Here is a 144179-nt window from a genome sequence, read left to right on the forward strand (position 1 = left end):
GAAGGTTCCTGGTTCAAACCCGCCCCTGCCCATCTCTGTGTAACATGGAGTTGCATCAGGAAGGGCATCCGGCATAACTGGCAACCTGTGCCAAATCACCATGCAGACCCACCTGGGATCTGCTGCAGCAACCCAACTGAAAAAAACAAGGGAGCAGCTGAAGAGAAGATAGGGTGTGTGTGTGTGTGGTGTTTGGCACACTCCGTACTCTTAAGGGTGTGTTTGTCTGTGTGATTTAGCGTCACACTGGGATGGCTCGTGCAAACACCATCAAGAGTGTGAGGGACAACAGAGGAGGAGTTGGAGGTGGCCCTCTTCCAAGTCACCGTACTTGTCATGTGAAGTCACCTTGGTCCTTCTGCACCCGGCCCGGCTTGCTGACTCACACCATTAGTACTGATAATGGCACCAGCACTGGTACATACCTCCACCATTGTCCCCACCACCTTCACCGTCACCCGGCACCTTACCTGACCTTCATGCTGCCTTATCGTCACCCAGCAGGGCTGCAGGAACCACCGAATCTTCAGCACTTACCTCTATTATCAGCACCTCCGTGGTTCAAGCAGAGGGAGGACTGTGGTGAAGCTGAATCTGTCACCACTGTAGGGGAGTCAGGTAGGAGCTCCTAAATTAAAATTTTAAGCGGGGAATCAACGGGTTTTTTTCATTGTCTGTCACTTAAAATTTGCAAGACACTTTCACCAACATTTAGGTACCTTGACACTTGCAGATATTTGAGCTTAGCACTGGCACACAATCTGGCGTGCCAGAGAGTAAACTGTTCTGAACTGTGCGTGAGCTGTGCATGGCTACGTGCAAATGCGCAAAAATTTTTTTGAAATGTTCAAAATCTCTGGCAAGCATTAATTTTGTGAAGCAGTTGTGAACATTGCGCAGCCTATTAAAAAACACTGCATCACTGCGAGTCGATGCGTCTCACTGCTGAAGCTCATCTGAACAATTATCACGAGATGCTACATCCACAATAAATATAAATTATCAAACGCATAAGAAGGAATGACAGTACAACTGTTTTACGAAACCATATATATATAAAATGTATGTGTGTGTGTATTATCAAAGGTTCCAAATGCGTTCTCCACTGCACGATGCACACGAGAGAAGCTGGAGCTGCAGATAATTTCTCTGTGATTCCAGGAGTGATAAGAGATGGTTTTATCAGTGAAATTCCAAGAGCAAATGCATCATCTGCTATGAAATAATTATTTTATATAACGTGGCGTCCAGCGGCACAAAGTGCGGCATCCAGCTAGACAAAGTGCGACAAATTGCATAGCAGTGCACGCATTAAATTCATGCAGGTGTCAAGGTGGCTTAAGTGTTGTGAGAAGCAGTGGATTTATTTGTGTATTTTGCAAATATTGTGCACCGTAGTCTCGTTTGACGGTGGGCGATAAAGGGATTAAATGAAAGAGCATATGATGCAAAAACTGTACTTCCGGGGGCAGCTCCATTATCATTATTCACATTTAAACTCACTCAAACTTACTGACACAACATCTCCCAAACCTGCACTTTTTGCCACTACTTCCGTGATTGAAGCTGAAAAACAAACACAATCTATCCATGTGAAATGATGTTGTGTTTGTGTTGCACACTGGCAGGATGTCCCCAGAAGTGGTCAAATCCCACAATGTCACACGGGTTCAAATGAGACTGCACTGCCCCATTGCGCAAGTGTTGTAATGTGTGTGCAAAGGTGTGACCCCAGCTCAGAGAACAGACCAAATGGTTAAGTTTAAAGTGCTTTATTCAAAAATAGTATTCACATAAAGGACAAAAACACAGATATAGAAGAGAGTTAGTAAAGAAGTGTCAGCCTGCTATTCTCTGACAGAAAAATGACAAAAAGGAACAACTGTGACAATTTTTCCATGTTGTATTTTGGCAAAAAATCATCCCAGAATGCATTGCGTTGTCAACATCTGGGGTGACCAGTTTTGCATTGCAGCACCTGGAAAAAATGTTTATTGTGTGTGTCTGCAAGGAAGCTGTGGAAGTCCATCCAATTTTGGGAGCTTGTGTCCATGACAGTTTGGAGACAAAGTGTTGGCAGGTGACGACCGCAGACGGCTCTGTTCAGTGCAGACACAGGACTTTAAAACCATTATCGCCCCTTCGTGTTAGCAATGGTGTATTGAATGTGTCCTGACCGTCCTGTCGAACTCGTGAAACTGGGAAGTGTTGAAGCTTACGAAGCAGCTTGTCCTGAAGCGGTCGGCTCTGTTCACCAGCAGACTGGAACAAATGAAAGACCTGCAGGGTATGTGTTATTTGTTACTTAGTAGTTAGTCGAGGCTTGTTTAATCTTATTTGATGTGTTTTTAACACTCGCTTTCTGGACACTGCGCGAGTTTCAGTGCAATCGTTCCTGACTGCAAATCTTGGCAAAATCATAATAATGATAATAATAATAGTTTGCCCCCTGCGCTGGTTCGTAGCTGACTAGATATTGTGTGAATGACTGTTTGTTAGGTTGATGTTATGTCGATGTAACCTGTTCCACATTAAAGAAGACAAATTTAAGGGACCGTTGGAAGTCGTGTAAAGGGTATTTCAGGTGGCAGCAGTAGCACACCGTGTGTGTGTGTGTGTGTGTGTGTGTGTGTGTGTGTGTGTGTGTGTGTGTGTGTGTGTGTGTGTGTGTGTGTGTGTGTGTGTGTGTGTGTGTGTGTGTGTGTGTGTGCTAAAGGAGAAGCAGCTTTTTATTCAGTGTGTGTTGTGACTGGTTTTGTCCATGTTTGCCCCCCCAGCCCCCTCCTCCTCGTCCCAGCTGTGAGTCCTGGGCATGCCCAGACTTGTTCTGTGCTGTCTGGCTTTTCTAAAGAACAGTCTACAGCATTTCCTTCTGCTGGAAGCCATATGTCAACCAGTCAGCTGTCAGCATCTTCCAAACATAAAATCAGACTGCTGATTTCTGAAGCAGTTAAACCTATAAGGGTGGGCCCTGGAACGGCACCCCACACCCACCCCACTCCATCAGTACATACCAGACTGAATCACAAAGCAGATTTCGGTGCCTCATGAGCACTGAGAATGCAAACGGAGCCAACTGACAAAATAATCCAAATTAAAATGTAAATAATGTGCTTCATAAGGGTTTTATTAAACCGGATTATGGTTCCTGAACCTTCTTTTAACAAAATGTCAATTTAATAGTGAAAGTTAAGTGACTGGTGATGACTGTGAACAGCCTGTCTGTGTTATAATCACAGACTGCATATACAGTGAGGAAAATAAGTATTTGAACACCCTGTGATTTTGCAAGTTCTCCCACTTAGAAATCATGGAGGGGTCTGAAATTTTCATCTTAGGTGCATGTCCACTGTGAGAGACATAATCTAAAAAAAAAAAAAATCCAGAAATCACAATGTATGATTTTTTTTTAATAATTTATTTGTCTGTTACTGCTGCAAATAAGTATTTGAACACCTGTGAAAATCAATGTTAATATTTGGTACAGTAGCCTTTGTTTGCAATTACAGAGGTCAAACATGTCCTGTAGTTCTTGACCAAGTTTTCACACACTGCAGCAGGGATTTTGGTCCACTCCTCCATACAGATCTTCTCTAGATCTTTCAGGTTTGGAGTTTCAGCTCCCTCCAAAGATTTTCTATTGAGTTCAGGTCTGGAGACTGGCCAGGCCACTCCAGGACCTTGAAATGCTTCTTACGGAGACCCTCCTTAGTTGCCTTGGCTGTGTGTTTGGGGTCATTGTCATGCTGGAAGACCCAGCCATGACCCATCTTCAATGCTCTTACTGAAGGAAGGATGTTGTTTGCCAAAATCTCGCAGTACACAACCCCATCCATCCTCCCTTCAATACGGTGCAGTCATCCTGTCTCCTTTGCAGAAGAGCACCCCCAGAGTATGATGTTTCCACCCCCATGCTTCACAGTTGGGATGGTTTTCTTGGGGTTGTTCTCATCCTCTAAACATGGTAAGTGGAGTTGATTCCACCAGGGCCAACGTAGAGTTGCGTAATGCCACGTTCCGACTACGCCAAGATTATGCAACTCTATGTGGACTGTCAGTGTAGAGTACTGACTCAGTGTTCCACACAATTCTACACAACACTACTATATGTAAATCTACACAACACTGCGCTACTGTACACAACCCCATGCCAGGTCGAAAAATCCTTTTCATTTTTTTTTGTTTTTGTTTTTTTTTTGTACATACCTCCGTTGATAGCTTTTATTAATCCTGTTGGACTTTGCTGGCAGTGAAGCTTCAAAGCCACAGAAGAAGAAGAGGCAGGCTGGCCAAGCTTCCACGTCCACTAACTCCTGATGGACAGATCATCAGCGAGAGGACATGTCCATGTTCACTCCTCACAGATGGATCAGGGGTGCGACTGCCAGCTGCAGCTCCGCTTTTCTTTCACCTCTTCAAGTTCTCTCACGATTGTGGCACGTTAAATCAAGTCCATTAACTCCTGCTCACAGACTGATCACCAGTGAGAGGACATGTCCACGTCCACTCCTCATGGACTGATTGTGTGCTCCATCGCCGGCTGCACCTTTCTTTCACCTCCAGGTTCTCTCAAGATTGTGGCACATTGAATAAAGTCCAGTAACTCCTGCTCGCAGACTGATCACCAGTGAGAGGACATGTCCACGTTCACTTCAGACGGATCACATGCGACCGCCGGCTGTAGCTCTGTGGTACTTTCACATTCTTCTCTCACGATTGGGCCACATTAAATAAAGCCCATTAACTCCTGGAAATAATTTAGTATCAGATCTATTTGTGTGTCCAGGCAGTGCATCACGGAGACAAGCTTCTCCCTCCTGCACACAATATATTTTTTTCTCTCTGTGCACAACTCACACAGTCATTCCTGCGTGCCGGATACACAGCACAATGCAACTCTATGCAGGCCCGGTGTGAAAGGGGCTTCAGTAATCATGTATTTATTATGGATCACAAAGACTTTGGAGAGTAACAAGTAGTCACATAGTGAGGGGAAAAATAAATCCTGTTTAGAAAATGGATGCATTGATGCATCAATAACCATTTTGTAATTCCATCGCTGGCCCCTGAAATTGTGAGGTGCCTAGAGATTAACGCCCTTAAATGTTATCTGACACAAGTTGTGGATCTTGGTGTTGTTGTGCGTACAGAGGTGGGTCACAACAACATCCCTCTTCCATGATGGCAGCCTAAATCCTTGTTGAGAAGAGTTCAGTGTCCTCTCATCTCTCTGGTTTTTGGCCTGTTACCACAGCAGAACTAGCACAGCACTACTTTTTCCATTCTGACCCTGTATGCGAGTATTAACAAACAGAAAAGTTCAAACGGTCCACTTATCCGTTATACCCCCTACCAGTATTGGACTCATTGACTTTGTTTTTAACTCACACTGTCTCATGAAAATTCAGTCAGGTATATCTTATATATTATATTCCAATTCTAAGGTGGCACTATGCTAATATATAAAGGTATATCTAAAAAGGAAGAGTAAAATAGGAGAGTAGAAAAGAGTAGAGTAGAGCCACTTAGGTGCCTGGTCTGGAGAACCAGGGATGGAAAGCCTGACACTGACCTTTCAACTTTTCAGAGGGTTTGAAGATATGGAAGTACTGTAGTAGCATAAACCACTTTATAACGTTAAAACTGAGCCATCAACTGGTTCATAGTCCTTTTACATCGATTCAGGGGTCCATGTATCAGTGCAGTTTTAACTATTACTTTAAAGTGCAACAGACGTGGTTTTTTTATGCTTCATATAACAAGATTGTATATAATATGTCCCAAGTTCCAAATAATACACTAAACGTGCTATAAACAGATAATTTGGTGATTTTATAAGATTTAAGATTTCCCGCAAAAACTCCGCCTTCTGACTTCCTATTAAAGTAGCAAGGTGCATGTGACATCACTCCAGGAAGGCTTCGCTTTGCTCCCAGTTGAAAGCACAGACACTGTGGTTCTGAGGCTGACGAGAAAAGGTGTTATTTAACGTGAAAATGTAGGTGCATTGTGGCAGAGTGGACAAATGACAGAGACGACAGACAAAATCTCAATGTTCTGCCTCTCTAAACAACCCAAATTTACACCAAAAGTGGGAAAATGTGTGCAGCTACAAAATGGATCTATATTTGGAGCATGCATTTTTCCAAGGATTGCTTTGTAGGACCTACGGTTTGGCACGGTTATGAATTCTATGAATGATTGGTAGGGGTCCAAGCCCCAAAGGGGTGAAGACCCTGACTGTAATTGTGCAGATTTTTCTTCTTGTTCTTTGTCTCCCCTAAAAGCAGTGATGCCGGTAACACGTTACAACACACTTCAAGCTTTGAGTCAGACTAATCAGACATTTGGGTGAAAAAATAAGTATTTCAATTGAATTATTTCAGCATTTGGATCTAATGCAAAATTTTGTCAGAATTACAAAAATGCAATCAGAAATGCAAAATCAGTTTTAGTTTTAAAGTTATCTTACATTTATTCTCACAAAGTCACTCTGCAACATAAATTTAGAAAATGCAATTATTACAAAATAACCTTTAAGTGAAAGTGTTGAAAATGGGTTTACTCTTGCAACTTGATTTAAAGCTATACCTGCAGCTCCAGATGCTTAGAAAAATTGACAGAGACAGACGCTGTATGATCAGTTTTCAGCCACAAAATGTTGAACTGAAAATGAAAAATTTCACTTGTAAAAAAAAAAAAAAAAAAAATTCACACTCACAATATGAAATATTGTGCTTCACTAGTATAAACTGTTTGTAGCAAATATAATTGGCTTGATTAAGTTTGATTTTGGTGATGATAGGATGAAAATTGTAAGAGTAGTAATTTTTTTTTACAACACCATGTATTTTTTTCACACATTCAAAGTTTTAGGGATTACTCATATTAAATTTTTCTTTCTAATCACATGATAGTAACTAATGTTATTATATGTTATTCAAATGTGCATTAAATTCTGAAATTACTGATATATAATACATGCTCTTTCTCTTAATATTACTGCTCTTACAATTAAAGCTGAAATGTGGCGACAAAAACAAAACTATCTACGCTTCCGGCATGCTTCAAACAAAACGCACGCTGTGAGTTCTTCTTCGACTTCGATTAGAAGAAAGAAAACATTTTCTTACCATAAGATGTTATACGCAAACAAAATTGTCAGACACCCTCTGCTAGAAAAATCATTCTGAGTCCCAGAAATTTAAATATAAATTGCTAAAAATATTAGTATACATAGACCACAATACCAACACCTAACCACAGTTGTTTTTAGTAACATTCCAGGTTTGTTTTTCAACATATATTGTATGTGAAACAGTCAAAATTTTTGTCACCAAAAATTCCTAATTTTTGCACGTTTCTGAGCTAAAACCATTAAAATACCCAGTGAAGGGCTGATTTTAGGCTATTGGGGATGTCTTCAACAAAAAGTAGACAATTTTTACTATGGGAAAGACACTTTCTAGTACAGATCATGTGGCAGCTACAGGATTTTTTTCAGAGAAATGTCACACTTTTCATACCCAGACCTTGAAGTCTGTCTTACTCTAATCTGACCGCTTTTTTCAGTAATGACTAATCTAACGTGTTAATCTTTCAAAATCAGTAGTCAGATTAAAGTTACTTCTCCAGGTTACTGTGCGTCACTATTATTTTTATATTGCTGCTCGATTGCAGCATTAAAACCGGTGTCACTGCCCCGTGGGCAGGCGGAGTTCGGTGTTTGGTTGAACTGCCCGCCTCGCCCACTTTCAGCGAGCTGCAAACTTTTCATCTGCGGTTTTGCGCTGAAGCTTTGAGTTGAAAAGACAGTTGTTGTTTCTCAAAGAGCGGTGACGGCAGTGCACCTACACTGAGCCTTACACAGACATTTTTACGCTTTTTATTTCATTCAATCTCTGTGCCACTCTGAGTGACCTCACTACAAACAGCTGAAGCCCCGCAATGCATAACAACAAATTACTTGTGGTGTAGCTTCCCCAAGGTACCCACTACTTATCAAAAAAAAATTGCACTGAGAAACCACATAGTGGCGCTATACTAACCCCATTTAACATTTGGCTAATTACTGCTGAACCTTAACACACAATCAAAGTTTTATGACATCTAAGTTGGCTCCACTCCTCCAGCCAATGCAAAGGAGTCGGTATCGGGTTATTTGGTCACATGACTTTTAGTCAGGATTCTGACATTTTGCTGATTGGCTGAGACACACCGCTCTCTGATTAGCTGCAGCCTTTGTTTACATCGTAGCACTTGTACCACAGTCTCTGGAGGAGTGGAACCAACTTACATTTTCGGCGGTTACACCACAGCCAATCACAGAGCGTGGCGTGATAGCCAATAGCAGCCGACGTATCAGATGGACCAATCATAGCCATGTTTTCAAAAACACGCTACCAGTCTCTTTGTATAAGAGGCTGTGGTACCAGTGCTATATGACATCTACATTCTTTTCAGTGCCCTGCAGCTGACACGCCCACTTTTGGATGGAACATTAACAGCCATTTTGAAATGTTTGTGGGTTTTTGTTTTTTTTTTTCGCTACTCCTCCGACAGTTTTGCCCAATCATCACAAAATGTGGCATGTACAATGCTTGAACCGAGACACACAAAAGGTATCGCGTAGATGTTCCAGCTTTTTACTGTTTTGCAACAATTCCTGAGTACAGCTGAGTGGGTGTGGCTTATATCATTAAATCTGTTGTAGCTCATGAATGAATAGCTCTTATAGCTCTTTAAATTAATTAAATAAATCATCATAAATTGTAAATTCATGTAAATTTAATTCCTTAATTTTTTTATTTACTTTAATAGCACATGTACCTAGATGTTGAAAACATAAAAGGTTCATTCAGTAGTTCAGCACAATTGGCCCCAAAATGGCGCCTTGTTCTTAGTTGTCGCTATTCTCTGCATGAAGGGACTCTAGTCCAGCCTACCCGTCAGTGGCTGCAGACACGGCGTTTCATCTGCCTTGTTTCAGTCCTCCCAGCTGTGTTACTAGCCTTTGGCTGGGGAAGTGATCTGCAGCGGAGGCGATGGTCTAGTGGTTAAAGCTTGAGACCAGAGGATCCTCGGTTCAAATCCCAGCTTACCCGGAAAATCACTAAGGGCCCTTGGGTCCTGAATCTCCTAGCTGCTCCCAGTGTGTAACGAGTACCTTGTATGGCAGCACCCTCGCATCAGGGTGAATGTGAAGCATTATTGTAAAGCACTTTGAACATCTGATGCAGATGGAAAAGCGCTATATAAATGCAGTCCATTTATCTTCAATAGACTGGCAGCCTGTCAAGGAGAAGTCTTTCCAAGTCCACTGAGCTACACAGTTTTTAAGATTTTGCCTCTTTACACCACCATAGTAAAGCAATGCACCTTTGCTTTTTATTGATTTTCTTTCAATTGTACTCAATCACATATTCTTGCAAACAGTCTCTGAACTCATTTTTCTATGGATTTTATTCCAGTATTTTGTCTCACTGATTTCTTATCAAACAGATCCCAGGGGTCTTGATTAAAGGAACCCTATTCAGCAAGTTTTCATCTTCCACTGATTAAGATTAAATGTCTTTGTTCTGGCTCTTTACTATAATTTATTCCATTTTTTTCTGATCTTTTTTCTTTTGCATTGTTTAACAGCGCATGCAAGTTTGTAATTTTCTTGTAGAAATTGGAGTAACTGGCCATCAATCTGCTTCTCTGAGGGTTAACAAATACACTGCATGTTTGGTTTCCAAATTCCAGCCCTGTCCAGTCACGTTTGTTGGTGTTGGGTGTTTTTGCAGCTTCAGACAGTGGGGACAACCAGGATGCTTTGAGGCAGCAGAGGCCTCCACTAGACCTACTGCTGCCAATTGAACGCCCATCTTGGTATTCACGACAGCTCAGAGGAGAGGAGGACCAGGATGTCCAGGTCAGGAGAGTTGGCACCCAGCTGAGGACTATTGGGGATAAATTTAACTCCACAATCCTCAATGAAGTGGTGAGATAAGCTTTTTAGCTCAGCCCAAATTTCCTGCCTATGTATGTGATGTAGATCTCTTCACTGTTCCACTTGGTTTGTAGGAACTAAAGAAGGTCCAGCTCTCAGTCAGATAATGTGACTCTGCCAAAGGTCTCTTATATTACATGGGTGTGAATCCAGCAGAAAAACTGTATTTTATCATGAAATGGAGAGTGTGATGTGCAAATAAGTTGTACTGTTCAACTAGAACAGGCTTTTAGTGCGATGGCAGCCTTACATTTTTTACATACATTTGTTATATTGTAGCTGAGGGCCCTTCACAATAAAAGTAGTACACATGGTCCAAAACTGGTTATTTTAAAAAATATGTATTTTTCTTGTTTTAGATATAAGTAGAACAAAGCACGTATTAATTAAACAGTCATGTAATGTAAAATAAATGAATAAAAAAAAATCAAAAGTAGATTGCAAAGAAAACATTGATCAAAATTTATAAAAGTGAACAAACAGCAGGAATTTGTAAGACTTGTCCATTTATATACACACTGGTAGAGGGTCCCAGAGATTATCAAAATATTTTAATCTATCATTGTGGTATCTGATTCTTTCAAGATATAGTACAGTCCCCGTTTCAATGAGCCTTGGTGCAGAGTCGTTTTTCCACATATGCAGAATCAATTTTTTTGCAACAGCTGTACGAAAGGGACCTGTCACACAGCACTACCAAAGGACACCGAAGCCACAATGAAACAAGAAATCTGGATTTACGGTGCCTTTCAGAGGCATCGTTTAAATGTCATCCAGCTTCGTTCCCGTATTTCAAACTGTTGAAAAATGTGAACGAATTCCGACGACAACCTCAATTCATCTGTATTTCGTTTTGATTTCTGTCTTGATGGTTCCTTGTCATTTGCATAGTTCCCGTACTGTCATTGTTCCATCTGACTGTCGTCCAACTTTGTCCGACCTCCTGCACGAATGAGGACGACATCTAAACAGATCAATAAATAAAGCTCAGACGAGCTGAATGAAACATCCTTCTGTCACTGATGCTCGTCCATGTGTGGGAAGAAAAGCAACATTTTATACAAAAACAATAGTGGCAAGAACGTTTAACTATTTACGCACATTCCAGCTGTTTGTGGCTGGCCTGTGTGTGCACACGTTGCTGTGAATGCAAACAGCATCTCTCACCTGTTATCAAGACAACCAGATTCTGCACCTGCAGGTACAGGATCTTTACATATGGACAGGTTGGCTGCGCTCGGTCTCATACCTGTTGTCGGTCACGTCATCGTGAAGATTTTGTTTAAAGCATCAAGGTTGACGTTCGCTTCGTTTTTCTTTTGTTAGTTTTAGTTTTGAAGGTGACAGCTTCATACAAGACCAGAGAGTTGGCCCAAGCCTTCCCTCAGACATCTTAGATATGTTACAGAGTGCTGATGTTGATGAACCAAACTTATGAGCCCTGCTTCTACAGTAATACAGGTGATGTAATGTCTTAAGCTGTACTGGTTTATGTTCGACATTTACTGAACAATCATTTATGTTTGCCAGACATTGTTCCCAAATTCCCTCATCTATCTCCTGATTCAGCTTGCTGGCCCGTGCCTGTCTGAGAGCAGGGGAATCCATAGATGTATGCTTCAGTAAAGTCTGATGGAAATAAGAGAGTGCTCCACAGTTGAGAGGGTCAAATCTATTGATGGTGTTGAGGGTCTCATGGCAAGGCTTGATTTGGTAACAGGGTATGTGCTTTCTGGTAAACTCACGTATTTCAAGATGTTTGAACAGATTGGACACGGGGATGCTGTACAAACTCTAAACCTGATCAAAAGAAGCAACACTAACATTTACTTATAGTGCATTTAAGTCACTAATGCCTCTCTGCTGCCACATCAAAACAACGGGGTAAAGGCATGACTATTGCATTTTGGGCTGTCTATATACTTAAGTAACAGGTGCTTTCATGTATCGTCTGATATAACTCCATATTTTCAGAGTATTGCCTAAAATAGTACTGCCAGAATAGGCTGGATTATTTTCTTTAGTATGGCTATTTAACGGGGCTTGGAGTGAGATATTTCTGCAAAAGGAACGTTCCACCTTTAACCATGCTGGGCAGTCATCTGAATCAGCTGTGGGACCTTTCTTCCACCACACACTGATGGACAATTGAATGGCCCAAAGATAGAGTTTAAAAACTTCTGTCCTTCCTTCCATCTTTTTGCTCTGTATGCACCACTCTGCATTTAATCATTAGTGATCGATCTCTGCTCCCCTCCACAGCATGTCTTTTTCCTGATTCTCTCCCCTCAGCCCCAACCAGTCCCAGCAGAAGACTGCCCCTCCCTGAGCCTGGTTCTGCTGGAGGTTGGAGATTTGATTTGATCTTTGATAAATGCTTTTTGGCTATGCACAGTTTTGTAGCTCCATATGGAGGATGTGATTGAGTCTAACTGCTTAAAGTACACTTGTATAAAAATGGGAGCCTTGAATGAGAAAAATAAATTGAGGCAAGACAACCATCTTAGTTGCATTGACCCTTCCAACAAAGGAGATAGAGGGATTTCCAAAAGTCAATATTCTGTTTAAGTTTATCAATCCGCTTTTGCCATACTGGTGGTTGGCTCTCACTGCGGTATTGTATCACTTCCTGTTCCGGAGCACAGCGGTGTTTTTCTGTATCTGTTAGCTGTTTAATCTGCGCAGTTAGATTGATCTAGTTATCTAGATTATGATTTGTTTCCCAGTGTAATCTTTATGTGCCTTAACTAAAGCACTCCTTCTGCTGAATCACCTCTAAATTATTTACACATTACTCACTTTGCGTGTTTTTAGGAATCCGCTAGGTTAGCGTAGCTACTAGCTCTTAGCCGATTTAGCATGGTGGCTTCTCCTGTCTCTCCCGCACTTTTCTGCTCTGGGTGTGAAATGTTTAGTTATTCCTCGGCCTCCTTTAGCAGTAACGGTACTTGTAATAAGTGTAGCTTATTCGTAGCTTTGGAGGCCAGGCTGGGCGAATTGGAGACTCGGCTCCGCACCGTGGAAAATTCTACAGCTAGCCAGGCCCCTGTAGTCGGTGCGGACCAAGGTAGCTTAGCCGCCATTAGTTACCCCCTGGCAGATCCCGAGCAGCCGGGAAAGCAGGCTGACTGGGTGACTGTGAGGAGGAAGCGTAGCCCTAAACAGAAGCCCCGTGTACACCGCCAACCCGTTCACATCTCTAACCGTTTTTCCCCACTCGACGACACACCCACCGAGGATCAAACTCTGGTTATTGGCGACTCTGTTTTGCGAAATGTGAAGTTAGCGACACCAGCAACCATAGTCAATTGTCTTCCGGGGGCCAGAGCAGGCGACATTGAAGGAAATTTGAAACTGCTGGCTAAGGCTAAGCGTAAATTTGGTATGATTGTAATTCACGTCGGCAGTAATGACACCCGGTTACGCCAATCGGAGGTCAGTAAAATTAACATTAAATCGGTGTGTAACTTTGCAAAAACAATGTCGGACTCTGTAGTTTTCTCTGGGCCCCTCCCCAATCAGACCGGGAGTGACATGTTTAGCCGCATGTTCTCCTTGAATTGCTGGCTGTCTGAGTGGTGTCCAAAAAATGAGGTGGGCTTCATAGATAATTGGCAAAGCTTCTGGGGAAAACCTGGTCTTGTTAGGAGAGACGGCATCCATCCCACTTTGGATGGAGCAGCTCTCATTTCTAGAAATCTGGCCAATTTTCTTAAATCCTCCAAACCGTGACTATCCAGGGTTTGGACCAGGAAGCAGAATTGTAGTCTTATACACCTCTCTGCAGCTTCTCTCCCCCTGCCATCCCCTCATTACCCCATCCCCGTAGAGACGGTGCCTGCTCCCAGACTACCAATAACCAGCAAAAATCTATTTAAGCATAAAAATTCAAAAAGAAAAAATAATATAGCACCTTCAACTGCACCACAGACTAAAACAGTTAAATGTGGTCTATTAAACATTAGGTCTCTCTCTTCTAAGTCCCTGTTGGTAAATGATATAATAATTGATCAACATATTGATTTATTCTGCCTTACAGAAACCTGGTTACAGCAGGATGAATATGTTAGTTTAAATGAGTCAACACCCCCGAGTCACACTAACTGTCAGAATGCTCGTAGCACGGGCCGGGGCGGAGGATTAGCAGCAATCTTCCATTCCAGCTTATTAATTAATCAAAAACCCAGACAGAGCTTTAATTCATTTGAAAGCTTGACTCTTAGTCTTGTCCATCCAAATTGGAAGTCCCAAAAACCAGTTTTATTTGTTATTATCTATCGTCCTCCTGGTCGTTACTGTGAGTTTCTCTGTGAATTTTCAGACCTTTTGTCTGACTTAGTGCTTAGCTCAGATAAGATCATTATAGTGGGCGATTTTAACATCCACACAGATGCTGAGAATGACAGCCTCAACACTGCATTTAATCTTTTATTAGACTATTGGCTCTGCTCAAAAAGTAAATGAGTCCACCCACCACTTTAATCATATCTTAGATCTTGTTCTGACTTATGGTATGGAAATAGAAGACTTAACAGTATTCCCTGAAAACTCCCTTCTGTCTGATCATTTCTTAATAACATTTACATTTACTCTGATGGACTACCCAGCAGTGGGGAATAAGTTTCATTACACTAGAAGTCTTTCAGAAAGCGCTGTAACTAGGTTTAAGGATATGATTCCTTCTTTATGTTCTCTAATGCCATATACCAACACAGTGCAGAGTAGCTACCTAAACTCTGTAAGTGAGATAGAGTATCTCGTCAATAGTTTTACATCCTCAATGAAGACAACTTTGGATGCTTTAGCTCCTCTAAAAAAGAGAGCTTTAAATCAGAAGTGCCTGACTCTGTGGTATAACTCACAAACTCGTAGCTTAAAGCAGATAACCCGTAAGTTGGAGAGGAAATGGCGTCTCACTAATTTAGAAGATCTTCACTTAGCCTGGAAAAAGAGTCTGTTGCTCTATAAAAAAGCCCTCCGTAAAGCTAGGACATCTTTCTACTCATCACTAATTGAAGAAAATAAGAACAACCCCAGGTTTCTTTTCAGCACTGTAGCCAGGTTGACAAAGAGTCAGAGGTCTATTGAGCTGAGTATTCCATTAACTTTAACTAGTAATGACTTCATGACTTTCTTTGCTAACAAAATTTTAACTATTAGAGAAAAAATTACTCATAACCATCCCAAAGACGTATCGTTATCTTTGGCTGCTTTCAGTGATGCCGGTATTTGGTTAGACTCTTTCGCTCCGATTGTTCTGTCTGAGATATTTTCATTAGTTACTTCATCCAAACCATCAACATGTTTATTAGACCCCATTCCTACCAGGCTGCTCAAGGAAGCCCTACCATTATTTAATGCTTCGATCTTAAATATGATCAATCTATCTTTGTTAGTTGGCTATGTACCACAGGCTTTTAAGGTGGCAGTAATTAAACCATTACTTAAAGCCATCACTTGACCCAGCTATCTTAGCTAATTATAGGCCAATCTCCAACCTTCCTTTTCTCTCAAAAATTCTTGAAAGGGTAGTTGTAAAACAGCTAACTGATCATCTGCAGAGGAATGGTCTATTTGAAGAGTTTCAGTCAGGTTTTAGAATTCATCATAGTACAGAAACAGCATTAGTGAAGGTTACAAATGATCTTCTTATGGCCTCGGACAGTGGACTCATCTCTGTGCTTGTTCTGTTAGACCTCAGTGCTGCTTTTGATACTGTTGACCATAAAATTTTATTACAGAGATTAGAGCATGCCATAGGTATTAAAGGCACTGCGCTGCGGTGGTTTGAATAATATTTGTCTAATAGATTACAATTTGTTCATGTAAATGGGGAATCTTCTTCACAGACTAAAGTTAATTATGGAGTTCCACAAGGTTCTGTGCTAGGACCAATTTTATTCACTTTATACATGCTTCCCTTAGGCAGTATTATTAGACGGTATTGCTTAAATTTTCATTGTTACGCAGATGATACCCAGCTTTATCTATCCATGAAGCCAGAGGACACACACCAATTAGCTAAACTGCAGGATTGTCTTACAGACATAAAGACATGGATGACCTCTAATTTCCTGCTTTTAAACTCAGATAAAACTGAAGTTATTGTACTTGGCCCCACAAATCTTAGAAACATGGTGTCTAACCAGATCCTTACTCTGGATGGCATTACCCTGACCTCTAGTAATACTGTGAGAAATCTTGGAGTCATTTTTGATCAGGATATGTCATTCAAAGCGCATATTAAACAAATATGTAGGACTGCTTTTTTGCATTTACGCAATATCTCTAAAATCAGAAAGGTCTTGTCTCAGAGTGATGCTGAAAAACTAATTCATGCATTTATTTCCTCTAGGCTGGACTATTGTAATTCATTATTATCAGGTTGTCCTAAAAGTTCCCTAAAAAGCCTTCAGTTAATTCAAAATGCTGCAGCTAGAGTACTGACGGGGACTAGAAGGAGAGAGCATATCTCACCCATATTGGCCTCTCTTCATTGGCTTCCTGTTAATTCTAGAATAGAATTTAAAATTCTTCTTCTTACTTATAAGGTTTTGAATAATCAGGTCCCATCTTATCTTAGGGACCTCGTAGTACCATATCACCCCAATAGAGCGCTTCGCTCTCAGACTGCAGGCTTACTTGTAGTTCCTAGGGTTTGTAAGAGTAGAATGGGAGGCAGAGCCTTCAGCTTTCAGGCTCCTCTCCTGTGGAACCAGCTCCCAATTCAGATCAGGGAGACAGACACCCTCTCTACTTTTAAGATTAGGCTTAAAACTTTCCTTTTTGCTAAAGCTTATAGTTAGGGCTGGATCAGGTGACCCTGAACCATCCCTTAGTTATGCTGCTATAGACGTAGACTGCTGGGGGGTTCCCATGATGCATTGTTTCTTTCTCTTTTTGCTCTGTATGCACCACTCTGCATTTAATCATTAGTGATTGATCTCTGCTCCCCTCCACAGCATGTTTTTTTCTTGGTTCTCTCCCTCAGCCCCAACCAGTCCCAGCAGAAGACTGCCCCTCCCTGAGCCTGGTTCTGCTGGAGGTTTCTTCCTGTTAAAAGGGAAATTGTTTATCAGCTGGAGATGTTCCAACTTGTCCTTAAGGCTTCCAGCAGAGGTGTTTTTCCTGTGACGGAGCGTCGCGGCGGCTGCGAGCCAACGCTGCAATCCGCCCGCACGTCTTTCATTAAAAAAAATCTCCTTTAACAGTGGAATATCCGGATAAAATGCTGAAACCGACTTCTTCTGAAACTTCTCTGTTCTCTCACGACATCCTGGATCAACAGAGCCTGAAATGTGGAGGTTTTAAGCTTGAAACAGGCTGATGACGCCGCCTGAGTGCGCTGCGCGACGTCTCGCACCGTGAAAAGTACTTAAAGCGACAGAATCACCTCAAAATCTCTCATCAGCTGTTAAAATTTTCACTGAAAACCAGCTTAATTTTTCGAACCATGTCCACTTCGATGTGTCTCACAGGTTTAGAAAAAATTTTGATCAAACAAAGCACCAGTCTCTCAGCAACTTCTCAGACAAAGGAATTCCGACGAGGGGCTGGACGACTCCTCCCACAAGGAGTGCTCACAGGCAAATGACGTCACCGACGGGCGTGGAAAAACTCACGCATGTGCACGAGGGTTCAAGCATGTCTGACGTAAAAACATATGAATGAAATCCATATAGTTTTTGAAAAAAATAAAAAGGACCTATACTTTACGGACAGACCTCGTACATTCGTGCAGCCTCTCCCCTCCACACGGAGGCCAAACACAGTTAATTTAAATTTATTACATACACCAAGGATGTAATAAAATCATCAGTGTTTTATTTATTGGTCTGTCTGTGTGGATTATGTCAAAACTACTGCACAGATTTTGATAAATTTTCACCACAGATAGATATTAGAACATGGAAGACTCCATTAAATTTTGGAGGAAATACGGATTCTGGATCAAGATTTCACTTTATATAGGCTTTGAAGGATTATGTCAAAACTACTCCATGGATTCTCACCTAATTTGCACCACAGATAGATTAGGGCATGGAAGACACCACTGAATTTTGGGAGTGATCTGGAGCCGGTGTCACTGACCAGTCAGTCCCCCTAAAAATCGGTCCCCCTGATGACGCGGTTCATGGATTAACACCTTGTTTCTGCTTCAAACTGCCTCCAGTCATCATCTATCTCAGCGACAGAAGCTTTTGTACAATCATTTCCACATAAATTCAGCATTATTTAATCATAAAAGGCCGCAGAAGCTATCAGAGTGCCGCAGCTAAACGAGCAGCTGGCTGATGCGTGCACTGCACGTCGGACATTTCAAAGCGTCACGGAATTTTGCTGAGTTTCTGCTTAAAACTGACTTTAGAATTATTTAAGAGGTTTGACCTTTATCATCTGAGTCCCATTAATCCATTTGATTGCTTTGGATGAAGAGACTCCTCTCAGACGTGCTGCTGTGGTCTGAAATGACGCATGTGCAGATGCAAAAGGCAGATTGATTTTTAGGGGTGGACCGTCCGGTCTGCGACACCGGATTTGCTGATGTCAGAAATCTCTGATTGCTCTTTTAACATTCCCATTCCCTCTGTGTTGTCAGTAAGCCTTACTGACAACACAGCACACTGCTGGCTGCCGTTACACTATGAGACCTCAGTGGGGACAATAAAAAGCCCAGATGAAGCAAAAAAAAAAAAGCATGTTTTTCAGCATCATATGACAAAAATCCAGTATGTTTCTGCTTTGACAGTCATGTCTGTTATTCACTGTGTTTCTGTCAGCATGCTGCTGCCAATTGGCAGGACTGGAGAGACGTATACCGAGGCCTCCTCGACTTCATCACACAGACTTTGAACGCCTTCTGGAGGATCACGTAGACGGCCCCTGACCTGGAGTTAATGGCTGCCATGGCAGCATTTTTCTCTTCAGGACAAGAGCGTTGGCTATTTTACTGTTGATGGTAAATGGGACAAATCAGCTGATTGCTGACGGTTTTTTAATTTATTTTTTTAACTTAAAATACTCTAACCAAACATTGGTGGGAGAGTGTTGACCCTCTGTAGGCTGGATGCTGCCCGTCAGACTCCAGCTGACTGGCTACAAGCTTTCTAGTTTGCAAATTGTGTGTCTTTTTTAAAGTTGTCTTCAAATATGATAAAGGATTAGGGGTGAAAAAAAAATTATATATTTTTTTTTAACTTTGTGATATTTGTCTATCTTCTGCTGTAAGTCAGCGTTCAGTGTAGCAGGTGCAGTCGGTCTGTGTGTGTTTGTTTGCTTCACTCAGTATGACTGAGTGTCAGAACTGGATCAAATTAATCCATTTTTACTTTGATATTAAAGCTCATTTTGTTGGAGGTACTGTAATTCCCCTGTTTTCAAATTGTGTATAATGTGTGTTCCTTCTTCTGATTGGCTGAACATTTTATAAACATCACTTTAAACCACAGCTATTTGACAACCCTGGGTTGTTAAAATTAATATTTCTTTATGGTTTTAAAGGGGAACTTCAACATTTTTCAGCCTGGACTCTGTTTTTGTAAGTTGAGGTGTTTGTCTGTTTTCTCAATATAAAAATGGATTTTTTTTTTTTTGCTCAGTATTCATTTGGAACAGAGTCGCCACCACGAGCCAACTGGCAAAATAAAGTAATGGCACAGGCCAAGCTAAAAACACTCATGGTAAACCGCTTCTTGTCGCCACTGGAACAAGATCTGAACAGTTAGTTTACTTTCATACTGTAACACTGTGGATGGATTAAAAAACGGCTAAGAGAATATTTAGATCAAAATTGTGCAAATGGTGATACAAGCACCAAAGTTGGCACAAATATTCCTTAGACATTACTCTTTTGAACAAACCGACTGGCCACTTGAAGTTTGAATAGGCAGCCAGGTAGGGGGTCAATTGAAGAATTACACAGGGGTCAAAATTAAACAATGAGGTGAAGTAAAGTCTGATGGAAATAAGAGAGTGCTCCACTCCAATTAAACAAAAAAAATGAGGTGGGCTTCATAGATAATTGGCAAAGCTTCTGGGGAAAACCTGGTCTTGTTAGGAGAGACGGCATCCATCCCACTTTGGATGGAGCAGCTCTCATTTCTAGAAATCTGGCCAATTTTATTAAACCCTCCAAACCGTGACTATCCAGGGTTGGGACCAGGAAGCAGAGTTGTAGTCTTACACACCTCTCTGCAGCTTCTCTCCCCCTGCCATCCCCTCATTACCCCATCCCCGTAGAGACGGTGCCTGCTCCCAGACCACCAACAACCAGTAAAAATCTATTTAAGCATAAAAATTCAAAAAGAAAAAATAATATAGCACCTTCAACTGCACCACAGACTAAAACAGTTAAATGTGGTCTATTAAACATTAGGTCTCTCTCTTCTAAGTCCCCGTTAGTAAATGATATAATAATTGATCAACATATTGATTTATTCTGCCTTACAGAAACCTGGTTACAGCAGGATGAATATGTTAGTTTAAATGAGTCAACACCCCCGAGTCACACTAACTGCCAGAATGCTCGTAGCATGGGCCGAGGCGGAGGATTAGCAGCAATCTTCCACTCCAGCTTATTAATTAATCAAAAACCCAGACAGCGCTTTAATTCATTTGAAAGCTTGACTCTTAGTCTTGTCCATCCAAATTGGAAGTCCCAAAAACCAGTTTTATTTGTTGTTATCTATCATCCACCTGGTTGTTACTGTGAGTTTCTCTGTGAATTCTCAGACCTTTTGTCTGACTTGGTGCTTAGCTCAGATAAGATAATTATAGTGGGCGATTTTAACATCCACATAGATACTGAGAATGACAGCCTCAACACTGCATTTAATCTATTATTAGACTCAATTGGCTTTGCTCAAAATGTAAATGAGTCCACCCACCACTTTAATCATACTTTAGATCTTGTTTTGACTTAAGTCTTCCATTTCCATACCATAACAGTAGTCCCTGAAAACCCCCTTCTGTCTATCATTTCTTAATAACATTTACTTTAATGGACTACCCAGCAGTGGGGAATAAGTTTCATTACAGTAGAAGTCTTTCGGAAAGCGCTGTAACTAGGTTTAAGGATATGATTCCTTCTTTATGTTCTCCAATGCCATATACCAACACAGTGCAGAGTAGCTACCCAAACTCTGTGAGTGAAATAGATTATCTCATCAATAGTTTTACATCCTCATTGAGCACAACTTTGGATGCTGTAGCTCCTCTGAAAAACAGAGCTTTAAATCAGAAGTGCCTGACTCCGTTGTATTAAAGGCACTGCGCTGCGGTGGTTTGAATCATATAGGACTGCTTTTTTGCATTTGCGCAATATCTCTAAAATTAGAAAGGTCTTGTCTCAGAGTGATGCTGAAAAACTAATTCATGCATTTATTTCCTCTAGGCTGGACTATTGTAATTCATTATTATCAGGTTGTCCTAAAAGTTCCCTGAAAAGCTTTCAGTTAATTCAAAATGCTGCAGCTAGAGTGCTAACAGGGACTAGAAGAAGAGAGCATATCTCACCCATATTGGCCTCTCTTCATTGGCTTCCTGTTAATTCTAGAATAGAATTTAAAATTCTTCTTCTTACTTATAAGGTTTTGAATAATCAGGTCCCATCTTATCTTAGGGACCTCATAGTACCATATCACCCCAATAGAGCACTTCACTCTCAAACTGCAGGCTTACTTGTAGTTCCTAGGGTTTTTAAGAGTAGAATTGGAGGCAGAGCCTTCAGCTTTCAGGCTCCTCTCCTGTGGAACCAGCTCCCAATTCGGATCAGGAAGACAGACACCCTCTCTACTTTTAAGATTAGGCTTAAAACTTTCCTTTTTGCTAAAGCTTATAGTTAGGGCTGGATCAGGTGACCCTGAACCATCCCTTAGTTATGCTGCTATAGACTTAGACTGCTGGGGGGTTCCCATGATGCACTGAGTGTTTCTTTCTCTTTTTGCTCTGTATGCACCACTCTGCATTTAATCATTAGTGATTGATCTCTGCTCTCTTCCACAGCATGTCTTTTTGCTGGTTCTCTCCCTCAGCCCCAACCAGTCCCAGCAGAAGACTGCCCCTCCCTGAGCCTGGTTCTGCTGGAGGTTTCTTCCTGTTAAAAGGGAGTTTTTCCTTCCCACTGTTGCCAAGTGCTTGCTCACAGGGGGTCGTTTTGACCGTTCGGGTTTTTCTATAATTATTGTAGAACTAATTATTGTATAATTATTAATGGCTTTTGCCTTACAATATAAAGCGCCTTGGGGCAACTGTTGTGATTTGGCGCTATATAAATAAAATTTATTTGATATGTCACATGTCATAGAATCCAGTGAACCTTGACCTTGTTTGACCTTTACTTTGGAGATCAAACATTCAACACAATCAAAATTATTCCATTTATTCATCCTATTAGCTCAACCAATAATTTGCATCACTTTTTTTTTTTTTACCAAAATTGAAGGAACTTTAACTTTTGACCCCTGTACAAACTGAAACTGACCTTTGTCACCATTTTTGCTGTTTTTACCCCATAACTCCTGATCATTCAGTCATAGATAGTCCAAACTATACCTTTTTGGAATCTTTACGATCAGACAAATAATGTGGTGTAGTTTTCAAAATGATTTGAGCATGTTTAATTTTGACCCCTGCGAACTCTTCAATTGACCCCCTACCTGCCTCCTATTGAAACTTCAAGTAGCCAGTTGTTTTTTTTTTCCAAAAGAGTAATGTCTAAGGAGTATTTGTGCCAACTTTGGTCCTTGTATCACCATTTGCACAATTGTTTCAGTTATCTGCTGCACTAACAAGCTCATCAGGAGAGCTGACTCTGCCCTGGTGGTGGAGCTGGAGTTGATGGTGAAGGTATCAGAGAAGAGGATACTTAGGAAGCTGCTCAGCATCCTGGACACCTCCTCCAACCCCCTGCATGTCACACTGATGCCTTGTCAGAGCACCTTCAGTCATAGACTGAGACCACTGAGGTGCACCACAGAACACCACAGGATGTCTTTCCTACCTGTGGCAATCAGACTCTGTAATCCCTCCCCCTTCTGCAGGATGAATATGTAACTAACAGTTATTCAGAGTTATGTGCAATATTGTCAGACATCTTGTGCAAATGTCTTCCAGTCATTTCACATAAAATTCCTGCACTTATTTTTAAAAAAAAATACATTGTTTACTGTTTCAGTACTCTGGCAAAATAATTTCCTTCAGGATAAATAAAGTTGATCTTATCTTCACCACTATGCTACTGTGATGCCTTTGTGTCAATTTTGAATTTCACTTGGAATTATGAATTTTTTTGTGGACTGACCTTTTGCTTTTACCTGCTGGAGTGAATTTTCGTTTCTTTCTTGCCCAGTGTTGAGCGTATTTTTTGTGCTTTAGCATTTTTGAGTTTTTGCTGCCACCTGGTGGGCTGGCCCGTGCATTTAAATTGCTGTTTGCTGAGGAGACTGTTGCCATTGTTTGTCAATGATGGTTTTCTGTGCAGACAGTGACTGCTTACCTTTTTAGAAATAAATACTTATTTTTTTACATTAATCTGTGTCTCCTCACTCCAGTGGGGTGTTTATGAGTCTGGCTCCGACCAAGAACCGTGATACAACATCTGTATAGGCTGAATTTCTCCACACTCGAAACTGGTTGACTTGAAATTATGTCAGTATGCAACATTCATATGGATGATGAGAAAAAAATCACAACCTTCTTGCCACTTTCCTCTCTTCTCTGAGTGCTGATTGTGGCATTCCTGAGTGGAAACTGTTGACATACACTAAATATAAAATGGGTGAGCAACAGTTGTTAATGGAAAGTGTGTGTGTGTACACATACCAGTCAATGAGGCCAGCACCTTGTTGAATTGCATGTTCCATCTTTCATCAAATTAAAATATTGTTTCCATTGCACAAATGGAAAACGTTCATTATTTGTTTTATATGACACCCAAGTTGATCTGTGTCATTTTATATCACTTAAAATTAGACATGTTTCTTCTGAGGGCAGGAATCAGAGGGCAGGACAACCCAGCAGTTCACTCAGCACTACAGGCAACATGCTGATGCATGGCTGAGTTCAGTGAGAGCCTCTGAGGACCTTAGCAGGCTGTGTAGAGCACATCTGCTGTTTCAGCCCAGCAAAAAAAAAAATGCGATAAGAATTTGTCCAATTCTTCATCTGATAGTGCTTCAACAGACCTAGCCCCCCACTGATAGATTTAGCTTCCTTGTATCATGGAAGCTTTATTTATGAAAAGTTAATGGAGACATACAATAGAGCAAAGTGTATGGGACAAAAATGCATGATGAACAGAACTGAAATGCCCGTACATAATGTAACTCACTCATATATATATATATATATATATATATATATATATATATATATATATATATACTGTGGCATCTGTGCCGACATCTGTGGCATTGTGCTGTGTGATAAAACTGCACCTTTCAGAGTGGCCTTTTATTGTGGGCAGTCTAAGGCACACCTGTGCACTAATCATGGTGTCTAATCAGCATCTTGATATGGCACACCTGTGAGGTGGGATGGATTATCTCAGCAAAGGAGAAGTGCTCACTATCACAGATTTAGACTGGTTTGTGAACAATATTTGAGGGAAATGGTGATATTGTGTATGTGGAAAAAGTTTTAGATCTTTGAGTTCATCTCATACAAAATGGGAGCAAAACCAAAAGTGTTGTGTTTATATTTTTGTTGAGTGTATAATCACTAAGGGCCCTTGGGCAAGGTCTTTGATCCCTCATTGCTCCTGGTGTAGTAAGCACCTTGTATGGCAGCACCCTCACATCGGGGTGAATGTGAGGCATGATTGTAAAGTGAGTTGAGCATCTGATGCAGATGGAAAAGCGCTATATAGATGCAGTTCATTTACCATTTGACTGCTGTCACAAAAATAAGGGAAAAATCGCAGCATAGCATTACTGGACTGACTGAATACGTATGTAGGTTAAAAATATACATTTACTGGCCACGGCACCGAACTGAAACCACTAAAACGTTCAAGGAGTTACTTGTCATTTCCACAAGTTAACATTTGTAGACTTTGCCTGAAAGGAGAGCAGTAGAAGTTAATGTTACTCAGACGTTTTCCCATGACAATTAATTGCATCACTAGTCTACAATGCAAAAATATGTATTAGGATGTGTATTAGTTTGGTCAGTATGTCTGAATGGGGTCCTCACCATGCTACCAGACACTGCTAGTGTCATTTTTGTCTATTCCTGGTTTACTGTGAGGTTTATGGTTTGGCCTGTAGCCTTACATTGTGCACCTCTTTAAGGCCCGGTCGCACGGCACACAGCGTTAGCTGAACGAAGTCCACAAATCGGCGAGATAGAGTGTACGAATGAGCCGGCACTTCTCCCATCACTGAAAAGCCTGCAAGTGCAGAGCGCATAAAAGACCGAAATTAAACCAAAACTAACAAAAGACAACGTTGCAGCCAGAGACGGCATGTGAACGTGCATATATAGTTAAAGTAGTTGATCAAACATTCTTGCCGCTATTGTTTCTGTATGAAAATGTTGATTTTTGTCCCACACATGGATGAATCACGTTCAGCTCGTCGGATCTTTAGTTGTTGAGCCGTTCAGATATCATCAATGTTCATGCAAGACGTCAGATTTGGGAGATTGGACAACAATCAAACGGAACGCTGATGGTATGGGAACTACACAAATGATGAGGAACCATCAAGACAGAAAGCAAAATGGAATATGGACGAATCAAAGTTGTCGTCGGGATTTGTTCACATTTTTCTACAGTTTGAAAATTGTGACGAAGCACCAGCTACAGGAACGAAGCAAGACGACAGTTAAACGATGTCTCTGAAAGTCGACGTAAGTCCAGATTTCTTGTTTTGTTTTAGCTTCGGTGTCCATTGTTAGTGCCGTGTGACCGGGACTTCAGCCCATGACAACATTAGCTTTCTAAGTCAATACTGAACTGATCCAAACCATTATTGGCTCAAGTGAAAAGCTTCACCCAAAAACATCTAAAATATAGTCCAGGTTGAAGAATCCCAGAATTTCCATTTAGCACAGCTTCATGTGTTTTATGAAACGCCCCAGTCTGATAGGCCTCCTATCATCACTGTTTGTTGTATGATAAGTCCTGTCATCACCGCCTTCCCTGCATGTTTTCATTTCTACCTCTTCGCCTCATGTCTGACTATTGAATTCTGGTGTTTTCCAGCTTTTAATTGGCTGAACACACCTTTACTGAGTTCATTAGCTTGGGTGGAGCAGGAAGTTCAGAAGCAGAGCAAGTGTCCTCTAGGATCTGAACTGGGAACCCCTGCACTTTACTGTTAATGCCGCCAATGTTAGGAAACTATACTTTTTATTTATTTATTTCAGTACATTGTTGTATTTTTCGGGGGTGCCAACTGGACACTGTAGTGTTAGATATATTTGTGTGTTCAATTATGGTTTTCTTTATTTGTTTTCTGTACTTGTTTTGGTATTAAGATAGTTATTTCATTTAGGATTATACTTTTAGTTTTCATTTGTATTCTCACTTTCCTTTGTTCTTTCTTGGTATGTGCATGTAGAACTGGATTTAATCAGTTTGTACCACTTAGGATAAGGAGAGTTAGGTTACAATTATAAATCATATGTCTCCCATAATTGCGCGGGCCTGGGGCAGGGGGATGGACCACCCTTGAATGCTCATGGGGCCAATAAGAGATGGATTTTCACGCATATGTAATCCTGTATAAAAACTGCTTGTATTCATTGTTCTTAGTTCTGTAAGAGCGGATCTTGTCTGTAAGACAGGTTCTTGCAGGGCCCAGGCCTGATTATTTTTGCTGTGACTTTGATTAAATTTAAAAGCGCGGAATAGTTTGAGTTTGTACTTTGTAAGGGGCAGTATTACAGAAAGAACTGGGGGAAGAATTAACAGTAGTCTCGTTTGAGGGTGAGCAATGAAAGAGCGTATGATGCAAAAACATACTTCCGGGGACAGCCCCATTATCGCCCATTCACTTGTCTGTCCCCATCAGAAACACGGCACTTTCTCTGAGTTTATGGGCAAATTACATGGCAAACAAAGTGAAAATGCAAAGAAAAAGTGATGATGTGGTGGAAAGCAGACGTGTGTTGTGGTTTCTTTATGATCCGGAGCTCAAACGTGTTGAAGCGGTTGTGCAGGCGTCGATGACAGACCACAGCTACTCTGTCCACCTTTAACTCCTCATTATTTACATTAAATCTTGCTAACACTTACTGACGGCCTCTGCCATTCCCTTCTCCACTGGGAACTGAAAAAAACTGCACATTTCGGGAATTCTTTGGTGATTCCAGCCGAAAACTAAACAGTATACCATTTTTCTGTTCAAAGTGATGTGTTTGTGTTGTGAAGTGGCAAAATGTGCCCAGAAGTGGTCAAATCCCACAATATCACGCAGGGGTTCAAACGAGACTGCGCTGCCCCATTTCCCGCAGATCTATGGTTTCCCACATTTCTTGTCTTGCCAGGAAATGTTTTCGAGATCAGTTTAAATCCAGTGTAAAATTCTGGGGGGTTGATCTCGGGGCCAACTCCAGCTCCACTCACCATGGCTTGTAGGTAAGTCATGTGCTTCATTTATTTTGGTAAACAGTCCCCTCTATGTCACAAGAGACCTTTTCGTGGGTGTGTCTTTCCCACAGCGAATCAAAGCGCCACTTGGTCAAGCAATCACGCACCTGTCTTTGGGCAGTTTTATTCATTCCTCTTTGCAGCACCTCTCAAGCTCCATCAGGTTGGATGGGGAGCGTCGGTGCACAGACATTTCCAGATCTCTCCAGAGATGTTCAATCAGATTCAGGTCCGGACTCTGGCTGGGCCACTCAAGGACACAGTTATTCTGAAGACATTTCCCATCCGACCTGATGGAGCTTGAGAGGAGAAGAATGGGCAAAAAGATAGGTGCACCAAGCTCGTGGCATCATATTCAAGAAGACTTGAGGCTGCCAAAGGTGCATCAACAAAGTACTGAGCAAAGGGTGTGAATACTTACGTACAAGTGATTTCTTAGTTTTTATTTGTAAAAAATTTGCAAAATAAACTTTTTCCCATGTCATTATGGGGTGTTGCAAGTAGAATTTTGCAGGGAAAAAATTATTTCATCCATTTTGGAATAAGGCTGTAACAAGAAAATGTTGAATAAGTGAGGCAGCGGGAATACTTTCTGGATGCACCATAGGTACATGTGATTTCTTTGTTTTTATTTTTAATGCATTTGCAAAACAAACAAAAAATTTTTCACGTCATTGTGGGGTGTTGTGTGGGGAATTTTGTGGGGTGTGTGCCTGGACTTGGAACATAATAAAAAAATCATCGGTGTTTATTTTTAAACACCTGTTAGTAGGATTATGTCAAAACTACTGCACAGAATTTGACATTTTCACCACAGATCAATATTAGGCCATGGAAGACCCCACTGAAGTTTGGAGGTGATCTGTTGGGAGTTACCCAGATCAACATGCAGGTTCTGCAGCAGAAACATACACCATCATGATGTAAAACCAAGATCAAGAACACACTATTTTGTTTCAGCTTGTGAATTAAATATCAGATTGCAACATTTTGATCAGTCGGATCATTCTGGATCAGCATGCAGTTATTGCATCGTGTTGTGTGATCCGGATCCACGTAAAGTCCGGGTCACGACATTAATATCTTCTGAGTCGTCGTCAACCCTTGGTGGATGTCAGAACTCTTAGATTGCTCGTTTCCAAATGAAATGCAAAATTTACTTTGACATGACGAGGACTTGGACCACCTAGCGTTTGCTCAGGAGTCCCCTCCCCCCTTATAGTCAATTTCCTGTTGTTTTGCATTTCTTCCCTTGAAGCCCAGAAGTGAAAACTGAATCTGCTTGGTTGTTGTCTGTCAAAACCCATGTGTTTTCTTGGGGATTCAGTTTAGCAACATGTAAGCAAAACCACGTGACCACAGCCTGGCATTCACATCAGAACAAAGGGGGGGGGGGTTCCCATCATGGATACCAGCATTCTGAAAGGTTTGGGTTGAACTCTGCTCAAATAAAAAGCTTAATTCTGCCAAACGTACATGGAATTATTTGCTATAACTCTGCTGAATGATCCTGTAACTATTTTTGTCAACAAATTTGAAGGAGGTGTCACTCAAAGTGCTGACATGGCAAAATTCTGAGTGATTTGAAGTGTCTGACATTATCGATCTAAGTATGTAGACTGTCAACAGGAACAAATAAACAGCAAACTGTGAGCTGCCTGCAGCAAGCAAGAGCTGAGATAACCTTATAGCTGCAGATAAACAGGCCTCATGTTTGAATTTCTTGGCACCACGTGGTATCGATGCTGAAAATGGCACCTGAGCTCATTTGTGGTCATGTGGGAAAAGCATATGTAACAAGGTGAAGTATTACGAGCAAACGTCAGCCATGATATTGTGGCCGTGTGGCTGGTTTCTGTGGACGTGATCCAGCATGTAGGTGCCTCAGTATTTAGGATCCCAGCGGCAGAAGGTCTAAGGTGGTTCTGATGTATACAGCAGTGTGCAGGCTCCCAGACAGGACGTGTAGTACTTTGACTACCAATATATATACAGTACATCCCAACTGCGCCAAAATATGTGTATTTGGAACCTGCACGCGTGTCTTCATCCAAATAGGTGTATTGAATCTCCTGGTTTACAAGCAGCTGCACCTAATACATACAAATACATCGAGTCGTCACGTAGTTTACACTCAGCAGAACCATGCAGTTATATACTGTACAGCTGTTACTACATAGCAATATCCAAGAGTACAAGACCAGCCACGTTAGCATTTTTATATCAATCAACAACTTTATTAACAAATGTTAAAGAAGGAAACAATATACATTAAGTTGTGTATGAAAAAAAATATCACAAAACAATTTCATGACTACTGCTGCACAAATGACAATCTGCAGGGGGCTTTTCGTCAACTTCATTTTTTTGTTGGATGCTTGAGTTCTCCATGCAAAGGGGACAACTGCTTAGTTTGATCCAAAGTAGCTGACCACTCCATTGCCTTTACGGCCATCGAAGAAGAAGAAATTCCTGTGAGGAGCATCCCTGTGGGACAGAGCCTGATGGAATACAGAACAAGAGTCAACAGGAGCTGACAAATCTCCCCCCGGTCCCCACAAATCAAATCAGTCATACAAAAAGTCTGCCCATGTTCACACCTATGCTAAATATGAATGAAACTGGTCAACTGGTTCTTGAGATATCAAACTAAGAACAATGGCAATGACAATATCTTTGAATATCTCACTGTGACCTTGAAATTTCACCCCAAGGTCACTGTAATTGAGTGCTGTCGGGGATCACCAAAGTACACACCTATACCAAATATGAATGAAACTGGTGAATTGGTTCTTGCGCTATGGCGCTAACAAGTGAAAACCGACATGTTGGTCGCTATATATCCCCCCGTATTTCATACCAGGGATAATAAAAAGTGAGCAGACCCATGACACATACACAGAGCTAAATGATTTATCACACTCTTTGATAATGATTCCACACTCTGTCATAGTTTCAGATTGTGACAATTTTATACAAACCTAATCAGAAGTTAGGATGGTATGGAAAATGCACAAGAAAAAAACAAAAAACAGAAAGCCGTGATTCTCACATATACTTTGACTTTTCAGTTCATACAGAATGAAGTCAAGATAATCCATGTTATTTCTGGTCAACTTCATTTCATTGTTAACACAATGCATATAATTCAGGCCTGCAACACAAAAAACGTTTAGATGCTAAAGCATTTATGCCTTTGTAATGTTGTTATTAAGTCTCACAACACCTAAAAGATGTCTTGGTATTGAAGATACAAAGCGATGACACGTTTCAGGTATTTTGTTCCATTCTTCTTGCAAACCCATCTTGACATGTACAACAGTAGTGGGTCATTGTTGCATTCTTGTTTCAACACATTCTCTATGTGGGACAGGACAAGACTGCAGGCAGGTCAGTATCCATCGTATACTTTATTCTATGGCCAGTCCAGTGGGCCGCTTCAGGTTAAACCCATTCACACATAAATGTGTGTGTCTCGGCTCTTGCTTGCCTCTACTGGTGGTTGGCTCTCACTGCGGTATTGTATCACTTCCTGTTCCGGAGCACAGCGGTGTTTTGCTGTATCTGTTAGCTGTTTAATCTGCGCAGTTAGATTGATCTAGTTACCTAGATAACGATTTGTTTCACAGTGTAATCTTCACGTGCCTTAACTAAAGCACTCCCTCTGCTGAATCACCTCTAAATTATTTACACATTATTCACTTTGTGTGTTTTTAGGAATCCGCTAGCTTAGCGCAGCTACTAGCTCTTAGCCAGTTTAGCATGGCGGCTTCTCCTGTCTCCCCCGCACTTTTCTGCTCTGGGTGTGAAATGTTTAGTTATTCCTCGGCCTCCTTTAGCAGTAATGGTACTTGTAATAAGTGTAGCTTATTCGTAGCTTTGGAGGCTAGACTGGGCGAATTGGAGACTCGGCTCTGCACCGTGGAAAATTCTACAGCTAGCCAGGCCCCTGTAGTCGGTGCGAACCAAGGTAGCATAGCCGCCGTTAGTTCCCTTCCAGCAGATCCCGAGCAGCCAGGAAAGCAGGCCGACTGGGTGACTGTGAGGAGGAATCGTAGCCCTAAACAGAAGCCCCGTGTACACCGCCAACCCGTTCACATTTCTAACCGTTTTTTCCCCACTCGGTGACACACCCACCGAGGATCAAACTCTGGTTATTGGCGACTCTGTTTTGAGAAATGTGAAGTTGGCGACACCAGCAACCATAGTCAATTGTCTTCCGGGGGCCAGAGCAGGCGACACTGAAGGAAATTTGAAACTGCTGGCTAAGGCTATGCGTAAATTTGGTAAGATTGTAATTCACGTCGGCAGTAATGACACCCGGTTACGCCAATCGGAGGTCACTAAAATTAACATTGAATCGGTGTGTAACTTTGCAAAAACAATGTCGGACTCTGTAGTTTTCTCTGGGCCCCTCCCCATGTTGTAGCCGCATGTACTCCTTGAATTGCTGGCTGTCTGAGTGGTGTCCAAAAAATGAGGTGGGGTTCATAGATAATTGGCAAAGCTTCTGGGGAAAACCTGGTCTTGTTAGGAGAGACGGCATCCATCCCACTTTGGATGGAGCAGCTCTCATTTCTAGAAATCTGGCCAATTTTCTTAAATCCTCCAAACCGTGACTATCCAGGGTTGGGACCAGGAAGCAGAGTTGTAGTCTTACACACCTCTCTGCAGCTTCTCTCCCCCTGCCATCCCCTCATTACCCCATCCCCGTAGAGACGCTGCCTGCTCCCAGACCACCAATAACCAGCAAAAATCTATTTAAGCATTAAAAATTCAAAAAGAAAAAATAATATAGCACCTTCAACTGCACCACAGACTAAAACAGTTAAATGTGGTCTATTAAACATTAGGTCTCTCTCTTCTATGTTCCTGTTAGTAAATGATATAATAATTGATCAACATATTGATTTATTCTGCCTTACAGAAACCTGGTTACAGCAGGATGAATATGTTAGTTTAAATGAGTCAACACCCCCGAGTCACACTAACTGCCAGAACGCTCGTAGCACGGGCCGAGGCAGAGGATTAGCAGCAATCTTCCATTCCAGCTTATTAATTAATCCAAAACCCAGACAGAGCTTTAATTCATTTGAAAGCTTGACTCTTAGTCTTGTCCATCCAAATTGGAAGTCCCAAAAACCAGTTTTATTTGTTATTATCTATCATCCACCTGGTCGTTACTGTGAGTTTCTCTGTGAATTTTCAGACCTTTTGTCTGACTTAGTGCTTAGCTCAGATAAGATAATTATAGTGGGCGATTTTAACATCCACACAGATGCTGAGAATGACAGCCTCAACACTGCATTTAATCTATTAAATCAAATCAAATTAAATCAATTTTACTTATATAGCGCCAAATCACAACGAACAGTTGCCCCAAGGCGCCTTATATTGTAAGGCAAGGCCATACAATAATTACGGAAAAACCCCAACGGTCAAAACGACCCCCTGTGAGCAAGCACTTGTCTATTATTAGACTCAGTTGGCTTTGCTCAAAATGTAATCATATCTTAGATCTTGTTCTGACTTATGGTATGGAAATTGAAGACTTATCAGTATTCCCTGAAAACTCCCTTCTGTCTGATCACTTCTTAATAACATTTACTCTGATGGACTACCCAGCAGTGGGGAATAAGTTTCATTACACTAGAAGTCTTTCAGAAAGCGCTGTATCTAGGTTTAAGGATATGATTCCTTCTTTATGTTCTCTAATGCCATATACCAACACAGTGCAGAGTAGCTACCTAAACTCTGTAAGTGAGATAGAGTATCTCGTCAATAGTTTTACATCCTCATTGAAGACAACTTTGGATGCTGTAGCTCTTCTGAAAAAGAGAGCTTTAAATCAGAAGTGCCTGACTCTGTGGTATAACTCACAAACTCACAGCTTAAAGCAGATAACCCGTAAGTTGGAGAGGAAATGGCGTCTCACTAATTTAGAAGCTCTTCACTTAGCCTGGGAAAAGAGTCTGTTGCTCTATAAAAAAGCCCTCCGTAAAGCTAGGACATCTTACTACTCATCACTAATTGAAGAAAATAAGAACAACCCCAGGTTTCTTTTCAGCACTGTAGCCAGGCTGACAAAGAGTCAGAGCTCTATTGAGCCGAGTATTCCTTTCACTTTAACTAGTAATGACTTCATGACTTTCTTTGCTAATAAAATTCTAACTATTAGAGAAAAAATTACTCATAACCATCACAAAGACATATCGTTATCTTTGGCATCTTCAGTGATGCCGGTATTTGGTTAGACTCTTTCTCTCCGATTGTTCTGTCTGAGTTATTTTCATTAGTTACTTCCTCCAAACCATCAACATGTCTATTAGACCCCATTCCTACCAGGCTGCTCAAGGAAGCCCTACCATTAATTAATGCTTCGATCTTAAATATGATCAATCTATCTTTATTAGTTGGCTATGTACCACAGGCTTTTAAGGTGGCAGTAATTACACCATTACTTAAAAAGCCATCACTTGACCCAGCTATCTTAGCTAATTATAGGCCAATCTCCAACCTTCCTTTTCTCTCAAAAATTCTTGAAAGGGTAGTTGTAAAACCGCTAACTGATCATCTGCAGAGGAATGGTCTACTTGAAGAGTTTCAGTCAGGTTTTAGAATCCATCATAGTACAGAAACAGCATTAGTGAAGGTTACAAATGTTCTTCTTATGGCCTCAGACAGTGGACTCATCTCTGTGCTTGTTCTGTTAGACCTCAGTGCTGGTTTTGATACTGTTGACCATAAAATTTTATTACAGAGATTAGAGAATGCCATAGGTATTAAAGGCACTACGCTGCAGTGGTTTGAATCATATTTATCTAATAGATTACAATTTGTTCATGTAAATGGGGAATCTTCTTCACAGACTAAGGTTAATTATGGAGTTCCACAAGGTTCTGTGCTAGGACCAATTTTATTCACTTTATACATGTTTCCCTTAGGCAGTATTATTAGACAGCATTGCTTAAATTTTCATTGTTACGCAGATGATACCCAGCTTTATCTATCCATGAAGCCAGAGGACACACACCAATTAGCTAAACTGCAGGATTGTCTTACAGACATAAAGACATGGATGACCTCTAATTTCCTGCTTTTAAACTCAGATAAAACTGAAGTTATTGTACTTGGCCCCACAAATCTTAGAAACATGGTGTCTAACCAGATCCTTACTCTGGATGGCATTACCCTGACCTCTAGTAATACTGTGAGAAATCTTGGAGTCATTTTTGATCAGGATATGTCATTCAAAGCGCATATTAAACAAATATGTAGGACTGCTTTTTTGCATTTACGCAATATCTCTAAAATCAGAAAGGTCTTGTCTCAGAGTGATGCTGAAAAACTAATTCATGCATTTATTTCCTCTAGGCTGGACTATTGTAATTCATTATTATCAGGTTGTCCTAAAAGTTCCCTAAAAAGCCTTCAGTTAATTCAAATGCTGCAGCTAGAGTACTGACGGGGACTAGAAGGAGAGAGCATATCTCACCCATATTGGCCTCTCTTCATTGGCTTCCTGTTAATTCTAGAATAGAATTTAAAATTCTTCTTCTTACTTATAAGGTTTTGAATAATCAGGTCCCATCTTATCTTAGGGACCTCGTAGTACCATATCACCCCAATAGAGCGCTTCGCTCTCAGACTGCAGGCTTACTTGTAGTTCCTAGGGTTTGTAAGAGTAGAATGGGAGGCAGAGCCTTCAGCTTTCAGGCTCCTCTCCTGTGGAACCAGCTCCCAATTCAGATCAGGGAGACAGACACCCTCTCTACTTTTAAGATTAGGCTTAAAACTTTCCTTTTTGCTAAAGCTTATAGTTAGGGCTGGATCAGGTGACCCTGAACCATCCCTTAGTTATGCTGCTATAGACGTAGACTGCTGGGGGGTTCCCATGATGCACTGTTTCTTTCTCTTTTTGCTCTGTATGCACCACTCTGCATTTAATCATTAGTGATCGATCTCTGCTCCCCTCCACAGCATGTCTTTTTCCTGGTTCTCTCCCTCAGCCCCAACCAGTCCCAGCAGAAGACTGCCCCTCCCTGAGCCTGGTTCTGCTGGAGGTTTCTTCCTGTTAAAAGGGAGTTTTTCCTTCCCACTGTTGCCAAGTGCTTGCTCACAGGGGGTCGTTTTGACCGTTGAGGATTTTCCGTAATTATTGTATGGCTTTGCCTTACAATATAAAGTGCCTTGGGGCAACTGTTTGTTGTGATTTGGCGCTATATAAAAAAATTGATTGATTGATTGATTGATGGTCAACAAGTCAAGGATTATTCTCATACCAGTTTCACTTTATCTTCCTTATCATTCAAATAATTGCGTTGGAGGCAGAACTTTTCAGCTGACCCCATATCTTGGGTTTATACCGTCTACAATGAAACAGAAGTAAAAGTAAATGTAAGAATTACTCTTTTTTTTTCAGTTTCCTTACCATCCCAAGTTTTCTGATTTGGGGTTGTGCTTTTTATGCCCAACTGAGCGAATCCTCAAAGGGGGATTATGTTGTGGCAATTTCCATCCGTCCGTCCCAAAAAAAAGTATAAGTGTTCTGAAATCATCAACTCTCTCACTTTAAGGAGGAATTTTGTTTAACTTGGTACAAGTTCTTGTTGTTGGTTGGTAATACGCATATTATCATATTGTTGGAGTTGGGCCCATTTTACCAGAGTTATATGGCCCTTGATTAACAAACCTAGACACTGCCAGGTTCACGAGTTGGTCTCTGCATTCTGAAATCAACTATCACATACCTTGAAATTATATCAGAACGTAGCAAGCACTTGTACCAAAGCAGTTTTTGGCAACAGATATTGTGCTCTCAGAGCGCTCTTGTTGGGGTTTTCAAAACGTAGTGTCCAGGGAAGCACCTAAATGTTGTGATCCAACTTTTTGGGATAGAAAGTGAAGATTCATAATCCAAACTGTGCTGTTTTGATCAGTACAGGAACTATCATTCCCACACAGTATTGTCACTGTGGGGCATCTAAGGGCAGGCGTTATAAGCTTCAGCCTGCACCATTTTGGTCCATTTATTCTACATAACTGAATGGGGGTGATGGGGAACAAAACATTCATGTGGTGAGTGAGTGAGTGGGTGAGTGGGTGCTATACCTTAACAACTTCCTGTCCCAGGACGCCCCCCACCACAGCACAAACTGGTGACATCTCACTGAAACAGTAGCTTGAACAAATAGCACATGGAAAGATGCACTTTAAAAAATGTTCAGTGCTGCACCCAAATAGAACTTAGATCACGTAGAAGATGTTAGCAGCAATAAAGACTGTTCAAAATTTGCACTGTGCATAATTTCTCCAATCACAGCCACAGAAGCCTAGAACTTCTCCTGGGTTGTCTGGGTGGCTTTCCTCACTCTTTTTCTTCTTGCATAGTCACTCAGTTTTTGAGAACTGTCTACTCCACACAGATTTACCATCGAGTGTCATACTGTTCGTTAAACAGGGGGCAACACACGGTATTAAGAACAGGGGCATGTAAACATTGGATCAGGGTCATTTGGGTAGTTTCTGTTCTTGTCATTATGATTTAAAAAGAGGAAACAGTTGTTTGACAATAAATGGCTTCACCCAACAACTAACCATGAGTGAAAATAAAGTTTTTTTGTGCTATCATTCATATTCTCTGAAAAATGGCCAAAAAATAAATAAACAAATAAAAATAAAAATTCTGCCAGAGTATGTAAACTTTTGAGCACAACTGTATGTCATCCTGACATCAAACAGGGTTGTGTTTCAGGTGCACTTTGTCAGACTACCAGAGCAGAAAACTACAATTCATCATTTTTAATATTATACAAGAACTGATGTTTTTCCAGCCACGTTATTCTCTTTCCTCTTTCACTCAAACTTGTTGCTAATATTTTAACAGCAAAAAGAAACTAGAGTTTCCAGAGGAAGGCCACTTCAAGTATTATCACATAATCATATTAAGTCAGACTGAAACTCAGCACTCTGTTGCTGTGATGTGGCAGCGTTCATCTCAAACCCCCATCCACACGCATCTGCTTCGGTTCAGTTGGGTTCCCAATAGAAAAAACTCTGAACCCACCCTGCCATAACCCATCTGCAAGCACACATGGTCATCCTGGAGCATGCTGGACACTATAGCTGGACTATCAAGATTAGCAGGACAATCGGGAACAATAAATTTTGACGCTGATAGATGTCATCGGGAACACAACCGGGTCATCGACAAGCTCAAGGCAACTTATCCAAGCCATCTGCAACAGCTTGTGAACCCTGCTGCAAGCTGACAGCATTAGACTTGTACCAAACACTGATGCAGATCTGTACTCCATCTGTTATCTTAAACCTCAGAGCGGCAGCGCAGAGAGCAGGTGGTGAAATTGTCCATCCTGTGAACAGGTGTCACCAGAGGCAAGGTCACCGCCAGTTTCAGCTCTGCCTCTTTTTGCAGTTTACTTCCGAATTTATATCTGAAGCCTAACAGGAACATGTGGACACCAGCACTTAATGACTGTGTTGTCAAATTTTGTCAAAACTTTCAAATTTATACCTGATAAAATCATCATTCAAGATGTCACATTTCACTCCCAAGGCGTAAAGGACGTCATTACGGATCTGTTCCAGGAGCTTACTGTCCTCTGCAAAGCACTGTGGCTCAGGGTCACGACCTTTGTCTGTACGGAACTTCAACAGAACTGGCAAAAAAAAAAAAGAAAAAAAAAGAAAAAGAAAAAAATGAACAGAGCTCAGAAAACAGGTCAAATATAATCAGGGGAAGACAAACGGGGAGAAAATCATGACAGATACAATATTGCAGGTGGGTTTAACTCACCTGTAAACCTGCTACAGTAGTGTTCAGAATAATAGTAGTGCTATGTGACTAAAAAGATTAATCCAGGTTTTGAGTATATTTCTTATTGTTACATGGGAAACAAGATACCAGTAGATTCAGTAGATTCTCACAAATCCAACAAGACCAAGCATTCATGATATGCACACTCTTAAAGCTATGAAATTGGGCTATTAGTTAAAAAAAAAAAAGTAGAAAAGGGGGTGTTCACAATAATAGTAGTGTGGCATTCAGTCAGTGAGTTCGTCAATTTTGTGGAACAAACAGGTGTGAATCAGGTGTCCCCTATGTAAGGATGAAGCCAGCACCTGTTGAACATGCTTTTCTCTTTGAAAGCCTGAGGAAAATGGGATGTTCAAGACATTGTTCAGAAGAACAGCGTAGTTTGATTAAAAAGTTGATTGGAGAGGGCAAAACCTATATGCAGGTGCAAAAAATTATAGGCTGTTCATCTACAATGATCTCCAATGCTTTAAAATGGACAAAAAAAAAAAAAAAAAAACAGAGATGCGTGGAAGCAAATGGAAAACAACCATCAAAATGGATAGAAGAATAACCAGAATGGCAAAGGCTCACCCATTGATCAACTCCAGGATGATCAAAGACAGTCTGGAGTTACCTGTAAGTGCTGTGACAGTTAGAAGATGCCTGTGTGAAGCTAATTTATTTGCAAGAATCCCCCGCAAAGTCCCTCTGTTAAATAAAAGACATGTGCAGAAGAGGTTACAATTTGCCAAAGAACACATCAACTGGCCTAAAGAGAAATGGAGGAATATTTTGTGGACAGATGAGAGTAAAATTGTTCTTTTTGGGTTCAAGGGCTGCAGACAGTTTGTGAGACGACCCCCAAACTCTGAATTCAAGCCACAGTTCACAGTGAAGACAGTGAAGCATGGTGGTGCAAGCATCATGATATGGGCATGTTTCTCCTACTGTGGTGTTGGTCCTATGTATCGCATACCAGGTATCATGGATCAGTTTGGATATGTCAAAATACTTGAAGAGGTCATGTTGCCTTATGCTGAAGAGGACATGCCCTTGAAATGGGTGTTTCAACAAGACAATGACCCCAAGCACACTAGTAAACCAGCAAAATCTTGGTTCCAAACCAACAAAATAAATGCCTCGCAGATGTGAAGAAATCATGAAAAACTGTGGTTATACAACTAAATACTAGTTTAGTGATTCACAGGATTGCTAAAAAAGCAGTTTGAACATAATAGTTTTGAGTTTGTAGCATCAACAGCAGATGCTGCTATTATTGTGAACACCCCCTTTTCTACTTTTTTTTTTACTAATAGCCCAATTTCATAGCCTTAAGAGTGTGCATATCATGAATGCTTGGTCTTGTTGGATTTGTGAGAATCTACTGAATCTACTGGTACCTTGTTTCCCATGTAACAATAAGAAATATACTCAAAACCTGGATTAATCTTTTTAGTCACATAGCACTACTATTATTCTGAACACTACTGAATATGCATATATCTGATGGATTATTGCTCACTGTAACTTCTGACTTCTGTAGGAATGTGTTGTAACTACTGAGCACTGTGAAGTACGCGTTGCAAAAGAGTATAAGTCACAGTTTTTTCTGTATTATCAGCTTTCTAATTTGAGATTTTTGTGCACTGTTGTAGTGAACTTTTTATTGGCATTTATTCATTATTAATTTATTTTGTTTAATGCTTCGATTCCTGGGACAGTCCTATATAAATAGTCATTGTAATTATTATTATTAATGACTGTAATTGTTCAGTATACAAGTCGCACCAGTGCATAACTTGCAGGAGCTCCCAAACTCAAAAATAACTAAATAAATAATAATTGCAACTTATACAACCTTCTAACCCTACAAACCATGCTTCACAAAAAAACAAAACAAAGTGTGCTCACACGTACTCAGACATGGAGGCACACACACTGAATGCCAACAGACAGTTACTAAATACTGACTGATGCAGGTGACGGAGCTGTGAGCAATATTTCAATCAGACTGTGATTAACCGACTTCTCCAGCTGCTCTGACACACACCTCTCCCCCGTACTTCCTGCCTGTCCATTAAGCTAAACCACAGGAGGAAGTCAAGTCCTCCCACAGCCATTTCCATCAGGCTACAAACACCCTCGAGTTGTAGTGAATTATTTTCACAGCTCGGCTCTGCTGGGTTTTTTCAGCAATTCTCTGTTAGCAGGAAATCAAGATCTATTTTAAAAGAAAATGATGTGGATATGGAACAACGACAGCATCTCTCTCCTCCGCAATAGATAAATGATATTCTTGACTGATCAAAGTCAAGGAAACTATTTCATATGGCCTCTAACTGCTTCAAGTAACACACTATATTCTTATTACCTGTTACTGTAAATGTGTAGGAGGCCAGAACAAAACATTTACATTTCAAATGTACCAAATGAATAGCGCAAGTTACCGAAGTCTGTTATCTAAAACCTTCGTAGCTGACTGTGAGGAGCGTGTCAGTTCTTACATCTATTCTAATTATTCCCTAGTTGTGAATTTAAAATAAAATAAAATTAAAAAAATCAAGCGTTCAAATGTGTGTAAAGAGATTTTTTTTTCTGGGTGCAGGACTCATCCTCGAGTGAATTTATGCATCAGGATGTCATCTTTTCTCATGATGGTCAAAACTGCTCTTTCAACATTTACAACCTGATGAACTGCAGAGATTATCTTAAATTATGAAATTATCCTAAAAATGAGTCCACTATTTTGACTGAATCTGTGGGAAAACTGTTTCTTCTTCAATGTTCCAACATAACAACAAGAGCAGCTGTGCAGATTTTGGTTTGGAAAAAAATATTTTTAATCAATTAAATACATTGACTTGAAAGAAATTAATGCACCAGTTCCATTAAACTTCAGCTGAAATTGATTTATGGTCATTTCATCAGGATTTCAGTTTGAAACTACATTTCTGTCTGTAATCAGGTACTTTGCCTGTTCCCAACCATCAAGCAGAACTAAACAGTGAACTAAAGCCAGTGGAACCCAAGAAAGGTAAAGAAATGTACTTTTGACTTCTCTTTAATCAGTTCTTTCTGCAGAATACAGACCTCCTCACTTAAAGACACTGGTGCTGGCACAAGTGGCTGTGGCTCAGCAGATGGAAAACCTGGAGCTTTCCACAGCTCAAGGCTAGTTCCCTGTTTGCTCCCGCACTCAGCTGAGATGTTCAGTCTAAAGTGTGAAAAGTCCTCATGTTCAATCTCACTCGCTCATCTTTAACCGCTTACTCCAATTAAGGGTCACAGATGGCTGAAGCCTATCCCAGCAGTCACAGAGCGTGAGACAGGTTCACCCTGGACAGGACGCCAGTCTGTCACAGGGCCACATTCACACCCGCACACACACCCATGGACAATTTAAAGATTCCAATCCACCTAACTGGAATGTCTTTGGATGTGGGAAGAAGCCGGAGCACCCGGGGGGCAAACACACAAACTCCAGACAGAAAGGCCACAGGTGGGAATCGATCCCATGACCTTCTTACTGTGAGGCAACAGTGCTAAACACTAGACAAATTTCCAGTTAGAGCAGGTCTGCACCAGGAATCTTCTTTAAATCTTTCCTTTTGGAAAACAAAAATCCATTAAATTTCAATGGAAAAAAGAAATACAAGATAAGAAGATGACAAATGAAAAAGAAAAATGGCATGTTGTCACACTTATTTTCAAGACACAGAGTGCCACCTAGTGTGGACGTCCTGTAGAACTGGAGAAACTTGCTTGAAACTTTTTGCACAGAAGAAATGCAATGCTGAAGGAGCAGTAGTAACAGCTTCGGGTTTTAATGGACTATTAGTGTTTTTGTATTGATTAATTTCTGCAAAGCTCACAGATAATCACCCAATGTTAAAAAAAACCCCCAAAAAAACAAAACAAAAAAAAAAAGAGTCCTATGTTCAGTGACATAGATGGTGTGGTCAGACCCTTAATCATTTTATGAGCTCAGATCTTCAACTGATGAGAAAAATTAAGGTCGAGACCTTTAATTGCAAGGATTAAAAAATATTTTCCAGCTACTACAATAAGAGTTTTAAAAATCCCAGTTTAAATGCAAATAACAATAATAAAAACACACACCGTGAAGCAGAAAGTAATCAGCAGGCGTCTTCTTCAGACTGGCTTTGGCCTTCTCGGTTGTCCAGTCGACCTCCAAAGCTTCTTTCAGTGAGCAGAAACTGATTTTCTAATTCATTTGTGACAAAAACAAAATGAAATAAAACATATGAAAACATGAGACTTTATCAATGTTCATTTTATTTATTTATTTATTTTTTTAGAGAGAAGGGCATCTGATTAAGGACACAATGACTTATACAACCCCTGGCAAAAATTATGGAATCACCGGCCTCGGAGGATGTTCATTCAGTTGTTTAATTTTGTAGAAAAAAAGCAGATCACAGACATGACACAAAACTAAAGTCATTTCAAATGGCAACTTTCTGGCTTTAAGAAACACTATAAGAAATCAAGAAAAAAAGATTGTGGCAGTCAGTAACGGTTACTTTTTTAGACCAAGCAGAGGAAAAAAATATGGAATCACTCAATTCTGAGGAAAAAATTATGGAATCACCCTGTAAATTTTCATTCCCAAAACTAACACCTACATCATATCAGATCTGCTCATTAGTCTGCATCTAAAAAGGAGTGATCACACCTTGGAGAGCTGTTGCACCAAGTGGACTGACATGAATCATGCCTCCAACACGAGAGATGTCAGTTGAAACAAAGGAGAGGATTATCAAACTCTTAAGAGAGTAAATCATCATGCAATGTTGCAAAAGATGTTGGTTGTTCACAGTCAGCTGTGTCTAAACTCAGGACCAAATACAAAAAACATGGGAAGGTTGTTAAAGGCAAACATACTGGTAGACCAAGGAAGACATCAAAGCGTCAAGACAGAAAACTTAAAGCAATATGTCTCAAAAATCCAAAAATGCACAACAAAACAAATGAGGAACGAATGGGAGGAAACTGGAGTCAACGTCTGTGACTGAACTGTAAGAAACCGCCTAAAGGAAATGGGATTTACATACAGAAAAGCTAAACGAAAGCCATCATTAACACCTAAACAGAATAAACAAGGTTACAATGGGCTAAGGAAAAGCAATCGTGGACTGTGGATGACTGGATGAAAGTGATATTCAGTGATGAATCTCAAATCTGCATTGGGCAAGGTGATGATGCTGGAACTTTTGTTTGGTGCCGTTCCAATGAGATTTATAAAGATGACTGCCTGAAGAGAACATGTAAATTTCCACAGTCATTGATGATATGGGGCTGCATGTCAGGTAAAGGCACTGGGGAGATGGCTGTCATTACATCATCAATAAATGCACAAGTTTACGTTGATATTTTGGACAATTCAAAGGATGTTTGGGGATGATGAAATCATTTTTCAAGATGATAATGCATCTTGCCACAGAGCAAAAACTGTGAAAACATTCCTTGCAAAAAGACACATAGGGTCAATGTCAACGAGCAGATCTGATTTGATGCAGGTTTTAGTTTGGGGGATGGAAATTTACAGGGTGATTCCATAATTTATTCCTCAGAATTGAGTGATTCCATATTTTTTTCCTCTGCTTGGTCTAAAAAAGTAACCGTTACTGACTGTCATAATCTTTTTTTCTTGATTTCTTATAGTGTTTCTTAAAGCCAGAAAGTTGCCATTTGAAATGACTTTAGTTTTGTGTCATGTCTGTGATCTGCTTTTTTTCCACAAAATTAAACAACTGAATGAACATCCTCCGAGGCCGGTGATTCCATAATTTTTGCCAGGGGTTGTATGAACAAGTGAAGACAACAGAATGAAGCAGGTCATTGATCATGAAACAAATAGGACAACTAAAAGTAGAGTTACAAATGCTTTTATTCATAATAGATTCAAAGTGAAGCTGTGCTTCTTTACACACAAAATCAACAAAATTCACTTTGTATTTAAAGGTACTTATTATAAATATAAGTATGTCTGTGGAATACCATAAAATTATAGCTACCTGCTGGTAAAATGCTTATTTTGGGGCATCTCATGGTAAATGTAGTGAATTTGCTTGCTTGCTTAGGCTCATACTGCATTTGATGGAAACTGAGAACTCAGATAACTGCAAGTTACAAGCTGCAATAAAACATTTATTTTATCATAACTGATTCATTTCATTAAAGAATACTGCACTAGCATAGTTAGATAAGATAAGAAGGGTACAAATAATATACCATATGTATTTAACCAGAGGGTTAAACTGCATCACTGAAGTAAAGTAAGACTTCTACAGTAGTGTTCAGAATAATAATAGTGCTATGTGACTAAAAAGATTAATCCAGGTTTTGAGTATATTTCTTATTGTTACATGGGAAACAAGGTACCAGTAGATTCAGTAGATTCTCACAAATCCAACAAGACCAAGCATTCATGATATGCACACTCTTAAGGCTATGAAATTGGGCTATTTGTTGTGTGGGCCGCTGAAGAGGAGGTACTGCTGGCCCACCACCACAAGATGGCGCCCTGCTTGAAGTGCGGGCTTCAAGCACGAGAGGGCGTCGGAGCAACCAGGAGTGACAGCTGTCACTCATCATCCGTACCAGCTGTCACTCATCCACTACTCATCACCACCACCATAAAGGCCGGACTGCAACTCCACCTCCCCGCCGAGAAATCAGCTACCATTCAGGTAAGTTTCTCTGCTGACTCAAATCATTGAGTGATAACCTGAACTTCTTTTGCAGCTGTTATCCTGTGGTGTTCTGCCTTATCTGTGGGATTGGCGTTTGGTGTGATCAGCGACGGCTTCGCCTCACACCCCAAACCAAGATAAGTGGTTAAACAGGAGCTGCACGAGTGTGTGATTGGAGGTGGAGGTTCTCCCTCCTTTACTGAACACTGACTGTGGGAGTACTGAGTGTGCGAACTCACACTCATCTGGACTGTCTCTGTTTTCTGCCAGCAGTACCGGGTCTGACTGCTGAAGACAGCGGCCACCTGGGGCGCAGGGCTTGGCGGCTCCGGTCTTCTTCAGCTCCGTTGGTGGTGGAAGCTGTGTGGGGATACAGGTCTTCTCTCGCCAGGCGTCTTCTATCGTCGAGCCTGCCCACACGTCACCTGGTGTATGATTGACAGTCCACCATATTGTTATTGTCTGTACGTCGTTGTGTGATTCACAACATTAAATTGTTACTTTTGGCTTATCCATTGTCCGTTCATTACCGCCCCCTGTTGTGGGTCCGTGTCACGTCACTTTTACAACACTATTAGTAAAAAAAAAAAAAAGTAGAAAACGGGGTGTTCACAATTATAGTAGCATCTGCTGTTGATGCTACAAACTCAAAACTATTGTGTTCACACTGCTTTTTTAGCAATCCTGTGAATCACTAAACTAGTATTTAGTTGTATAACCACAGTTTTTCATGATTTCTTCACATCTGCGAGGCATTAATTTTGTTGGATTGGAACCAAGATTTTGCTGGTTTACTAGTGTGCTTGGGGTCATTGTCTTGTTGAAACACCCATTTCAAGGGCATGTCCTCTTCAGCATAAGGCAGCATGACCTATTCAAGTATTTTGACATATCCAAACTGATCCATGATAACTGGTATGCGATATATAGGCCCAACACCATAGTAGGAGAAACATGCCCATATCATGATGCTTGCACCACCATGCTTCACTGTCTTCACTGTGAACTGTGGCTTGAATTCAGAGTTTGGGGGTCATCTCACAAACTGTCTGTGGCTCTTGGACCCAAAAAGAACAATTTTACTCTCATCAATCCACATAATATTCCTCCATTTCTCTTTAGGCCAGTTGATGTGTTCTTTGGCTAATTGTAGCCTCTTCTGCACGTCTTTTATTTAACAGAGGGACTTTGCGGGGGATTCTTGCAAATAAATTAGCTTCACACAGGCGTCTTCTAACTGTTACAGCACTTACAGGTAACTCCAGACTGTCTTTGATCATCCTGGAGCTGATCAATGGGTGAGCCTTTACCATTCTGGTTATTCTTCTATCCATTTTGATGGTTGTTTTCCGTTTTCTTCCACACGTCTGTTTTTTTTTGTTTTTTTTGTCCATTTTAAAGCATTGGAGATCATTGTAGATGAACAGCCTATTTTTGCACCTGTGTATAAGTTTTTCCCCTCTCCAATCAACTTTTTAATCAAACTACGCTGTTCTTCTGAACAATGTCTTGAATGTCCCATTTTCCTCAGGCTTTCAAAGAGAAAAGCATGTTCAACAGGTGCTGGCTTCATCCTTACATAAGGGACACCTGATTCACACCTGTTTGTTCCACAAAATTGATGAACTCACTGACTGAATGCCACACTACTGTCATTGTGCACACCCCCTTTTCTACTTTTTTTTTTTTTTTTACTAATAGCCCAATTTCATAGCCTTAAGAGTGTGCACATCATGAATGCTTGGTCTTGTTGGATTTGTGAGAATCTACTGAATCTACTGGTACCTTGTTTCCCATGTAACAATAAGAAATATACTCAAAACCTGGATTAATCTTTTTAGTCACACAGCACTACTATTATTCTGAACACTACTGTACATCCCCCCCCCCCCACACACACACACACCAAAACCTTTGATAGCCACTATGGGACCCAGTCAAAGGTTAGTCTCCACCATAGTGATGAATCTATGAAGTGCCACAAGTTGTTTTGTGGTATGACATGGACCAAACGACTATGGTCCAGTCAGGGCGTGTCCTCGTGTGGGACAGATTGGACTACAGCCCGGCTGCACACATCTCCAGATATCCAACTCACTTTCCTCCTAAACACCAATCTGACCCCTCCCTTTTTCAGCATCCTGACTGAACTGGCACACATGCCCTTTGTGAGAACACTAAAGTAATATCTTGTGTTGAATGACTAAGTTTGTAATTCACTTCAACATTATATAACAATTCATTTTGAAAGGGTAAACAGGATAACAGGAAATGGCGTCAATATTGAATCAGTTACTGAAAACTTGAGATTTAGAAGGCAGTAGGTTATTTGCATAGGTTCCGCCACAGGTCTGGACCAGGAGTAAATTTTGTCCGTACGGAAAAAAAAAAAAACTCAAAATGTGAGAATGTTGAAGGAATTCAGTGTGGTTTGTTTCAATATAAGTGTCTCTAACTGTAAAAACTTCAGTCTTCCTTCTAACCCTGAATGCATTTTTTTTCATCCAAAGTCTTTGTACTTGTGTCTTTTAAAGTGGTGGAAAAGTTTATGATTCTTTGTACAGTAGCTGTTGTGAAAGTGTAGGTACACGGACCCACAACAGGGGGCATAATGAACGGACAATGGAGAAAGGTGAATAACAAGTTTTACTGTTGTGAAACGAGCACAACTAATACAACAATCAATAATTTGGGGTTTAGGTCGAAATCCGCTGGTGTCGTGTGGGCAGGCTCGAAGGTAGGAGACGTCCGTCCCAGTCGAACCGGAACCACCCAGATCTCCTCTGCCACCGAACCCTGGGAGTACTGGAACCGCCAAGTCCCGAATTCCCAGGTGGCCACTGCCTCCGCTCGTCGGATCCGGTACTGCTGGCGGGAGAGAGCAACAAACACACAGGTGTGGATGCGACAGCACCCAGTAAACGGAGAGGGGAGAAGCCGCCTCCACCTCTTGTCACTATACAGCAGGAAGGTGAGTACTTATCCAAGTAATTAGCTTTCAGTAGTCAGCTGTCCTGAAAAGGTTTAACAAGTCTTATCTGGTTATGCAGAATATGCGTGCAGAGAACGTTACCTCAATCTTAAGGCGATATCTCGGCACTGAGGTGGAGACGCCGTCCTGATGATATACCTCCGTGCTGAGTGGAGTCAGCTGTGTCCAGTAATGGGTGACAGCTGTCACCCTGACTGCTCTTGTAAGGCGGCAGCGCCCTCTGGTGCCTGGAGCCCGCACTCCAGGCAGGGCGCCCTCTGGTGGTGGTGGGCCAGCAGTACCTCCTCTTCAGCGGCCCACACAACAGGACCCCCCCCTCAACGGGCGCCTCCTGGCGCACGACCGGGCTTGTCCGGATGGCGACGGTAGAAGTCGGCCAGGAGGGCCGGGTCCAGGATGAAGCCCTTCTTCACCCAGGAGCGTTCTTCGGGGCCGTACCCCTCCCAGTCCACCAGGTACTGAAAACCCTGGCCCATTCGACGGACGTCGAGGAGCCAGCGCACGGTCCAAGCCGGTTCCCCGTCGATGATCCGGGCAGGAGGTGGTGCCGGACCCGGGGTGCAGAGGGGTGAGGTGTGATGGGGTTTTATCCGGGAGACATGAAACACCGGATGAATCCGCAGCGAGGCCGGAAGCTGGAGCCTCACTGCGGCGGGATTGATGACTTTGAAGGGACCGATGTATCGTTCTTGGAGTTTGGGGGAGTCCACTTGAAGGGGAATGTCCTTGGTGGACAACCACAGTTCCTGCCCAGGACGATACTTGGGGGCCGGGGCCCGCCGCCGGTCTGCATGTTTCTTCGCCCTCGTCCGGGCCTTCAACAAAGCAGAGCGGGCGGCACGCCACACCCGACGGCACTTCCGTAGGTGGGCCTGGACCGAGGGCACACCGACCTCTCCCTCGACCACCGGAAACAAGGGGGGCTGATACCCCAAGCACACCTCAAACGGGGAGAGGCCGGTGGCTGATGACACTTGGCTGTTGTGGGCGTACTCGATCCAGGCCAGGTGGGTACTCCAGGCCGTCGGGTGCGCGGCTGTCACACAGCGTAGTGTCTGCTCCAATTCTTGGTTGGCCCGCTCTGCTTGCCCGTTGGTCTGGGGGTGATACCCGGACGAAAGGCTGACCGTGGCCCCCAGTTCCCGGCAGAAGCTCCTCCAAACGTGTGAGGTAAACTGGGGACCGCGATCGGAGACGATGTCTGATGGTATTCCATGCAGACGGACGACGTGGTGGACCAGGAGGTCCGCTGTCTCCTGGGCCGTTGGGAGCTTCGGGAGGGCCACGAAGTGGGCCGCCTTGGAGAAACGGTCCACTATCGTGAAGACGACGGTGTTTCCCTGGGACGGCGGGAGACCCGTGACAAAGTCCAGGCCGATGTGGGACCAGGGGCGATGAGGCACGGGCAGTGGCTGTAGCAGCCCTGAGGTCTTTCTGTGGTCAACCTTGCCCCTGGCGCAGGTGGTACAGGCCTGGACGTAGTCCCGGACGTCGGCCTCCAGGGATGCCCACCAGAAGCGTTGCCGGACGACTGTCACGGTCCTTCGCACCCCAGGGTGACAGGAGAGCTTAGAACCGTGACAGAAGTCCAGGACTGCAGCCCTAGCTTCTGGTGGGACGTATAGTCTGTTCTTTGGTCCGTTTCCGGGGTCCGGGTCACGGGTCAGGGCCTCCCTGACGGACATGCCGGACATGAGTCTCAGGATCCGGGGAAAAGATGAGTACATCGTCCAGATACACGAAGACGAACCGGTGCAGGAAGTCCCGCAAGACATCGTTTACCAACGCTTGGAAAGTCGCGGGAGCATTAGTGAGACCGAACGGCATGACCAGGTACTCAAAATGTCCTAACGGGGTGTTAAATGCCGTCTTCCATTCGTCTCCCTTCCGGATCCGAACCAAATGATACGCATTCCTAAGATCAAGCTTGGTGAAGATTTTGGCTCCATGCAAGGGGGTGAACACTGAATCCAACAAGGGCAACGGGTATTGATTGCGAACCGTGATTTCGTTCAACCCCCTATAATCAATGCATGGACGAAGCCCGCCATCCTTTTTACCCACAAAAAAGAAACCAGCACCCATCGGAGAGGTGGAATTCCGGATCAACCCGGCAGCTAATGAGTCCCGGATGTAGGTCTCCATTGATTCACGCTCCGGCCGTGAGAGGTTGTACAGCCTACTGGACGGGAACTCACTGCCTGGAACCAAATCAATGGCACAATCATACGGGCGGTGGGGAGGAAGCGTGAGAGCCAGATCCTTGCTGAACACGTCAGCGAGGTCATGGTACTCCGCCGGCACCGCCTTCAGATTGGGCGGGACTCGGACCTCCTCCTTAGCTTGGGAGCCGGGAGGAACCGAGGAACCTAGACACTCCCGATGGCAGGTTTCGCTCCACTGAACCACTACCCCGGACGGCCAATCGATCCGGGGATTGTGCTTTAGCATCCAGGGAAAACCCAAAACCACACGGGAGGTGGCCTGAGTCACAAAGAACTCGATCACCTCCCGGTGGTTACCTGACACCACCAGAGTTACAGGTGGTGTCTTATGCGTGATTGGTGGGAGTAGGGAGCCATCTAGTGCCCGAACCTGCACAGGCGAGGTAAGAGCCACCAGAGGGAGCCCTATCTCCCTGGCCCATCTACTGTCTAGCAGATTCCCCTCAGAGCCCGTGTCCACCAGTGCTGGGGCCTTCAGGGTTGAATCCTCAAACAGGATCGTGACTGGGAGTCGTGTAGCAATGTGGGTGTGTCCCACGTGAATGTTTCGGCCCACCCCTGGCCCAGTCTCTAGGGGCGGGCGTTGGAGTTTAACCGCTCGGGGCAGTCGCTTGCGAGATGCTCACTCGAGCCACAAACATAACAAGCTCCGTAGGCCCGCCTCCTTTGTGCTCCAGGTGCCCTAAATGTTGCCCTGCTCGTGTCCATAGCTTCGTCAGCAGGGGGAGCCGTAGGCGCACGGAGCGCAGGAACAGAGGAGCGTGGGGAGGGCGGAGCTCGGTCGGAACCGGAAGGGAGAGGGACAACGCGTGCCTGGCCACGCCCTTCGCCTCGTTCCCGACGGCGTTCCTCTAGCCGGTTGTCGAGTCGTATGACTAGATCGATGAGCCCATCTAAATCCCGCGGTTCGTCCTTCGCCACCAGGTGCTCTTTTAGGACCAGTGACAGTCCATTTACAAAGGCGGCGCGGAGGGCAGTGCTATTCCAGCCGGATCTCGCCGCCGCGATGCGGAAGGCGACTGCATAGGCAGCTGCGCTCCGACGCCCCTGTCTTATTGACAGTAGCGCGGTTGAAGCGGTCTCTCCTCTGTTGGGATGATCGAACACCGTTCTGAGCTCCCGCACAAACCCATCGTAAGTATGAAGGAGCCGTGAGTTCTGCTCCCAGAGCGCTGTAGCCCAAGCGCGTGCCTCCCCGCGAAGCAGATTTATTACATAAGCTACTTTGCTAGCGTCAGTCGCGTACATCACGGGACGCTGTGCGAAGACGAGCGAACACTGCATCAAAAAATCCGCGCACGTCTCCACACAGCCTCCGTACGGTTCTGGAGGGCTTATGTAAGCTTCTGGGGACGGAGGAAGGGACCGTTGAACGACCAGTGGAACGTCGCTATCACGCGCAGGGTCCTCGGGAGGGAGAGCCGCAGCGGCGCCCGGAGGGCGCGCTTCCACTTGTGCGGCGAGAGCCTCAACCCTGCGGTTTAGGAGAACGTGCTGCTCGGTCATTAAATTGATCCGAGTGGTGAAAGCGGTGAGGATCCGCTGCAACTCACCGATTACCCCTCCCGAAGACGCCGACGCGCCCTGTTCTTCCATTGGCCGTTCAACAGCCGGTTGACGCCCCTCGGGATCCATGACGCTGGCCGAGATATCCTGTTGTGAAAGTGTAGGTACACGGACCCACAACAGGGGGCGTAATGAACGGACAATGGAGAAAGGTGAATAACAAGTTTTACTGTTGTGAAACGAGCACAACTAATACAACAATCAATAATTTGGGGTTTAGGTCGAAATCCGCTGGTGTCGTGTGGGCAGGCTCGAAGGTAGGAGACGTCCGTCCCAGTCGAACCGGAACCACCCAGATCTCCTCTGCCACCGAACCCTGGGAGTACTGGAACCGCCAAGTCCCGAATTCCCAGGTGGCCACTGCCTCCGCTCGTCGGATCCGGTACTGCTGACGGGAGAGAGCAACAAACACACAGGTGTGGATGCGACAGCACCCAGTAAACGGAGAGGGGAGAAGCCGCCTCCACCTCTTGTCACTATACAGCAGGAAGGTGAGTACTTATCCAAGTAATTAGCTTTCAGTAGTCAGCTGTCCTGAAAAGGTTTAACAAGTCTTATCTGGTTATGCAGAATATGCGTGCAGAGAACGTTACCTCAATCTTAAGGCGATATCTCGGCACTGAGGTGGAGACGCCGTCCTGATGATATACCTCCGTGCTGAGTGGAGTCAGCTGTGTCCAGTAATGGGTGACAGCTGTCACCCTGACTGCTCTCGTAAGGCGGCAGCGCCCTCTGGTGCCTGGAGCCCGCACTCCAGGCAGGGCGCCCTCTGGTGGTGGTGGGCCAGCAGTACCTCCTCTTCAGCGGCCCACACAACAGTAGCCAGATTCACTTCACGCATTTTGAAGAGGACCTTTGTGCGTTTACGGCTCCTTTCAAACACAGACCATGTCAATAATTACCCCAACAATGAAATGACTTGCAAGTTAGCTGAGACAGTATTATTCACTCCACAATGGATGTGTAATGGCAAGATGCTAAGTAGTTGCAAGTTGTGCAACAGCGCGCAACAGATAATGGTTCGTGATAATTCTCCAGCAACACGTGCCATTAATCATAACGCGTGGTAACAGGTTGCAGCAGTTCCTGAGGACAACTGACGCCTCTGCCCCGAATCATCACATTTGTGATCAGCGGCCAAGAATGTATACTTCATGGCATTCGGAACTTGCCATCGTTGTAAATGCAGCTTAAAGAAATTTATTAAAAACAACAACAACAAAAAAACTAAGAATTCACATGTACATTAGTATTCACAGCCTTTGGCATGAAGATCAAAATTGAGCTCAGGTGCCTCCTGTTTCCATTGATCACCCTTGAGATGTTTCTACAGCTTAATTGGAGTCCGCCTGAGGTAAATTCTGTTGATTGGACATGATTTGGAAAGACACACACCTGTCTGCATATAAGGTCCCACAGTTGACAGAACATGTCAGAGCACAAACCAAGCATGAAGTCAACGGAATTGTCTGGAGGCACAAATCATGGGAAGGATACAGAAACATTTCTGCTGCCTTGAAGGTCCCAATGAGAACAGTGGCCTCCATCATCCGTAAATGGAAGAAGTTCTGATCCACCAGGACTCTTCCTAGAGCTGGTCAACCGTCTAAACTGAGTGATCGAGGGGGAAGGATCTTATTCAGGGAGGCGACCAAGAACCCAATGGTCACTTTGTCAGAGCTCCAGCATTCCTCTGTGGAGAGAGGTGAACCTTCCAAAAGGACAACCATCTCTGCAGCAATCCACCAATCAGGCCTGTATGGTAGAGTGGCCAAATGGAAGCCACTCCTTAGTACAACCCCAATTCCAATAAAGTTGGGATGTTGTGTGAAATGTAAATAAAAACAGAATACAATGACTTGCAAATCCTCTTCAATTGAATACACCACAAAGACAAGATATTTAATGTTCAAACCGATAGTTTTTTGTTTTTGTGCAAATATTTGCTCATTTTGAAATGGATGCTTGCAACATGTTTCAAAAAAGCTGGGACAGTGGCAGCAACAGACTTGGAAAGTTGATGAATGCTCAAAGAACACCTGTTTGGAACATTCCACAGGTGAACAGGTTAATTGGAAACAGGTGAGTGTCATGATTGGGTATAAAAGGAGCATCCCCAAAAGGCTCAGCCATTCACAAGCAAAGATGGGGTGAGGATCACCACTTTGTGAACAACTGCGTGAAAAAAAAAATAGTCCAGCAGTGTAAGAACAATGTTTCTCAATGTCAGTGTTGCCACAGTTACTTTGAAAAAGTAATCCAATTACTGATTACTGATTACTCCTTGAAAAAGTAACTTAGTTACTTTACTGATTACTCAATTGTAAAAGTAACTAAGTTAGATTACTAGTTACTTTTTTAGTTACTTTTCCCAGCTGCCGAAAACAACCCTCTGCCACCTCAACATGACAATGATACCTGTTTTGCCAAAACTCACTTTATAGTCACCCTTTCTTGACTTCAATGAAAATAAATACTTGTTTTATAAAAAGTAAAATAAAGACCTCTTTCTTGACCTCATATTTAACTGTTGACAGCACTGTAACAGTAAAACTTGCAATTTCGAACCTACATTGTTTATAAATGTAACTATTAAATTCTAACATTTTTCTAACATTTAAATTCTCTCTAAACATTTTACTTGTCGAAATTATTATTATTTTAAGCAATATTAGGTACTGACGGGGACTAGAAGGAGAGAGCATATCTCACCCATATTGGCCTCTCTTCATTGGCTTCCTGTTAATTCTAGAATAGAATTTAAAATTCTTCTTCTTACTGACAAAGTTTTGAATAATCAGGTCCCATCTTATCTTAGGGACCTCGTAGTACCATATCACCCCAATAGAGCGCTTCGCTCTCAGACTGCAGGCTTACTTGTAGTTCCTAGGGTTTGTAAGAGTAGAATGGGAGGCAGAGCCTTCAGCTTTCAGGCTCCTCTCCTGTGGAACCAGCTCCCAATTCAGATCAGGGAGACAGACACCCTCTCTACTTTTAAGATTAGGCTTAAAACTTTCCTTTTTGCTAAAGCTTATAGTTAGGGCTGGATCAGGTGACCCTGAACCATCCCTTAGTTATGCTGCTATAGACGTAGACTGCTGGGGGGTTCCCATGATGCACTGTTTCTCTCTCTTTTTGCTCTGTATGCACCACTCTGCATTTAATCATTAGTGATCGATCTCTGCTCCCCTCCACAGCATGTCTTTTTCCTGGTTCTCTCCCTCAGCCCCAACCAGTCCCAGCAGAAGACTGCCCCTCCCTGAGCCTGGTTCTGCTGGAGGTTTCTTCCTGTTAAAAGGGAGTTTTTCCTTCCCACTGTAGCCAAGTGCTTGCTCACAGGGGGTCGTTTTGACCGTTGGGGTTTTACATAATTATTGTATGGCCTTGCCTTACAATATAAAGCGCCTTGGGGCAACTGTTTGTTGTGATTTGGCGCTATATAAAAAAATTGATTAGATTAGATTAGAATATTAGTAGTTGTAGTAAAAAACGGCTTCAAAACTGGACCTTTAATCTAGGGGTGTTGTGGGGGGCACATCCTTGCCCCACGCCCCCATTCCATCTGGATTCGCCCCTGCTTTGGCGTTTGAGCACAAAGAATGGCTAACATTTATTTATGCAGAAAACAGGACCAGATTTACAGGTAAGAAAGTTTTATTGCGTTTTCACATCATGTGGTCCTCAGAAAGAGTGTTTAGGTGCATTTGAGTGGAAAATAGTGTTAGTTGTTGACGCGTCACGGAGGATCAGCTGTTTTTAACGACCAGATACAGAGTGGCTCAGCTCACAATTCTAAATAAAGGAGGAAAAACAGTATAAAAATGTCTTTGTAAAGCTCAGTGCAGGTGTGCTGATCACCATGCTTTAAGAGGTGAGGACGAGTCGAGCAGCTGCAAAAAAACGCGGATGAAAAGCTCACAGTTCGCTTAAAGTGAGCAGTTCAGTCGAACCCCGACCTCCTGCCCACGGACCAAGTTTAATGCTGCTATCGACCCACAATGAAAAATAATAGTAACGCACAATGACATGGAGAAGTAACTTTAATCTGATTACTGATTTGGAAAGATTAACGCGTTAGATTACTCGTTACTAAAAAAAGTGGTCAGATTAGAGTAACGCGTTACTAAGTAACGCGTTACCGGCATCACTGCTCAATGTTCAATTACAAGGAATTTAGAGATTGTATCATCTACAGTCCATAATATAATCAAAAGATTCAGAGAATCTGGAGAACTTTCTACACGTAGGCGGCAAAGCCGAAAACCAACACTGAATGCCCGTGACCTTCGATCCCTCAGGCAGCACTGCATTAAAAACTGACATCACTGTGTAAATGATCTTACTGCGTGGGCTCAGTAACACTTCAGAAAACAATTGTCAGTTAACACAGTTCGTCACTACATCTACAAGTACAAGTTAAAACTCTACCATGCAAAGCGAAAGCCAAACATCAACAACATCCAGAAACGTCGCTGCCTTCTCTGGGCCCGAGCTCATTTGAAATGGACAGACGCAAAGTGAAAAAGTGTGCTGTGCCCAGGGTGTGAGGGGTCTTCAGAAATGTTACCAGCTCTATATCTCTATTACATACAGTATTTTATGATGGCACAATCACATTATAACACAAGTATATTATTAATGTCTTTAAACAAAAATATAGTCAAAAATTTCAAGATGCACGTAGAATCTTTATTACAATAAGTGCAAGACTTATTCATTTAAACTGGCTTTTAATACCTAGTGGTGCTGATATGTTTTGTTTTCCCACACAAACACAGGGAGAACATGCAAACTCCACACAGAAAGACCATCTTCTATCATGCAAAATAAAACAGAGGAGCCGATGCCGTTGCTTGTAAAACCTTAATGCTACCTGCAGGTTCTTGGTGACCACTGGGGGCCACTGTTGCTCATAAGTTAAAAGTAAACACACTTCCAAATACCTTTTTCAACATTGTGGTCTCATTTGTGTCAACTTTAGTTTTCTTTGCCTTTGGACCGTCACTGGCATCTCCAGTCAGTTTCACAACTTTATTTTTCTCCCTAAACACAGAAAGAAGCAGCTTTTTTAAAAACAAATAACATATAGTACTTATAAAACTGAGCTCACAAACTATTCAGACACCCTCATTTTATAGTATTGCAGCTGTATGCAAAAAAAGTTACATTCTTTTTTTCCCCTCACATCAAGCAACACTCACTTCCCCAGAATGACAGCAAGTCAAGTGGGTTTGATCTTCAGTAGGAACCTGCAGCTGTGCTGTGTGTTAGCACATGCACCACCTTATGAAACTGCCCTCGGTGTGAATCAGAAGACACACAGACAGACCAGTGGTCCACCTCGATCTGCTGAAAGCAGTCATCTGTCTAGACCAGGTGATGAATGGGTATCGCTTTGGCTTCATCCAGTTCCTACGTCCTACTCATCCAGGCTGTTTCTGAAGAGCTGGACGTAATCTGCAGGTGACTTACTAACAAAGCTAAGAAGGATGATCCTAACGGAATGATGGAGTTCCCCACAGCAGGACACTGAAGAAGTCAGGGATTCCATTATCAACTGTGTCAATCACAGAAGAAGGTGTGGACATAGATGACTTCCCAAAGGACTCACAGTGCATGGCGTGGTAGCACTTTCAGGTTGTATAGTGAGATGTTAAAACAGAATGGGAAGGGAACAAGGGTAGACAAACAGGTGTTTCTTAGAGGAATTTGTGAACAGGAGGTGAGGTGCAATCTACAGTCCAGTAATATTCAATCTCCTTGCACAGCAACTGAAGCATTGTTTACCTCCAAACAGACACCTCATCCTACCACTGTAATTTCCGGACTATACAGCGCACCTGAATATTAGCCGCACCCACCAATTTTAAGAAGAAAAAAAGAAATTGTACATAAATAAGTCGCACTTGTCTATAAGCCGTGGGTCTCCACACTGTAACATGAGATATTTACACAGAAAGATGTTAGACAAAGATTTTTTTTTTAATTTTAATTAAATAGGTACCATAAATGCTTTTTTTTTCTGAAATGCTACACATAAATATTGACGCACACGTCATCTGGCGCGTGTGCATGGTGTCTCTGCTCCACATGGAGAACTGAGTGCTTTTAATTTTTTCTTGAGATTTCATCGCGTGCACCCAGGATCAGATGGAGTCTGTGGGAAATGAGACATTAATGAGGCGCTGTGACTTTTTCAACTTGTTGCACAAAAACAGAGAGCCGGTTTGGAGGGTGGGGGGAGAAGGTTCCGCTCCGCTGACTGATCTGACGGCACGACTCCAATGCAAAGTGCCAGAGAGGGACTTTTCTTCACTAAAACGAACAGGTAAGACCTTATATTTACACTGTGTGTGAAGTTACACGCACGAGGAGCGCAGCTTTCAGGAAATAAATTGACAGCATCAACTGACGTTTTTGGTCTTATGAAAAAGCCTGTAAAAATGCAGAAATTAACCGTTTCATTGTAAAAGCCGCAGTGTTCAAAGCTTGTAAAAAAAAAAAAAAAAAAAAGTCGCGGCTTATAGTCCGGAAATTACTGCAATTATGGCACAGTTCTGACTGATGACAATGCAATACAGACAGTGTTAATTGGCTACTTTGATCCACATGCCAGGGTGTTAGACATGATCTCGAGGCCCAGGGTTCCTGTAGCTGATCTTTCAGTGAAATGTGAACCACAAAGTCACAATAAGACTGCAAGGTTAGGGACACAGCTATTGTTGGATGCCATAGAGATGACAGAGAGGAGGACTGCAGGAGCCTAGTGAAGGACTTTGCTGCCTGGTGCCACACAAACCCTCTACAGCTCAACACCTCAAAGACAAAGAAGCTGGTCACTGACTTTGGGAAGTCCGGACCAAGTCCGCAACCAGATCTGATCCAGGGAGTTGAGGTGGAGGCTGTGGATTCCTACAAGTACCTCAGGCTGTGGCTGGACAGCAAACTGGACTGGACAACCCACACCAACCACCTGTACAGGAAGGGACAGAGCAGGCTAGACCTCCTGAGGAGGCTGCAGTCATTTAACATCTGCAGGAAGCTCCTGTGGATGTTCTACCAGTCTGAAGTAGCCAGCATCCTCTTTTACACCATGGTGTGCTGGGGGGCAGCACATCCAAGAAGGACACATCCAGGCTGGACAAACTGATCAGGAAGGTTGGCTCTGTGGTTGGTATGAAGCTTGACTCTCTGGTGATGGTGGCAGAGAAGAGAACACTGGACAAACTGCTGGACATTATGGACAATGCCAGTAAGCCTCTGGACACTGTCATCAGCACCCAGAGGAGCCTCTTCAGCCAAGTGCAGGACCAACAGACTGAAAAACTCCTTTGTCCCTCAGACCATCAGACTGTACAACCGCTCACTCACGGGGAGGAGGAGTAACAGGAAGACAGAGGATGTGAAGGAGAGCAGCAGTAGTAGCCAAGAAACCAGTAGCGAACAGTATTTCTGGTATTTATATTTGTATTTACATTCTGCAAATTGTTTTTTTTACTTCAAACTGGGTAAGAACCGGAGGCTGTGCTGGAGGAGGTTGAAGCTGTTGCCTCTGAGGCATGAGCTGGAGAGGAGGTGGATGTGCTGATGGTGGATGAGGGATTGAGGCACTACTGATTGAGATATAATGCAAAATGTACACCAATGGGCATTTCAATATTAAATTCAAATGTCCACCAAATCCGCAATCCGAATCAGATCCGGATCAAACTTTGCCAGGTGATAGTGAGTGCCAGTGTGCACCTCACCTTCAAACATGAGAGTGGTTTGGGCACGTTTGTTTAAGATATAATGTAAAAATATACATTAAATGAGGTTTTGGATCAGATCTGAATCACACTTTATCAGTTGATAAAGGACACCATCCCACATAACGCTCTCAAATATGAAAGAAATTTGATCTTTTTTGACAGTTACGAATATTTGAAAATTTGTTCCGTGTTAAAGATAGGGATTTTTCCAATTTTCCAAGATTTTTCCTGACTTTGACCTTCGACCTTGAAAATTTAATCAGTTCTTGCCTATCAGGATATGAAATCTTCAGTAAAAAAAAAAAAATTCTTAACGTTATCTGAAAAATTGTGGGCTCCAGGTGTTCACAAACAAAGACAAACAAACAGGGGTAAGAACATTACCCTTCCAACTTTGATGGTGGAGATAATAAGTGGTTACTCAAGAAGACTGAGATGATCCACATGATCTGCATTGTGAGGGGAAAACAATTCTAACCCAAGCATGATCATACATGCAGGTGTCGAGGGCACCAGCAATTGGGGAAGGCCAAGGGGATGCCCATCTTACATGTGCCTGCAGCACATACGTATGTGGCTAATTTTCAGGAAATACAGATGGACCACTGCTCTGGCTGGGTGGCTGCCAGTGAGACATAGGGCAGCTCCAGAGGGTGGAGGATGTAACATGCAGAACCAGTCATGCAATCAAATCTAATCCAAATACTTAATCCAAGGCTTCCAGAGCAAGTCGCAGTCCGGTTCCTCCATAGGAGCAGTCCCTCAAAGATTCATGGCACCACCATGGTACTGCTGTTGTATTTGCTGGAAGTAATGCTACACAAATGGTCACTGTTTTTGTAGCATTTTTAACTGAAAGACTATTAAGGATTTATGATGTTTGTGGTAACTGGTAAATAATGCTGTATTTGTGAAGGCTTAAGGTACCTTGACACTTGCACAAATTTGATCCCAGCATTAGCACGCCATTTGGTGTGCCAGTGAGAAAACTCATTGTAAACTGTTCTAAACTGTGTGTCAAAGTGTCTCATTGCCGTAGTGCAGCGCATCTGAACAATTATGACGACATGTTACATCTATAATAAACATAATTTTAATCTAACTCATAAGAAGAAATGAAAAATGCAACTGTTTTACCAATCCATTACAATATAGCTAATTATAAATGACTACCTTTGAGATAATTCCAAATGCGTTCCACTGCATAACACGCACAAAAAAGCCTGCAGCTGTAGATAATTTCTCTGATTCTGGGAGCGATGAGAAATGGTTTTATCCATCAAGTTCTGAGAGCAAATGTGTCACTGACTGCGAAATTATTATTTTATGTTATTTGTATATAGGATGGTGTCAAGGGGGACAAAAGCAGGTCACATTGGCACGACAAATTACATGGCAGTGTGGGGATCAAATCTGTACAAGTGTCAAGGTGGCTTTACAGCATGGTGGCCACAGGGGGCCACCTACATGGGGTATTTGGTGGTCCCAGAGTAATGTTTCATGACCACAGGCTACCAGACCATGGTTAAATGGACCTGACTATTGAATCAGATCAGTGAAGAAGGTTCCCAGTTCAAACCCCACCCCTGCCACTTTTCTCCATGTAATGTGGAAGGTCATCCGGTGTAAAACTTGTGCCAAATCAACATGCAAATCCACCTTGGATCTGCTGTAGCGACCCCGAGTGAAAACAAGGGACCAGCTGAAGGGACTTACCATTTCATAGGGTACCAAGATTTACTGAATATCATGGACTAACAATAACAAAAAATAAATTGACATGAGTTATTGTCACAAAAAATAAATAAATATGAGAGAGAAAATAGCCATATTAGGCATAATCCATAATACTTACTCGACGTAGCTGTGCTCCTGTCCAAGGTTGCAGAACATGTAACCATAGTATCCATAGACGTCCCCACAGAAGACTTTGATGTTGTGCTGTGTGCAGAGCTGATCCACTCGCACCATTAGGTCTCTGGAGCAGCCTGTCAGACAAACCTTGGACAAAACAAACATGCTCACTACATGATTTATGACCATTCCCTAAAAATCACTGGAGGTTTTACTGACTGACGTAGTTATTTTAATTATTTATAGCACAGTAAAAGGGTAACTTCACTTTCACCTCTGTGAGTGACAGCTGGGCTTGTTTTTTTAGGGTCCAGGCATTCAGCTTTGACCTGGCCCAAGCACATCTCCCAATGATGGTTTTTGGCACCCAATGTTTATTATGATGGCCAAAAAAATTAGAGCGCAAACCTCCACCAACACTAGTTTCCAATTCCACAAAATTTTACCTTGAAAATTTTTTTACTGTCAAAGTCCTGTTAGAAGTGACTTTTCATAACCCAAATCAGGAGTATGTATTTAGTTCATGCACTTGAATTTAAGTTTTTTTTTTTGTTCAACATTTTCAGTTTCTGAATTCTTTTTCAGATCATTTTCACAGAGCACCGGTGATCTCTGCTATGCACAATTTGTTGTTGCTTTTTGGAACTTGGTTTCCAACTGATAACTGGAAGACAGACAAACAGGCATAACATTCAAACTTCCATCAAATGGTGGTGGTGTAGGTAAATCCATAACAGAACAGTGAGAGTGACTGAGGCACTTTTGGTTGAGATGTCATGCAAAATGTACAACAAATGGGCTTTTCAATATTCAATTCCAAAGATGAGAAAATCCACAATCTGGATCAGATCCGGATCAAACTTTGTCAGGTGATAGTGAGTGACAGTCTGTACCTCACTTTCAAATATGAGGGTGATTGGGAGAGATATAATGTAAAATATGCATTTAATGGGGTTTTCAGGGACTTCTGGTTATGGCCACCTGCTAGTTACACTTTTCTCCACTCTGCCGAAATCCTGGGTAAATCCTGATATAAACACCATAACTTCTCCTGAGAGTGCAGGAAACTTTTGATAGAAGTGGCAATGCCAAAACAAGCAAAGCCGAACGAAGAAAAAGGGAAAACAGATGAAGCTGACTGGTTTTGGGGCACATAGCATGAAGCATAAAGTTAGCAGAGAGGCTAGTGCTAGCCCCGAGGCAAGGGCAAAATAGCAATGAACTGACCAGGGCCAAAGAAGAAATTCTGATGGCAATAAGCACCTGCCTAATTTTGTTTAAAGAATTATTGCACACTTTCTGTAAATCCTATAAACTTAATTTCACTTCTCAAATATCACTGTGTTTGTCTGCTATATGATATATTTAACTGAAATTGCTGATCCAAACAACCAATGACTTATAAAGGAAAATCATGGAAATCATCAGAGAAGATTTTATCTTTAGACAAATGCTTGACAGCCCAAACATCCATTTGTTTGGGCTCTCCTGTGGAACCAGCTCCCAATTCAGATCAGGGAGACAGATACCCTCTCTACTTTTAAGATTAGGCTTAAAACTTTCCTTTTCGCTAAGGCTTATAGTTAGGGCTGGATCGGGTGACCCTGGACCATCCCTTGGTTATGTTGCTTTAGACGTAGACTGTGGGGGGGTTTCCCATGATGCACTGTTTCTTTCTTTTTTTGCTCCGTATGCATCACTCTGCATTTAATCATTAGTGATCGATCTCTGCTCCCCTTCTCGGCATGTCTTTTTCCTGGTTCTTTCCCTCAGCCCCAACCAGTCTCAGCAGAAGACTGCCCCTCCCTGAGCCTGGTTCTGCTGGAGGTTTCTTCCTGTTAAAAGGGAGTTTTTCCTTCCCACTGTGGCCAAGTGCTTGCTCATAGGGGGTCGTTTTGACCGTTGGGGTTTTTCATGGTTTTTGTATGGCCTTGCCTTGCAAAATGGAGTGCCTTGGGGCAACTGTTTGTTGTGATTTGGCGCTATATAAGAAAAAAGTTGATTGATTGAAGTTGATTGTTTGCAGATGAGACTGTTGTTGTAGCTCTGAAATGTTCTATGCACTTAGTATTCAGTGTCATTAAATAACACTGGCCTTCCCTTATTCATTCTGGCTGTTTTAGTCTCAATTTACCGCATCATATTGCAGGAAATAGTCATCCGGTTTGCCTTCTACTCGTTCAGAATCAGCATGGACCTCCACCATGGGATTGAGGTTCTGTGCTCGTTCCAGAGAGGCTTCTGCTCGGTTCCGACCTTGAGCCATGGCAGGAACCAGAAACTGTGCTCGGCAAGACTCTTCTGTGGCCTTAAAAAACACACACACACACACACACACACACACACACACACACACACACACACACACACACACACACACACACACACACACACACTCTAAGTCAAAGATTATGTAAATGACAAAATATATAAAACTAAAGTCTATCCTCTGTCCAGATGTAATTTAGCTCATGTAACACACTCCGTACACATCATACACCAGAAAAACCCGCTGCTGCTCATCAACATTTGCTGTCCAAAGTCTCAAAGTAATACTTGATTTATGTTGTATATGTGCTGGATTGCAGTTGTTTATTTTCAGATTTCATTGTTATTAACACTGATTTGATTTGGGAGGGTCTCAGCTTCACAAGCAGTTTGGGTTTTTGAGTGATGCAAATGGAGGCGTATGTTCTTGTGATGGCCATGTCACCAACATGTACAACTCCTTTAACTCCAACGGCTGAATAAAAATACTGCATTAACAATTATGAATTACAGCCATTTTCATACAGTCTCTAATTTCAGAGTAACTGGACAATTAACTGCAAAATACAGAACCCACAGATCACACTGCCTGTGCTAAATTAAGCCATTTGCATGTTCACCTCCCACTATTTTGTGTACTCAGGGCAACTTCATATTCATATAATGCCTTCATGAATATGAAATGTATGTGTTATATGGATAACATGTTCTATTTTGTGCATCTGAAAGACACGACCCTCAGTGCTGAACCTCAGGAAATCAGGTTGCACGTTTGTTTTTGGTACATCAGGTGGTACATGTGCACATTTTCATACACACAACTAAATTGGAGCCTTAGTGTTTTTGAGTTACTGTGTTAAACTGAAGGTTTGTATTGGAGGTATTCACTGGCTACATTTTACTATATCTATTTTACACATTTTTGTGAATAATTAATGGCGTTCTTCTTCAGTAAGTCATTTCTTTCATGAAATAGTTGCGTTTTTAATTTATTTTTAGAAAAAAAGAAAAACAAGAAAAAGGCACAGATGGATGAGGGAAAAAAATAAGCATGAGCATGAGGTCCCTGGAGCAAAGATTTATTTAAAATTTTTTGTGACTCAGAGCAGGAACATGTTTTCTTGAATATGCTCAAATGTGATATAAGGCGCATCAAAGATGGACTGTTCTCTAAATATGAGCAAAATTGGTCCTCTGACCTATGGATAAAACCAAAGCTAAGAACGTATGTGATGATCAAAGATACAGTCTCGCCAGAAAAATATGTAACTCTACCTCTTACACGGTCCCAGAGGTCTCTGTGTGCCCAGGTTAGAGCTGGGATTCTACCTTTGTCTACTGAAACTGGCCGATACCGTGCTATTCCAGAAGAAGACAGAATTTGTGTTGTGTGTTGGGGGGTGTGGCTGGACATTTTGGTGTTCTTTTCTTTTCTTTGCTCTCCAGGTGGCATGAGAACTGATTTGTCTGTGGAGAAGGTGCTGGCTGAAGAGTCTTTCACCCTCATCAACATCATGTGCAGCACCTGTGACTGGTGCTCACGTGCAGCCTTAAAGACTTTCAGCTGAAGCAGATAATTGGATGGCGTTCTGCATTTAAGTCATGTGTGATTCAAGCAGAATTGCCAGGAACTCGACCTTGTGATGTTCGTTTGTGAGACGCTGAGGACCGCGCCTGGGTTTGACACATCGAGCCTGGGAAGCAGGAAGGGTGAGGGACACATGCTGTCAGCACACATCAGAGGTGATTAATTGTTTGACTACTTGTTGATAGTAACTTGGTATTTTGTTACGCAGTATATTTGAATTGTGATGAGAATTGTGCAGCTCGCTTCTCACTGCTGTGGCGTGCGGACAAGTGATCCTCCACCTGTTGTGAGAAGTTGCTCATTTGCATAAAGCTTAAAATACAGACCTGAATGTGTTGCTGATAGTGTGTGTCTTTTGAAGGATATTAGTTGTAACTGCTGACTTACCTCACCTCTTCTATCCTTCGCAGAGAGTCGGTTTGTCGTGTCCACCTGGGGGGTGTTTGGCGGTAATAGTGAGTCCAGAAGCGCCGGGCTTCGATCCTTTTGGGCGCTGGAGAGCGTGCCAGCCTTCACTCCACCAGAATGATGCTGTTTTAGTTTCTACACTTTATTATGCACCAGAGGGTGAAAAATAAATTGTTTTTGTTATTGGAACCGCTTTCTGGTTATTTTAGCGCTGGGTTCCGTCAGATGCAGGTTCGCTCCTCAACCCGCGTCGACACATAACAATTTGCTTGTTGTGTGACTTGCATGAAATAGAGAATGAGGCTCACTTTATATTTTACTGCCCATTCTATGATAACCTGCGTCACGCTCTTTTTGTTAAAATGTATAATAAGAGACCGGATATCATCTGGGAAAGAGATGAAATTAAACTTAAATGGTTATTTACAGAGGGTGTGTTTGAGATTGCATCATTTTTACAGCAGGTCGGGAAAAGACGTAAATATTCCATTTATGTGTAAGAGAATGTGATTCTATATTGTGGAAATACGTAATGTTGTTGCTTTTTAGATGACTGTAAGATTCAATATCTATGTTTTGTAATGAGATTAAATTATTCTGTGTAGTGTATATAACACTTGTTATGGTGTCTTTTAAGCCCATGTGGGCAGGACGACCTGTGGTCGCATGACATGTTAATAAACTTTCATTCATTCATTCATTCAGCATGGGAAAGATGAGTCATAATGACGATGTTTTTTTTCCTCCATGATACAGGGCAGAAGTCTTCTCATACAGGTGGACAATAAGCATTGAGACAGTACACTGACAAGACCATTAGGGGCCATTTTACTCAAGCAAAAAACAAAATATAACACAATAACTTGTATAAGTATCTATTAATCACACCCTGTTGTGATGAGGGGCAACTTGTTTGAGATGATCGGTCTTTTGTCTCCAGTACGTAGTGAATTTGTCCATGCACAGATTCAAGGACAAAGTCAGTTTTTCCATGTCCTATTATTTCCTTCACATTTTCAATCCACTCCACTGCTTTGTTCTTGTCATAGCATTCTTACTGGCTGCTAACATTATTTTAATTAAATATTTATCTGTACACTGATTGTGGTGGAGATATTACCAAGATAAATTGTGCAAATTATTTAATCTCAAAGCCTAATACTGATTTAATTTCCTCCACTACATCGTGCCAGTAGGATCCTCTAATCGGACAGTCCCAGAAAACATGGGAATGATCCGCCTGAGTGTTTCCACACTGTCTCCAGCACCGTCTGTAACTTGGCTGACCTTTCTGAAGCTGTTGAGTTTTTGGTGTCATAAAAAAACCCTAATTACATTTTTCCATGAAAATTCCCCCCACTGACCAGAACTAGAAAAGGTCAGCTTGAGTTTCACAAATGTTCAGCCAATCATCTTCTAAAATGGTTATTTTTGCTACTTTTCCCAGTTGGATTTTACGCACAGAGTACAAAACCCATAGTATGACTGGAAACCGGAGTAGATTCGGGTTGAGGTTAGATTTGTATGCGTCAATTAAAACATTAATTAATTAGGAGCTGCCTTCCTCTGTTGTTTTATATCACAGCTGAAATGAGCTCTAACTTGAAAGTATGTGAAGAATCTTTATTTTCTAAATCATAGTCGTCTTTATGTTTTTAGAAACAGTCTAGTCTCCCAGTATGAGGAATAAGACCGTACGATGTGATACCTTTAGAGAGCTGCTGTTCGAAACTCCAGGAGAAGCTGCTTTTTAAAATAATCACAGTGTCATGATACTTGTTTCAAAGTATGACAGTTGGCTCCAGGCTTCATGTGATTATTATGACATGCAGTACACAGGTGTACCTGTTCATGATCCAGCAGAGTGAGTCTTTTCACTCCAGCCAGGATCAGGTTCTTGGCCACTTCAGCTCCCAAACCACCTAAACCCACCAGGAGCATACGAGATCCTCGTAACCTGCAAACACAAGGCACAAAACGTTCACAGTGCTTCAGAGTAAACGCGGCGGGTTTGACACTTCAGTGTAACACACGCGGCGGGTTTGACACTTCAGTGTAACACACGCGGCGGGTTTGACACTTCAGTGTAACACACGCGGCGGGTTTGACACTTCAGTGTAACACACGCGGCGGGTTTGACACTTCAGTGTAACACACGCGGCGGGTTTGACACTTCAGTGTAACACACGCGGCGGGTTTGACACTTCAGTGTAACACACGCGGCGGGTTTGACACTTCAGTGTAACACACGCGGCGGGTTTGACACTTCAGTGTAACACACGCGGCGGGTTTGACACTTCAGTGTAACACACGCGGCGGGTTTGACACTTCAGTGTAACACACGCGGCGGGTTTGACACTTCAGTGTAACACACGCGGCGGGTTTGACACTTCAGTGTAACACACGCGGCGGGTTTGACACTTCAGTGTAACACACGCGGCGGGTTTGACACTTCAGTGTAACACACGCGGCGGGTTTGACACTTCAGTGTAACACACGCGGCGGGTTTGACACTTCAGTGTAACACACGCGGCGGGTTTGACACTTCAGTGTAACACACGCGGCGGGTTTGACACTTCAGTGTAACACGCGGCGGGTTTGACACTTCAGTGTAACACACGCGGCGGGTTTGACACTTCAGTGTAACACACGCGGCGGGTTTGACACTTCAGTGTAACACACGCGGCGGGTTTGACACTTCAGTGTAACACACGCGGCGGGTTTGACACTTCAGTGTAACACACGCGGCGGGTTTGACACTTCAGTGTAACACACGCGGCGGGTTTGACACTTCAGTGTAACACACGCGGCGGGTTTGACACTTCAGTGTAACACACGCGGCGGGTTTGACACTTCAGTGTAACACACGCGGCGGGTTTGACACTTCAGTGTAACACACGCGGCGGGTTTGACACTTCAGTGTAACACACGCGGCGGGTTTGACACTTCAGTGTAACACACGCGGCGGGTTTGACACTTCAGTGTAACACACGCGGCGGGTTTGACACTTCAGTGTAACACACGCGGCGGGTTTGACACTTCAGTGTAACACACGCGGCGGGTTTGACACTTCAGTGTAACACACGCGGCGGGTTTGACACTTCAGTGTAACACACGCGGCGGGTTTGACACTTCAGTGTAACACACGCGGCGGGTTTGACACTTCAGTGTAACACACGCGGCGGGTTTGACACTTCAGTGTAACACACGCGGCGGGTTTGACACTTCAGAGTAAACACGCCGGGTTTGACACTTCAGTGTAACACACAAAAGGTTTAATACTTCAGAGTAAACACGCCGGGTTTAATACTTCAGAGTAAACACGCCGGGTTTGACACTTCAGTGTAACACACAAAAGGTTTAATACTTCAGAGTAAACACGCCGGGTTTAATACTTCAGAGTAAACACGCCGGGTTTAATACTTCAGAGTAAACACGCCGGGTTTAATACTTCAGAGTAAACACGCCGGGTTTAATACTTCAGAGTAAACACGCCGGGTTTAATACTTCAGAGTAAACACGCCGGGTTTAATACTTCAGAGTAAACACGCCGGGTTTAATACTTCAAAGTAAACACGCCGGGTTTAATACTTCAAAGTAAACACGCCGGGTTTAATACTTCAAAGTAAACACGCCGGGTTTAATACTTCAGAGTAAACACGCCGGGTTTAATACTTCAAAGTAAACACGCCGGGTTCAATACTTCAAAGTAAACACGCCAAGTTTAATACTTCAAAGTAAACACGCCGGGTTTAATACTTCAGAGTAAACTTCTAGAGGCACCAGTAGAGGCAAGCAAGACTTGCCTCTACTGGTGCTGTATCTGTTAGCTGTTTAATCTGCGCAGTTAGATTGATCTAGTTAACTAGATAACGATTTGTTTCACAGTGTAATCTTCACGTGCCTTAACTAAAGCACTCCCATTCACACATAAACGTGTGTGTCTCGGCTCTTGCTTGCCTCTACTGGTGGTTGGCTCTCACTGCGGTATTGTATCACTTCCTGTTCCGGAGCACAACGGTGTTTTGCTGTATCTGTTAGCTGTTTAATCTGCGCAGTTAGATTGATCTAGATAATGATTTGTTTCCCAGTGTAATCTTTACGTGCCTTAACTAAAGCACTCCTTCTGCTGAATCACCTCTAAATTATTTACACATTATTCACTTTGTGTGCTTTTAGGAATCCGCTAGCTTAGTGCAGCTACTAGCCGATTTAGCAGGGCGGCTTCTCCTGTCTCTCCTGCACTTTTCTGCTCTGGGTGTGAAATGTTTAGTTATTCCTCGGCCTCCTTTAGCAGTAATGGTACTTGTAATAAGTGTAGCTTATTCATAGCTTTGGAGGCCAGGCTGGGGCGAATTGGAGACTCAGCTCCGCACCGTGGAAAACTCTACAGCTAGCCAGGCCCCTGTAGTCGGTGCGGACCAAGGTAGCTTAGCTGCCGTTAGTTCCCTTCCAGCAGATCCTGAGCAGCCGGGAAAGCAGGCCAACTGGGTGACTGTGAGGAAGAAGCGTAGTTCTAAACAGAAGCCCCGTGTACACCGCCAACCCGTTCACATTTCTAACCGTTTTTCCCCACTCGACGACACACCCACCGAGGATCAAACTCTGGTTATTGGCGACTCTGTTTTGAGAAATGTGAAGTTAGCGACACCAGCAACCATAGTCAATTGTCTTCCGGGGGCCAGAGCAGGTGACATTGAAGGAAATTTGAAACTGCTGGCTAAAGCTAAGCGTAAATTTGGTAAGATTGTAATTCACGTCGGCAGTAATGACACCCGGTTACGGCAATCGGAGGTCACTAAAATTAACATTGAATCAGTGTGTAACTTTGCAAAAACAATGTTGGACTCTGTAGTTTTCTCTGGGCCCCTCCCCAATCGGACCGGGAGCGACATGTTTAGCCGCATGTTCTCCTTGAATTGCTGGCTGTCTGAGTGGTGTCCAAAAAATGAGGTGGGCTTCATAGATAATTGGCAAAGCTTCTGGGGAAAACCTGGTCTTGTTAGGAGAGACGGCATCCATCCCACTTTGGATGGAGCAGCTCTCATTTCTAGAAATCTGGCCAATTTTCTTAAATCCTCCAAACCGTGACTATCCAGGGTTGGGACCAGGAAGCAGAGTTGTAGTCTTACACACCTCTCTGCAGCTTCTCTCCCCCTGCCATCCCCTCATTACCCCATCCCCGTAGAGACGGTGCCTGCTCCCAGACCACCAACAACCAGTAAAAATCTATTTAAGCATAAAAATTCAAAAAGCACCTTCAACTGCACCACAGACTAAAACAGTTAAATGTGGTCTATTAAACATTAGGTCTCTCTCTTCTAAGTCCCTGTTAGTAAATGATATAATAATTGATCAACATATTGATTTATTCTGCCTTACAGAAACCTGGTTACAGCAGGATGAATATGTTAGTTTAAATGAGTCAACACCACCGAGTCACAGTCACTGTCAGAATGCTCGTAGCACGAGCCGAGGCGGAGGATTAGCAGCAATCTTCCACTCCAGCTTATTAATTAATCAAAAACCCAGACAGAGCTTTAATTCATTTGAAAGCTTGACTCTTAGTCTTGTCCATCCAAATTGGAAGTCCGAAAAACCAGTTTTATTTGTTGTTATTTATTGTCCGCCTGGTCGTTACTGTGAGTTTCTCTGTGAATTTTCAGACCTTTTGTCTGACTTAGTGCTTAGCTCAGATAAGATAATTATAGTGGGCGATTTTAACATCCACACAGATGCTGAGAATGACAGCCTCAACACTGCATTTAATCTATTATTAGACTCAATTGGCTTTGCTCAAAATGTAAATGAGCCCACCCACCACTTTAATCATATCTTAGATCTTGTTCTGACTTATGGTATGGAAACTGAAGACTTAACAGTATTCCCTAAAAACTCCCTTCTGTCTGATCATTTCTTAATAACATTTACATTTACTCTGATGGACTACTCAGCAGTGGGGAATAAGTTTCATTACACTAGAAGTCTTTCAGAAAGCGCTGTAACTAGGTTTAAGGATATGATTCCTTCTTTATGTTCTCTAATGCCATACATACACAGTGCAGAGTAGCTACCTAAACTCTGTAAGTGAGATAGAGTATCTCGTCAATAGTTTTACATCCTCATTGAAGACAACTTTGGATGCTGTAGCTCCTCTGAAAAAGAGAGCTTTAAATCAGAAGTGCCTGACTCCGTGGTATAACTCACAAACTCGCAGGTTAAAGCAGATAACCCGTAAGTTGGAGAGGAAATGGCGTCTCACTAATTTAGAAGATCTTCACTTAGCCTGGAAAAAGAGTCTGTTGCTCTATAAAAAAGCACTCCGTAAAGCTAGGACATCTTACTACTCATCACTAATTGAAGAAAATAAGAACCCTAGGTTTCTTTTCAGCACTGTAGCCAGGCTGACAAAGAGTCAGAGCTCTATTGAGCCGAGTATTCCTTTCACTTTAACTAGTAATGACTTCATGACTTTCTTTGCTAATAAAATTTTAACTATTAGAGAAAAAATTACTCAAAACCATCCCAAAGACGTATCGTTATCTTTGGCTGCTTTCAGTGATGCCGGTATTTGGTTAGACTCTTTCTCTCAGATTGTTCTGTCTGAGTTATTTTCATTAGTTACTTCCTCCAAACCATCAACATGTCTGTTAGACCCCATTCCTACCAGGCTTCTCAAGGAAGCCCTACCATTAATTAATGCTTCGATCTTAAATATGATCAATCTATCTTTATTAGTTGGCTATGTACCACAGGCTTTTAAGGTGGCAGTAATTAAACCATTACTTAAAAAGCCATCACTTGACCCAGCTATCTTAGCTAATTATAGGCCAATCTCCAACCTTCCTTTTCTCTCAAAAATTCTTGAAAGGGCAGTCGTAAAACAGCTAACTGATCATCTGCAGAGGAATGGTCTATTTGAAGAGTTTCAGTCAGGTTTTAGAATTCATCATAGTACAGAAACAGCATTAGTGAAGGTTACAAATGATCTTCTTATGGCCTCAGACAGTGGACTCATCTCTGTGCTTGTTCTGTTAGACCTCAGTGCTGCTTTTGATACTGTTGACCATAAAATTTTATTACAGAGATTAGAGCATGCCATAGGTATTAAAGGCACTGCGCTGCGGTGGTTTGAATCATATTTATCTAACAGATTACAATTTGTTCATGTAAATGGGGAATCTTCTTCACAGACTAAGGTTAATTATGGAGTTCCACAAGGTTCTGTGCTAGGACCAATTTTATTCACTTTATACATGCTTCCCTTAGGAAGTATTATTAGAAAGCATTCCTTAAATTTTCATTGTTACGTAGATGATACCCAGCTTTATCTATCCATGAAGCCAGAGGACACACACCAATTAGTTAAACTGCAGGAATGTCTTATAGACATAAAGACATGGATGACCTCTAATTTCCTGCTTTTAAATTCAGATAGAACTGAAGTTATTGTACTTGGCCCCACAAATCTTAGAAACATGGTGTCTAACCAGATCCTTACTCTGGATGGCATTACCCTGACCTCTAGTAATACTGTGAGAAATCTTGGAGTCATTTTTGATCAGGATGTCTTTCAATACGCATATTAAGCAAATATGTAGGACTGCTTTTTTACATTTTCGCAATATCTCTAAAATTAGAAAGGTCTTGTCTCAGAGTGATGCTGAAAAGCTAATTCATGCATTTATTTCCTCTAGGCTGGACTATTGTAATTCATTATTATCAGGTTGTCCTAAAAGTTCCCTGAAAAGCCTTCAGTTAATTCAAAATGCTGCAGCTAGAGTACTGACGGGGACTAGAAGGAGAGAGCATATTTCACCCATATTGGCCTCTCTTCATTGGCTTCCTGTTAATTCTAGAATAGAATTTAAAATTCTTCTTCTTACTTATATACTTATAAGGTTTTGAATAATCAGGTCCCATCTTATCTTAGGGACCTCTTAGTACCATATCACCCCAATAGAGCGCTTCGCTCTCAGACTACAGGCTTACTTGTAGTTCCTAGGGTTTGTAAGAGTAGAATGGGAGGCAGAGCCTTCAGCTTTCAGGCTCCTCTCCTGTGGAACCAGCTCCCAATTCGGATCAGGGAGACAGACACCCTCTCTACTTTTAAGATTAGGCTTAAAACTTTCCTTTTTGCTAAAGCTTATAATTAGGGCTGGATCAAGTGACCCTGAACCATCCCTTAGTTATGCTGCTATAGACTTAGACTGCTGGGGGGTTCCCATGATGCACTGAGTGTTTCTTTCTCTTTCTGCTCTGTATGCACCACTCTGCATTTAATCATTAGTGATTGATCTCTGCTCTCTTCCACTGCATGTCTTTTTCTTGACTCTCTCCCCTCAGCCCCAACCAGTCCCAGCAGAAGACTGCCCCTCCCTGAGCCTGGTTCTGCTGGAGGTTTCTTCCTGTTAAAAGGGAGTTTTTCCTTCCCACTGTCGCCAAGTGCTTGCTCATAGGGGGTCGTTTTGACCGTTGGGGTTTTTCTGTGATTATTGTATGGCCTTGCCTTACAATATAAAGCACCTTGGTGCAACTGTTGTTGTGATTTGGCGCTATATAAAAAAATTGATTTGATTTGAAAAAGGGTTAAAACAAACGAACACACACACAAAACAAACAAAAGAAAAGCAAAAAACAAACTGGACGTTACACCATCATCTCCTGCAGACGGACGGATGCCGGGATATGTTGATCCATCTCGGTTGAGTTTCAGACTTCAGACAACTTTATTGATCCCAAAAAAGGGCAATTATGTTTACACTCCAATTACTTCAGACAAGATACAGAAATTAAACCACAATTACTACTTGTTTACCGTAGCAATGGCACACATCAAAATTAAAGACAACACATATACATTTGACATTGTTTATGTGCACTAAACTTGAAGCAGTCCGTCATCCGAATTGAGGTAAAGTGGGTGAAGGCCGCTGCAACTGTAAGCCGCGCCGCCAAGACCAGCTTGAGAGAGGTCGAGGCCTGCCGCAGGGAGGGAGGGGCAGAGAGTGGCCCAGTGTCCAGACAGACAGCCCGCAAGGCCCGGGCTGTCTGTCTGGACATTTTCCCCAGCAGCCACTGCACTTCCCGAGGCTCCTGAAGAAGGGCAGAATGGAGAAGCAGCTGCTGGTGACCTTCTGTGGCGCCCCCATTGAAAGTGTGATGACCTACACCCCCCCCCCCCCCCAAAAAAAAAATAAATGTGATCCTATATCCGCCCCTGTATATTAATCATATCACTGGTTTGTGCACTTGGTTTCATTGCAGAAGGTTTCCTGTTCAAACCCCACCCCTGCCACATTTCTCTATGTCATGTAGAGTTGCGTCTAGAAGGGCCTCCGGCGTAAAACCTGTGCCAAAATTAACATGCATCTCCCCCTCGGATGTGCTGTTGCGACCCCGAGTGCAAACAAGGCAGCAGCCGAAGGGACTTGCATACTGAAAGAGGGTAACAAGATAAATGTAATAGTTGCATCATAGTAAGAGTTTATTACGACTTGTTTATGTTCAAAAGAACGTGCCTGAATAAGTGCATAAGAAAACTTTGCCTCCAAAGTAACTGTCCTACTGGTCGGCATGAAGGAACTTTTCACGTAGAAAACAGCAACCAAAGATTGGCCTCGTTTAATAACTAGTGTAACCGTCAAACTCGTCCTGAGAAGCGGTGCACCGGGACACACGAAGCGCTTGATTTTCAGGATCAGCCAAAGTAACAAAGAGAAGCACGAACCTCTTCTGAGCCTCCAGCCCCCACAGGCGGATCTGCCGGTCATACTGAGCCGCCTCCTCCTCGCTGATCATCGGCTCCTCCTTCTCAGTCATATCGATCATTTCAGCTGGCTGTGAGACAAGAGTCGGAGGGTGAAATTATTGATAATAAAGAGATTTTGATGTCAACCCCCGTTGAATGAGGCACAAAAAGCGCAAAATAACTTTCTCTTTCTTCTTCTACTACTCTGTTACTTGTTCCTTCTTCTTCGTCTTCTTGGGCTTCACTGGCGGATTGTGAGCCACCTACTGTTTAGGAGTGTGTAGAACCGCTTCATCATGAAGCTGTATAACTGGGGATACAAAATGCACAACATGTACAACTTCTTCAATCACAGCCACAGAAGTCTATAACGTCTTCTGGGTTATCTGAATGTGTTGGTGACTTTTTTTTCACTCTTCTTCTTGCACAGTCAGTTTTTGAGAATCATCTACTCCACATAGATTTACCATAGAGTGCCATCTGTTTGTATTTCTCCATAATTGATGTAAATAAAGTTCAAGACATATTCAGTGACTTGGAAATGTTCATGTATCCATCCCCTGACTAGTCTGAAGAATACTGGCAATTAAGTGATTATTTATAGGTATTATACCAAAGCGTTCCATTATTTGTGCAACCCATCATCTTGCCTTTTATATTTTTAATTACTTTATATCAAGTTGTAGAGATTTGCTTTCAGTTTGAGTTTAACGAAGATAATTTTATTTTATTTATTTTGTATTCATTGTATTTTTAAAATGTGTGAAATACCAAGTGTTCCAATACTTTTGGGGGGCACTGTATTTCCCAGCTCTGGATCTCCTTGGAAGAATTAAAGGGCTTGGCCAAGGATAGGGAAGTGTGGGATGAGATGCTTGGTCTACTTCTATGATGATCCGGACCAGATAAGCAGCTGAAAATGAATGAGTGAATGTTCTTCTCTGACCATTTAGCTGGGGACAATTGTTTCAGAGCTGCTGTCGAGTCTGAACAGATGACTGTTTTTAAAGGCTGGACTGTAGGAGGGCAATACACTGCAGAGAAAACTGAATTTTATAATCTTTCACAATCATTTGAATGTTGTCTTATTGATCCATATCTCATTTTTCCAAGGAGCTGGAAATGCAAGCTGACTTGACTTAGGACTTGAGAATGACTTGACAGTGACCTTATTGTTGGGGAAAGTGTAGTGACACGGACCCACAACAGGGGGCGCAAATGAACGGTCAATAGATGAGCCAAAAGGTAACAATTTAATGTTTGTGAATGTGCACAACGAATATACAGACAATCTCAGAATCTGATTATAGTCAATTCACAAAGGTGACGTGTGGGCAGGCTCGAGGATAGAAGACGTCTGTCCTGAGAAGAGCCGGAACCACACGATTTCCACCGAACCCGGTGAATACTGGAGCCGCCAAGTCCCGAATTCCCAGGTGATCACCGTCTCCGACTGTCGGATCTGCTACTGCTGGCGAGGAGCACAAACAGTGAGATGTGGGTGTGTGTACACCCAGCAACAAAAACAGTCAGAAGGTGGAAAGTCACCTCCACCTCTAATCACACACATGTGCAGCTCCTATTAAAGCACTTATCTGGACGGAGTGAGAGGCGAAGACGTCGGCACTCTCATAAACCACCAATCAGCTGACAAGGCTCCACAGGAAAACGGCTGCAAACAGATCACACGTAAGTCACAGTTCTGACACAGCAGAGAATATTACCTTCACAGGTAGATGATATCTCGGCAATCAGGTGGAGATGACGTCCGGTCTTTATGGAGTGAGATGATGTAGAGCAGATGGGTGACAGCTGTCACTCATTATCTCTTGACAGCTGTCCCGGTTGTGTCCGTGGCGGCAGCGCCCTCTCGTGCCTGAAGCCCGCACTTCAGGCAGGGCGCCCTCTGGTGGTGGGCCAGCAGTACCTCCTCTTCTGGCGGCCCACACAACACTTGTCCTACCTCTGCTAATGATAACAGCTGGGTTGAAGCTGAACTCGCTCACACCCATTTTCACCAATATTCGTACCTACGTTGGAGTACAAACTGCTATCATTGACCTCAGTGTCGGGTTTCAACCCTTCCTTGCTGCTGAAAGTTTTTCTCGTCTTTGTAAAGCTGTTGTGCACACTGCTCTATGATGCTCAGTGTACTACACTGTCAGCCAAAGGGGAATCCCAAATATCTGACCTGTTATGGTTAGAGGTCTGGATGGGACCGGACCAGTTCAGACAATGGACTCAAATACGGGGAGCAATGACGAGAACCGGTGTGAACAAAAAGAGATTTATTTACAATAATGAATAACAAAGGATTAAATATGCTGAAGCTGGAGACAGGGCGCGCTTGTAGTGGTGGAAAGTCTGGAGCTGCAGTGCAGCAGGAGCCAGGCTTGGGAGTTAGAGAGTGGGTTGAAATCCAGGACAGATGGGGCAGGAACCAGAGCCAGGTGGAACGCAGAGAGCCGAAGACGGATGAACGTTCTGAGAAGACGAGGAGAACAAAGGTGAGTGAATGCAATCGTAACACTGGAAGCCTTTAACAACAGAATGTTCACAGGAGACTTAAAGCAGGAACGTTCACAGTTCAGGACTTGTTCCAAGTTCAGTAGCAGCGCATCTTATGACGCAGTTCAATTAAGCTTGACTTGGCTTCAGAAATGACTTTGAAGTTCTTAGTAGTTCTGCATAACAGTTCATACAGTTCTTGGAAATGCACAGTCACTGACAGGAGAAGAATGAGAGGAAGAATCTCACAAATTCAGAGAACTTAGCAGGAACTTAACTGAACAGTGCAGAGCAGCACGCTCTGAGGCAGAGTGCAGATGAGCAGTGACACAGCTGCAAGTTACAAAGTTTCAGGTGCTCCTCAGCTCTGCAGCGCGCCACCTGGAGGGAAAACACACAAACAACACACAAGAGGAGAGACAGGGCAAGGGCAAAGGCTGACCACAACATGACCTCCATATACTGTATACATACATCATCAATAGTGGATCTTATCAGTGCCCACTATACATTTAATAGTGATATTATATTTGAACCCCATGATGTCCACATATATTCCTCAGAAGGTTTAGACTCTTATACTTGAGTTCTGTATGATGTCTGTGAGAAATCCATGTGTTCTTTTCATCAAAGCACAACAAAATATTGAAATCTGGTTTTCTCTTCTGCAACCAGAGAAGAACAAAAAGAATATATAAATGCTGTACATACAGATAGATAGTTAGATAGATGTAAACACAATGCTAAAATACCCTCAGGCATATGAGCATAAAAATAAGAATAGAATAGAATCTTTATTGTCACTGTAACATGCAACAACATTCAGATCATAAAAAACTACAAGACCCTAAAACTAAAACTATAAAAGCAGAAAAATATATATATCTAAATAAATAATTATAATACAAACCAGCAAACACTCAACCAAACATTCAACATTAATTGCACAATCCCTTAGTCGGACGAGCCGCAGTATTACATTTTGGCTTTACGGAGTGTGGTTATTGGTGTGGGGTAAAAGCTGTCTCTGAATCTGTTTGTCATTGTTTTGATTGATCTGTACCGTCTGCCATCAGGGACTGGACTTAAGCTGAGTACAGACAGACGGACAGACAGACACAAAGCATTCGCAATACCATATACAAAAACAAAAAAAAAGACTTCTTTCTTCTTCTCTGTTTGCAACCCACTTTATTGGTGCATTACTGCCACCTACTTCTTTCCATTTTACCACCACCTACTACGCTGGGTGATACAGCATGTTCCTGCAGTTTCAGGCAGGATCCGCTCCTGAAAACGTTCTCAGGAGGGGCAATTTTTCTGATAATGATTAAGGCAACCCATTCAGTAAATACATTCGCTGTTTCTCAGTTTAGTGCAGCGGATAAGACAATATTTAGAGGGGAATTCTGCAAATGGTGATAAAAGCATCAAATTCGGCAGAAATACTTATCAGACAATCCTCTTTTGAAAAAAACGATTGGCCACTTGAATTTTCAATCAGTGGTCAAGTAGGGGTCAATTGAAGAATTACACAGAGGTCAAAATATAAAAATGCTCCAATCATATTGAAAACTATTCCACATTATTTGCCTGATCATAAAGATTCCAAAAAAGCATAGTTTGGACTATCTGTGACTGAATTCTATGGGGTTACGGGATAAAAACAGCAAGAATGGTGACAAAGGTCAGTTTCATTTTCTACAGGGGTCAAAAGTTACAGTTGCTCCAATTTTGGTAAAAAGTGATGCAAATTACGAGTTGAGTTAACACAGTTTTAAAAAGGAATAGTTTGGACCATGTATCATCCTTACTTATCACGTTACGGGGTAACATATGTCACCCTGAACCATCCCTTAGTTATGCTGCTATAGACGTAGACTGCTGGGGGGTTCCCATGATGCACTGTTTCTTTCTCTTTTTGCTCTGTATGCACCACTCTGCATTTAATCATTAGTGATTGATCTCTGCTCCCCTCCACAGCATGTCTTTTTCCTGGTTCTCTCCCTCAGCCCCAACCAGTCCCAGCAGAAGACTGCCCCTCCCTGAGCCTGGTTCTGCTGGAGGTTTCTTCCTGTTAAAAGGGAGTTTTTCCTTCCCACTGTAGCCAAGTGCTTGCTCACAGGGGGTCGTTTTGACCGTTGGGGTTTTACATAATTATTGTATGGCCTTGCCTTATAATATAAAGCGCCTTGGGGCAACTGTTTGTTGTGATTTGGCGCTATATAAAAAAATTGATTGATTGATTGATTGACATGTCATACAATCCAATAGACGTAGGCCTTGTTTGACCTTTACTTTGGAGACCAAGCATTCAACACTGTCAGCACTATTCCATTTATTAATCCTATTAGCTCAACCAATAATTTCAGACTTCAGACAACTTTATTGATCCCAAAAAAGGGCAATTATGTTTAATTTGCATCACTTTTTACCAAAATTGGAGCAACTTTAACTTTTGATTGCTGTACAAAATGAAACTGACCTTTGTCACCATTCTTGCTGTTTTTATCCTGTAACTCCATAGAATTCAGTCACAGATAGTCCAAACTATACTTTTTTGGAATCTTTATGATCACGCAAATAATGTGGAATATTTTTCAATATGATTGGAGCATCTTTTAATTTTGACCTCTGAGTAATTCTTCAATTGACCCCTATCTGACCACCGATTGAAAAGTCAAGTGGCCAATCATTTCAAAAGAGGAGTGTCTAAGGAGTATTTATGCCGAATTTGATGCTTTTATCACCATTTGCATGATTGTTTCACTTATCTGCTGCACTAGTTGTGAAACTCGCGCTATCTCGCTGTCCATGACTCATGCGAGAGATCAGTTTCAGCAGAGTTCCTGTGTTGCCGAATGAACGGTCCTCTCTAAAAATTGGTCCGCCCTGCCTTCACTGCGCATGCGTCTGAGTCTGACTCTGACTCTCTACACCCAAAAGCGATCAAAAGGAATAATGTGATTATTAACCATCAGATGACAAAGTAAAACCTCTTATATCATTTTAAAGTCAGTTTTAAGCAGAAACGTGGTGATAATTTGTGAATCGCTGCTGACGCTCTGAAATGGTGTAGGCGCCACAACAGCAGCTCGTGCTGCTGCTGTGGCGCTCTGATCGCTTCCCCTGTCTTTTATTATGAAATAATGCTGAATTTATGTGGAAATGATTGTTGTACAAAAGCTTCAGATATCTGTTGCTGAGAAAGATGATAACCTCTCAACTTGGGAGAACGTGCCATCATCATAATCGCCCGTGAACTCGCTGGATCAACGCCATCCACATCCTCGCTAGCCATTGTTTACATGCGCTGTGAGACACCGGAACTCTGCTGGAGCTGTAGTGCATTCTGGGATGCACAGGGACCTGCCAGGGGATTACGGGAAAGGTTAAAGTACTGAATTAAGCAAGACAATCAGATCACTTTGTTGTTACCTGATTAATTCTCACAGCAATACCTCCAACAGATGGCACCATACAACACAACTTTAGCAACATAAATTACAGGTGAAAAACTGTGGAAGAAAGTTGCATCCAGGAATGTTCACAAGCAAACTGTTAATCAAAATGAAGTGGCCCCACAATAAAAAAAAACACATATTAACACTGGGAGCAACTGGGGACCTTGCCCAAGGGCCCTTAGTGAGTTTCAGATGGAAAAGCACTGTATAGATTTGTGTGTTTTTCAGGTTGCCTGATCACACAGATGGATTTCTTAGATTTTTCACAATTATATTGATGACAACGCTTACAAGTGTGCACAAACCCAAGCCTCTAGCAGACTGTTTTTAACAGGCTGCGTTCATGACTAATGGACGTGCACACACACTAAGTCTTCTCGTTGCATCTTCTGACTACATTACATCAAAATGAACAGTTATCACTTTAAAATGAGCTGTCATATCACAAGATCACACTTATATAAACTTTGCAATTAATCTGTGCCTCCGTTGTTAAGGTTAGCAGGTACATTCCATTCGAGCCCACGCTGGGACATTTTCCTCAAAGCTACGTGAAAACTGTTGGAAACACTCAGAAAAACTAGTACTCACAAGTACTCTGTTATCAGCAGCCTCTGTAGCTGTTAGTTGCAAATGCCGTATACTTGGAGACCGGTCATGGAAGTGCACAAAGTAATCCTGGTGTATTATTGGACGGTCACTAACAGCCTAAATCTAAGTTGTTATGATTTTTGTGCGACATGTCCTTGAACGAGGCTGTTTTAACCACATAAACAGTCCCATGCCCTGTGATTGTGCTGATCGCATTATTTTCTTGCTGCTATTTTAAAAAATTAAATACTTCTGATCTGGTACTGTTGTTTAAACCATGCAAAAAAGCGTTCAAAGGTACAGACATCTAACCCATTTATTGCTCTCAAAAACACTTTATCTACAGACCAAGTCAGTGACATCTGAATAAAACAAAGCATGATTAGTCGCAATTTTTAAAAATGAACGCGTTATAGGTGCTGTAATTAATTAATATAAATTAGCGTATTTTATCAGCCACAATAACATAAAATAAATGATAATCACAAATGGTGTGCGTGATGGTAATGCATTCACTGGCAGAAACATCCAGCAGATGAGTTTTGTGGCCATGCCACAGTATTGTAGACCATGAGAGGGAGTTCCAGCTCTGTTCATGTGCTTTCTAGTCCTGCTTGCCACGTTGTGTTTTTTGACCACCTGCCTGTTTTCTCGACCATGCCTCATCACCTGATGTTACTGATTTGTTTGCTGATCTTGGACTCCTGTTTTGTGTACTGGACCCTGCTTTACCAAACAGTAAATGATCTTAAAATTCAGAGCTGTGACTTTGATTCCTGCATTTGTGTCCAGACATCTCTGTCCACTCATCCTGATAGAACGATCTGGCCACCGATGGACACAGCGTACTCAAATGCATTCCAGCTGGTGGTACGCCATCATAGCCTTGCTTCTTATAAGCCTTGCTTCTGCCTTCACCCTTTTGGCCACACAGGTTCTCTGTACATTGTTTTCTTTTATGTTTTGTTAGTGTCTTTGTTGTTGCTTAAGTGTGTGCTGGATAAATAAATTCAAATAAAATTCATAGCCGCCAGCTAGCACAGCAAGAAGACCGCCTAACCGCTGTAAGCTTCGGATTCAGAGACCTTGCCAAGTGTCAAGACTAATTCATGTCATCCGTGAGTTCACAGATGGAGCAACTTCTTGCCAAACTGACTAATCAGGCCTCTACTGACTTGGCTGCCGCCATTACCAGTCAATCACTTCCAGGACCAAGTGCAGCCCCGCTGATCTGCAGCTGCGCCTGTTTTTTGTAAGAGAGTGGCTATACGCCCAACCGTTGGGTCAGTAAAGTAAATTCGCGAGCATGTACGCCCAACCACAACCAACCAATGAGCACGCTTGTAAGATCACTTCCGGTTTCAATGCAGGAGGGAAAAAAGGCCGATATTTTTTTGCCGGCTGCAGGAGGGTTCGCAGCCCGCGGAGGAGCTGTGATCTAAAGCGGTTCTGTTTGGCTTATCACACCCAGGAAACAGTGTCAAACTAACACCATCTTACAGCCAACAAGCAGCATTTTGTTCAAAAATTGTTTTGTCGTTGTTAACAGGCTTCCGTTCAAAATACTTATGAAGTTTGTCTGTTAAGACGCCGCCGTTAAATGTGTCAAACATACGCCGCAATAGAGCCTTAAAAAGTGGTGTAAAAAACGTAGTTTTAGATGCACAAAACATGTCAAATACACGATCATGGTTGGGCGAATAGGATAAGACATTATTTTTTGGGGGGGGGGGGGGGTAGCCAAATGTGAAAAGATACTCACTTACGCACCTTCAACTGTTTACTCCAGACACCAAGTGAAAATAATAAATATCAAAAAATTTATAAAAATAAATACAAATGTATGTCCACATGGCAGCATGTTCTCTCCGTGTTTATGTGGGTTCCCTCTGGGTGCTCCGGCTTCCTCCCACATCCAAAGATATGCAGGTTACGTGGACTGGAAACTTTAAATTGTTCGTAGGTGTAAATGTGTTTGTCTGTATGTGGCCCTGTGACAGACTGGCGTCCTGTCCAGGGTGCATCCCGCCTCACACCCTATGAGTGCTGGGAGAGGCTCCAGCCCCCTGTGACCCTTGATTGGAGTAAGACGTTGAAGATGAGTGGGTGAGTACGTCTACACTGGGTAGAGTTCATCAATGTTTTTATATTAATCCTGCACAACACTCCTGTTTTTGCTTGGTTCCCCATAGATCCACATAGCGTTTACAATGGAAGCAGATCAATTACAAAGCTTTCACCAAATGTCATAGAAGCCAAACTGGCTGTGTGACACATGTTTATATTCTAAGAATATATTTGTACCAAACATATACAGATTTGCCCTTTCAGATGAGAAGATTACAGGGTTAAGCTCTGTTTTGCACTGACGATGAAAAGAGTACAGACAACACAACACTACATAAATGTACAAATGTCAATGCACAGAAGACTACAGGCCCTGATGACATCCCAGATCAGCTGATCAAGGAGCGTGCAGACCAGCTGGCCGACGTGCTCACGGACATTTTCAACACTTCATTCAACCAGCCCCCCCACCCCCCGTGCTTCAAGTCAGCCACAATCATTCCAGTGGCCAAGAAGACAACTATTACGCGTCTTACTGACTTTCACCCTGTTGTGCTCGTATCCCCCATCATGAAGTGCTTTGAGCAGGTGGTTAAGGACCACATCACTGACCCCATCATTTGACCCACACCAGGCCAACCGCTCCACTGAGGACACCATGTCTGCTGCTCTCCATCTGAGCCTGGAGCACCTGGAGGAGAAGAACACCCACGTGTGGATGCTGTTCCTGGACTTCAGCTCAGCATTCAACATGATCATCCCCCAAGACCTGGTATGTAAATTGGCCCAACTGTGTTATGGTGAGGAGTTCAGATGGTACTGAACCATTTCAGGCTATGGACCCACACACAGGGAGCAGGACACAGGACTGAGCTCAAAAGGAAAAATAAGATTTATTAATACAAAATAAAGTATGCAGCGCTGGGGGTTTCCTTCACTACAGAGAGTGATCCGCCTTCTAGCGGAGAAATTAGGGAGCTGCAGGTTTCTGAGCCAGACTTGAAAGAAGAAGGCACACAAGGAGACTGGAACCTGGGACCAGGTGGGATGCTGCTTCAGCAACCAGGAACTATGGAAGAAGACACACTGGGTAAGTGGAATGCACTTAGTAACACTTGCCACAAACAGTCTTAGTTCATAATGAAGAAGAACTGAATAAAGAACTGAATAAATAAAGAACTGAATAAATATGAATGAGGATAAAACTGTTTTGTTTTGTTTGTTTGTTTGTTTTTTGTACTGGTTTTGGGTTGATTGTGATTATTGATAAAAATCTATAGATAACATAATGACTACTGACAGTGATCAGTTTATTTCAGCCCAGGAGCTCGGTTTGGAAACATTTACTCACTGTAATTCTGCTTCCCGCCCCTTTGGATTTGAAATCGACCCTGACTCCTTTTTCACTGAAAAAAAATAGTACGACAGTGTAATTATTTTACAGAACAACAACTCAAAGAGTATAAAATTAACAATGGGGCCTTTTCAATTATACATTTTAATAGTACGTAGAAGTCTTCTTCGAAACATGTCCAGTATAAGTGATTGTCAACAACCAAAAAAAGCTTTTCAGTTATTGCAATCTCAGAAACATGGCTAACGGATGATAACAAAGATTTAGTACATCTGGACGGTTATGAATTGTTTCTAGTTAATAGGCAGAGGAAAAGGGGCGGAGGCGTAGCACTGTATGTAAGGTCTGATTATAACTGCAAACTAGTTAACAATATGTCATTTACAGTGGACAATATTATGGAATGTGTTACTGTGGAAATCACAACCATGAATTCTAATAATATCATTGTTAGCTGCATATACAGAGCTCCTGGAGCAAACATTGATTTTTTTTTTTGAAGAAATAGTTATGGCAACATATAACAAAATTAATAGAAATAAGTATTTATTTGTCTGTGGAGACTTTAATGTAGATTTTTTTGAATCCTCACAATCATCCACAAACCACCTCTTTCATAAATTCCTTATACTGTTTGGGATTATTTCCAACTATCACTCATCCAAGCAGAATCACTGTTAACTCTACAACCCTTATTGACAATATTCTATCTAATGCTATATCTGGTAATCTCACAGCAGGAATTTTGGTAAGTGATATTAGTGATCATTTGCCAGTTTTAACTGTGTTTGCATCACAGGGTCATAGTAGTAGTAATCACCAAAGTGAACTAAAAACCTTGAGGAGAACAGTAACACCTGTAATCATTGATAACTTTAGGGAGGAATTATTGCACCAGAACTGGGACGAGGTGTATGTTGATGATGTTGATGAATCTTATTGTTGTGTGGGCCGCCAGAAGAGGAGGTACTGCTGGCCCACCACCAGAGGGCGCCCTGCCTGAAGTGCAGGCTTCAGGCACGAGAGGGCGCTGCCGCCCCACAAGAGCGGCCGGGGTGACAGCTGTCACCAATCATCTGCTCCTCACCCCTAATAAAAGCAGGACGACACCTCCACCACGTCGCCGAGATATCGTTCTACCAAGGAGGTTAACGTGCTCAGCCTGAGTGTTATTACTACTAACGTTGTTGCAGCTGTTTTCCTGAAGAACCGGCGTATGCCGCGACTGCTTCGCTCTGCATCCCGCCAGTTAAGTGATTGACAGTAGCTACACGAGTGTGGATGAGAGGTGGAGGTGGAATAACCACCATACTTGTTACTGGGTGTACACACACCCACACCTGACTGTTTTTGCTCTTCGCCAGCAGTACCAGATCCGACACGCGGAGACGGTGGCCACCTGGGGACTCGGAACTTGGCGGCTCCAGTATTCTCCTGGTTCGGTGGCGGAGGAAATCGTGTGGTTCCGGTTCTTCTCCAGACGGACGTCTCCTATCGTCGAGCCTGCCCACACGACACCTTGATTTATTGATTCTGTATTCGTTCTATAATCTGCTGTGTGTAGTTGTGGCATTCACAACAGTAAAGTGTTCATATTTGACTTCTTCTATTGTCCGTTCATTTGCGCCCCCTGTTGTGGGTCCGTGTCACTACACTTTCACAACACTCAATGCTTTTATTTCAACTGTCTCCAGGTTATATGACAAACATTGTCTTCTTGTTAACATAAGGCACAGAAATCGATATTGTCACAAACCATGGATAACTAAGGGACTTCAGAATGCATGTAAAAAGAAGAACTTGTTGTATAAACAATTTATAAAATTAAGAACAAAGGAAGCTGAAACTAAATACAAAATATATAAGAATAAATTAATTAATATTATGAGATTTTCTAAGAAAAGATATAGTGAGTTACTGGGTATAAATAGAAACAACATCAAAACACATGGAATATTATAAATGAAATAATAAGAGTAAAAATGTTAGAGATTATCCTTCATTTTTTTCATTTAAATAGTAACAATATGATTAATGACAACAAGTCTATTGCTAATCACTTTAATGAATATTTTGTTAATGTTGGGAAAAATCTTGCTAGTAGTATTGACTCATCGAATAACTTCTGGGTCAATAATACATCATTTAATAAATCTATGTCAATGTTTATTGGTGGCACTGATGAGAGAGAAATAATTTGGTGTATGGTTCCAAAAGTAAGAAATCGACTGATTTTAACAGTTTGGATATGGCTTTATTGAAAAAAATGATTGATTGTATAGTAAAACCTTTCAATTACATTTGCAATTTGTCACTGAGCACTGGTACATTTCCCTCTCAAATGAAAATAGCTAAAGTAATACCTCTGTTTAAATACGGCGATAAACACACCTTTTCTAATTATAGACCTATTTCACTTTTGCCACAATTTTCCAAAATTTTAGAAAAAATTTTTGCTAAGAGACTGCGGGACTATTTATCAAAATACGACATACTCTGCGAAGAACAATACGGATTCAGAAAGTCTCAGACTACATCACTTGCTGTGATGGATTTGGTGGGAAATATAGTGACTGCAATTGATAATAAACAATACACAGTAAGCATTTTCATTGATTTAAAGAAAGCATTTGACACAGTTAATCATGGAATACTATGATCTAAATTGCAGCAATACGGAATCAGAGGTCTTGCATATGATTGTATTAATAGTTATGTACATGGTAGATTTCAGTATGTTCATTTTAACAATATCGATTCTGAACTCCGGGAAATTACGTGCGGTGTGCCGCAGGGATCAGTATTGGGTCCATTGTTATTTTTACTGTATATTAATGATATAAGCTGGGTGTCGAGATCACTGAGGTGTGTCCTCTTTGCCGATGACACAACTGTGTTTTGCAGTGGTGATAATGTCGAACAGCTTCTGGACATGGTGGAGAATGAATTGGGAAAGTTCAAGGCTTGGTTTGATGCTAATAAATTGTCACTCCACCTTGGGAAAACTAAATGTATTATATTTGGAAATAAACAATTACCTAAATTTAAAAATTTGACGATAAATAATACGGAAATAGAGGTAGTAACAGAGAATAAATTCCTTGGTGTTATAATTGACAATAAACTAAGTTGGAAAGTACATATAAACTATATTAAATAAAAAATGTCCAAATCTATCGCCATTTTGTATAAAGCCAAAGACATACTATCAGGGGAAGGGTTACTTACTTTATACCATTCATTAATAGCACCATATATGACATATTGCACTGAGTTGTGGGGAAATACTTATAAATCAAACACTAATCAAATATTCCTTCTATAAAAACGAGCCATACGTATCATCTGCAATAATCACTTTCGTGAACCAACTCATTCCCTATTCATTTCTTTGAACGTAATAAAATTTAGAGATATGGTGGAGTACACTACACTACAGATTTTGTTTAAAGCAAAAAACCAAGCCTTACCGAGACATGTCCAGAGGCTGTTCGAAATGAGGGATTCTGAGTATAGTTTACGTGGCTGTGTATTATTCAAGAAACCATTAATTCGCACCAATGTAAAAGGTTTTTGTGTATCTGTGACAGGGGTGAGGATGTGGAATGAGTCTCCTATTGAGATCAAAACGTGTGGTACTCTGGCATGTTTTAAGCGACTCTGCAAAAAAGTAATTGTTTCAAAATATTGTAGTGGGATCGTCGTGAAGTGACTGTGTCAAGTCCTGTAATATGACTGGGAAGCGTATGTGATGGTATATGTATCGTACAAGTATTTGTGTGTGTATATGTGTGTGTATATATATATATGGATGTGTGTGTGTGTGTATGTATATATGTGTTTGCATACATGTGTGTGTGTGTGTGTGTATGTATATATATATATATATATATATATATTTGCATGCATGTGTGTGTGAATCTATCAATCAATCAATCAATCAATTTTTTTTATATAGCGCCAAATCACAACAAACAGTTGCCCCAAGGCGCTTTATATTGTAAGGCAAGGCCATACAATAATTATGTAAAACCCCAACGGTCAAAACGACCCCCTGTGAGCAAGCACTTGGCAACAGTGGGAAGGAAAAACTCCCTTTTAACAGGAAGAAACCTCCAGCAGAACCAGGCTCAGGGAGGGGCAGTCTTCTGCTGGGACTGGTTGGGGCTGAGGGAGAGAACCAGGAAAAAGACATGCTGTGGAGGGGAGCAGAGATCGATCACTAATGATTAAATGCAGAGTGGTGCATACAGAGCAAAAAGAGAAAGAAACAGTGCATCATGGGAACCCCCCAGCAGTCTACGTCTATAGCAGCATAACTAAGGGATGGTTCAGGGTCACCTGATCCAGCCCTAACTATAAGCTTTAGCAAAAAGGAAAGTTTTAAGCCTAATCTTAAAAGTAGAGAGGGTGTCTGTCTCCCTGATCTGAATTGGGAGCTGGTTCCACAGGAGAGGAGCCTGAAAGCTGAAGGCTCTGCCTCCCATTCTACTCTTACAAACCCTAGGAACTACAAGTAAGCCTGCAGTCTGAGAGCGAAGCGCTCTATTGGGGTGATATGGTACTACGAGGTCCCTAAGATAAGATGGGACCTGATTATTCAAAACCTTATAAGTAAGAAGAAGAATTTTAAATTCTATTCTAGAATTAACAGGAAGCCAATGAAGAGAGGCCAATATAGGTGAGATATGCTCTCTCCTTCTAGTCCCCGTCAGTACTCTAGCTGCAGCATTTTGAATTAACTGAAGGCTTTTTAGGGAACTTTTAGGACAACCTGATAATAATGAATTACAATAGTCCAGCCTAGAGGAAATAAATGCATGAATTAGTTTTTCAGCATCACTCTGAGACAAGACCTTTCTGATTTTAGAGATATTGCGTAAATGCAAAAAAGCAGTCCTACATATTTGTTTAATATGCGCTTTGAATGACATATCCTGATCAAAAATGACTCCAAGATTTCTCACAGTATTACTAGAGGTCAGGGTAATGCCATCCAGAGTAAGGATCTGGTTAGACACCATGTTTCTAAGATTTGTGGGGCCAAGTACAATAACTTCAGTTTTATCTGAGTTTAAAAGCAGGAAATTAGAGGTCATCCATGTCTTTATGTCTGTAAGACAATCCTGCAGTTTAGCTAATTGGTGTGTGTCCTCTGGCTTCATGGATAGATAAAGCTGGGTATCATCTGCGTAACAATGAAAATTTAAGCAATACCGTCTAATAATACTGCCTAAGGGAAGCATATATAAAGTGAATAAAATTGGTCCTAGCACAGAACCTTGTGGAACTCCATAATTAACTTTAGTCTGTGAAGAAGATTCCCCATTTACATGAACAAATTGTAATCTATTAGACAAATATGATTCAAACCACCGCAGCGCAGTGCCTTTAATACCTATGGCATGCTCTAATCTCTGTAATAAAATTTTATGGTCAATTAGTAGTCAATTATGTCAATTAGTCAATTATGGTCAATCTAATTAGTAGTGAGTGTATTTATTGATTTCGTGGAATAAGGGGTGGGTTTTGATAAGTTATACTTCTACCCACCCCCTTTCGGTCACATGGGTTTTAGATTTTGGTCAGTTTTGGATTATTGTATTTTGTTTTCTGTTTTGCTGTGTTGTTGTTTTGTTTTGTGTTTGTAAATATTGTATTTCTTTTTTTATTCAACCATGTGTGTCGAAATAAAATAATTCAATTCAATTCTAAATTCAATGACAGGAACTCACAGGGAGCATGAAATAATGTCCGGTACTGTTCAGCAATTGTTCATAGTTCATAAGTGGTCTCCAAGGTCAAAGGTCAAGTACTGCGGGTTGAAGCGCAGCACCAATCAAGCTGGACTTGATACAGCTGGGCAGCGTTCTCAATTGTTTGATACCACAGTTCATAAACAAAGTTCTAGAATGGTTCTTTATCAAAGCACAGTCACAATCTGAGGAACGTGAGAGCGGGATCCCACAGAGAAGGAGCAGAACTTAACTGGCGTTTGGTCCAAGCTCGCTCCATGCCGGGAATTTACCGTGTACCAGGGTCCAGGTCCACACGGGGCCAGTACCGGAAAGTTCTGGAACACAAGGAGAAGACAGTTCGTTCTAATGTGGAGATTAGATGGCCAGGCCGGCGTTACCTCAGAATAAGCTGCAGGGTGCTTTGTGGCGTCTGAGCGCACAGCTAGGGAGACGCATTCAAGGTCACAGTGCAGCAGTCAGGTAAAACCCTCTGATATCTGTCAGGAGCGTGGACGAGGCTTGGCGGCTGGCAAGGCAAACGGTTAAGCAATGCACAGAGACAGACCTGGAAGTCTACAGTCGTATCTGGCAAGTAGTGAACATAAAATCTGATCTTAAATATTCCATGAGTAATCAGTCATAAATCCAACCTGGTGTGCAGAACAACATAAGGGCGCCATCAAGTGGAGAACAGAAAATATTACATAAACAGAACAAAGGGCGCCATCTAGTGGTAAGAAAAAGTCAATACAGGACCAGGCGGGGGAAAATCTGACAAACTGGACCTCAACACGACCCCGTGCAACTGGCTGCTGGATTTCGTCAGGCAGAACCTATGGGGAACAACACCTACAGTGTCATCTCCCTGTACACCGGCTCCCCCCAAGGCTGCGTCCTGAGCCCCCTGCTGTTCACCTTGTTGACCCATGAGTGTTGTCGTCCAAGGTACAATACCAACCACATACTGAAGTATGCGGACGATACAACAGTTGTGGGCCTCATACAGGACAATAATGAACTGGCCTATAGAGAGGAGGTGCAACATCTGGTGGACTGGTGTAAGGTGAACAACCTGAACATCGACAAAACAAAAGAGCTCATTGTTGACTTCAGGAGATCCCGACCCAGCCACACACCACTCCTCATCGACACAGCGGTGGAGGTTGTCAGCAGCACCAAGTTCATGGAGGTGCACATTACAGACAACCTCAGCTGGTCACTTCACACCACCTCCCTGGCAAAGAGAGCTCAGCAGTGTCTGCATTTCCTGCAACGGATGAGAAGAGCCTCCCTCCCCCCATCCTATCCTCTCCACCTTCTTTAGAGGGACCATCGAGAGTCTGCTGACCAGCTGCATCTCTGTCTGGTCTGGGGGCTGTAAGGCTTCAGACTGGAAGTCCTTGGAGTGGTGAGGACAGTGGAGAAGATCATTGAGACTTCACTCCCCCCCATCCAAGACATTGTCCACAGGTGATGCCTAGCCAGAGCTCACAGGATCCTCACCGACCTCACCCACCCCCTCAATGGACTGTTCTCCACGCTGACTTTTGGCAGGAGGTTCCGCAGCATGTTGTGCAGAAGAGCAAGATTCGAAAACAGTTATTTTCCACCGGCCATCAGACTGTTAAACGCCACTTAACCTCACTTCCCTGCCTTCCTCCAGACTGTTCCTACTGTTTGAAGAAAACTTGAGTGCAGTACTATTTGTGCAATACTCCAGACACTGCTGCTAACTCTATATTTAATTATTTTTATACTGTTTTAAATTTTGACCAAACTACTTTAAAATCAAATCACCTCTAGATGTCTCTCTAACTAATATTCCCTCCAGGTTTGAAAGAAATCCATCCCGCCTTTTTTGAGTTATTGTTCACAGATACACATGCCAGTAAAAACAGCACTGTATAATAAAATCTCAAAAGCAAACGGTAAAAGTAGAAGCTGAACCTAGAAGAATTGTATTTCAGTTTTGGGAAATGATTTGTTCTCAAACATGTTCACCTGATAACCTGTTCGCAGGTGTGAAAGAAAGTTCAACAAAAATATATTTTGAATATTAGGGTAGGTGATGGTCGAGTGGTTAAGCATTGGGCTTGAGACCAGAGGATCCTCGGTTCAAATCCTAGCTGGACCAGAAAGTCACTAAGGGCCCTTGGGCAAGGTTCTTAATCCCCTAGCTGCTCCCGGTGTGTAGTAAGTACCTTGTATGGCAGCACCCTGACATTGGTATGTGAATGTGAGGCATAATTGTAAAGCTATTTGAGCATCTGCAGATGGAAAAGCGCTATATAAATGCAGTCCATTTACCATTCAAATACATGTATGATGAAACGTGTTGCATAACAAGGTGAAGTGATGGGCAGTTGAGGTACAAGTTTGTCATTATTATAATACTTTACAAGTGGCTGTACTGTATTTCTTAAATGGGAAATGTGATGTTTTGTTAAATCCCTCTTACTGTGAGCACATTGTTTCATTTCAGCTCCATTGGGGTGTTTTCAGAAAAATTACAAGAAGTGTGTCACTGTGTCCAATTACTTATGGACCTGTACTCTGTGTGTGTGTGTGTGTGTGTGTGTGTGTGTGTGTGTGTGTGTGAGTTCAGAGATCTGGGTCGGAGAACGAAAAGTACCCACACCCTTGTCCAGTAGGTGGCGTGACAACGCTCTCCAAACTGGACGTCAACCGCATGTTAGGAAGAAGAAGCAGAAGCGTGTGACGTTGTTGGTCGTGACGTTGCTCGGGAAGGCGCCGCCTCTTTTGTGCTCGGAGAAGAAGGTCGGCCATTTTAAGTCAGTGTTCATTTGACGTCGCTCCAGTAGGACGGACAGAACCTGGACTCAATTCATGTCATGGAGAATTACTTCTTATGAACTGAACCTCTTCCTAAAAACCAAACAAGCAGTAGATCCTAGTGAAGTGACGCATAAGCCAGCAGGTTCCAGTGTCGAGTAGTAATTTTTGCACCTCAATGTAGGTAGAGGAAATGGCTGTGGAAAGCATGACTGTCCATCCAAACTCCCCAACTACCAACCACGAATACAACACTGACGAAAGGTCGAGTAATCCTGCAAACATGTTTCAATGAAATATTTATTATTTGTACTGTGCTTTTACACACAATCCCGGGCTTTTTTTTTTTCTCTTTCAAAAGGATTAAACTCGTCTTTTCTGGAAAACGAGTGCGGAGGTAACGAACGCCATGTTAGCACCAAGTAGCAGGAAGCCAAAAACAACAACAAAAGTAAATACAGTGTAATTAAACTAAACACGTTCGACGATCAATGAGCAAACAAGCGGCTAAAGGTGGAAGGGGAAAAAAAAAGCCGAACGAGCTTACTTTTTAATTTAACGCAATCGGCAGTGAATACAAAATGTCGATTGGGTGTGTACACAGTGTCACGAATGTTTGTGTAATTAATATTTTTTTGTGATTCGGGATCGTTTTTGTAATGTTACAGGCGCTAAATTAAATCGATTGTTGCTAGCGGTTAATAGGCCTAGTTTTAGCTAAGCCAGAATCAAGCTAACTGCTAATGGATTTAGCGATGCATTTACACTATTCGACTCGTTAAATTAATACCTGTGAAACATCAAAACCACTCGGAAGCTACAATCGAGTCGATAAAGAGTTTGTCGCTCGGTTGCCTTTTAGTAAGTTAAAATTGTGTTTTAATGCGGCTTTTTTGGGGGGACGGGGTGAGACTTCTTACGTAATCGACATGTTACTTGTGCTACTAATTGGCAGACTACATGACGCATTTTAAAAATACATTTTTTTTCCGCTCTTTATTTTGTCGGCGGTAACACTGTTCGGTGTTTTTTTTCACTTTTGTTTCACAGTCGTCTCCCCACTGACTTCGTCCCAAACATCCACTAAAGTACCAAAGTGTAAAACGTCTACAAAGCATTTCAAAGTGTTTCAAGTCAGTCACGAAGCTTCATTTTTTTTGTAACACACCCCCCCTAGTTAGCAAACCGTTTGTATCTTATTCAGTTGGCCCATTTCCAATTCCCACAAAGTTCATGCAAACTGTGAAGGAAGCCTGTCACAGTAAGTACCCCCCATCATTTTAATACTGGCCCTATTTCTGAGCATGGACTCTGGGTAAATATGAAAATCAATCAGTTCAGACTCTGTAGTTCATGAAAATAACTGAGCTTTACAAAATTCTCACAGAAGTGACTGAAGTTTGACAAACTGTTCAAAGTGTTGTTAAATAGAATTACTGCTCAGGCACAATTGGTACATTTTGTAACAAAAGTATTGTCACTGGCTTTGAAATTACTTTCAGCTATATTGTGTATTTGGTATGTTTTAATACAAACTGTTGACACATTTATAAACCATTTTACCTTTTGCAGAACCAAAAAAAGTAAAATAAGATTTGTTTTTATGATATGTAAAAACTATTGCCATGTAACCTGTTTTCGATAGGATATGACTATGAGCACTTCTCACGTGACTTGTGCACGTTTTGACTTTGGAAGACACCAATTACATCTGCTTTTGTTGTTTTGTGTTAAAAAAAAAAAAAAAAAACCCAGGAAATGCTGCATGTTCAGTAAAGAACAACAAATATACGGTATATGAACCACTAAATTCTCTCATTCTGGCTATAGCAACATTTTCATGTTCATAAACATTGAAATATTTATCAAAGTAGGCATCTGATTTATTTATTTTATGCCTTTATCATAAGGTGAGGAATTGAGCTAAAAATAGAACTTTTTTTTTTTTTTTTAAGCTACAGAAGCGTAAATGTGCCATTGTTTTTATTTCCATTTTTAGCCCCCCACCTTTATTTTTTCAGTAGTATTTGATTGTAGAGTTTCTTTTTTGTTCCAATTCAGGAAGCCAAACCATCTGCGGACCTGTAGCCCTGATACGTATGTAATTCTATCAGAAAATGATTTTGGCATGGCAACAGCTGGCTTTCATACCCAGATCATTGATCATGTCATTGAGACTAAGTGACTGGCTTCCCAAGCTGTTTGTAAGTGCATATCCACTACAAACTAATCATTTGAAACTCTATTGCCAAATTTGGTCCCCAAGCCTGTCAAACCCAGTAGATTTAAACCAAAGACAATAAATAAGAAAAACAGAGCATAAATATATTGTTTGACATGAGAGAACATGGCCTTATGGGCAGCATGGTGGTCAAGCATTTAAAAGGCTTGTTTTCAGAACGGAAGATTCCCAATTCAAAACATCCCCTGCCCGTTATCATGTAATGTGCACTCGGGTCAGGAATGGGCATCTGGCATAGAATTCACGCCAAATCAGTATACAGATCCATATCTGATCTGCTGTGGTGACCCCAAGTTAGGAAAAAGGGAGATGCCAAATGACCATTAAAAAAAATGGCCTTAATATATTTTGTACTGGTAAAGCCATGCAATCTGTATGTTACAACATTCCACCTTGGTTTTGAATAATCAGTATATTCAGTAAAACCCTAAATGAAATGTGAATTTAATACTCTTTGTTTATAAAAAAAAACACATATATGTGTTAGTATTTTCATGAGAACGTCCCCCAGTATATATAACTGACACTTTGAACAAAAGTATTCCTAACTATAATCTTTGCAGCCAGTATCTCACTTGTACAGTAAGAATTTTAATCTTTAGAACTGTTGATATATTACCATATGTGCTAAGAACATGCTCCTACTAAATATGAGTTATAGACCTGAAAGATAAAATAATACCCCTGTACATTTCAAAATAAAATGGGCCATACCTTCAGTACATTTATGAAATTGGATTGAATTGAATTCATTTGACATTTAAAACCATACAGTATGACTTATAATAAACAATAAAATACTGGCACATGATATAAAATGCCAAAGATGACACAAGAAACTTAAATGTTTTGTTTATATTGTGGTCCTCAAAATATAGTAAAAGTAAATATTTAGTTAGAATAGCGTTTAATAATGTATATGGTAGATCAATCAACAATAAACGCCACAGGGGGCTGGACACTAAGAGTGCACACCAAACATTGTGTCGGTGTGCCAGGTTTAAAAGTGTGGAGTGATACGGCCAAAATGGCAAAGACAGATCCCGAGCAGCAGTGACACTGATGCAGAAAAAGCAGAGAGAGAGAGAGCTCAAAAACATGATGAAAAAAAGATATGAAATACTCAAAAGACATGACAAAGAAAATGCATAAGGGTTAAATGAAGATATTTTCAGTTTTAGACATTACATGCATCAAGCTAAATTCAGGTTTGAGGACGCTGTTGTTGGAAATGTTCACACATATCGAGACTATTTTTTATGCATTGTTGTATTTATTATTTTTAATAAATAATAAATTAAAATAATTTTAATTATTATTTAGACCGTCTGGTCTATTAATAAATTAATAGACCAGACGGAGATGCAGCTGGTCTATTTTTTATGCAGATATTTCTGTTTCGCAAATACACCATGAGAAAATCTTGGTTTAATATAAAGATAAAATCATATCAAAGGTGATAATGCTCGAATGTTGTATCAAAACATTTTTAATGCTTTATGTGTCCCGTCACACTTGTGATTACTTGGCTGTCGTGTCTGACCCGACGCTTATAAGTTCCATTATTATTCATTCACTCGCACATTCACACATTGGTGGTGGTAAGCCACTAGTGTAGCCACAGCTGTCCTGGGGTACACTGATGGAAGCGTGGCTGCCATTCTGTTCCTACGGGCCCTCCGACCACCACCTCGTTCATACACATTCAGAAATAAGCGTGTTTTTGGTTGTGGGACGAAACCCACAACGACACGGGGAAAACATGCAAACTCCACACAGAAAGGGCGGGAACCGATCCCATGACCTTCTTGCTGTCAGGCAACAGTGCTAACCGCTAAGCCACCATGTTGCCGAATAGTGAATAGAATAGTGTCTTTTGTGGACTCGCCCAAACCAGTGGGTGTGTGACATGAGCTGGACAGAGTGGTCAAATTTTATTACCATGTCGAAATGTTATCAGGTTCTAATTATATGTGGATACAGTCCAGATATGAGAAACATTTTTTGGAAGGTGTAGATGTGGCCTCTGATATAGGAATATTGAATGCACTTTGATGTGTTTTTCTAAAGGAATGGCTGTGTGATGTTTGTATACCAACTTGTTTGATTTTGGGTTACACATTTTATTATCTAATTTAATCATGCTGTAGAAATTTTTTTTTACTATGATATAAAAGAGCATAATAAAAAACAATCAATGAATCCAGAGTTTTCTTTAATTGGTGTCATAAAAGAATGTATTAAGACTTTGTATATCACTCCGGCCCATTCTCCATGTTAGAATCAGGAAGGGCATCCAGTGTAAAACTTGTGCCAACTCAACATGCATATCCTTTGTGGATCTGCTGTGGTGACCCTGAGTGTAAACAAGGGAACAACTGAAGGGACTGTCAAGGGTGTTTTAAAATGTTCCATATACAATGGCGAACAGACTGAGGAGATGTGTAACCAGTTTGCATGTGTATTATTTTTATATACAGGCCAGAGGATGGAGAGCTGGAGGAGGGTGAGCTAGAAGATGATGGAGGTGAGATGGAGGTAAAAGAGGAGGGTACATGTGCTGCAGAAGCAGGGGTCGGTGGAGATGGTGGTGATGAAGCAGTAGAAGGTGAAGCAGGAGGAGATGGACCGGGAGAGAAACCTCAGAGAGGGAAGGACCGCCATGCCAGCAGTGAGTCAGATGATGAGAGGTCTCACCGTCGAAAGCGTAAAAGAAAGAAAGAGAGAGAGCGTGAAAGAGAGAAGAGGCGGGCCAAGAAGAAACGCAAATCCAAACACAAGGTAAGAACAAGGGGATTCGAATAGATGGTGTCTAACATCATCCATACTGTATACTGGAGTATGTTTTTCTGTATTATCAGCTTTAAGTTTGGAATTTTTTTTTGGCCATTGTTTTAATGTACTTTTTATTATTGGCATAACAAAGGTGTGATCTTTTGGGGAGGGGGGGGGGGTAATACAGTGCATCCGTAAAGTATTCACAGTTCTTCACTGTTTTCCACATTTTGTTATGTTACTGTCACACATTTAGTTATGTCACGTGCACGTAAGTATTCACACTCTTTGTTCAGTACTTTGTTGATGCACCTTTGGCAGCAATTACAGCCTCAAGTCTTCTTGAATATGATGCCACAAGCTTGGTGCACCTATCTTTGGGCAGTTTTGTACATTCCTCTTTGCAGCACCTCTCAAGCTCCATCAGGTTGGATGGGGAGCGTCGGTGCACAGCCATTTTCAGATCTCTTCAGAAACGTTCGATCGGATTCAGGTCTGGGCTCTGGCTGGGCCACTCAAGGACATTCACAGAGTTGTCCTGAAGCCACTCCTTTGATATCTTGGCTGTGTTCTTAGGGTCATTGTCCTGCTGAAAGATGAACCGTCGCTCCAGTCTGAGGTCAAGATCACTCTGGAGCAGGTTTTCATCCAGGATGTCTCTGTAGATTGCTGGATTCATCTTTCCCGCAATCCTGACTTGTCTCCCAGTTCCTGCCACTGAAAAACATCCCCACAGTATGATGCTGCCACCACCATGCTTCACTGTAGGGATGGTGCCTTGTTTTCTCCAAACATGACCCTGACATCCACACCAAAGAAAGAATTTTGTTTCTCATGGTCTGAGAGTCCTTCAGGTGCCTTTTGGCAAACTTCAGGCGGATTGCCATGTGCCTCTTACTAAAGAGTTGTTTCTGTCTGGCCCAGCTGTGCCCATCCTGGTATCTGCAGGGGCCCTGCCCTGCATGTTTCCCAACTCTCTCTGTTCCACTCCCAGGGAATAAACTCTATCAGATGTGCTCAGCCAATCAAGAGCTCTTGTATATTGTAAGAGCACCGCTCTTACAATATCTGGTGTGACTTGAGTAGGTAGGCGTGGAAAACATACAGGGTAGGGGCTCTCCAGGAAAAGGGATGGTGACCAGTCATTGGGACCTTCAAAACAGCAGAAATGTTTTTGTACCCTTCCCCAGAATTGTGCCTCGAGACAGTCTTGTCTCTGAGGTCTACAGACAATTTCTTTGACTTCATGCTTGGTTTGTGCTTTGACATGCACTGTTAACTGTGGGACCTTATATGTAGACAGGTGTGTGTGTCTTTCCAAATAATGCCCAATCAGCTGAATGTACCCTATGTGGAGTCCAGTTAAGCTGTAGAAATATCTCAAGGATGATTAACCTTAATTTAACCAGGTTAGTTCCATTGAGATCAAGACCTCTTTTGCAAGGGAGACCTGGGCAGTTACAAGGTTTCCAATTCACATAACCTGCATGTCTTTAAATGTGGAAGGAAACTGGAGCACCTGGAGGAAACCCACGGAAACACGGGGAGAACATGCAAACTCCATACAGAAATGCTACAGGTGGGAATCAATTCCATGACCTTCTTGCCGTGAGACAACAGTGCTAACCACTAAGCCACTGTGCTGCCAATGATGAGTGGACCTGTGCTCAGTTTTGAACTTCTTTGCAAAAGCTGTGGATACTTACTTTCTTTTTTTTTTAATCTAAATTTTCAAAAATCTCATAAAAATCTTTTTTTTTATTTATTTATTTTTGCATTGTCATTATAGGGTATTGTGTGTAGAATTATGAGGGGAAAAAATTAATTTAATCCATTTTTGAATAAGGCTGTAACATAAAATGTGGAAAAAGTGAAGCGTGTTTGGAAATGCGCTTTGAAATTTTCTGGATGCACTGTAAATTGCACTGGATTATAAATTGCAGGACCTTCCAAACTAGTAAAAAAAAAAAAAAAACAGAAGAAGAGAAGAGATGCTGCATGACAACGTGCTCGATGATATGCTCGCCACGTGTTCTGACAGTCAAACAAAAGGGTTCTGCCAGCGGTGGAAACGCAAACCAAGCCAGACTTAACCTTTCCAACGCGCACCATATCGTGTAGTACCGACCCGAACCACTTGGTGGAAACGGAGCAGTCATTGTGTGACAGCTGCATTAACATATTCTGCGCATTTTTCATACGTTGGCATGTGCAGGCTAAGGTGTGTCAAGGTGTGACAGGGCTCTTATCAAACAAGCATGCAGGTTGTGATATCAGTTTTGGTTAAAGGCAAAAAAATGTGCAAAGAAAATACAAATACAACACACATTAAGCAGTACAACTAAATTTTGGGAGATCAGGGTGAAAAAGTCGTCATCAAAAGCCCTCCAGAATGCATCCCTGGATGTGAAAGGCCCAAAATTTTCTGGGGCCCTTGAGTGGCCCACAGACTCCTTGCTGACAAAAGTCCCTGTGGATCTCCACGGGTAGCATGCAAGTTTGGACATTAGTCAGGAAGATGTACACATCGTCTCTTAAGGAAATCTTTTTACCATACAGTACCATACAATTTGATTTCTTTAATGATTGCGGGGTACATTCTAGAAGATGAATTGGGCATGTTCCCTTGACTTTGTCCAAAGAAAATAAACTCTGAATGTGTTCTGTTCATTAAACAAATGTCAGTCTGAATGGTTTATTTTGTTTTTGTACCCCCAGAAACAACAATAATTTTGGTGTGTGTGTGGTTTGGGGGGGAGTTATGTAGGTAAATATGTGCAGAAACTTACTGTTTCTTCAAATTTTTTTGTTTTGATTGTCTGTTTTGTCGTTAGCGTCATGCATCCTCTGACGATGATCACTCAGACTACAGTGATGATTCAGACTACAGTCCCAGTGAAAAGAGGAAGTATAGGGATTACAGTCCTCAGTACCCACCTGCCGTAAGTACCAGCTAACATTCCACATTGTTTTTAAAACATTCAACTCAGATGCATGGAAATCCACCTGCTATTTACAGTGTCATTGGTTTGTCGATGAGTCAGACACCTGGCAACCAAAAATTTAGGAGCGTATATTATAGGCATGTAGAGATCAATTGATGCAATTCAGTATCTAGATACAAACATGCGCAATACGAGTGCATTGATTGATTCAGTGTGTATCAATTCAACTGACTGGTGAAATCGTGTTGCATCGCTCGCCGCCTGCTTGCATCAATGTTTTCTGAGGCCCATTGAATGCACCACAGACGGTTCTGGACACCGGAACGGCCGTTGTTTTTGAGGGTGTTTATCAGGAAAATGATTATTTCTCTACGTGATTACAGACTGCAGCCGGTCTGCTTGAAGCAACGAAGCAGCGCTTTGACCTGCTGTTTGCTGGTTCTCTGGTTCGCTGGTTTTCAGAAGCTGCAAGTCTGTAATTCCTTCATTAACCCCTCTCAAAGCAATTTAAAGATGTCAATCATGAGTCACCTTAGAACTGGGACTGTTGGGGCGGGTAAGAACAAGAATCGTCCTCCGTTCCACACCGGAGTTTAACGCGACAGTTCCCTGGCGTGAGCACCAGTCGGTGCGAAAACTGAAGTTGTCCATTAGGTAAAGGAAAAAAAAAATAAATAATAATAATATCCTCTGTTTTGTGGGATTAAGTGCACAGCTCTAAAGAACCGCGTAAATTTCGGTCAGAATTAATAACTTCAGAGCGAATCACCGTTTTAAATCAAATGACACCTCTTTCCAAACATTATTGTACAAACAAAAAACTGCTTCTGACCAAAACTGGGTTCCCCCCAAATGAGACGCCCTATGTTTTTCAGAGTCTATGGACTTACATTTGTCTCATTAATATCTGACAGGAAATGCTTTTGACAAAAATCGATTTTGTTTATTTCTATTTCTGTCCAGAGATCAAGGAACCATCATGTACATCAAGGATCCAGTGACCATGTACAGATTCTACTGATGTTTTTTATGTCCTGAGATCAAGGATCCAGTGACCAATTTCATATTTATTTACTTTAAGACTCAATAAAATGTTGACATTGAAAACCTGTAAAGCCTATTTTTAGTACACGGAAAATTCACAAGAGGTATCGATAAGGGAATTGATAAAGAATCAGATCGATAAGCGGAATTGATAATGGCATCAATTTCGATAAAATCTTATCAGTTCCCATCCCTAATTGTATCAGAGCAAATTGCATTGTATCACCATCAAATACATATCAAATCGCATCGGATCGGGAACGGGGTGAATCGTATCGTATTGTCGGTATCGCTCTATGTATCATATTGCTGGTAGTTTATCGAGACACGTATCAAGTCGTTGTCAGTAATGAGATTCACATGCCGAGTATATAAGAAGCATCCTGTCCATCCATCTGTCCATGAGACTTGTAAGCACAACTCTTCCTAAATCATTTGATAAATTTCAACTTCACACATTAGTAGCACACCATATAAACATATGCATGAAGAAAAATTCTAGTTTAACACTTTCAAGGGGAGATTATTGGAATTTTGTGTTTAATTGATGCATCAGATTAAACTAACGGAAGTGTTTGGTGAATTTATATGAAAATTCACATAATGGTAGCACTATGGGGCCATATCTGATTGTTAACAGTGTACTTGTACAAGATCTGGTTGCAATTTGTCATCCTACGTTATAAGGGATATAGTTGATGATGTGTTTTCATATGTACTTGCACGTGGGCAGCTCGATGGCTGCAGAATGATGGCTGAGGGTAGAGTTCAAAGCCGTAGAAGAAGAAAAATTAAGATCATAAACAAAGCAATAGTACAGTGTGATGGTACCCTCTCATGAGCACATCCATGTGTTGCAGGGTAGCACATGGAGAATGAGCTGGGGTGGCCTTGAACCGGGAACTTTCTGCTCTGGAAACAAGTGCACTAACCCCTTGGCCTACTACTCTGGCCGATTAATTATTTTTTTTTTATATAAATTTTAATGTAAATTTTTTTTTTTTTTATTGCAGCGGTATACACACATTTATTAAAGGAGCAGGTACAAATTTTAAGTTATGTAATTGGAAGTGAGTGGACTTAATTGTGTATAAATGTCTTTATTTTTGTACTTGTGAATATTCTTGAGTGATTTGGCAGTTTTTCTCATGATTAAAATCCACCTAATAACTCAAATCAATCAAGTCTGAAAATTGCCCAACAACAAAACAGCTCGATATGCCAACAAAACATTTATTAAATCAAATTTAAACATTAATCAGTCAGATGTATGCCCCCCTCTACCATTTACACCCGCCTGGCAGTGATTTGGCAAACTTCTGATAATCCTGTAAAAAGTACAAAAACATACCTTCTCCTTTAAAAAAAATGTGGCTTGTGTTTATTATAGCATTTATTGTTTTGGAATGACTAACAAACAGGAGAATTGACTCATTATCCATCTGTTTGTTCATTCATGCACTTTATTTTACAGGGTCTTTCCAAAGCTGAGGAATGTTTTTTATTTCTGTGGTTAATTCAGTAGCATGTTTCTGTATATAATGTAAAATTTGTAAAAGGAAAAGAAAGGCTTTTTTGCATTTCCCTTTGAAGAACATGACAACTTCAGGTTACTTGAATTTCTATTGAAAACGGTCAGAATGGCAAAAATCTCATATTTGGCTTCAGGGTCACCACAGCAGGTCTGATCTGGATCCACATGTTGATTTGAAACAACTCATTTGCTCTACACACGGATGGCCTTCCTGATGCAACTCCAGATGTTCAGAGAATGAGACATGCGGTCTTGAATCAGGAACAGTTTGCTTTTGGAAGCAATAGCACAGACCGCTTAAGCTCTGAATACTCAATAATTTGTTTTCTTTTTTACTGTAAGATTCATCAATTGTCAAAATAGTTTAAATGTATTTTTTTGTCAGTAGTGTGAAGACATCATGCATGGCTTTAATTGGAGTGTAACTGAGATAGTTCTGCTGTTTTTAGTCTCACGGTGGTTACTGTGGCTCAAAGAAGAGCAGCTACATGAAGCTGGACAAACACAGCTATGGAGGCTATGATGACTATGACGATGACAATTATGAGGGAGAAGAGGATGAGGACATGGGAGATGAAGACTATGATGACTTCACCAAGGAGCTCAACCAATACCGCAAGGCCAAAGAAGGTGGTCGCAGTGGCCGAGGTGGGTTTCTCAGAATGAGTCAAAGATGATCAAATTGAAAAATGGCAGTATTTAGTTCCTATAGCCGAAATATTTGAGCAGTTGAGAATTAATTAAATGGAACCTTGTATATAACAAAGTGGAATTAATTCAGAGAACTCTAAAGTATCTGAACCTTTCCAGTGTAGAAGTTGTCATCTCACAGCAATTGGAAAGCTGTATCAAATTTCTTATGATCTAAAGAAAAATTGGACTTGGATGTAGTTGAGGAGGCTTTAACCTGTGCAGCACTTCATACTATTGAAATTTGTTGTTTGTTCTCCTTTGGGCTTCTTTGTTTTACATGCAGATGCAGTAGTGCATGAGGAGGTATTGTTTTTGGCCAAGTGTGTCCATGGTTGAACAAATCAAATTTGAAAATAAACTGGTCAGAAGCCAGTGTTGAATTTTTGGACCGAAGCTTACATGTGGGATTATATTTTGAGTGACATTTTCTAAGGTTTTTTTCATTCATTGTGTCTATGGCTACTATTAAATCCTATTATGAAGTCACATAACCTTTTTATCACATGACCTTTGACCTTGGGTGATCTTCAGAGGTCTAATTCATTGAAATGGCCTTTTTGAGCATTTAGTCAAAGAAATACCTATGGTAACTGTTTACCTCTAATATAAAGTCATATATCAACTGTATGTTGTTCACGTCACCCTTGAAATTGGGTGACCATAAAAGGTAAAACTCTGTGATGTAACTGAGGACCGACATGAACTGTCTGGAGACACACGTCTGTCTTCTTCAGTCCTGCATTTCTCTGACTGCTGAAGATGTCCCTGTGAACATTAATCAGCTTACAGTGTACTGGATTTCACTTCCTCATATTTTTGATGTCTTTTTATGAAAATGGGGCTTTTTATGAAAAGATTTGTGTAATTATGGGGGGTAAATGCATAATATAGAGAACCAAGAAGCACGTTAAATGACATCAGATGATCTCTCAATACAGTGGGACAAATAATGGGTGTTATGAGTGTGTGGCTCTACTCTTCTTTTTTTTTAGATATTTAGATATACTTTACACTAGTAGACTTCTACCTTAGATTTGGAATGTATAATATACAATTCTAGATTTTATGCGGACCTGCCTCTACTGATGACCTCCTCAGTTTAGGTCAACAGAGTTCCATCCTTACTGTAGACAGCTTGGATGGTTTGCCGTTTTCCCCTCCTGAGTACCTCACGGTCCGCCAGAGTCATCTTGGTGCCACCGAAAGTCCTTCTCCATGGTTACCCCCAACTGCTCCCACACCCGCTGCTTTGCCTCCCTCCATGAGAGGCTGCCACCCTTCAGGCCTGTTGGTACCTTGCAAACTGCCTCCAGAGTCCTCCAAGATAACATTTCCCAGGAGTAGTACTCCTTCAGTCGGACAGCTTCCCTGACCACCGGCGTCCACTGTGGTGTTAGAGGGTTGTTGCCCCTTGAGGCACCTAAGACCTTCAGGCCACAGCTCCCCGCTGCAGCTTCAGCAATGGAAGCTTTGAACGACCACTCGGGTTTAGATCAGGGAGGCCGTTCCTCCCAATCACACCTCTCCAGGTGTCTCTGTCATTGCCCACGTGTGCGCTAAAGGTCCCCCAGCAGAACAATGGGGTTCCCCACCACAGCCCCATACAGGACTCCATTCAGTGACTCCAAGAAGGCCGAATACTCTGAACTGCTGTTCAGCGCATACACAGAAAACAGTCAGAGTCCTGTTCCATCCCCCGGTGTAAACGCCAACATAGCGGTGCTCAACCAGGGACTTGTGAGTATCCCCACACCTGCCCGGCACCTCACACCCTGGGCACCTCCGGAGAAGAATAAGATCCAACCCCTATCAAGGAGAGTGGTTCCGGAGCCGAGTCTGTGCGTAGAGGCGAGGCCCACCAGATCGAACTGGTAGCGCTCCACTTCCCACACAAGCTCCGACTCATTCCCACACAGCGAGGTGATGTTCCATGCCCCAAGAGTTAGCCTCTGCTGGCCAGATCTGGTCAATTGAGACCCTCAGCTTTCACTGCCACCCATGGGACAGCACTCCTGACACCAGAAGTTCCCACCTGCCACCCATCTTGAAACAATGGAGTGCTTCGAGCTGCTGCTTCGTTGGTTTCATTTGTTTTATTTCGCTTTATCTTAATTTTTCCCCACTAAAACCCTAAAAGAGCATATGTCTGTGAGGAATATTTACATTTTTTATGTTAAACTGACTTGTTATGGTCTTCTGAAACAGTTGATAGATGTATTTTATGCTAACGCCGATGCTAATGCATTAGCATGTCTATGGCGTTTTCAGTGTTAAAGTTAGCATGAAGCTGCTGGCATTTCAGCATGTTTGTGCATTTGTTTTCTGTATAATAATTAATGGCTCAGTATTTGTTGTCGTAAAAGAGTCAAATGTATTACAAATTATAATATATTTTAATTAATCTTTATTTATATATTAATAATAATAGCAACAATAATAATAGTAATAATAACTAATAATGCTGCAATACAATTTTAGAGAAAGAGACATGAGTCACATGTGTCATTGTGAAATGACCACATTGTTTACAAGTTATACAGAGAATGTTACACATATAATGAGTCGGGCTACAGTTTTTTATTTAGGTTTTATGGTTAACAGGTTATGCTAATTGCTCATTTGCAGCAACCAAATACCTCTTTTTTCACCATATATTTTATAACATTTATATGTTTCAATGTTGCTTTATGGCAACTCAGCACTTTGATAAAGCAGTGCCATTTGAAATAATTATTTTTGTTCTTTATTATAAACTGTTTTATTCTTTATTATTTTATATTTCAACAGCCAAGGGACATTTGATGATTTGTTGATTTTCAAGTATTTTAAGTTTTCAAATAATGTTCTGTTGTTAAATAAAGTGATGGAAGGAGAGAAAAATTGTTTCCCTGGCACTTGGGGCAACTGTTTGTTGTGATTTGGCGCTATATAAGAAAAAAGTTGATTGATTGATTGATTGACTTGTTAAAAAAATTCCCCGCTAATCCGATTAATCGATTAATCATGTTGAAACCCCATCAGCTTCATTGATGATCCAAATAATCGTTTGTTGCAGCCCTACTTCCTAGAAAAAGTAAACACAGCTTGACATTCTGGCAAATACAATATTTGACAAAACAATGTTTGACTTCTCTTTTTTCTAACACTCTGTGCTTCACATTCCCTGCAGGAGGCAAATATCGCTTGAAAAACCAGAGGGGCCGCGGCATGATGAGGGGAGGGAGGAGAGGAAGAGGAGGGCGAGGAAGAGGAGGGCGAGGAGGAAGGATGGGAGAAAACGATGATGATGGCGGCTATGGAGATGACATGGAGGTCTGTGTTTGCAATATCTTTGTTTTACATGAGTTTTTCTATGTTTTGTGTTTCTGTTGACTTACCCAACCTGTTGAATTCAGACAGGCAGGCAAACAGTGGTTACTTTTTGTTTGAAATGAATGCTGAAGTTTGATCTGTGCAGCCATACACAAGAGACTGTCATTAAGTGACAGTGTTGTGTCTTTGTAGTATGGTGACGATGATTTTGACAACATGGGAGATGAAGATTGTGACGACTACTCAAAAGAATTCGGTCAGTACAAGAAATCCAAAGACCGGGACAGAGGCAGAGGTGAGCTGCTTTATCTGGGTGTGTGGGTGTTTTCTTATTGTGACCTCAGTTATAAACATAGTAGTTTTAAGCTAACTCTGAGCAGGTTTTATGTTCTGCCTTCAGTCCTTGAAAGTGTTGCTGTTTACACTGGCAAAAAATATTAATATGTTTTTCCTTTGTTTTGTTTTTTTTTTCTGTCTTTCTGACTTCTTTAATTTGTACATTAGGGTGTAAATATAGCCGTGGGCGAGGCAGAGGTAAAGGAGGGCGGGGTTTGCTTAGAGGAGGAAAGCTCCGAAACCGAGGGAGAGGAAGAGGTGACATGGGAAATGACGACAATGGAGAACTTGACAATGGGGTGAGTCTTTTGTAACTTCTTCATGAGAGCAGCCAGGAGCAGCCATGCAGCCTGTGCTGTCAAAAAGTCAAAGCCCAACATTGTACAGGTTTTTGCTGCACCTTTGTTCTCCACGAGCCAGTTTCACTGATGAACATAACAAGGTGAAGGCCTTCATCAGTCAAGTCACCTGATGATGTGAGCAGCTGGAATGAAAAGCTGTAGAATGCTGCTCCTGCGTGGCATACATGTGTGGGACTGTGCCACATCCAGCATGTCTCAGGAACCAGTGTAAACATCGAGGAACAAAAAGTGATCAGAAATAATACAGTATCAGTACTGAACAAGACCATGCCAGTGTTGGAGTGAGATTTCCAAAAAGAAACAAAAATTTTACACAGAAGTTTTAATAACATTAAAGTTCATAAATATTTGGGCATTCACTTTTTTTGCTCTGTTTTTTTTTTGGGGGGGGGGGGGGGGACTACCAATTTTTAAGATTTGTGTAATTATCTTTGTTATGAATATATTATTTGTGTTTCATCTCTGATCTGAATGTGTGTATTTTAGGATGGATGTGGTGGTGATGGAGGACTGGGAATGGGGAGAAGGAATCAGAATGACAAGCACCAGGATAAGAAAGGAAAGGCCATCTGCAAGTACTATATTGAAGGCCGATGCACTTGGGTAAGAAAATATACATATTTCTTTATTGAGCCACACAAATCAAAGTTGAACAAAAATCCTCTAACTGGTGAAACATTGCACACATTTCATGAGTTTCTTTTTTGTGTGGTTATTTTACTATAGATCCTCAATAATAGGACAGATAAATTGTATTATTATTATTATTATTGTACGCCACAGAAGGTATTTCCTACTTGTGCCAATCAGACTGTATATTTCCTCTCCCTACAGGATGAATTCATAACAAACAGGGTTATTCAGAGTTATTCAGTTATGTGCAATATTGTCAAACATCTTGTGCAAATGTCTTCCAGTCATTTCACCTAAATTTGTTGTACTGTTTCTGTACTCTGAAAAAATAATTTCCTTCAGGATAAATAAAGTTGATCTTTATTTTTTATAAATTTCAGTACGTGATGGAGTCACATTTTAAGACATTTAATAAAATTTAATACTACAGTTGCTCCAATTATTTTGTCAGGTATAAAGTCTATTTATAGGTTCATGAAATTATAGTTGATGGAAGGAAAAGGCCTCTTTTAATGTTAGCCGATAACATTTAATTTCAGTAATCCTCGTGATAATCAGGAGGTACTGACAGCCACACAGGCGGCCCTATATACATGCATTTATCAATGAAAGTCCACAAGTGCACAAACCCCCACTGTGAGGAATTCAGTAACAACTCGTTGTTTCAAATGTGTGCCCATACACGTCACCCTTTTAATGGACTGCTGTGTGCATGTGTTACGTCAAAGGTGATTTTGACGTAACACATATTCCTGAAATTGCAGATGAATACCATTTGGTATTGGGAGGGTCAATAGGTAAAGGGCTACTTCCATACCAATTTCACTTCAATATCTTGCTTCTTCTTGAAATAATCACGTTGGAGGCAGACGTTTTCAGCTGACCATCCTACATAAAGTTCCAGTACCGCTACTATCTGCACCAGTTGCAAATTGCAAGTGTTTATGCTTAAAACCAAACTAATAATAACAGTAGTAATAATAATAATAATAATAGTTACAACATCCACATGCTAATAAGAAAGAATGGTAAACAAAAAATAACATTATCAGGGTTCTCAACAGGATTTTTTAACAGCATAGGTCGGAATTTAGCGGGGCCTAGCTGTGCGACGGAACTTTTCAGGCGCGAGTATTGTAGGAGAGTCCGGGGCATTTCCCCCTCCCCCAGAAAACTTTGAAATTTATAACCCTTTGAAACACTATTCCCTGCATTTTGAGGGCCACGTTGTGTTGTCAACTGGGATGTTAAATAGTGCGACATGTTCTTTTAAAAGGGGAGGGGGAGGGGGAACAGATAAGCTCACCATTGCTGGTTAAATCACAGCATAGGGGGCCCCTATGCTCAACTGCGCTGGCGAGAACCCTGATTAGGAATGTCCCCAAAGTATGTTACCGGATTAGCACAAATACATAGCAAATATTGCCATATGTCATAATATGTTGATATATCAATATAAAATAAATGAATGCCAATGAGAGTCCTAGCGTGATTTCATTTGAGGCAGTCATTTAAAGTGGTTAAAGTCTACATCACATTCATCTATTTGCACACACATCAGAGTGCTGCACTGCACCACACTCTAATGTATATCAGAGTTGCTTCGGGCTGAAGGGCCTTGCTCTGATCTACCTTACTGATGTGTCATGAGGGTGAGACAGGTTTTTCCACCTTCCATACCCACATTTTTCTGTGCAGTTGTAACTATCTGGTCATAAGCCGGTTTCTCTAACCTTGCAAATAACGCATGCGGAACCAGATGTTGTTCATTTTAGGCGTTATCTGTTCCATTACGTTGCTCTCCCAAAATATACTGCATGCAATGTGTAACACATCTAGATGTAAATAGCAGAAAATAAAAGTTAACATTATGAATTTTCTTATTCTTTTGATCTCGATGTCAAATGTCTTCTGTGTTTAGCAAAAATAAATGAAATAGCCTTCCAATACTGTACCTGACACAGCGGACACTCAAGCCATGTAAACATACTGTGCATCTCGAAAGTATTCACAGCGCTTCACTCTTACCACATTTTGTTATGTGAAGGCCTTATTCCAAAATGGTGAAATTCATTTTTTTCCCCAAAATACTACTACACACGATACCCCATAATGACAATGTGAAAAGGTTTTTTTGTTTTTGTTTTTTGTTTTTGGAGGTTTTTGCAGATTTATTCAAAATAAAAAAATGAAGAAATCACATGTACATAAGTATTCACAGCCTTTGCCATGAAGCTCAAAATTGAACTCAGGTGCCTCCTGTCTCCACTGATCATCCTTGAGATGTATCTACAACTTAATTGGAGTCCACCTGGGGTAAATTCAGCTGATTGGACATGATTTGGAAAGGCACACACCTGTCTACAAAAAAGGTCCCACGGTTGACAGTCAGAGCACAAACCAAGCATAAAGTCAAAGGAATTGTCTGTAGACCTCTGAGACAGGATTATCTCGAGGCACAAATCTGGGGAAGGGTACAGAAACATTTCTGCTGTTTTGAAGCTCCCAATGAGCACAGTGGCCTCCATCATCCATAAATGGAAGAAATTCAGATCCACCAGGACTCTTCCTAGAGCTGGCTGCACGTCTAAACTGAGTGATCGGGGAGAAGGGCCTTAGTCAGGGAGGTGATCATGGACCTGATGGTCACTCTGTCAGAGCTCCAACATTCCTCTGTAAAGAGAGGAGAACCTTCCAAAAGGACAACAATGTCTGCAGCAATCCGCCAATCAGGTCTGTATGGTATAGTGGCCAGACGGAAGCCACTCCTTAGTAAAATGCACATGGCAGCCCACCTGGAGTTTGACAAAAGGCACCTGAAGACTCTCAGACCATGACAAATAAAAGTCTCTGATCTGATGAAACAAAAATTTAACTCTTTGGCGTAAATGTCAGGCATCATGTTTGGAGGAAACCAGGCACCATCCCTACAGTGAAGCATGGTGGTGGCAGCATCATGCTGTGGGGATTATTATTGGTGCCAGGAACTGGGACACGAGTCAGGATTGAGGGAAAGATGAATGCAGCAATCTACAAAGACATCCTGGATAAAAAACCTGTTCCAGAGCACTCTTGACTTCAGACTGGAGCGACAGTTCATCTTTCAGCAGGACAATGACCCTAAGCACACAGTCAAGATAACAAAGGAGTGACTTCAGGACAACTCTGTGAATGCCCTTGAGTGGCCCAGCCAGAGCCCAGACGTGAATCTGATCGAACATCTCTGGAGAGACCTGAAAATGGCTGTGCACTGACGCTCCCCATCCAACCTGATGGAGCTTGAGAGGTGCTGCAAAGAGGAATATGGACAAAACTGCCCAAAGTTAGGTGCAGCAAGCTTGTGGCATCATATTCAAGAAGACTTGAGGCTGTAATTGCTGCCAAAGGTACATCAACAAAGTATTGAACAAAGGGTGTGAATACTTATCGTGTGATTTCTTAGTTTTTTTATTTTTAATAAATTTCCAAAAAAAAAAAAAAAAACTGTCACCATGTTGTCATTATGGGGTGTTGTGAGTAGAATTTTGAAGGAAAAAATGAATTTACCCCTTTCAGGAATGAGGCTGTAACATAACTGAATGTGGAAAAAGTGAAGTGCTGTGAATACTTTCCAAATGGACGGTACGGGGTTCATTGTTGCAATTTCTATTTTGTGCCACCAGGGGGACCACTGCAACTTCAGCCATGACATTGAGCTGCCCAAAAAGAAGGAGCTTTGCAAGTTCTACATCACTGGCTTCTGTGCCCGAGCAGACCACTGTCCCTACATGCATGATATCCTTCAGTTATTTTATATATATAAATTTCCTTTATTGTCATTGTTAAATGCAGGGGACAAATTTCAGTGTATGAATATACAGTGAAATTTGTCCCCTGCATTTAACCCATCTTAATTACATTTAAACACAGTCCAACCACCAGGAGCAGTGGGCAGCCACAGTCCAGCGCCTGGGCAAGAAGGACACCTCCAGGCTGGACAAACTGATCAGGCAGCCTGGCTCTGTGTTTGGCATGAAGCTGGATTCTTTGGTGAGAGTGGCAGAGAAGAGAACACTGGACAAACTGCTGAACATTATGGACAATGCCAGTCATCCTCTGCACACAGTCATCAGCAACCAGAGCAGCCTCTTCAGCCACAGACTGCTCCTTCCCAAGTACAGGACCAACAGACTGAAAAACTCCTTTGTCCCTCAGACCATCAGACTGTACAACTCCTCACTCAGGGGGAGGAGGAGTAACAGAAAGACAGAGGACGGGAAGGAGAGGAACAGTAGTAGACAGTAAACCAGTAGCGATCAGTATATCTGGTATTTATATTTATGTATTTATATTTGCAAATTGCTTTTTTTTTTTACTTTCACTTTTGATACTCTGTGTGCTTCTTACCCCGTGTGCTGCTATACAATGCTGCACACAGCAGGACTCTTCCCAAGGGATCATTAAATTCTGTCTAATCTAACGACACCAGGGACAGAATTGTAGACCTGCACAAGGCTGGGATGGGCTACAGGACAATAGGCAATCAGCTTGGTGAGAAGGCAGCAGCTGTTGGCGTAATTATTAGAAAATGGAAGAAACACAGGATGACTGTCAGTCTTCCTCATTCTGGGGCTCCACTACATGGGAGCACCTGGTTAATGACCTGAAGAGAGCTGGGACCACAGTCACAAACATTACATTAGTAGCACACAACGCCGTCATGGTTTATAATCCTGCAGGACACGCAAGGCCCCCTGCTCAATCCAGCAGGTCCATTTGAAGTTCACCACTGACCATCTGGATGATTCAGAGGAGATATGGGAGAAGGTCATGTGGTCAGATGAGACCAAAATAGAGCTCTTTGTTATCAACTCCACTAGCCGTGTTTGGAGGAAGAGAACAACCCCAAGAACAGCGTCCCAACCGTGAAGCATGGAGGTGGAAACATCATTTTTGGAGGTGCTTTTCTGCAAAGGGGACATGACGACTGCACTGTATTGAAGGGTGGATGGTGTCATGTATTGTGAGATTTTGGCAAACAACCTCCTCCTCTCGCTAACAGCATTGAAGATGGGTCGTGGCTGGGTCTTCCAGCATGACAATGACCCAAAACACACAGCCGGGCAACTAAGGAGTGGTTCTGGAGTGGTCTGGCCAGTCTCCAGACCTGAACTCAATAGAAAATCTTTGGAGGGAGTTGAAACTCCAAACCTGAAAGATCTGGAGAAGATTTGTATGGAGGAGTGGACCAAAATCCCTGCTGCAGTGTGTAAAAACTTGGTCAAGAACTACAGGAAACATCTGACCTCTGTAATTGGAAACAAATGTCTCTGTACCAAATTTTAAGGTCTGTTTTTCTATTATATCAAATTCTTATTTCATACAATAAAATGCAAATTAATTATTTAAAAATCATAGTGTTATTTTCTGATTATTTTTGTTTTTAGATTCTGTTTCTCACAGTTGATAAAAATTACAGATGTCTCCATTCTTTGTAGGTGGGAAAACTTGTAAAATCCACAATGGATCAAACACTTATTTTGTATCTGAAACAGTAATGGATCAATGTTGGCATAGTTTTATGGAGACATTGTCCTTTTGTCACATAAGGAGTTGATTACATTAACCTTTATTTCTTTAAAACTGAAAGATTGGGCATTTTCCAGAGTTCTGTGTTTATTATTAAAATCAACATATAGACTTTTACAAAACAGGGTGTAGTTTCTTTCCTGTTTCTCCTTGACTCTAATTGCACGTGAATTCCCTTGTAAGTTGTTCCACACCACAGGGAAATGTGTCAATGGAGATGACTGCATGTTCTCCCATGAAGCACTTACTGATGACACACAGGAGCTGCTGAACAAGGTATGATTTTTATTTATTTTATTTATTTTTGGCCTGAAGGTTGCAGTATTTACAACTAAACCTTGTATATTCAGGCTTTTCTTCTTAATCCTCTTTTGGCTGCTGCTGTTAGGGGTCATCACAGCAGATCATCCATCTCACCCTGTCCTCTGTGTCTTTCTCCATCACATCAACCACCTGCGTTTTCTCCCTTACCATATTCATACACCTCTTTGCCTTCCTTCTTCTCCTGTCTGGTGGCTTAGATGCATTTGCAATACGGACATGGACAGTTCTGAATCTATTCACAAATGTCAGTAATCAGTTTTATCAGTGTTAATTGTGGGAGTAAGAACGCAACTGTTGGTCACCATAAATGAGCACTTAAGTTCCTTATCTAAACCTGTGTTTTTTCTTTTATTCAAGTCATTTTCTAATGGGTAATGTACTTTTAATGTGAGTACATTTACTATTTGGCTCTGTTACAGCCTCTCTCTTCGTATAAGCTTGTGGAGATCAAATCAAATCAAATCAATTTTATTTATATGGCGCCAAATCACAACAAACAGTTGCCCCAAGGTGCTTCATATTGTAAGGCAAAGCCATACAATAATTACAGAAAAACCCCAACGGTCAAAACGACCCCCTGTGAGCAAGCACTTGGCGACAGTGGGAAGGAAAAACTCCCTTTTAACAGGAAGAAACCTCCAGCAGAACCAGGCTCAGGGAGGGGCAGTCTTCTGCTGGGACTGGTTGGGGCTGAGGGAGAGAACCGGGAAAAGGTCATGCTGTGGAGGGGAGCAGAGATCAGTCACTAATGATTAAATGCAGAGTGCTGCATACAGAGCAAAAAGAGAAAGAAACACTCAATGCATTATGGGAACCCCCCAGCAGTCTAAGTCTATAGCAGCATAACTAAGGGATGGTTCAGGGTCACCCGATCCAGCCCTAACTATAAGCTTTAGCAAAAAGGAAAGTTTTAAGCCTAATCTTAAAAGTAGAGAGGGTGTCTGTCTCCCTGATCCGAATTGGGAGCTGGTTCCACAGGAGAGGAGCCTGAAAGATAGAAAGAGCATAGAACAGCTGCAGCTTCCACGCTGCGCACAGGGTTAAAACAGCTGTTTTTGGACTATATGCAACACACCACACAGCAACATTAGCAACAAGTTCTCGCTAAATGTGATCACAGTTTTTAACTTTAAAGTCTAAAAAAACAAACAAAACAACAACAAAAAAACAGACGACTAAACAGCTACGTGACTGAATGTGTGTTTGTGCTGCAAAAGAGATTCTCCACTTTTACCTCACCCTCTGTCAACACGTTAAAGGATCAGGTGACATTCAGCTGAAAGCGGACTCTGTTGTTTCACAAAGGGGAGAGATGAAAGAATCCAAATGGAGTATTTGTCCAATATCATGGTTGTTAACCTAAATTGTCTAAATCAGTATTTTCATTTTAATAAGACCTTTGCAGCACATTTTGTTGGACTGTGTTCCTATTTTAGTTATTCTGACAAAAGTACATTCGTGCAGCACAGCCAGTGTTCACGTGCATTGCGATGACATAGACATAAAGGCAGGAAAATGCTGCAGATGTGGAGTCTGACTTTTTTTTTTTTTTTTGCTGGAATGGTAATATTCTATACGAGTCAGTCTGAAGCCACTCTGTTAACCCCCAAAACGTGAATCAGCTGCAAATTGTGAATTATCTGCAAACTGTTAATTTTCAAAACTTGAATACTAAAAAAAAAAATATCTCCAAAAACGTGAATGCAGGTCTCACAGAACATGAATATCATTCATAATGTATGTATATTTTTCAATTTAAGCAGTTTATGGATTTCAGTTTATGCATCAATTACTGCAGGAAATCCTGATCACAAACTCTATCTCTGCAAAAATGATTTTCTTTTTGTTTTGTTTTTTTGGCAGGGGTGGGGGTGTCAGTACAGTTAGTGAGGCAAGCCCTGAGCAGTCTTGCTTCTGGTGCCAAGCGCCTGGTCCCACTGGGCGTGTCCCGCTCCTGGGACAGTGACAGGTGTGGTGTTTGCCTGGGACAGTACACCTGTCAAACCGTAACGTAGGTGTCAAACTCAGGGAGGACAGAAACATTCGTTGGAGACCCAAGTTCGAAAGATATTCACAGATTCAAAGTTCACGGCTCAACAGTCTTCAGAGAAATGTTGCAGAAAAGCAAACAGCACTAGTTTCTAACCTCAGGAAGGTAGACAACGAGCTACATCCTTATTTTATCCATATGAACCGTCCTCCGAGCTTGAAAATAACATTGATCTGAACGAGCAGGCGGCGGAGAAACTGAAGTGTCGGGACCGTCTACAAAGTGCAAAAAGAGACACCAGAAAAAAATTAAATACATTCAGGTGTGGTGTCACCGAATTCACTGAACACATCAGTGGTCTCCTGCTGGTTAAACTGCAGCAATTACTTTGGGGGAAAAAAAATGCCTTTTTAAAAATTTAAGGGAATTTTTCATTGTTTAAATTTTCAGTAGCATCATTGTTGTAGTGACACAAAAGTTACAGCACACATCAGTGGACTCTGGTTACACTACAGCAATCAGTTTGGAAAAATGTGCAAAAATTTGATTTTAATGAATTTTATTGCTCATTTTATTACTTATTTTAATAATTTAAAAAAAAATCACAAAAATTCCATTTTTGCACATTTTTCCAAACTCGGTGTTGTAGTATAACCAGCAGGAGACCATTGATGTGTTCAGTGGTGACACCACACAATACATTTGCAAAAAAAAAAAAAAAAAAAAAATCAGATTCCATGTGACTTGTGCTGTTCATAGTGTCATGAAAAGAGGAAAAAAATCCTGTCTGTGCCACATATGGCCTGTAGTTTGAATGTAGCTTAAGTTGCTCTTGGTAGTATTACGTTTAAGTTTAAGTGTTTTTAAAGCACTGATTGGACTTTCCTTCCTTTATCTGCTTTCGACATAAATAGATGCTGGCAGAGGATGCAGAGGCAGGAGCTGAGGATGAAAAGGAGGTTGAGGAGCTCAAGAAACAAGGAATCAACCCTCTCCCCAAACCTCCTCCTGGAGTTGGTCTCCTCCCCACCCCTCCTCGACCTGCTCCGGTCGATGTCAACACAGGATCTGGAGATTTCACTGGGCCTGTGGCAGGTGACTTTGGAGGACATGCAGGATCCAGCCAGTTATCCATGGTGTGTAAAGGTCTGTCTGGACAAGGTTCTGCACCTGCTACCGACTTCTCTGTGGCTCCTCCTGCCCATAACCCCGACGGAAGTCCCTACCAGGGAGCCTCCTCAAATTCTAGTGTCCCTCCTCTACACGCAAGCCCTCCTAACTCTGGGGGTGGAGGGGGAAGTAGTGCAAACAAGAAGATTCCATCATTGTTTGAAATTAAAGTTCAGCCTACCGGACAGCTTGCTCAGAAACTGGCCGTCAGGTGAGAGATCAAAACTTTCACATAGTGTAAATGAAAACAAATCAAAAATACAGAACGACGTGTGAGAACGGTCTGTCTGATGTGGGTTCAGACTGCTTTAGACCCAGTGCAGTGGTATGTGCTGAACACTGGTGAAATGTTTGTCATTGTCGTACGTACAGGAACTGGTTATTGTATTTACCAGCATTATGTTTGACATATCAAATATCTTTGATCATGCTGATTGAGAATATTTTATCAACATTCAGGTACAGTTAAATGAAGTTCAGTATGGGGCTGTCCTAAATTGGTGCGCTGGCAATTCACATGGTGCATGTTTATTGACTTTGTGTAAAGGGTTTCAGTGTGTTCCCCCATTCAGTTTCACTGGGAACAAATTATGAAAATGTCAAGGTAATATGGGGTACTTCTATCTTGTCCACTCTGTCTAATGTGGACTTGATTCTATAGAGTAGATATTGGGTGACACCTATGTCACATAGATTTGTATCTTCATCCAGTCATAAGGCTTTTACACAGTGTAGCTTTATAAAACATGTCTGTTCAAGTACAGCACAAAACATTGAAAGAAAGATGCAGTAAAACTTAGTGTGTTGTTGAATTAAAGGGAGTTGTTTACAGTGTTAAAATGTAATACCTGTTTCAGGCCACTTCCAAAATTGATTTAATAACAGTCAAAATTTTAAAATATTCTTAGTTGTGTCTGCTCTTTCAAAATGAAATGATGGTTTACACTGGTTATCATTATTTGTACGTGTGTGTGTGTGCGGGGGTGTTCTTTGTGTTCTGTACTTTGCAGAGTATCACACTTAATTTTTGAGACACACTTTGAATGCAGTACAGGCGTGATGTCACACACAAATACATGTTGGGTTAGTTAACAGCAAGTAGTTTTCTGTTCTAATATTCATTCTCGCTTCTTCGTCAGAAGCCAGCCTCCCAGTGGGAACCAGGGTCAGGCTACACCTCCTGGACCCCAAGGGGTACCCGGTGGCACAGCTGGCCATTATCAGGCACCCTCAGGCCACCCCAACATGATGCCTCCTGACGTGCAGAATATGGGCACCTCCTTCGGGATGAACCAGGGTCCCCCTAACATGGGCCTCGGGGGGCCACCGGTGATGGGAGGCTTTGGTTCAAGTGATGTAGCTCCTCATGGTGGTATGCCTCCAGGACCTCCTCCATGTGAAGGAAACTACTTTGATAACTACTTCAGTCAGCAGGAGGGTATAAAGATGGAGGGCGTGGTGCAAGAAGGTACATTTGTTTAACAGAATATTTCAAACCTCAAAGTATACAAATGTAAATAAATGGAATTGTAACTATTATTAATAATCAGTGGCCACTGAAGCGGGAATGCAAATGTATTTCCAATTTCTGCTTTGGTGTTTATATGTGCTGAGGGTCATCATCTGTTATATACCTGCAGGTGACAGCTTCCAAGGTTTTGGCAACATAGATGAGGGAGGAGGAGGAGGAGGAGTGGGAATATTTAGTAACCAAACAGGTTGTCAAGATGGTTCTGCAAATGGAGTATCAGCCAATCAGGGAGGGGTGTCTGTGCCTGACTTCCTGCCCCCAGCACAGCGTGTCCTGTTCATGAGGATCCAACAGAAGCAGCAGGAGGAGGAAGAAAGAATTCGCAGATTGGCAGAGGGAGGCACAGAGAAAACCAGAGACACTGAAGGTAAATAAAATCTCAGCATGTGCTTGTGCACATCTATATTATAAAAGCCAAGTGGCCTCTGTGTGTGTGTGGCTTTGATCACGGAGAAACTGGGGAGAGCTGACAACAATCAACTCAAACTTTATTATGGAGCACATTTAAAACAACCGGGGTTGACCAAAGTGCTGTACACATTGAAAGCAAGATAATCAATAAAATGCAACAATCACAATAAATAACTAATACTACAATACATAACACAAAGGTTATTTGAAAGACAAATGAAGTATATTTTTCAAGTTACAGCTGATTACATGTGAAACAGTCAAAATGTTCGTCACAAAAAAGTCAATGTTTTTGCATGTTTTGGAGCATAAATCATCCAGAAACTCAGTAAAGGACTAATTTTAAACTAGTTTAGAGGCTTTCATTTCAAAGTAAACTATTTTTGCCAAAGGAAAAATACAACCCATCACAAGATTTGTCAAAGCTACAGGACTTTTTTTCCCACACAAATGTCAAATTTTTCTGACCCAAACCTCAAAGTCTGACTTATAAAATATATAAAACCAAATAAGCCTTTTGTGTACAGTTTTTTTTTTTTTTTTTTTTGCGGCAGTTGATAACAAGGAGGTGAAAACAAAAAAACATTTAAATTTATGTTGACTGCATTGTCTAAAATACAGTTGAACAATTCTGTGGTAGCAGAATTACAGTCGGAGCCAATTTTTAATTGTGTGTAATTCTGTGACCATTGCACTGTCTAAATTACATGGGCATTCTTTTGTTTGTAGTTTACTGAATAGAATTGATAAATAATGGTGATTTTGTCAGAGATTTGGCTCAGTGCTGTCAAACTTTCTCAGCAGTCAACAGAAAACAAAAAATCATTTTAGTTAAAAAAAAAAAAAAAAAAAGAAAAAAAAAGGCTGGTGTGAAAAGTGTATGTTTTGAAAGGGCATCGTTTGTAATTAAAATAGTGCTAACCAAATCATTTTTTAAACTTCATTTCTTAGGTGACTCAGGAAACTGGTACTCGAGTGAGGATGAGGATGGCGGTGGTAGTGTGACCTCCATTTTGAAGACCCTTCGCCAGCAGACCCAGGCTCCTCCAAAGGCCGATAGCCATTCAAGTAACCCTCGCCTCCAGAAGAGCACCGGCCCAGCAGCTCGGCCAGCCGACCCTCGGCTAGTTCGGGACCCACGCCTGGCTCGAGCTGCGGAGCTGGCTCATGGCACTGACCCCACAAACTCTGTGCCTGCTCCATCATCCTCTGGAGTGCAAGTGGACCCCAGGTTAGCACGGCTAGCTGCTGCTGCCTCAGCTGGCTCCACTTTTCAGACACACCCTGCACCTAAACCGGAGCCTCCTTTGGTGTACAAGCCCCCACCGCTTACAAACCCAGCCATGGAAGAAGAGGAGGTGGAACGTGTTCTCCGAGACAAGCCTGTGCCAATTCCTTTGGACCCTCTCATGGGAATGTCTCTGAGAGACCCACGGTCACAGCTGCAACAGTTCAGCCACATCAAAAAGGATATTCTGCTCCATGTGCCAGCTTTTGCAAAGACCATTACCTGGTCACCAGAAGACCTCCTCCCACTCCCAATCCCCAAGCAGAACCTCCTTCCCCTCCCACCAGGCATTCCACCTGTGTCTTCCCTCGACCCACGTGGGTCCCACGCCCAGCAGCAGCTGCACCCCGCGTTGTCTTCCTCACAGCTGCCGACAGTCCAGCCAGGCCCTTCTGTGGACCCGTCTGCTCCTGGTTCTGCTGCCTCCCCTCTCCCGGATTTTGAGTTGCTGTCTCGCATCCTGAAGACTGTTAACTCTGGTCCCTCCCAGACTCCTTCCCCTCCTCTTTTACCCACCCCATCAGCTTCTGTGTCAGCATTGGGTTCTCCCCCATCTGTGTCTCTCACTTCTGTAGAAAAGCCCGTCGATCCCCGTGTGGCCCGTAAAGGCCCGATGGACCCCCGTCTTCAGTTGCAAAAGTCAACACTGAAACAGGTGTCAGATCCTGTGCCTCCCACCGCCTCCTCTGTGCCTCCCACAGTCTCCTCCACACCTCCTGCAACAACTTCCTCCTCCACCTCCAATATTGCCCCCTATGACCCCAGGCTCTTTTCCTCTGGTGGGTCAGGGCGAAGTATTGGGCCTGCAGCACCTGGTGGTGGTAGCGTGTTGAACAGCATTAGTCTGTATGACCCAAGGACAAACAAACCAGGAAGTCCTGGTGCAAGCAATGGAACGAACAATTCTGCTAGTTCAGCAAACACAGAGTCCAAATCCAGCGATCTTACACCTGGTAAATCTAAATCCAAGGAGCCTCTTTTTGTTCGTAAGTCTGCTTTGGACCAGCCAGAGACAGAGAAGAGCACCGAGCAAGGGACGGATCGATACAACAGCTATAATCGGCCCCGGCCCAAGCCCACGCCGTCACCCAACTCTACGGTCCAGGGAGGGAACGCTGCAGTGGGTGCAGCCCCAGCTGCAGCTCAGGGAGGTCCTATTGCAGCCGACCAGGCGCCCCCTGGTGTCCACAATCTGCCAGTGTCCTCTCTGTTTGGTGTGGGAAAACAGGTGACCAAGCCCAGTGGTACAAGTAGCCCATTTGGTGGGAGCAGTCCAACACAGTCGGATCAGATAACCACGGACCAGGATAAAGCCTCGCTGAAGGATGTGTTCAAGGGCTTTGACCCCACAGCCTCGCCCTTCTGCCAGTGAGGCCCTGATCCTTTCACTCTGCTGTGTATACAGACAGTGACTTGTTTTAAACTTTACGAATACTGAACACACAGAGAAAACTCACTGGAAGGAACGCTCTGCAGGACTGGCTGCAGCAGACATTTAGGAATCAAGTTTCACTCTCACAAAATCTACTGTAGTTTTGTCAAACAAGTTCTATGAAAGAGTTCAGTTTTGAATTGTTCAGGGTGCAACCAAAACGTACGCAAAGAACATATTGGCTTTGTATTTTGTCTACTGTTGTTATTTTCTAATTTAATTTCAGTTCATTGAGTTTTGTTTTGTTTTGCAGTTTCTCTCCTTATGTTAGTCTCTTGAACACAAGAATATTGTTTTTGTCATGCTAAAAAACTGTTTAATTTGTTACAAATTAGCCTCTGCACTACTGCTTTACACTCACTACCCCATTAATTCCTGTGTAACATCTTTACGTATATCAAGCAAACACAAATATTTAATCATTTAGCACTCGCTCAAAAATGACACATACCTTAAATCTGTATTTTGCTTGTTTGATTTCCCCCCATAATTTGCCTTTAATCCGGAGTGTTATTTCAGGCTGCTTTTCAATTGTTAGCAGCTCCATCAACTGCTTGTGCCCTTTATCTGTTTAGGTTCGTGGCTCTTACCGTTGACCCTTTATGCTCCTGCTCCTCTTATTTTTCACTTAATTTACATTAAATAAACTAAAACCATGCCTGAGGGCATAAAGATAACATTTTGGGGAAGGTTTGTGCAAGATGGAGACCTTGCTGCTCATTACCTGTCCCCCCCCCCCCCAATATAAATACAACAACTTTGTAGTGACCGCTTAAAAAGTAATTGTGCACCGCAGTCTCATTTGAGGGCGGGCGGGGCGGGCGCTAAAGGGGTAAAATATGCATATGACGTAATTTCTCTACTTCCAGCGACAGAAACACGGCACTTTCTATGAGTTTTTGGGCAAATTACACGACAAAAAGTGAAAACGCAAAGAAAAAGTGATGATGCGGTTGGAAAGTGGACATGTGTTGTGGTTTGTTTATGATCTGTAGCACAAACATTTCGAGGCGGTTTTGCAGGCAAGAGAACGTAGCTACTCTGGTTAGCTGTATCGGCTAACACTTACCGACAAGACATCCATCTCCCACTCACTTTGTCTTCCCGTCTCCATTGGCAACCAAAAAAATAAAAAAAAACACTTTTCGTGACTGCTTTGGTGATTGCAGCCGCAAACAAAACAGTACACCATTTATCTGTATGAAGTCATGCTGTGTATATGTCAGAGTAGTCTGCGATTTGGTAGAATCGGAGATTCCACTAGTATAGACTCCGATCGGAGAATGTATTGGCAGAATCCCAGTCGAGACTCTGATCAGAGACTCTACAGAAGTTGATTACAGTTTTTGATTTCACACTGAGCAAGGTGTGTCTGTGATGTAAAGTTGATTACAAGATCGTACTTTCTTACTGTGATCACTTCAGCATGGTGTGGGTCCAATGTGAAGGTGATATCACAGATTTTGGTCTAATTTCCACAGTAAGGTGTTGGTGTCATTCTATGTCTAGATATCATCTTGTCATAATAATGATTGGCCTGGTAGAATCGGAGACTACTAGTAGAGTTTCCATTCTGAGTCTCTACTGGTAGAATCTCTATTTCTACCAAATCGCAGACTATTCTGACATATATATTGCACAGTGGGACCAGCGGTCCCCGTAAGTGGTCAAATCCCGCAATATCACGGAGGGTTCAAACAAGACTGTGGTGCCCTATAGTAGCCGCTGTCTTAAACTGGTTGGTTATTGGTTTTGTTAAACCATATATTGAGAATTCATCTCATTAGTTTGCGTTTTAAATTAGCTGTTTTGTTTTTTGTTGTTGTTTGTTTTTTATAGAGTGGGGATCATCATGACTTGGACTTAAATTTGAGTTCACAATCGGATGTTTTATTCATCATTTGAAGGTGGTTGTGGATCTGAGCCCCGCAAGAAGACATGTTACTGAAAACACATTTTTCACGTGAACATTTCATTGAACATCTACTGAGCATAGTATATCAATTCTGTCACAGGGGGGCGGGAGCCTGTCCCAGTGGTCATTGGGCGAGATGCACGGTTATAACGTGTGTCTGAATTTGTCTTTATGACTCTACATTTGATTTAAAAAACAGCTGCCTGATTACACGTTTTGTTGAAAATCTTCAAATGTTTATGCTAAAACATTTTTCATGATTTTTCAAACATTGTGTTCTATGTATTTATAACTTCCAGGAGGTGACGATTGTACAATGAGTACATTTTGTGTAAAAGAAAAAGATCATTGTCTTATTTTTTTTAAGTACTTGGGTAAACATACTCTTGTTAACATTTGATTTTTGATTATTTTATACGACCGGAATATGTTTTTGCTCATCTTGGTGGGATGCAGCAACTTGTAACAGTTTGAATAGAGATGAAAAGATGTATTTTTAATTTGGTTTGATAAAGTTTATTCACTAATCGCTTACTGGGACGTTTGTATGTCCATGAGGATGACCACTATAGTAAGTTCTATTTTCAGTTTGTTCTGATTTGGTTTTGTTCATTTGTAAATTTTTGTTTTAGTTTTGCTTGCTGTGTAAATTCATCAGTTATCCTGCCTTCAGAGGGGCGGTGTTTATAACTGTACATTGTAGGTAAGGTTGTCTATATATTTAAATAAAGTTGATACATGTTCAATTAATGTTTTTTTATTCTTTACCCCCCCCCCCAAAATAACACTCTATTACAGTGGGTCCACTTAACATATATGGATTACCATGCAATCAGGATTTACTTGACAGGCGTGAATTCATGGCTTGAATCTGGCATAGCGGCTTGCATTGCATTGTGTTGATGATTCCTCCCACTCGCTCCTCTTGGGAAGCAAACTGACAATCTGACCAGTCGGCTACAACCCCTGGCAATAATTATGGAATCATCGGCCTTGGAGGATGTTCATTCAGTTGTTTAATTTAGTAGAAAAAAAGCAGATCACAGATATGACACAAAACTAAAGTCATTTCAAATGGCAACTTTCTGGCTTTAAGAAACACTATAAGAAATCAGGAAAAATAATTCTGGCAGTCAGTAACGGTTACTTTTTTAGACCAAGCAGAGGGAAAAAAAATATGGACTCACTCAATTCTGAGGAATAAATTATGGAATCACCCTGTAAATTTTCATCCCCAAAACTAACACCTGCATCAAATCAGATCTGCTCGTTAGTCTGCATCTAAAAAGGAGTGATCACACCTTGGAGAGCTGTTGCACCAGGTGGACTGATATGAATCATGGCTCCAACACGAGAGATGTCAATTGAAACAAAGGAGAGGATTATCAAACTCTTCAAAGGGTAAATCATCACACAATGTTGCAAAAGATGTTGGTTGTTCACAGTCAGCTGTGTCTAAACTCTGGACCAAATACAAACAACATGGGAAGGTCATTAAAGGCAAACATACTGGTAGACCAAGGAAGACATCAAAGCGTCAAGACAAAAAACTTAAAGCAATATGTCTCAAAAATTGAAAATGCACAACAAAACAAATGAGGAATGAAAGGGAGGAAACTGGAGTCAACGTCTGTGACCGAACTGTAAGAGACCGCCTAAAGGAAATGGGATTTACATACAGAAAAGCTAAACGTAAGCCATCATTAACACCTAAACAGAAAAAAAACAAGGTTACAATGGGCTAAGGAAAAGCAATCGTGGACTGTGGATGACTGGATGAAAGTCATATTCAGTGATGAATCTCGAATCTGCATTGGGCAAGGTGATGATGCTGGAACTTTTGTTTGGTGCCGTTCCAATGAGATTTATAAAGATGACTGCCTGAAGAGAATGTAAATTTCCACAGTCATTGATGATATGGGGCTGCATGTCAGGTAAAGGCACTGGGGAGATGGATGTCATTACATCATCAATAAATGCACAAGTTTACGTTGATATTTTGGACACTTTTCTTATCCCATCAATTGAAAGGATGTTTGGGGATGATGAAATCATTTTTCAAGATGATAATGCATCTTGCCATAGAGCAAAAACTGTGAAAACATTCCTTGCAAAAAGACACATAGGGTCAATATCATGGCCTGCAAATAGTCCGGATCTTAATCCAGTTGAAAATCTTTGGTGGAAGTTGAGGAAAATGGTCCATGACAAGGCTCCAACCTGCAAAGCTGATCTGGCAACAGCAATCAGAGAAAGTTGGAGCCAGATTGATGAAGAGTACTGTTTGTCACTCATTAAGTCCATGCCTCAGAGACTGCAAGCTGTTATAAAAGCCAGAGGTGGTGCAACAAAATACTAGTGATGTGTTGGAGCGTTCTTTTGTTTTTCATAATATAACACTATAATTCTTACAGTGTTTCTTAAAGCCAGAAAGTTGCCATTTGAAATGACTTTAGTTTTGTGTCATGTCTGTGATCTGCTTTTTTCTACAAAATTAAACAATTGAATGAACATCCTCCGAGGCCGGTGATTCCATAATCTTTGCCAGGGGTTGTAAAACCCAGCCTCTGGCCTGAGTAAGTATCCTTTGGCTGTTGGGGAAGTAAGGCTTATTGACTACCACATGCACAGCGACTCCTGCTGGTCTATGACTAGCATGATGACGGATATTTTAGTTCTTGGAAACACATGGAGGATTGGTGTAACAGCAACATATACGGACAGCAAACCTGTTCAGGAGTAGTTTTATTGAGTATAAACATAAGGTCAAGTCTGGAAGCATGCATTCATCATGACCAAGAATGGAAGAAGACGACAGCTTACATTCCTCAAGGATGCACAAGGCTTTATCGAATTTTTAATCTCACTGGTGACTTAGTTTGGGATCCACAGGAGTTTAATCTCACCTGGCACAATAATGAAATGTTAGTAGTTTAGCCAGTCTAAGATCATGCTTCTGGACAGAAACTTTTGTTGTACCTGGAATCTGCTGGAGCCAATCTTCCAGTTTGGGGTTGCAGCTTCTAATGCCCATATTCCCACTGGGACCACTTTGGACTTTTTACTTTACATCTGCTCCAGTTGTTCCTTCAGCCGTTGATACTTCTCTATTTTCTTATGCTCCTTTCTAATGCTGCCATCAACTGGGATTGTTACATCGATCACAAGTGCAGCCTTTTTTTCCCTTGTCCACCATCACTATATCTGGTTGGTTGGCCAACAGCTGCTTGTCTGTCTGGAATTTGAAGTCCTACAGGACCTTAGACCTGTCGTTCTCAACCACCTTCAGCGGTGTCTCCAATGGGGACTAAGGGAGCTTCTAATCCGTATGCGGCACAGATGTTCCTATACATGATTCCCAACACTTTGTTGTGTCTCTCAGAGAGTACACAGTCCAATCTTGCTTCTTGGATCCTACAGCTGTGCTGCTGGACTGTCTCTGTCTCTGGGGCACATTTGCACAGCCTGCAACTTGGGTTCTGTCGCCTGTGGTAGACTCCTGCCTCTATGGATCTGGTGCTTAAGGCTTCTTCTTGCGCTGCCATGATCAGAGCCTCTGTGCTGTCCTTTATGTCGGCCTTTTCTAGCCACTTGTAGATCTTGATCCCAGCCACTTCCTCTATCTGTCGATGGTACATTCCAGGAAGGGCTTGGTCTTCTGTGATACTTCCTTCTGTGTCTTGACATCAGTGGCATCTATCTCTTCCTGTGGCCAACTTATTTTAGTCGGGTATCTGATAACTGGTAGGGCGTATATATTGATGGCTCAGATCCTATTCCAACCTTTGAACAGGCTTTTCAGCATCTATCTTACCTTCTGGAGGTGTTTGGCTGACTTGACCTTCTTGCATCTTCATCATGGTTCCTGTTGGCTTGTGGGATTCTGAGGTATTTGTAGCTGTCCTGTAAGTCTGCAGTACTGCCTTCTGTTGACTCCACCCTCTCGGTCCGAATCATCTTCCCTCTCTTTGCCACCATTTGGCCACATTTCTCCAGTCTGAATGACAGCATGATATCCTCACTGTCGATCTTGTTGAGGTGCATCAGTGAATCTGTCTCGCTCACTCTTGGTATACAGCAGTGGTGTCTAAACTATTACAGAAAAGGCCGAAAGGGTGCAGGGTTTTTCTTGCAGCCACAGATTCCAGCAGGTGATTTCACTGATGAACTCATCCCACCTGCTTAAAGTGATGCTAATAAAGAAAACCTGCACCCTCTTAGCACTTCCTGGAATACTTTGGACACCACAGACAGTACAGCTTAATGTCATCCATGTACAGCAGGTGGCTGATAGTTTCTACACTCCTGAACTGATATTTGTATCCTCTCCTTATGATGAGTTGGCTGAGAGGGTTGAGGTCTGGGCAGAACAGCAGTGGAACAGTGCATCACCTTGGGGTGTGTGTGTGTGGGGGGGGGGGGGCTTCAATATGGCTCGTACCTAGGGTTTGGTGCTATGCCCTACACCCCCCCCAGTCCGACGCACCTGCACACACACACACACACACACACACACACACACACACACACACACACACACACACACACACACACACACACACACACACACACACACACACACACACACAACAACAACGCTGCTTTTAAAGTAGAATTCCTTCATGAAGAGGTCTTTCTACAAACATGTCTGAAATCCAGCAGTTGAGGGACATGTTGAAACTACAGAGAACACCTGCTGATGAAGGAATGATCACAGACCAGGAAGAAGAAATGTGTCATTTAAAAGAAGAGAACAAAAGAGACATGCAGCCGTTGTTGGTGATTAAAGAAGAAACTCTCCCTGAACACCAGGAATGGAATCTGAGTGTTGACCACGAGGACATTAAAGAAGAAGAGGAGCTGTGGATAGGTCAGCAGGGAGAACAGCTTCAGCAGCTGGAGGAGGCGGATCTCACCAAGTTTGGTTTCACTGCCGTCCCTGTGAAGGGTGAAAATGATGATGAAAAACCAGAGTCATCACAGCTTCATCAAAGCCCAAGTGATGAGAGCACAGAGGCTGAGCCTGTAGCCAGCAGCTCATCTGTACACAAAACACTGACAGTAGAAGCTGATGGAAAAGACGATGGAGGACCACAACCAGCCAGCAACTCAGGTCGAAACAGTCATTTACAACCAGATACCAGTGACAGGAGTTCAGACAGTTCTGGAACTGAACAGAAGAACACTCAGCTGGATAATCCACCAGATCAGCATAGCTCTGATCCTGGACTCCAGCAACAACAGCATCAATGGGCCAGAAGAAACAAGCGAAACTACACCACAGTTAATTGGACCATTGAAGAGAAAAAAAAGATCTTTCACTGCTTCACTTACTCAAGGCATGAGAAGTGGGGCACAAAGAAAAAGGCAGTATTTGAGGAACGCATAAAAGAAGCGGATTTACCTACACAAAAGAAAGAAGCCACCACAACAGCAAAACTGGAATCGATCGCCTCACAGATTGCAAAATATCTGATGGCTGAGGAAATAAAAAAAATAAAGGAAGAAGCCCAAAAGGAAGCGATAAAAGACTATCAGTTGATGGATAAAGGGAAGCAACTCCAGTTTAAAAGGAAGAGGGAGGAAGAGTGGATACTGTTGGGGTATAAAATACCCCAAAAATCAGACAAAGAGATCCAAAGAATGGCAAAAATATTCCACCACCACTGCCCAAGTAAGAAAGACATCACTTGTAAGAATCTCACAACCCAAAAATCAAACTTTATCAAACAAAATCATTTCTCGGATAATGAAATAAAAACGATGCAACAGGAGGTTGAGCAAATGATGAGACGGCATCTGCCCTCTGACGCAACCCATTACACCACCAAAAAATGATTGCCCTCAAAAAAAGTACATCCCCGAAAAAACAAACCATCCACTGCCCCCCGAAAAAACAAACCATTCACTGCCTCCCGAAAAAACTAACCATTCACTGCTCCCCGAAAAAACTAACCATTCACTGCTCCCCGGAAAAACTAACCATTCACTGCCCCCCGGAAAAACTAACCATCCACTGCCCCCCGAAAAAACAAACCATCCACTGCCCCCCGAAAAAACAAACCATCCACTGCCCCCCGGAAAAACTAACCATCCACTGCTCCCCGGAAAAACTAACCATTCACTGCCCCCCGGAAAAACTAACCATTCACTGCCCCCCGAAAAAACAAACCATCCACTGCCCCCCGAAAAAACAAACCATTCACTGCCCCCCGAAAAAATGAACCATTCACTGCCTCCCCAAAAAAATAACCATTCACTGCCCCCCGAAAAAACGAACAACTCACTGCCTCCCGAAAAAACGAACAACTCACTGCCTCCCGAAAAAACTAACCATTCACTGCCCCCCGAAAAAACTAACCATTCACTGCCCCCCGAAAAAACTAACCATTCACTGCTCCCCGAAAAAACTAACCATTCACTGCTCCCCCAAAAAACTAACCATTCACTGCTCCCCGGAAAAACTAACCATTCACTGCCCCCCGGAAAAACTAACCATTCACTGCTCCCCGGAAAAACTAACCATTCACTGCCCCCCGGAAAAACTAACCATTCACTGCCCCCCGGAAAAAACTAACCATTCACTGCCCCCCGGAAAAACTAACCATTCACTGCTCCCCGGAAAAACTAACCATTCACTGCCCCCCGGAAAAACTAACCATTCACTGCTCCCCGGAAAAACAAACAACTCACTGCCTCCCAAAAAAAACGAACCATTTACTGCCTCCCGAAAAAACGAACAACTCACTGCCCCCCGGAAAAACAAACAACTCACTGCCCCCCGGAAAAACAAACAACTCACTGCCTCCCAAAAAAAAACGAACCATTTACTGCCTCCCGAAAAAACGAACAACTCACTGGCCCCCGAAAAAATGAGCAACTCACTGCCCCCCGAAAAAACGAGCAACTCACTGCTCCCTGAAAAAATGAACAGTTCACCAGCTCATCTACAAAATAATATACAGGTGCACACAGACCCAGAACAGCAGGAACTAGAAGAGGAATTGGCAAATAAGATTGAAGAAACAAGAAAAATGGACATGAAAGAGCGCCCAAAGCTGACTAAACTAAAAGAGAATACAAAATTCAAAAATATCCTGCAAAAAGTTAATATAGGACTGACCAAATTGGTCCCAAAAGGAGCCACATTGACAGAGTTAAACTCTGTAAATTATGGAGCGGCATGGTACATACAAAGTAAATTAGCCCCACAAGATTTGGAGAGAAACGGCACCACAAATAAGAAAAAGAATACCATGCCACGATGGAAAAAGAAATTACAACAAAAAAATCAGCCGCCTAAGAGCAGAGATCTCCCAAATGGCCACATTTTTGGGAAACAAGAACCACAAAAAGAATCCTCTAAAAAAAAAAATCGCATTAAAAGAAAATACAATGTTCAATCAATTAAATCAATCAATTTTATTTATATAGCACCAAATCACAACAAACAGTTGCCCCAAGGCGCTTTATATTGTAAGGCAAGGCCATACAATAAGGCCATACATGTTGAAGACAAACTGCTAGGTGGGAGGCTGGCTGAACATCAAGCCTTAGTAAAAGCTTTCGCAGCACAAATTAGGAACAAAGACAAGAAAATACAAGCAAAACAGATAAACTATTTGCAAAAAATCCCAGACTAGTGTACAGAAAGCTGGCAAATGACACAGTAGAAGTACAACAGCCACCTGAGAGAGAGGAAACTGAAAAATTCTGGAGACCACTCTTTGAAGACCTAAAACACCACCAAGAAGCTGAGTGGATTGAAAAAATACAACAGAAAAACAAAGACAAACAACAAATGCCATCAATTGTAATCAATGAAGAGGAAATCAGAAAGAAAATGAGTGAATACAGTAACTTCAAGGCACCTGGCATTGACAAAAGTCCAAATTTTGGGCTGAAAAGACTGACAGCATTACACCAACATTATGCTGTGGCTTTCACAAAAATATTGAACGGAGAAGAGGACACACCAGACTGGCTAACGACAGGGAACACAAGCCTAATTCCAAAGACGAAGGATACACAGCTTCCCAACAAGTACAGACCCATCTGCTGCCTAACAACAACGTACAAATGGCTGACAGGAATCATAGCTGATGCCATTTATGAACATCTTGACGCTGGTGGCTACCTGGAAAATGAACAGAAACAGGATGTTCCAAAAGAAGATTAGGAGCTAAAGACCAGTTACTGACAGACAAAGCTATCCTGGAGGACTGCAAAACAAGGCAGAGGAACCTCAGCATGGCTTGGATTGACTACAAAAAGGCATTTGACAGTGTACCACACTCCTGGATCATGAGGTGCTTAGATCTCTACAACATCAATGAGGAAATAAGATCTTTCCTGAGAGCACAAATGAACAAGTGGAACACCACCATCACCCTCAATCACAGAGGGACAAATAACAATCCCAGACGTAAGAGTTCAGAGAGGGATACTTCAGGGAGACAGCCTTTCGCCTCTTTTATTCTGCTTAATCATGGACCCGCTCAGCAAGATCCTGAAGGAGCAAGACATCGGATATGACTTAAGTAAAGACAAAGGAAAGGAAAACCAAAAACTCGTGAACCATCTGTTGTTCATGGACGATTTGAAAATCTATGCCAACACAAAAAACGGACTCACTCAGCTTGTGGAAACTGTCCATAAGTTCTCAAAAGACATTGGCATGGAATTTGGACTGGATAAATGCTCAAAATGCACAATGACAAAAGGAAAAAAGACAAAAACCGAAAACATACAATTGGATGAAGGGAGCTACATTGAAGATCTGGCTGCAGACTCCACATACAAATACTTGGGAATTGAACAAAGTAATACAATTGAGCACAAGAAAATGAGAACAAGAACAACAAAAGAATACCTAAACCGCTTAAAAAAGATCTGCAAAACACAGCTGACACCAAAAAATAAGATCACAGCCATAAACCAGTTTGCAGTACCAGTGGTGACCTATGGGTTTGGCATAGTGAACTGGCCACAATGTGAGCTTAATAAGTTGGACACAAAAACCAGGAAAATGCTCACCCTCCACAAAATCACATACAGAAATCAGTGCATGGACAGAATATATCTCCCTCGCAGAGAAGGCGGTATGGGTCTCACTGAAATCAACCAGGCCTACAGAGCATCGATAATAAGTACTGGACAGTACTTAAAGAGCTCTGAAGAAGAAATCGTAAAAACGGTCACACAACACCATGAGGCCTTAACCGAGCGGACCTCAATCACTAAACTGGCAAAAAACTTTGGTGGAGAACTTCTACAAGAGAGAAAAAGCAACAGTCTCACGCCTGCAACAAAACTTTCAAGACAAACCAGAGAACAATACTGCAAAAGAGAAGGAAAACATCGAGTGGAAAGATGGAAACAGCACAAAAGAGCCGGACGTTTCCAAGAAGAACTCGAAAAGGAATACATCGACAAAGTTGGATCAATGCAGTGGCTAAAAAATGGAAAACTTGGTTTTTATGGAGAAAGAATTGTGATTGGAGCACAAGATCAGGGACCTCTAACAAATGGCTTCAAAAAAATGGCAGGGATCTCACAGAATGATAAATGCCGATTCTGTCATACAGCTGTTGAGAGTGTAAACCATCTAACTTCAGCATGCCAGATCCTCATGGCAGATGGGCATTATACATCCAGACACAACAGGATCTGTCAATATCTCCACTGGAAGATCTGCAAGGAACTGGAGATGGAAGTCAAAGAACATGTCTGGGAGCACGAGCCAGCACCAGTCTCATCCAACGGAAAAGTAACGATCTTCTACGACAAAGAGATCCCAGCAGGAAGACGCATTGAAGGAGGTGCAATCAAACCTGATATTGTCATCTGGAACAAGCAAGAGAAAACAGCCAAAATCATCGATGTGACAGTCCCCAATGACTACGGCCTGAATCGAGCTGAAAGGGGAAAGATCTCGAAATACCAAGACCTGAAAAATGACCTAAGAACAACATGGTCATTGAAAGACATCGATATCATCCCAGTTGTGGTGGGAGCAACAGGCCTGATGAAGAAGAACCTGAAGAAATACCTTGAGGCAATCCCCGGTCACCCAAGTGCACATGAGGTGCAGTTGTCTGCGATTAAGGGAACGATCACCATCTTGAAGAGAGCCCTCGGATACAATGCCAGATCTGGTTAGGATAACTATAGAGCCTAGGGTGCAACTTTAGATCCCAGGTTTGGGGCCCATTGCATTCTACAAAAGAGACATCAAAGATAAATGAAAAACCAAAAAATAAAGTGTACCTAAACGGCTTTTTTTTGGGGGGGGGGGGGGGGGGGGGCGTCTGTATCTTCGTTGAAGCTCCAAACCCTAAACAGTTGGTGGCGATGGTGCAACACATGTGATATCCTCCAATAACCTAAGAAGAAGAAGAAGAAGAAAAAATACGTAGAAGAAGAGATGATAAACCGAGCAGTGTTTTAACAGTGATAAAGTATCTAGTATTTGTCCAAAAAGACTGGCAGCCGTTACTGTCGGAAAAAGGAGAGAGAGAGAGAGAGAGAGAGAAAAATGAAGTAAGTGTTTCTGCTGCGACACAATAACAAATTTGGGCAGACACGAGGTGTGTTTGAGATCGTTTGTTGCTGAATGATTGGAGTCGGTGCCTGCACTATTTTTGAGTTATGTAAAGTTAGAAACATATTCAAAGATTCGATCTTCTGGAAACAATAACTTCAAAGCGAATCGCCGTTTTAAGTCAAATGAGCTCCCTCTGGTTGTACTACAACACTCAGTTTGGAAAAATGTGTTTTTGCGAAATTTTGGGGAGTTTTTCTTTGTTAAAATAGGGCTCTTCTGCTTGATACTAGACATACTAGTCAAACTAGACATACTGTCTACAGCATTTAGGAAAAACGATACTTGCACCAAGTTCATGCAAAAGACCAGTAGAACCCTAATATTTAGTTTTACTTAATGCTCAAGAACCACACATGCACACAAACAATTAGTATAACCAGCAGGATATGTGTAGTAAATTTTGTGTCACTATACCATATAACAATAACGCTATTAAAAATTCTCCAAAATTTTTCACAACTTTTTTCCAAACTGAATGCTGTAGTATTACTAGCAGGAGACCATTGATGTGTGATGTGAGTTTGGTTGCACTACAAGCTTTAAATAAAAAGATAATGAGACTTTATTCAAATTTATTACAGTAAAAAAATGTTCAAAATTATATAATTGTGCATTTTTTTGATCGAAGTGTTGTGGTACAAACAGAAGTAGTTCATTGATGTGTGATGTGAGTTTGTGGCACTACAAGCTAATATGTATATGTCACGGATATGAACGAGTGAAGCTCTTCAGCATCTCACCTTGTGATTTTCGGTTTGCGGCTTCGTCTATCATTGGTTTGTGGCTTTTTATGACAGTGTTGTCCGGTTTGTGGCTTTTTCTCTACTGGGCAGATTTTTTTGTGCCATTTCCGCTTTATGCCTTCATCTACCATATGAGCAAGCTTTGCTTGTATAAATAAAAAGTTAGAGATTTTATTCAAATTTATTACAATACAAAATTTTCTAAATTATATAATCATACATTTTTCCAATTTAAATGGTGTAGTACAACCAGGCCACTCAAATAATCACCTAAAATATCACACTGGCAGCCATTGTTGTTGACTTCTTGCTGCTTTCATGCTTTGGCACCTGCTCTCTGTTCCCAAAAACCATGATTACCAAGCATGCACAAATTGAGTGTGTTACCAGATTGCTCAGTTTTGAATTTATTTTGTTTCGGCTGCATTGCTTTTTATGATACTCTAGTGTAAGCAGCTGGGACAGTTAAAAAACAGAAACCTAACAGGCAAACATAGATAGAATGTTTTGGGCAGTTTTGTGTGCATTGTAGCTGTTTTTGAATAGTTTTTGACCTGGAAACATCAGCTGATGCTGTGACAACTCCAAGTGAAAACAAGGGAGCAGCTGAAGAGACTTACTTACCGCCTGAGTAAACAACAATGGCAGCTGACTAACGGAGTTGCACCCATATGCGATACAGTGCAGAATTTTACAATCAAAAGTATTACGGAGGTTTTTGTCCTTTATTACAAGATCAATAAATAATGCAGTCGAAGAGAGCTGGGACTTCGTCACATTTGTGTGTCTGGTTCAGTGAGATCGTGGGAGTGAGATCCAGAAAAGTGTCTGCTCGAGGAGTAGTGGGAGCCTCCATCAGAACCTATTTGATAGTAATTATTGTTTAATTTTATGGTATGGAAAGCACACAGCCTTTTTAATAATGTCAGGTTTTCTATTGGTTACTAATATGAAGTCCTGAAAGTTGATAATTAGAGAAACTAGCACATACAGTGAGGAAAATAAGTATTTGAACACCCTGCAATTTTGCAAGTTCTCCCACTTTGAAATCATGGAGGGGTCTGAAATTTTCATCTTAGGTGCATGTCCACTGTGAGAGACATAATCTAAAAAAAAAAAAATCTGGAAAGCACAATTTATGATTTTTTAATAATTTATTTGTATGTTACTGCTGCAAATAAGTATTTCAACACCTGTGAAAATCAATGTTAATATTTGGTACAGTAGCCTTTGTTTGCAATTACAGAGGTCAAATGTTTCCTGTAGTTTTTCACCAGGTTTGCACACACTGCAGCAGGGATTTTGGTCCACTCCTCCATACAGATCTTCTCCAAATCTTTCAGGTTTGAGTTTCAGCTCCCTCCAAAGATTTTCTGTTGAGTTGGGTTGTTCTCATCCTCTAAACATGGTAAGTGGAGTTGATTCCAGAAAGCTCTATTCTGGTCTCATCTGACCACATGACCTTCTCCCATGACCTTCTCACATGCCTCCTCTGGATCATCCAGATGGTCACTTGAGTAGGGGGACCTTGCTGCCCTGCAGGATTTTAAACCATGACAGCATCATGTGTTACTAAAGCCTAGTCAAACATTTTGTTTGCAAACACCAAAAGTTTGCCCGAGTTTGGTAGTGTGGACGTATTGCCAAACACCACCAAACTAGTTTGCAAAAGTTTGGACATGTTCATTCTTGAAAACATGTTTGGTGAAGTTTGCCAACAAACAGCCAATCAGAGAAGAGCTGGTGATCATGTGAATTATTAGTTGGACAAAATGGCAGCCTCCAAGAAGGAAAGAGTGTGGGGATTTGAAGAGATACAAAATTTAATTGAGGAATATGAGAAACATCCATGCCTATACAACACCATAATCAAGTGTATGTCTTGCTTTTGTATCAGAGGCTCCACCTTCTGAAGGAGTTCCTCGAAAGCTGCCTCATCCATCCTCAGAAAGTTCTCATAACTTGGTTTGTCTGAGGACTGTATTTCTTTAAGAAGGCAATTGTAGGTCCCATACTTGTGTCTTTTCATAATCCAAGATCTGCACCACAAGCGAGGCTTGTGTTGTTTTTGGAGGCGTTCCACAGCAATTACACATATTACTGCTGCAGATGCCCTGATGACTTCTGTCTTGAATTTTGCCATTGTTTGTGATCATTTTTAGAGGGAAAGTACAAAACATTGGAAAACATTACCAGTGTAGACTAGGCATAATGTAATCTTTGTGACTGTGGTCCCAGCTCTCTTCAGGTCATTAACCAGGTCCTCCTGTGTAGTTCTGAGCTTTCTCAGAATCATCCTTACCCCACAGTGAGATCTTGCATGGAATCCCAGACCGAGGGAGATTGACAGTCATCTTGTGTTTCTTCCACTTTCTAATAAATAATCATAACAGTTGTTGTCTTCTACCAAGCTGCTTGCCTGTTGTCCTGTAGTCCATCCCATTTTTTTTTCTCACAGTGGACATGCACCTAAGATGAAAATTTCAGACCCCACCATTATTTCTAAGTGGGAGAACTTGCAAAATCGCAGGGTGTTCAGATACTTATTTTCCTCACTGTACAACTAGCCCAGGGACCAGGCATGCCAATGCTTGGTCTGAAGCAGGAGGGATAGATGTTTAAGGGGTGAACACACCTGATTGGGTGGGCTTTCTGTGGAGCACCCACCCAGACAGAGGTGCTCCACAGAAGGCCACAGGAGGTCCTTCCTACCTTTGGCAGTCAGACTGTATAACTCCTCCCCGTTCTGTAGGATGAATACATAACAATACGTAATGACTTTTTAAAGCTATGTGCAATACTTTCATCATCTTGTGCAAGTGTCTTCAGTCATTTTGCATAAACACATTGTACTCACTATAAAAAGAAAAAAAAGCAATGTTTACTGTTCCAGCACTCTGGCAAAACAGTTGGGATTAATAAAGTTCTTCTTATTGATGCATTGTGTGATACACCCTGACAGTTTTTGCATGATGCACCTGCATCCTGTTTCCACTGATTGTTCTTGATATTTCTACAGCTTAATTGGAGTCCTCTGGGGGGTAAATTCAGTTGACTGGACATGATTTGGAAAGTTACACACTTGTCTACATATAAGGTCCCACAGTTGACAGTGCATGTCAGAGCACAAACCAAGCATGAAGTCAAAGAAATTGTCTCAAGGCACAAATCTGGGGAGGGGTACAGAAACATTTCTGCTGCTTTGATGGAAGTTCTGATCCGCCAGGACTCTTCCTACAGCTGGCCGCCCATCTAAACCGAGCGATCGGGGGAGAAGGACCTTAGGGAGGTAACCAAGAACCCGATGGTCACTTTCTCAGAGCTCTGGTGTTCCACTGTGGAGAGAGGAGAACCTTCCAGAAGGACAACCATCTCTGCAGCAATCTACCAATCAGACCTGTATGGTAGAGTCACCAGATGGAAGTCACTCCTTTGTAAAACACACATGGCAGCCCACCTGGAGTTTGCCAAAAGGCACCTGAAAGACTCTCAGACCATGAGAAACAAAATTCTCTGGTCTGATGAGACAAAGATCGAACTCTTTGGTGTGAATGTCAGGCGTCATGTTTGGAGGAAACCAGGCACCATCTCTACAGTGAAGCATGGTGGTGGCAGAATCATGCTGTGGGGATGTTTATCAGCAGCAGGAACCGGGAGACTAGTCAGGGTTGAGGGAAAGATGAATGCACCAATGTACAGAGGCATCCTGGATGAAAACCTGCTCCAGAGCGCTCTTGACCTCACACTTGGGTGACGGTTCATCTTTCAGCAGGACATTGACCCTAAGCACACAGCCAGGATATCAAAGGAGTGGCTTCAGAACAACTCTCTGAATGTCCTTGAGTGACCCAGTCAGAGCCCAGACCTGAACCTGATTGAACATCTCTGAAGAGATCTGAAAATGGCTGAGCACCAATGCTCCCCATCCAACCTGATGGAGCTTGAGAGGAATGGGCAAAACTGCCCAAAGATAGGTGCACCAAGCTTATGTCATCATATTCAAAACAGACAGCCAGCAGAAGGCAAAAAAGTGCTTCATAAAAAAAAAATTGGCATTTTTTTGTTACAAGCAGACATCTATGCTAGATCAAGTCCTTATATAGTAAGGTTTCACATCAAGGGCGATGCCAAAAATTAAAATCGTTTTTTGGCCATTTTTAGGCCCCCCAAAAAAAGGGTCAAAATACAAAAGTGACCCAGTCCTTTTGGGATGCATATCAAATTACTCGTCTAAACGAGTAGAGTCGAAAAATATATAGTTTGACCTATTTTCGACCTTGCATTATGTCACAACGACTGAAAATGTGGTAAGGTCAGTGCACTTTTCGTGAAGGGTCAAATTCATAAAATCTGTTATGATTAGGGATGGGTATCGGGAAATGGTTCCTTTTGGGTATCGTTAAGAAGTGAGTCGATCCACTGACATCAATAACCTTTTTGCTTAACGATTCCCTTATCGGTCCTTCAGCGTGGCCATTGTTTTTGTGGGTGTTTGTCAGGAAAATGATCATTTCTCTACATTGATTACAGACCCTGCAGCGGGTCTGTAATCAGCTTTTCTGCAGCGCAGCTTTGCTTTGAACCTTGAACCAATCGAAGCAGTGATTTGCAGATCGAAGCAGTGCTTTGGTCTGCTGTTTCGTTGGTTCATTGATTTATTTTGCTTTATCTTAATTTTTCCCCTCTGAAACCTTAAAGAGCATATGTCTGTGAGGAATATTTACCTTTTTTATGTTAAATCAACGTGTTATGGTCTTCTGAAACAGTTGATAGATGTATTTTATAACTATTTTATAACGGGACCGATGCTAACACGTTAGCATGTCTATGGAGTTTTCAATGTTAAAGTTAGCATTAAGCTTTTTGCATCTCAGCACGTTTGTGTGCATTTGTTTTCTGTATAATAATTAATGGCTCAGCATTTGTTGTCGTAAAAGAGTCAAATTGTAATTTTTTTAAATTTATTTTTGTTCATATATTAATTATAATAGCAACAACAATAATAGTAATAATAACTCATAATAACTAATAATGCTACAATAGAATTTTAGAGAAAGAGACAAAATGAACCTGATGAAACAAAACACAACAGAAAAGATAAAACCAACTAACAGTGAAAATAAATACATATAGAAATAAATAAGTGTTTCCTGTGAACACCTGGTGACTCTTATACCTCCACTTCATACCTGTTTTATTTAAGTTTAATGACAATTTGTTTCGGTCAAACCACATTTTCAATTTGTTAATTTCTTCATTGATGTTCTCCAGAACTATCTGCCAAGTTAGAAAACTGCTGCATCCTAGTAAGAGCAGAATACTACTGGAATGAATTTGAATTAAGAAAGTTGGGTTTTTCTCACCAAAATGGATGCTGCACTTACTGCAGTTTGGCTGGAATAGTTCCAGATTGCATTTCAAAGCTTCTAGAATTGAACCATTTTCATGCGGGTGGTGTTCACCACTTTCATCCCTGAATATGTCAATCGTGAGTCACTTTTGTGTGGATTAAAGTCACTAACTGGGACTCCTGTCTTGTTGTGAAACGAGAATCGTCCTCTGTTCTGTTCACACAGCTCCAAACCCCGTGCGGCTCTCTGGCGAGTCACGTTCGAACGATAGAGTCCAGTCAGAATTAATAACTTCAAAGCGAAACGCAGTTTAAATCAAATGACACCTCTTTCCAAAAGTTGTAATACAAACAAACTGTAATCGATCAAAATGAGACGTCCTGCGCTGACGTGCAGCAGCTGGCTGAGCTCATCTCAGAGGTATGGAGTGACATTCATGTCAAAATGTCTGAACGGAAATGGTTTTGACAAAAACTACAGACTTTATTTATGTCCAGAGATCAAGGATCCAGTGACCAATTTAAAATGTTGTTGGCATAGAAAACCTGTAAAGCCTACTTTTAGTACAGAAAATTCTCAAGAGGAATCGATAAGGAATTGGATCGATAAGCGGAATTGATAATGGCATCGATATCGATAAAAGCTTATGAGTACCCATCCCTAGTTATGATGGTCCGATTTTGGCAATTTTGGTGTCTAATTATATGTTTTCATGCATGAGGAAACCAATAAGACAACTTGTATAGACCATTATGCCAGTCTTGGCTATGAAAATACAATTATGTCACATAAGATAGGCCTAGTGATTAAATTTATCAAACTTCAGAAATGGTAATGACATCAGAATTGACCACAATTGGCCTATTTTACATCAAGCACATTAATTATATATAAAAATGATATAAATTGAAGCATGTTTTTGTGAATATGAAGAAAATAAGAATACAAAAGCAAAGAAGACAAAGATATTTTAAAGTAGATTATGGCAAATTTATTAGCATAATTTTTTTATGATTCATCGTTTCTGTTACACAACATAAACTTGATATTTCAGCTATCAGAACCATTCAAAATAAGTTCAATACACACAGTGACATATTTTTGTACCAAACTGACGAATTTTACCTTTTACCTTGAAGGGGCATTCCATAAAATATTAAGCTGATTACGAGTTTATGACTCATATTCTGGAAAAACAAATTAATATGATTTTTGGCTAAACTATGATTTGATGTGATTTGATATCATTTGAAGCATATTTAGGTGTATGTAAAGGAAAATAGAGTACAAAAACAAACAAAACAAGACATCTTTGGGCAGAAAATATCAACCATATTCCACCATATTTCAGATGAAGTCCCTCGGATGAGGTCAACGAAATATCAAAGCAAGTTCAGTTCTGTTGAGAGATCTGTTTAAATTCATATCCTAACAGAAAATATAAATGTTCTTAGAATCACATTTTTGGATTCATTGTTAACTTTACACATCATGAGCTATAAATCAGTATACCCATATTGTGTTGTTAATGTAAGTTCCAAGAGGTACCCTTTTTCTTTTGTAATGAATGTAGATCCAAATTGCATAATTATGAAATAAGACTACAAAAAGAACGCATTCAAAGGACATTCTAAATTCCAAACTGAAAATATTGCATTTTGTAGTATTTTGTTGTGTGAGCTACATTTTAAAGCAATCAACCTGGGTTTAAATGGCCTTCTGCACGGTACCCACAGGCACCCATACAACAGTGACCACTCTTAACCCTCTGGGGTCCGAGGGCATTTTTTGGACAGTTCACTCACCTGGCATAAATGTTTTATTATTGCTGTTAACAGCTCTCCCTGCATCCCACAATCAAGTCTTGTGTCTCTTTTTTTTCAGGACAGCCTATGCTTTCAGAATATATATGTTTTTGTTATGTTTTATAAGTG

The 144179-nt window shown here is 41.8% G+C and overlaps 3 protein-coding genes across 4 annotated transcripts; 2 read left to right on the forward strand and 1 right to left on the reverse strand.

Moving 5' to 3' along the window:
- Positions 1-244: 244 nt before the first annotated feature.
- bbc3 (BCL2 binding component 3) lies at positions 245-19797 on the forward strand. The gene is made up of 3 exons (XM_034168970.1): positions 245-618; positions 9789-9985; positions 18775-19797. Exons 1-3 carry the CDS (start codon positions 252-254, stop codon positions 18868-18870), a joined length of 660 nt encoding a protein of 219 aa, XP_034024861.1. The 5' UTR covers positions 245-251; the 3' UTR covers positions 18871-19797.
- A 10131-nt stretch (positions 19798-29928) lies between these two features.
- Positions 29929-75608, reverse strand: sae1 (SUMO1 activating enzyme subunit 1). The gene is made up of 9 exons (XM_034168661.1): positions 75505-75608; positions 67620-67731; positions 63645-63818; positions 61512-61657; positions 56849-56948; positions 42526-42631; positions 38122-38266; positions 36699-36768; positions 29929-30088 (listed from the first exon to the last, which is right to left on the reverse strand). The coding sequence occupies exons 1-9, from the start codon at positions 75603-75605 to the stop codon at positions 29996-29998; spliced, it is 1047 nt and encodes a 348-aa protein (XP_034024552.1). The 5' UTR covers positions 75606-75608; the 3' UTR covers positions 29929-29995.
- Positions 75609-94007: 18399 nt separating this feature from the next.
- On the forward strand, positions 94008-124463 carry zc3h4 (zinc finger CCCH-type containing 4). Of its 2 annotated transcripts, none has more exons than XM_034168662.1 (14): positions 94008-94304; positions 98763-99063; positions 101892-101999; positions 105030-105228; positions 108443-108585; positions 108778-108880; positions 109090-109220; positions 109770-109886; positions 113579-113690; positions 115651-115760; positions 118713-119179; positions 120108-120436; positions 120609-120866; positions 121862-124463. In XM_034168662.1, exons 1-14 carry the CDS (start codon positions 94234-94236, stop codon positions 123568-123570), a joined length of 4158 nt encoding a protein of 1385 aa, XP_034024553.1. In that variant the 5' UTR covers positions 94008-94233; the 3' UTR covers positions 123571-124463. The 2 variants fall into 2 exon arrangements, with proteins under 2 accessions (XP_034024553.1, XP_034024554.1); XM_034168663.1 differs by having other exon boundaries at positions 120111-120436.
- The last annotated feature ends 19716 nt before the right edge of the window (positions 124464-144179 follow it).

This window comes from Thalassophryne amazonica, chromosome 4, assembly GCF_902500255.1.
Source record: "Thalassophryne amazonica chromosome 4, fThaAma1.1, whole genome shotgun sequence".
Taxonomy (NCBI): Eukaryota; Metazoa; Chordata; class Actinopteri; order Batrachoidiformes; family Batrachoididae; genus Thalassophryne; species Thalassophryne amazonica.

Bases quoted from the DNA above. Each gene is read 5' to 3' on its own strand.
- zc3h4 (XM_034168662.1), top strand. From the start codon at position 94,234: ATGGCTGTGGAAAGCATGACTGTCCATCCAAACTCCCCAACTACCAAC. The intron at 120,437-120,608 runs GTACATTTGTTT...ATATACCTGCAG, and splicing joins GGAGGGCGTGGTGCAAGAAG to GTGACAGCTTCCAAGGTTTT. The intron at 120,867-121,861 runs GTAAATAAAATC...TTCATTTCTTAG, and splicing joins GAAAACCAGAGACACTGAAG to GTGACTCAGGAAACTGGTAC.
- bbc3 (XM_034168970.1), top strand. From the start codon at position 252: ATGGCTCGTGCAAACACCATCAAGAGTGTGAGGGACAACAGAGGAGGA. The intron at 619-9,788 runs GTAGGAGCTCCT...GTGTTTTTGCAG, and splicing joins CACCACTGTAGGGGAGTCAG to CTTCAGACAGTGGGGACAAC. The intron at 9,986-18,774 runs GTGAGATAAGCT...TGTTTCTGTCAG, and splicing joins CCACAATCCTCAATGAAGTG to CATGCTGCTGCCAATTGGCA.
- sae1 (XM_034168661.1), bottom strand. From the start codon at position 75,605: ATGATCGATATGACTGAGAAGGAGGAGCCGATGATCAGCGAGGAGGAG. The intron at 63,819-67,619 runs GTACACCTGTGT...GTGTTTTTTAAG, and splicing joins CTCTGCTGGATCATGAACAG to GCCACAGAAGAGTCTTGCCG. The intron at 42,632-56,848 runs GTATTTGGAAGT...CAAATGAATTAG, and splicing joins AGACCACAATGTTGAAAAAG to AAAATCAGTTTCTGCTCACT.